The sequence below is a fragment of the Moschus berezovskii genome, chromosome 4 (genome assembly GCF_049115385.1).
Source record: "Moschus berezovskii isolate FMDL1 chromosome 4, NW_MosBer_1.0, whole genome shotgun sequence".
NCBI lineage: Eukaryota > Metazoa > Chordata > Mammalia > Artiodactyla > Moschidae > Moschus > Moschus berezovskii.
In genome coordinates, this window is record NC_142463.1 from 42,492,482 (window position 1) to 42,636,660 (window position 144,179).

Here is a 144,179-nt window from a genome sequence, read left to right on the forward strand (position 1 = left end):
AGTCCTGTGGCCACTGCTGAGTTTTCCAAATTTGCTGGCTTATTGAGTGCAGCACATAAGATTTGAAATAGCTCAACTGGAATTCCATCATCTCTGCTAGTTTTGTTCGTAGTGATGCTTCCTAAGGCCCACTTGACTTCACATTCCAGGATGTCTGTCTCTAGGTGAGTGATCACACCATTGTGGTTATCTGGGTCATGAAGATCTTTTTTGTATAGTTCTGTGTATTCTTGCCACCTCTTTTTAATATCTTCTGCTTCTGTTAGGTCCATATCATTTCTGTCCTTTATTGTGCCCATCTTTGCATGAAATATTCCCTTGGTATCTCTGATTTTCCTGAAGAGCTCTCTAGTCTTTCCCATTCTCCTGTTTTCTTCTATTTCTTTGCATTGATCACTGAGGAAGGCTTTCTTTTTCTCTTTGCTATTCTTTGGAACTCTGCATTTAAATGGGTATTTCTTTCCTTTTCTCCTTTGCCTTTCACTTCTCTTCTTTTCACAGTTTTTAAGGCCTCCTCAGACAACCATTTTGCTTTTTTGCCTCTCTAGGCCATGGGCCTAAGTTTTTTTACACCATGTATCCATTTGTGTAGGTTTTTATGTATTTCTTATGCTTTTTTATTTATGGACTATCACAAAGCCCAGGGGAGGGGAAGTACTAATTTGAGTAAGACACAACATCTGATCTTTATTGTGCACTGAATGAGAATAAAGCTCTAGACAAAAAGCTCTATGAAGATATTTTCCATATCATTCAAGATTCTCCAGAGAAATAGAACCAGTAGGTGAATATGTTCATACATATATATGTACATATAAGGCTAACCAAAACATTTGTTTGGGTTTTTCCATAGATTGTTACAGAAAAATCCAAACTTTTTAGCCAAACCTATGATTTATTTTGAGGATTTGGCTCATGTAGACTCTTTGAGACCCCACGGAGACTGTAACCCACCAGGATTCTCTGTCCATGGAAGTGGGTAGCCAGTCACTTTTCCAGAAGAACTTCCTGACCCAGGGTCTCCTGCATTGCAGGTGGATTCTTTACCATCTGAGCTACCATTCAGCATACATGCATGTGTGCGTGCCTGCTAAGTAGCCTCAGTTGTGTCTCTTTGCGACCCGTGGACTGTAGCCCACTAAGCTCCTCTGTCCATAGGATTCTCCAGGCAAGGATTCTGTAGTGGGTTGCTGTGCTCTCCTTCAGGGGATCTTCCTGACCCAGGGATCAAGCCTGTGTCTCTTATGTTTCCTGCATTGGCATGTGGGTTCTTTACCACCAGTGCCACCTGGGAAGCCCTATTTTGAGAATTTGCTTCCTGTAGTTGCAGCAAGTTTGAAATCCACAGAACATGCTAGAAACTCAGACAAAAGTTAATGCTTCAGTCTTGAGGCAGAATCTGTCCTTTACTTGTAAAACCTCCGTTTTTGTTCTTAAGACCTTCAACTGACTAGCTGAGGCCCACCAACATTAGCTGAAGTAATCTGTTTTACTTGAAGTTCACTGATTGTGGATGTTAACCACATCTACAGAATTCTTTCACAACAACAACTACATTTGGTGTGGATTAAATAGCTAATTGCTAGTCAAGTTGACACATAAAACTAATCATCACAAGGACTACCTATTCCACAAATAAAAATTCCATCTTGGAAATCTTATAAAATTGTGCCCAACTCTGCTTCAAGTCAACTATATAAGATCCAGAGAAATAAAACTCTTTACATGTCTTCTGACCTACTGAGACATTTTTCAAAGCACATAAAATAGGGACTTCCCTCATGGTCCAGTGGTTAAGACTCTATACTTCCAGGGCAGGGGGTGCAGGTTCAATCCCTGGTTGGGGAAGTAAAATTCCACATGCCACTGGGCACAGACACAGTAAAATAACCATACCACTCAGCTCACAAAATTGCTTTGAAAACCATATGATAGTTTGAAAGAACAGAGGTGCAAAGTGGTGGGATTTTGAATCCAGGCAGTGGCAGCACAGAGCCTCATATTGGTGACACTACCTTACCATTCTCCTCACAATTCTCTCCACTGAGTGGCTGTGAAGGAAAAGAGAAAACCTTGGGTTTCACAAGATGTATAAGAAAGCCAGTCAGTTTGTGCCCCATTTCTGGAGACCGCAACCAATGATCTTAGACTTAATAGGGAGACAGATCTCAAAAGAAGTTAATTTGGCCTGAAATATCTCAAGGTGATGGGAGTGGAGAAGTGAGGTGGGAATCCTCTTTTGCATAACACTTATTTCTACCAAATGTCGTTGGAAACATTCATATCCTCTTACACAATATAGAAATTTGACTATCAACCCTATTCTCCAGGTCTTTCTTGGGACTCCTTCCTTGTCGAAAGTGCACTGACATATATATGCTACTGGGGCCTCTCAGGGAGTGGTAAAGAATCCACCTGCCAATGCAGGAAACATGAGTCAGGGGTTTGATCCCTGGGTTGGGAAATTCCCCTGGAGGAGGGCATGGCAACCCACTGCAGTATTCTTGCCTGGAGAATTCCATGGACAGAGGAGCCTGGCAGGTGGGCTACAGTCCATGGGTAGCAAAGAGTCAGACATGACTAAGTGACTTAGCACACACATGTGTAAAATAGCTAATGGGAAGCTGCTGTATAACACAGGGAGCTCAGTTTGGTGCTCTGTTATGACCTAGAGGGGAGAGTTGGGGGGTGAGGGGTAGGAGGCTCAAACGGGAGGGGATATATGTATACTCACAGTTGATTCATTTTGCTATACAACAGAAACTAATGCAACATTGTAAAGCAATTCTACTCCATTAATGAAAACAAAAAATAAAGCAGTAGAAAGTTAAAAATAAAATAAAATCTCCATTATCTCCATTTCCCTCTGAGTCCTGTGCTCTTGTCATTGAGAAAGCAGATGTTCAGAACTGAGGCCTCCAGCCCCTGGGCGGAGCACTTTTGCACCAGGCAGCTCTCCACACCCTGTTTACAGGCTTATTTCACCAGGGTTCCAAGTGGTTGCTCTCACCTCTGCATCTCAGTAAGATCCCTGGTAATTTAATCCCAAGGCATGCGGCTGCTGTATCTACTCCCTGTCTGGAATGCCTCAGACCTACAGGCTTGCCTTCATGGTGCAATTTCTTCCTAATTCTCTTTTATCTTGTGATAAAGAATTACTCTCACTGAATTATTTACCTGTTGATACTTTCTGGAGTTTAAGGAATTAGCATTTCACTAAGCTCCCCCTGCCCACCAAATCTTACCTTTCCCTCAGGTTTTGAGTAACTTGTTTTACTCAAGTTCTAAAAACGTTTACCTCTAGCTCCTCTTTTTCTGCAGCACTGGAATGTGCTACCTTTTTTTTTTCTATTTCCTAGTTTTTTGGAGGAATCCTTCCTCGCATCCCTGAGGGCTTCCCAGGTGGCGCAGTGGTAAAGAATCCGCCTGCCAATACAAGAGACACAGTTTCAGTCCCTTGGTGGGGTCGTGATGATCCCCTGGAATAGGAGATGGCAACCCAGTCCAGTATTCTTGCCTGGAAAATTCCATGGACGGAGGAACCTAGCGGGCTACAGTCCACGGGATCGCAAAAAGTCAGACACAACTGAGAATGCATGTATGGCCATCCCTGCCTGATCCCTCAAGTTTCTGTGCAGGGAATTCTCTCCAGTCTGACAGGAAACAGTCTTTTTTCACCACTCTGTGCTACCAGGGCAGAAAACAAAGGCAGATTACAGTGGGTGGAGTTTACAAGAAAGATTTTTGTGTCTGGGAGCCATTTACCCCATTAGACATATGGCAGAAAATAGAAGGGGTTTCTTTACCAGCTGAGCTTCCAGGGAAGGGGTTTATTCTGCTTTCCCCTATTGGAAGAGCACTTGTCCTGATATATGTAGACAGTTTAACTTAGGATTCTCTCATTCAGCAGAAGGGTGGACATGGGAAATTCTGAGATGTTTTTGCATTGGGAGTATCAGTGATAGAACAGTGGTTTGATCAATTAGCTTTATCTCTATAACTGCCCCCAAAGTGTGTGTTTCCAGAAAACTCTCGATAAACCATGTGTTTCAATGACAGGGCATGGGGTAGAAGTATTAACATACTGTTTGACCCCGTACTAAGTACCACATTTGCTATTAGGAACTCTGTACTTGAGAGCTCTTTTCTCATGTTGATGACTTCATCAACTCCTTATAGAATCCATATTAGTATCCCTTTTTCCAATCAGTGAAATCATGCCTCAGTGAGGGGGTAACTAGTAATATAATGATACTTAATTAGTAACAAAAAACGTTTTACCCTGGCTTGTTTTCCAAGACTGTATACTTAGCACTAGCCCTCTGTGTTATCTGGTAAGTAAAAGTGCCTCAGGTGATGGCTACACTGGTACCTGCCTAAAAGGTGCATATTCCTTGGGTTTGGTGTTTCCATCTGCTGCTTCAATCATGTTCAACTTTCTCCAGAAAATACCTTCTTGTTTCTGTGCTACATTTAATTTATGCCTTTCTCTGGATTCTTGGTGAGAAAATCTAGAGGAAAATGTCATTCAAGCCCATGTCTCCCTCTAGGGAAATCATTGAGGGGATGGAGAAGTGACCATGTCTTCCTCTGTTCTAGGAATAAGTCTTCTTCACTGAGATATATTCCTTTTGGGTATTGAGAAGGACATCCTAAGAGGGAGAGGAGGCAAGAGAAATTTTAGGACAGAGTAGAGCAGTGAGGGACTTCTCTCCAGAGGCATTACTCACCGCAGGGAAGATATCCCCAGTCTCTTACATCACAAAGAGAGAGAGTTAGATTTCAGATCTGTAGTGAAACTGGGGTGTGCCTCACTTGAACACAAGGAGGCAGCTGTCTAATTCTAGGCTGGCTCTGGAAAGTCCCGTTTTGAATAATTTGCTTCTTATGGTGTTTTGTTCAACTTCCCTACCTCAAATGAAACTGTGTGACTTAAATGAAAGAGCACTGGGCTGGAACTCAGGAAACTGAAGTTTAGTACTGCTACCAACCAGGTGTGTGACCTGAGGTAAATCTTCTAACCTCAGACTTAGTCATCTTTATTTTGAATTATTTTGAGTCTTTGAGTTTAGAATTCAATCTTACAGAACTTTCAAACTTCCAAAATGGCTCCTGGCCCAGAAATGGTGGTGTGTGGGTGCTGGGATGGATGAATTTTTGTCCAAGAAGAAATAGCTCCTGAGCTAGTTACTGGTGAATCTGAAGTTCAAGCTAAGGTCTCATGGGTTTGGCTCCAAAACCTGGGCTTCTTCCACCACTTCCCACTCTGACTTTGGCTATATTATTGTTGCATAACATAGTGTATCTTTATTATTTTCCTAATCCGTGCCAGCCATAGTTGGCACAAAGAATAGCAAGTGGTCATCAAGTCCTTATGAGTGCTGGGGAAATAAAAATGAAGGGGTTGTGACCCCTCACCTCAGGTTAAAAGCATTCTCATAGGAAGAGTCTGGAGCCAGACTGCCTGATTTAGATCCCAGTTCTACTACTTAATAAGATAATGATTTCTTAAACCTTCTTTATACTTCAGAGTCTTCATTGTAATTTTCTTCATCTTAATACCTTCTTCTCTGAGTTGTTATGAAGATTCAGTGAGTTACTTCATATAAAACACTTAAAATAGTGCCAGTCCCAGGGTAATGACTGAATACAAAACATTGTTCTTGTTACTATTATATACTTTTTATATGTACCTATTGACTTAATCAGGTGAGCCCTCTGGAAAAAGAAGTATTAACGGTAAGCCAGTGGGAAGAAGAGTCATTCTTAAAGGAGAAACCTCTTTTAGAACTCTGAAATCAGACAGGAGAGCACTATCTAAGTTTATTTACTTTCTAAATTAATTTTGATTGGAGTATAGTTGCTTTATAATATTATATTAGTTTCTACAGCATAACAAAATGAATCAGTCATACATATACATATATCCCCTCCCTTTGGGACGTCCTTCCCATTCAGGTCACCACAGTGCATTAAGTAGAATTCCCTGTGCTATAGAGTATGTTCTCATTAGTTATCTATTTTGTACATAGTATCAATAGTGTTTATGTGGAGCACTCCCTACGTTTAATGGGTTACCTGTGTCAGACGGAGGGAGAGCACCTCATGCTCGCATTCACTCACCCTTTCATTCATTCTCTCATTTCACTCTGAAAGCACCCAGTGAGTACTCACCGTTATGTGAGTCATTGTTCTGGGTGATGGGTACACAGGAGTTAATAAAACAGTTTCCTCTCCGGAGGGGCTCAGTCTTGTGGGGTAGACACACATACATGAATATATAAAAGCCTGTGATGAGAGTTTGCCTGAAGCATGAGTGTTCTGGACACTTCTATCCTCTAAAACAACGTGCTATACCTAGGAATTTTATAAATAAATTTTTATTGATTTTTTTTTTTAAATTAGTACTTCCCAGAGCTGGATCATTCATTACACAGCTAGGCTTATTTCAGTCATGTCAGCTCAAGTCAGTGTGTTCATCGAGTACCTGTTATAACTAAGTGGATTAGGAAACTCCTGGTTAGTTTTGTCCTGAGCCACTAAAATAGGAAAGGAGAGGAGATAAGATTTCATAGGGGGAAAAGTTGAAAAATACCATTCAAGCAGGCAGATCATGCTCAAACAAAGGTATAGAGGCTCAAAGAGTATAGGCTGAATTAGTGCAACAAAAGTCACCTTGAAAGATTCATGAAGGAAGGTTAGGGTAAGGTTGTGTGGTGGGAGAGTAGGAAGGAAATATTGGTGGGAAAATAATAGGGGGCTTTGTATACCTATCAGACAAGCTGAAAGTTTATTTTACGTGCAGCATGGAGCCACTGATGATATTTGTTTGGTAGGAGATCATGTTGTCAGAGCTGCACTCCTCAGGATAGTTAATGTGGTATGTTTGCTATGGTGGTGGGAAAAAGTTTCAGGCTTGGAGTTAGGAATCATGCAAGAAAATTCTAGTTCGTCCACTGATTAGCTGTGTGATCTTGAGCAAGTTGATACTCTTTCTGAGCTTTATTTTAGCCTCCTCACCTACATGGTAAACAAAATTAAAAGTGAAAGTGAAGTCACTTAGTCGTGTCCAACTCTGCAACCCCATGGACTGTAGCCTACCATGCTCCTCTGTCCATGGGGTTTTCCAGACAAGAGTACTGGAGTGGGTTGCCATTTCCTTCTCCAAGGTAAACAAAGTGAAACCTCCTTAAAAGAATAGCAGCAACAACAACCACCACACAATTTTCATTGATCATTACTTCCTATGTAGCATTGGGCTGGGCCATTTCTGTATAATACTTAAGCCTCAAAACAGCTCTCTATGAGTTCCTAAAAGGTCAAGCAGAGTTTTACCATATATCCCACCAATTCCACAGTTAGGTATCTTTACAGAGAACTGAAGACATATATCCACACAAAGTCTTGAATGAAAATGTTCTTAGTGACATTATTTACAATAGATAAAAAAGTGGTACAACAGCTAAAAAGTGAGATGGTTGGATGGCATCACTGACTCAGTGGACTTGAGTCTGAGTAAGCTCTGGAAGTTGGTGATGGACAGGGAGGCCTGGCGTGCTGCAGTCCATAGGGTCGCAAAGAGTTGGACATGACTGAGCAACTGAACTCAACTGGACTGATATGAAAAAAGTGGAAACAACCCAACTGCCCATCAGCTGGTGAATAGATAGACAAAAATGCTACATCCATGGAAATGTTATTTACCAGTAGGGAGGAGCAAACTAAGGCTACATACTATATGCAACATGGATGAACCTCAAAAGTATTATACTCAGTGAAAGAAAGTGACATGAAATACTCCATATTGTATGATGCCATAATTGTATTTAATTTGCATGAAATATCCAGAAAAAGCAAAGATATAAAAACAAAACATGGGGCAGGGGCAGGAGATAGGGATTAACAGTAAAGTTTCATGTGGGCTCATACTGGTTAAAAATGGTTTTAAGCTGATTTATGATGATGTCTACACAACTTAGTAAGTCTACTAAAAATCATTAAATTGTACACTTGAAAAATGTGAAGTATATGATATGCAAAATAAGCCTCAAATTTTTCTTGAAACCAAAACAACTTATTAAGTAGTTACTGTTCTTATTCCTATTTTATAGATGAGGCTATTGACTTTCTCAGTCTCCCTTGAAGAGTAGAAAAGTAATGGATGTGTTACCTAAACTTAGTACAGTTATCATTTCACAATGTGTACATGTATCAGTCATCATGGTGTATACCTTAAACATACACAGTGTTGCCTATCAACTATGGCTCAATAAAACTGGAGGAAGAAGTAGTGGAGATAGGATTGAAAACTTTTTCTGCCTGATTGAGCCCATGCCCTTGGCTACTGTTAATGTTGTACCCTTTCTTATGTCACAAAGTGGTTGTAAGAATTAAATTACACGTAGAACACATTTTATCATATTATATGCAGAGTGGATATGTGCTCAGCTCTCAGAAAATCTTAGCTAATTCTGATTTTGACAGTCATTGGCCAGATGAATTGGAGGTTTTTTGAGTGGACACCTGGTAAAAGGCTATACAGTGGTCCAGGCAGGAGCCTGTCCAGGATATAATCAGGAGGAAAGAACAGAAGATGTAGACGAGGAAGCCCAGCTAGGGTTATGCTCTTACTCGTCACATATTTTAACCTCTCTCAATAAACATGTAGGAACCTTGGCTCTATTATGAGTTAAGACAAAGAACAGAGCTCTTTCTTTCCTTCAGCAAACAGCTGACACACGTTCCCATCATAAATTTTGTAATTCAGGATGTAAAACCAAATCCAACAACCAAGCCATCCAGAAGGTTAAATAAATAAATGCTAAATAAATAAATGTAGGTGTTGTTCCTTTGCCCATGTGTCTCTACAGAAGATGCCACGTGTTTCTGTTCATTGAAGTCTACTAGCCCATTTCTTTCTGCATAAATTTGGGGGAACAGCCTACTCAGGGTTGTGAGTTGAAACTTGAAGGAGTTGAAACTGTGGGGATGTTTTCTTTTACATTTTCCCATCAAGAGCACCACTGTTAATAATAATTCTGAATCACAGGTGAGAGATGACACCTAACATCTCTTTTATTTTACCATGCTGTTAAAACTCAAAAGGCAGAAACATAGCCCACAGCCTTGGCAGATGCAGGACTTGGTGACTGAATGGGATTTTTCCTGAGTTACTTTCTGTGGCAGATGCTTTGTGACCCAGATGTGTCTGCCACATGGAGAAACTTTATTATTAATAAATGCACACACACACCCCCATATAAACAAGACTGCATGGCAAACAGTGGTGTTTGCTCTGTATACATTTGAGTTGGTTTTTCATCATTTCCAAGGACCAGGACCCAGGGTGTTTTCCATTGCACTGGTGAAAAGAAAAAAAAAAATAAGAAGAAGAATTTGGTTTGCCTATTTTGGCAACTTAAACATGAGACAATTTGTGGTCACCTAGTCAGGACTCCTCATTCCGGAGGGTTTGGTAGAGGTGAATGGGGCTGTGAGGTTCCCTGGGGAGGACAATATTGAATCTGGAAGTGCCTAGGACCTAGGCCATGTGGTAAGGAGATGATTTAGAGCACCTCCTGGTTTTATGACATTCAGTCTTTGAGTCACAGTCCCACAAAGAGCCAAGAAAAGCTAGTGTGTGTCTGCCATGGTAATTAAGTGTTCATGTTTGAAGATGCTTGAAGAAATCTTAAATGTAGCAAAGCTACTTCTGCCAGCTTTGTTCACTGTTTCAAGAGCTCACCCAGTCAGAACTCATTCAAGATTTATTGGACACTGATGCTGTGTGGAGCACAGTCCCAAACACTGTGAATAATATCAGAGTCCCAGTCTTCTAGGAGATTGCTGTGAGTGAGGATGGGAAGATTTCAGTGTGAAGCATTTAGCTATTTAAATGTTAATAGTAAAAGCAGTACGTGATGGTTTCCTTCTCAGTGAGGTGTTTCAGAGATGCCCCACTTCCACCAACTGTATGTGGAGGTTCCTGTCTGAACTCAGTTTGATGTAACTCTGTTAGAATGGGATCATAGGAAGGTCATAAATGTTGGAGTCAAAAGTACCTAAATCTAAATCTCCCGTTGCCTGGAATATTACTCAGCCATTAAAAAGAATGAAATAATGCCATTTGCAACAACAGAGATAGGGCCTAGAGACTGTCATACTGATTGAAGTAAGTCAGACAGAGAATGAGAAATATCATATGACATCCCTTAGATATGGAATCTGAAAAGAAATTATATAAATAAACTTATTTACAAAACAGAAACAGACTCACAGACTTAGATAAGGAATTTATGGTTACCTAGGGGGAAGGATCTCCTTTAGAATGGACTGGTTGGATCTCCTTGCAGTATAAGGGACTCTCAGGGGGAAGGATGGTGGGGAAGAGATAGTTAGGGAGTTTGGGATCAATAGGACACACTGCTATATTTTAAATGGATAACCAACAAGGACTTGTAGCACAGGGTACTCTGCTCAGTGTTATGTGGCAGCCTGGATGGCAGGGGAGTTTTGGGGAGAATGGATACATGTATAGGAATGGCTGAGTTCCTTTGCTGTCCACTTGAAACTATCACAATATTGTTAATTGCCTATGTGCCTGCTGCTACTGCTGCTGTTGCTAAGTCACTTCAGTCATGTCCAACTCTGTGCGACCCCATAGACAGCAGCCCACAAGGCTCCTCTGTCCCTGGGATTCTCCAGGCAAGAACACTGGAGTGGGTTGCCATTTTCTTCTCCAATGCATGCTAAGTCGCTTCAGTTGTGTCTGACTCTAACATAAAAAGTATTTTTAAAAATAAAATAAATTCCTCATTGCCCATGAATTACCTGATGGTAAGCTCCCAGAGGACAGTTCTGATTAAACATGGTGTATCTTAAACTCAGCACAGTGCCTGATGTTTAACTCAGTTCAGTTCAGTTCAGTTCAGTCGCTCAGTCGTGTCCGACTCTCCGCGACCCCATGAATCACAGCACGCCAGGCCTCCCTGTCCATCACCAACTCCCGGAGTTCACTCAAACTCATGTCCACAGAGTCGGTGATGCCATCCAGCCATCTCATTCTCCGTCGTCCCCTTCTCCTCCCGCCCCCAACCTTTCCCAGCATCAGAGTCTTTTCCAGTGAGTCAACTCGTCGCATGAGGTGGCCAAAGTATTGCAGTTTCAGCTTTAGCATCAGTCCCTCCAATGAACATCCAGGATTGATCTCCTCTAGAATGGACTGGTTGGATCTCCTTGCAGTATAAGGGACTCTCAAGAGTCTTCTCCAACACCACAGTTCAAAAGCATCGATTCTTCGGCGGTCAGCCTTCTTCACAGTCCAACTCTCACATCCATACATGACCACGGGAAAAACCATTGCCTTGACTAGACGGACCTTGGTTGGCAAAGTAATGTCTCTGCTTTTTAATATACTATCAAGGTTGGTCATAACTTTCCTTCCAAGGAGCAAGCGTCTTTTAATTTCATGGCTGCAATCAGCATCTGCAGTGATTTTGGAGCCCAAAAAAACAAAGTCTGACACTGTTTCCACTGTTTTTCCATCTATTTCCCATGAAGTGATGGGACCAGATGCCATGATCTTTGTTTTCTGAATGTTGAGCTTCAAGCCAACCTTTTCACTCTCCTCTTTCACTTTCATCAAGAGGCTTTTGAGTTCCTCTTCACTTTCTGCCATAAGGGTAGTGTCATCTGCATATCTGAGGTTATTGATGTTTCTCCCGGCAATCTTGATTCCAGCTTGTGCTTCTTCCAGCCCAGCGTTCCTCATGATGTACTCTGCATATAAGTTAAATAAGCAAGGTGACAATATACAACCTTGACGTACACCTTTTCCTATTTGGAACCAGTCTGTTGTTCCATGTCCAGTTCTAACAGTTGCTTCCTGACCTGCATACAGGTTTCTCAAGAGGCAGGTCAGGTGGTCTGGGATTCCCATCTCTTTCAGAATGTTCCACAGTTTATTGTGATCGACACAGTCAAAGGCTTTGGCATAGTCAATAAAGCAGAAATAGATGTTTTTCTGAAACTCTCTTGCTTTCTCCATGATCCAGCGGATGTTGGCAATTTGATCTCTGGTGCCTCTGCCTTTTCTAAAACCTGCTTGAACATCTGGGAGTTCACGGTTATACTGCTGAAGCCTGGCTTGGAGAATTTTGAGCATGACTTTACTAGCGATGTTTAACTAGAGACTATAAATATTTACTGTTGAATACCTGAATGAATTATGGAACCCTAGCAAAGTTAACCTGTGAGTCCAGAGTTCCCCTGGGTGGTGCAGGAACAATCACATCTGCCTGATGGGCTTTGGGAAGTTGTCAAGGGTGATGTTTGAGGATGGAGACTCTGGAGTCCCATTGTCCAGGCCCAAGTTCTGACCTGTCATTTATTAATTCTGTGGTTTTGAGCAAGTAACTTGTCTTTGCCTCAGTTTCCCACACTATTGAGTAAGGCTAATAGTATCAATACTTCCAACCTCTTAGGTTTGTTGTGAGGATTAAATTAATGAACATCTGTATAGCCTTCAGTTTAGGGTCTGGCACATAGTTTGTCCTATAAAAAATCTTTGTAAAATAAAAATAAAATATAAATAGAAAGTGGGTTTGCATGGGAATTAATGAGTGTTGGTGTTGTAAAATGCTTAACATAGCCTGGTTCAAAAGGTGCTAAATAAATGTTAGTTCAAAGAAGTTTATGTTTGAACCTCATTTCCTAAGCCAGTGCCTAGCTCATTAAAAAATGCGCAACATGAAATATAATTATTAAGAGAGTACTGTAAGTTTTCTAATAAGGATCATGAGAACCTTGTGGGTTAGCAGTACTGGGAGAGGTTTCATCAAGGACAGAGAATTAAAGTTGGCTCTTGGTTAGGAATTAAACAGAGTTAGGGAGTTCACAGAGGAGGCAGATAATCTGCATATACTGGAGGGAGGAAAAATCCAATCACAGTCATGAGACGCTCTGTCATCAACAGGACTTGGCACTAATTTCTGGGAGAATAACTTGTCATAGTCCATGTTTTTAAGTGAGTTTGGCCAAAACGCTGCTTCAGTTCTAGGGTTTCAACTTCTCAGATTAAGAGTTTGATGACTGCTTACTTACTCACTCATTTTTTGAGCAAGTGTTTTGTAGATTCCACTATGCATCAGGCATTTTATTAGGAAGTGGTGAATAAAATAGAAATGGACCTTACCCCTTTTAGACCAGGAGGGAGATACAGACTATAAATGGAAAAGTAAGCAAATTTTGATAAGTGCTTTGAAATATATTAAGAGGGTATAGAAGTAGAAAATAGTGGGAGGGAAGGGGAATTGTCAGATGGGAAAATGAGAATTGTCAGATGGGAAAATGTCTCTCCAAACACATGACATTTCACCTGAAGCTAGAAAACTAAGAAGAAAAGGGGGACTATTCCAGGCATGGAAATGGAATGTTCAAAGATGTTGAGCTTGGTGTATTTCAGAAAAAAAGGCCAGTGTGCCTGGAGTGGAGTGACTTGGGAGAAAAGGGTAGAAAATGAGACTGGAGATTGGCAGGGGCTTGAATTTGTAGGGTCTTATAAGGAATATTAAGGAGACAGAACCAAATTAAAGTAAACTGGGAAGGCTCCAAAGAATAGAAGGGAAAACACATAACTTTTAAAAGCTCTCTTAGACATCAGTGTAGATAGTAAATTGGATTGGAAAAAAGAGGAAGTGGGAGAAACAATGAGGCAGTCTAGGTAAAGAGGTGATGTTTGCTTAGTCCTGGATGGTAGAGAGGCAAGGATAGAAAGATGTGGACAGATTTGCAATATATTTTTGAGTTGGGATAGACAAGACTTGTTAATGGATTGGATGGAGAAGGGTAAAAAGTAGAGACATTTAAAAGAACGGAAAGGGTCAAGAATGAAATCCAGGCTTCTGGCTCGAACCACTGTATGGTGTTGTTGCCATTGACTAAAATGGATAAGATCAGAAGAGGAAATTGTGGAAGGTGGTGGGAGAAGAAGTAAAAATTGGCTTTAGCTGCCAATTTTGAGTAAGGTGATGCCTCCTTGAGTAGGTGTCAGGTCGCCATAAGAGAGGTTAGGCTAGAGATCCAAATTTTGAGTTTTAAGTTTATAAATTGGGAATAAATCTGTGGGCTTGAGTGAGAGTCTAGAAAGAGCATACAAGTCCAAGAAGAATGACAGCATTTAGGCCCTGAGTAAAGGACGAGGGGATAGGGAAGAAGACGGAGATGGAATGATCAGAGAGGTGAGAGGGAACGCTGGGGAGTGCAGTGTCACAGACCCTGAGTGAGGAGAGTGCTTTGAGAAGGGGATGGCCATCAGCCGTACTGAAGTGATACTGAGGCCAGAGAAGTGGCCACTGGTTTTGCCAACACAGAAGTCATTGATGATCTTGACAAGAGTGGGTTTGCAGGACTTATAAGGATAGAAGCCAGATTCACAGTAGGTTGGACACTTGAGAAAGGTAAAGTATATGTTATGTTGCTGAAAAATTCAGAGACAAGGAGAGAGAAAGGAAACAATCGAAAGAAGAAACCAGAACAGGTAAAGGGCAGTGGGAACCAGAAAGCAGGTTGAGGGCTTGCCTTTTGGCCAGAGCGGGAACACCTTTTCGGGTGAAAGAGGGAAGGGGAGGAAATGAGTTTAGACACAGGAAATAATCACCATCATTATAGGTAATATTTATCAAGTTTACATTGCCAGGTAATGTTCTAAGTAATTTTCATTCAACACATTTAATTCTCAAAACAATCTTATGAGATAGGTTCATACACATAGTCAATCAAAACTCAGGGAGTTCCTTCTCATCTGATAGTTTAAACTGTGGAATGGAAGACAGATGGGAGCTTTGAGAAGGGAAAAGGTAGGACATAGTGTCACAGAAAGTGACACTCAATGGGACTTTCAGGCAGTCTTGACAGTTCATTTGAGATTTTAAATCATGAATAAAAAGCAAATCTAACATAAAATTCAAATTAATCTTCTACAGCATTCAGCAGTCATACTTCAGTGGCCTGACTTAATTGATGCTTAATTTAGAAACGGGTAAATTTCCAATGCCAGGAGTCACTAGAATCCCCTACTGCTGCTGCTAAGTCACTTCAGTCGTGTCTGACTCTGTGTGACCCCATAGACTGCAGCCCACCAGGCTCCCCCATTCTTGGGATTCTCCAGGCAAGAACACTGGAGTGGGTTGCCATGTCCTTCTCCAGTGTAAGGAACTGAAAAGTGAAAGTGAAGTTGCTCAGTCGTGTCCGACCCTCACTGACCCCATGGACTGCAGTCTTCCAGGCTTCTCATCCATGGGATTTTCCAGGCAAGAGTACTGGAGCGGGGTGCCATTGCCTTCTCCAAGAATCCCCTACTAGCCCTTAATAAACTTTCATGAAACTGCTTTTGAGGCTTGGCCACAAGGAGTCTTCCCCTACCCCACCAAACTCCATGCCCCCACTCAGAGGGAGGAAACTCAGCCTCCATGAGAGAATGACATATAGAATGAACTCCAGCAACCCACCAGCATGATGATAGATATCAACTGACTGAGTTTGACTCTTATACCTAAGAGAAATCCAAGCTGGATGCTCTGTCTTGCTTTACCTCACAGTTTGCCAGATTTCCATCAACAACAAGGGTACCTCCTTTGCCCAAGAAATCACCATTAGCTCTCCCCATTGTCAAGATTTCATGAACGGAGAAGGGGTGGTGGTAGTGGTTTAGTCTCTAAGTCATGTCCGACTTTTGTGACTCCATGGATTGTAGCCTACTGGGCTCCTCTGTGCATGGAGTTCTCCAAGCAAGAATACTGGAGTGGGTTGCCATTTCCTTCTCCAGGGGATCTCCCCCACACAGGGATCAAACCTGGGTCTCCTGCATTGCAGGCAGATTCTTTACCAGCTGAGCCATAGGGGAAGGAGAAGGGCTACAAAGTCTTTACTTGACACAGAAAGTTTTGGACTGACAACAAATAGTAGTAGCTAAAATTTATTGATTACTTAATCTATATCAGGATCTGGGCAAAGTACTTTTCTTATATGCACTGTGTCCCTTAATCTTGAAAATAACACAGTGAGGTATGTATTGTTATAATGTCCGTATTATAGATAAGAAAAATGAGCTTCAAGGAGATTAAATAATGTTTCTAGTATCAGGAAGTTAACAAGTGGAGAAGCCAAAAGCTAATTCTAGTAAGCCTGACTCCAGAATCTAGGCTCTTTAAACAGGTACATTATAACAGCAAAATCGGTGAGTAGTCTTACCAGACCAATCTACTGTGCATATTCGTGTTACCATACCCTACCACCATTCTATAAATTTTATTTTAAAAATTTATGAGTTTTGTTTTCAACTCTATTAAGACCTGTTTCTACTTTCCCATGTTCTCAAAATAAGGAACTAATGCTATGGAGCTGAGTGTAGAATTGATGGCTTTTATTCAAATTTCCCTCTTTTCATAGCAACCAGCCTATTAAAGAGAAGAGTTTATGGCTATTGGTTTTTGCAAGCCTGGTGACCTGTGCTAAGACAATTTCCTCTGAAGTGAAAGTTGTTGACACATGTGACACAGCATAAATTGAGCTCCATGGGCCCTAAGGACTGACAATGACCTGATCTTTTCCCACCATGTAATTATGAATTGAAATTTGTTCTTTACAAAAAATTCCCAGATAATTAAATTCAAAGTGCAAATTTTAGTCTCAATATCTGGGCATCTTAACTTTCCAGGTTATTTGTGAATATAGTAATCATATACTACCATTACAATAATGATAAAAGCCAACAACAGGTCAAATGCTTAGTCTGTGCCAGCTCAGGGCTTTATTTGCCCTTTTCATGTATAACAAATATTTAGCAGAGACTATTATTAACCCTATTTTGAAGATAAAATGAGATGGAGACGGGTTAAGTAACTAGTCCAAGGTCACACAGTTACTAAAAGGTAAAATGAAAATTGAAAGCTTTTGAAGGCCAAGTCATCATTTGGAGACAGAGAACCATGGAAACAAATCAAAGCTTCAGCCCTTAGCAGTTTGAAAGATGAAGTTTACAAAACTGACTTTGCAAGGATGATGGAACAATCCACATAAAGCATCAAGTACATACCTTCCAGGATATGTAGATGCTCACTGAATGGTAGCTATGGTTTTTTAATAGAATGAGCTAGAGAGTTGAATAAGGATCCCATCATTTTGATCCCTGTAATCAGTGGACATATGTATTTCAAATACCTGCCCAGTATAAAATACACTCTTCTCTCCTTATTGTTTTAAGTGTCCAAGTTACTCAGGTAGTCAACTCTACCTCCCCTTCCTTCTAGGTTTGCAGATGTGGTCTGTGCCTGAGACTCCCTCAGACACATTAATTCTACATCATTTGAAGAATAACATACATATTTCTGTTGTCCCTCTATTCTTTCTAAATAAATTTTAATGAATTCAAGATACTCTTCCAAAGCTTTAGGTATAGATGTCTGCAATGGGCCAGAGCTCCCCAGGGATAAGATGAAAAACAAACCCAGCTGGAACAGCATGGTGACCCAGTAGCCCAGACCTGCCATAATAACCTATTTGGGGATGCCATGGTAATCTGGTCCGTGGCATTTGGCTGAGTGGTTCCAACTGTGACATATGATGATTCAAGTTTACTCATGTACACACCAGAACTTCACAAAATGACCTTTCTGAGGTCCCTGAGGTTAGGGTGGGAGGCGGGAGGAGCACCAAGGCACTCTAAACAAAGCAGCTTTGTTTTTACACCACTTGTTTGGACAAGTGTCCCCTCATGTGCAGCAGCTATTTGCTGCTGGGCTCTTGGCAGAATGACTAAAATGGGACAGAAATTAAGGACACATTCTGAAGTCCCCTGGAAAATCACCCTCTCCCTTTCCAGCAAATGTCAGCCATGCATATTGTAATTCAGTAGATGATTTCTTGTCATTCGTGTCCTTAGTCACTCTTTTCCTTAACGGGCATTTTCTTTTTTTTATTTTTATTGGAGGTTAATTATTTTACAATATTATATTGGTTGGTTTTGCCGTACATTGACATGAATCCGCCCCAGGTGTACATGAGTTCCCCCACAGAAAATAAGGCTTCACGAACTCTTCTTAGCCAGTAGAGATATAAAAAGCATCGAATCCAAACAAGAGAGTCGTCTGAATCTATATAAGGGCAAGTTATGTGATATTTTTATGTTCTTAACCTTATATAACTGGTTGAAAATTTTAAAAAAGTTCGAGAAACTCTGGACTGTATAATCTCTAAGGTTGTTTTCCAGTTCAGGAAGTCTATGCTTCTACAAAATCACCTCTCAATAAGAACTTGTGTTTATATAGCTCAGAGAAATGTATTCTTAGAGGACAATAAATCATCAGGGCTTCAGAGATTATCAGTCATTTCCAGCACTGACTTCTGATTGTTGATTCATAAACTAATGTGTGTGCCGACTCACAAAACACAATTTCTGACTAATTCTACTGATATTAGCCAGTGATCTAATTAATTTAGGCCCAAACTGAATTTTTGACTTATCAATCTCTGTCTTACTAGCCTAAATTAGCCAGATAATTTAGTGAAGTATTTATTAAACTACTTCAGTTAATTTTCTCTTTAATTCTGGTGCTTTGCAGACCAATGAGTAATACGTTTAAAAGAAAGAAATAGTAACATCTTAAGTTCTTTCTTTTTTAGAGCTATATTTATGTAGATTTTCTTTGCATATGAACTTTTTTATTATTGTTAATTCTGAATGATGAGACAAAAGAGGAGAGAAACGGATTAAGCATTGTAAAAGAAAAATTGAAGAGCTGAGAAACTGACCAGAAGTTGAATTAGAAGAGAAAGTGAGGAATAAAATCCAAACAAAAATTTAGGGAAAATCCCTGTGTAAAGGAGAAGAATACAAAGGTACGACACAGGGTATGCTTCATGACTCAAATGTGTTGGCTCTGTACCTGGGTGATTCATTTGGTGGAAAACATAGCTGGGTCAGAGAAGTTTTGCTGGACCCAAACTTACTTAGAGTCATTTGAAGCTGTGTGCGTATTTTTTTCTCACTTCTTCAAAATGGAAATATTAATTGCTTTTCAGAAATAGCCCTGGTCATTGGAGTTTATCTCTATGAGCACTTGAGATTTAGAATTAAATCATGGACTTTGGAGTGTGGAAAATATTTAAGAAACTGGGACAGATTAGTTTCAAGTGACCTCTCTTTGTCTCCTGACAGGAATAGATAGTAGATTTATAGGTCTGCTCCTTGGAAGATGTAGTGGTTCAACCTTTTGGATCATGACTTGCAGTAAGACATACATTTTACATGGATCTAGAAAGATAGTACTGGTGAACCTGTTTGCTGGGCCGTGATGGAGATGCCGCAGATATAGAGAACAGACTGGTGGAGTCTGTTCTGAGTATTTAATAAATACTTCCACAGTGGTGGAAGGAGTGTGTAGGATGAATTGAGAGAGTGACATCAAAACATATACATTAACATATGTAAAATAGTCAGTGGGAATTTGCTGTATGACTCAGGGAGCTCAAATCCAGTGCTCTGTGACAACCTCGAGGGGTAGGATGGGGTGGGAGGTGGGAGAAAGGTTCAAGGGGCGGGAGGACATGTGTATACCTATGGCTGATTCATGTTGATTTACGGCAGAAACCAACACACCATTGTAAAGCAATTATCCTCTAATTAAAAATAAATTTAAAGAAGACATACACTTTATACCAAGACTTAGTTCCCCATTTGCATGTGTTTTCTAAAACACTATCTTACTACCTGCCACTATTGATTCTAGTCTAGTCATTTGTTGTTTAAATAAATACTGCCCAAGACCCATTACATAGGTTTCATAACTTATTACTGGATTTCTACATATGTTCCCCAGTTTCTTTTCTATCTGTGACACCTCCCCCCAAACATGCACATGTTGCTCAAATACAGTACAGCTCGTTTTCAGAAGCATCCCAATCACACCCCACCCCGCACGTTGAAATGCTTGCAGTTTCTCAAGCATCATGCTGTCTCACTTCCCTGCACATGTCATTCTCTGTCTCTACTCAAAGCACTTTAGAGTTTTCTCACTCCACCTCCCTTTTCTTCACCAAGCTAGCTCCATCTGCTTAAGACTCAACCCAGGGCTCAACAGATCCTTCCTCTCAGGCTGTGTTGACCTGTTTTTCTGCTCTCTCCAGAGCATCCTGGAGACATCCTTGTCTTTATCTCAGCTTCATTGTGTTGTGTTATGACGATCCAATTTATATGCTTTTCTTTCCCACTGCTGCTGCTGCTGCTAAGTCACTTCCCACTAGACTCCTTGAAAACAAAGGTTATACCTTATATTTCCAGGAACTGGTCTAAGGTTTGACCCATACCTGGTTCATAAATTATGGATGGATGAGAGCCTGCCTATTGGTTAGCACACAGTAGTGAATCGCTGCCTCCTTGGTAAGTTGTAGTGTGCTCACCACAAGCATGAAATGAGTGTTCTTTAATGGAGAATATGGGCTTCACAAGTGACATTAGAGGTAAAGAACCCACCTGCCAATGCAGGAGAGTCTCATAAGAGATGCCGGTTCCATCCCCAGAACGGGAAGATCCCCTGGAGAAGGGCATGGCAATTTGCCTGTATTCTTGCCTGGAGAATAGTCTGGTGGGCTATGCAGTCCATAGGGTCGCAAAGAGTTAGACTCAACTTAGCATACACACAAACAATGGAGAATACGCACCTAAGTTGCAATGGATGTGTTAACCCTCAGTAGAATCTTTTTTCTGTTGCTCATAAGATATGGTATAGTAAAGTGTGTGAAAACTCAGGCTTTGAAGCTGCCCAGAACTGGATTTGAATTTTGACTCATTGGTTACATGCTCTGTGACCTTAAGCAAGTTACTCATTTTTCCCTGGTGGTCCAGTGGTTAAGACTCCATGCTTTCAATGCAGGGGGAGTGAGTTTGATCCCTGGTTGGAGAACTAAGATCCCACATGCCTTGTGGCCCCCTCTCCCCACTCCCCACCACCCAAAAGTATAAAATATAATAACTTAAAAAAATCTGTTTCCTCATCTGCAGTAATGACTGTCTATGGCTATTGTGTAGATGTTAACTAAAGGGATATAAGCTCCATGAGGGCAGGAATTTTTGTCACCTTAGTACCTTCTCATGGACTTAGAAAAACGGCTGGCACATATTTGTTGCATCAGTGAATGTTTTACTGCTCTTAACAGGCCCTCAGTAATTCAAAACCGCTCTTAATCCTGTATCTTATCAAGTTTTGCACAGGATTCCTTGGAATATGTGGATAATTCCTTATAACTTCTTTGATCAGAAGTTAGGCTTATACCTATGAGGTGACACTTTCATACCCTGTCATTCAGTGACTCAAGATGCAGGTAGAAACATTTATCTTCTGGAAGAATGTTGTATTTCATGATGTTAGTCTAGAATGAAGCTTAGTCAGTTCTAGGTTGGTTGATTTTCTAGGGGTTCTTCAGGTCTGTTTTTGAATTACCATGTATGGGCCTTTGATTCTTTCTTCTTGTCTTGTCTCTTTCTTGTTAGACATCCATGAACCATATCATCATTCACTGCATGTTAGTTAGAGTCACATAGATTCTGATTCAGGGTCTTGGGTAACATGACTGAATTTTTCAGTGTTCCTAGACTTGTTTCATTCTCCTCCTCTACAAAGATCTTGTGTAAGATCCATAAGGATGGAAAATCCATTATTACCTAATGTCCTTACTGTGTCCCATTTCCATGAATGGATGTTTGTATTCCTAGGTTTCATTTTGGGCCTTTCCCATTTTCAGAACTTTATAAGTAACTTGTGCTACATAATGAAAGTTTTGTTTTAAGCTTTTTTGAATTTCATTAGCTCACGGACATCTCTCAATACTACATTTCTACCAGAAAAATAAAACAAAGAGGCAGATTTTAAAAAGCAACTCTCAAAGTCTTCCACAGAACAGGACAAATAAAATGATGTTATTGCTTCATTTTTATAGTCTATCCAAACAGTAAGAATGAAAAGAGATCCACATCAGAATGTTCTAACCTTCACTTTCTCATGCCCCAAAGCCACTGCATTGTATTATTTTCTGCAGCATCTGTTAAGTAGTAGGCCAGATTATTAGTCCATTATGGTTGTTTATCTTATATTTCACATGATGATAACAGGGTTGTCTTACTCCATTATATGTAAAAGTTTACCAAACACTATTTTACTCATTTGTTAGTGAATTTAAGTGTGAATTCCAAAGTGTGTTCCTTATTATAAATTCCTCAGATGTACAATGAGGGAGTTTATACAAAAAAGAATGGTAAATCCTATGAAACTATATTAATGTAATGTCTTAAGCCCATCAACAGAACAATGTAATAATATGCTTTTGTTCTCTTACTGCCTTCTGTTCTCAAAGTTAAAACTACCCCTAAGTCACTGTGGCTCAGCTGGTAAAGAATCCACCTGCAATGTGGGATCCCTGGGTTGGGAAGATCCCCTGGAGAAGGGAAAGGCTACCCACTCCAGTATTCTGGCTTGGGGAATTCCATGGACTCTATAGTCCGCAGGGTCACAAAGAGTCGGACATGACTGAGCAACTTTCACTTTCACTTTTTATTTATGTCATTATGGTTGTATCAGGCTAGGTGGGACTTTTAATTAAATTTTGAAAGTAGGAGGAGGACTATCTTGGGGGACAGGAAGAAGACACATTTTGATTAGTGGAATTAGAGAAGGAACTTTCTTGGCTGATAGGTTGGTTTTGGTTAACTAACTAACCAAGTGTTAGTTGGTTCAGTGATGGAGATAGACCACAGAAGGGAAGAGCTGTCTGAAGAAAAGAGGAAGATTAACATCTTTGGAATGCTTACTATGTGCTAGGTGTTTCACAGCCCTTTTACATCCTCACACAGAAACTCTGGGGAAAATTATTGCATTAAATCAAAGATATGCTGTCCATAACAAAAATTCAGGTCCTGAAACAGAAGAGACCCATTGACTTTGGAGGCAGGAGTTGATGGAAATGCACAGTTCATTCACAAGCCAGACGCCCTTAGCATCACCCCCTAACTGGGTGACACTTATGGGACTCTTCCCCATGGATTTCAACATTTGTGAGATGAGCACGAAAGACAAAGAGTTACAGATTGCCCAGTTTTGTAAGTTTCCCTGAAGGTCACCTTGTTGTGTTAGGGGCTTCCCTGGTGGCTCAAATGGTAAAGAATCTGCCTGAAATGTAGGAAACCTGGGTTTGATCCCTGGGTCAGGAAGATTCCCCTCGAGAATGAAATGGCAAACCACTCCTTATTCTTGCCTAGAGAATCCCATGAACTGCTACATATTACGTGGGCTATTATGCCATATAGCCTGGGAGAATCTAAAACTCTGGTCTTTTGGCTCTTTTTTAAAAAATTTATTTATTTTAATTGGAGGCTAATTACTTTACAATATTGTATTGGTTTTGCCATTAATTGACATGAATCCGCCCCGGGTGTACATGTGTTCTCCATCTTGAACCCCCTCCCCCTCCCTCCCCATCCCATCCCTCTGGTTCATCCTAGTGCACCAGCCCCAAGCATCCTGTATCATGCATCGAACCTGGACTGGCGATTCGTTTCACATATGATAATATACATGTCTCAATGCCATTCTCCCAAATCATCCCACCCTCGCCCTCTCCCACAGAGTCCAAAAGACTGTTCTATACATCTGTGTCTAAAAGATGTATAGAAGACCAAAGACCATCTTTTGGTCTTTTGGCTCTTGATCAATATATTTGATTTATTTTCAGCAGATGACATTAAAATTAGCTTCCATTTGCTGAGCCGATCTGGATGGGCAACGGTGGGTGGAAACAGAGTGGCCTGGGCAGTGGCAGGAATTAGAATAATAATCCTTTGCATTTTAGGGTTTACAGCTTTCCTACACATTGTGTCATTGGATTCCTGCAAGTCTTTCAAGGGCATGTATTCTTAGCCCAATTTGACAAATGAGAAAATTGATGTTCTGAAAGGTTAAACAATGGCCAGAGTTCACACACATATACACACATACAACAAATGGTAGCAATATAAAAAGTAGAATATTCATGTTGATTCCCATAACATTGGTAAAATAATCAGCCTCCAATTAAGATAAATAAATTAATTAAAATAAATAAAAATTAACCAAAAAAATGTCCAAAACCCTTGATCCCTTTTGCAACATACCAGAGAATGATGGGAACCTACCAGAAAGATTTGTAGCTGTATTCAGATATATGCAACTGTTTATAGTATATTATTGACATGGGACTCTAGTTTTTTATCCTTTGTGGGGTTTTACAACTTCTCATTTTTTGGCTTCTCTCCACTATTTCCTCTTGATCTGTGTAGCTCTTTCAGTTTATCACTTAGGTACCACTTCTTCCAAGAAGTCCCCAAGACTTTGTTAGGTGACCATTCTGTAGTCTTGCATGGTACCCAGTGATTATCACTACTTCATCACTCAAAATTACCCATATGAGAATATAACTGTCTAGGCACTAAAACTAGTTATTTATAAGTCATTCACTAATGTTTATTTTTTCACCATTTAACCTCAAGATAAAGCATGATAGACTCTGTCTGGATAAATATTTCTTGAATAAATGCTGTATCATCTACTGTAGCCAAAAGGGAATTTTGCTTCCACATTACCCTCAGGGTAGGAGGAGATGGAAAGCTCTTTTAAAGCCATATAAAGCAGTACCATTTCCAGGAGGAAGCTCTCAGGAAACCAAACTCTAGCCATTTGCCTAAAATGTTTGGTTATTCCCAGAAGTAAGACTTAGAGTTGGGTGAGGACTAGAAGTGTGATAAGGATGGAAATTAGTGTTTGTGAACTATATGGGGAAAGAGGTGAAAGGGGTTATTTTGGGAGTTACTGGAAAACTTAGCCATGACACCCTGCCTGCTCATATGTCTGGTGCTATTGCTGGGAACCAAGCTTCATACCAATCCACTAACCGTCAGATATCAGTTTCTGAGAAGAGACTTGAACTTGCTATGTGATTATTTATAACTATTCCTATTCTGTGCCAGATTAGAAGACCCTACAATACTACTGATTTATGTTATCAGACCAGTGTATATATAGAGAGTATGATAAATATGATAGATGATAAACAAGGTCTAGGACTCACAAGTCATGTAAATGTAGAACCCAGCACTTTAACAGAGAACCTGTATATCCCAAAGCCTTTCAAGTATCTGGGAATTAATGAATGCCTAAGTGTAATCATCACAGAAAATGAATGTCTTGGCAGTGAGGCCGTTTCTGCCATGGCAGAATCTTAAAGGACTCGTAGTGCTTATCGAGAGTTGCTATTACAGACACTGTGCTAAACTTCCAGTGAAAGCAGTACTCGGCAATGTGTAAACAAAGGAGCATGGCCGTGTTCCACTTAAACTTTATTTACAAAAATAGGAAGTGGACTGTGTTTGGTTCCCCAGAGTTTCCTGATTCTGGTATAAATTATAGCTAGAAATTCCTAGTTTTACAATTTTATTTCCCTCTGAAAATCCTTCCTTTATTCTCCATTGCCTACAAGCTGGAGGACAAATTCCTTAACTCTGTTCCAATCTGAGCAGTACTTTTTTGCTACCTGATAGTTTATGTTCTTTTTCTTCTCATTGTGTTCCATTCACATTGTTCTGTGCTAATAATACCATACTTAATGCTTTCTGACTAACCAAATCCTATCCATCTTTTGTGGAAGAAGTTCTCAAATAGGGTAGAGGGATTATATGAGAACCATTGGAGAGTCTTTTGACATTAAACATAGTGCTTATCAACCACCATAAATTCTGATTGGCCCAGCGAGGAGGGGGAGAGGGCTTAAGACTGTATAGCTTAAGGATGTTCCTAAGCTTATTCAGGTGATAAACACCCTCCCCCAAATCACTGTTCAATGACATTTCTAAAATCCCACTTCCTCCAAGAAGCCTTTCTTAACCACTTTAGCCCACACTCAGCTTTCTTCTTTTGGAGCCCATTAGATAGCATATTTAAAAGCAGAGACATCACTTTGCCAACAAAGGTCCATCTAGTCAAGGCTGTGGTTTTTCCAGTGGTCATGTATGGATGTGAGAGTTGGACGGTGAAGAAAGCTGAGTGCCAAAGAATTAATGCTTTTGAACTGTGGTGTTGGAGAAGACTTTGAGAGTCCCTTGGACTGCAAGGAGATCCAACCAGTCCATTCTAAAGGAGATCAATCCTGGGTGTTCAGTGGAAGGACTGATGTTGAAGCTGAAACTCCAATACTTTGACCACCTCATGCGAAGAGTTGACTCATTGGAAAAGACCCTGATGCTGAGAGGGATTGGGGGCAGAAGGAGAAGGGGATGACAGAAGATGAGATGGCTGGATGACATCACCGACTTGATGAACATGGGTTTGGGTAGACTCCAGGAGCTGGCGATGGACAGGGAGGCCTGGCATGCTGAGATTCATGGGGTTGCAAAGAGTTGGACATGACTGAGCGACTGAACTGAACTGAAGTCCTCTTTGACTAAAAACTTCATTTTTAGCACTTACTGTGTTTTCGGTTTTTGTTTAAGTGTTTCATACACCTGCTATGATTGTCCTAGGTGCTGGATTATAGCAGTGAATGGGATAGTAAAGACCTTCCCTCTGAAGATTACAGCCTAGTGACAGAGCGAGGCAATCACCATGTGCCCAGAAGAGTGGAGAAGATACTTTCAAATAACGGAAAGAAAACAAGCTAATGGGATAAAGAGTGACCAGAGAGGCAACTGAAAGGATAAGAAGGTGCTATGTTTAATAGCAGAGTCAAAGGGTTTTACAGCATCTATAACTGAACTAAAATCTGAGTGTGGAGACCTCAGGGAAAGAAATTATAAGGCAAGGGAACAGCACAATTTTATCTTTCCTTTCTCTGAAAATACTATAATGTTGGAGTAGTCAGCCTCAGAGATAGTTAAGAACAGTTCCCTCTTTTAGGGCTGCCAAATAAAATGCAGGATGCCAGCTAAAATTGAATTTCATATAAATAACAAATAATTGTTTAGTATAAGAACTAAAAAATTACTTGTCTGAAACTGAAATTTAACTGGCTGTGTTTGTTTTGGGGTTTCTTTTCTTTTTTTGGTTAAATTGGACACATCTACATTTTATTCATAAGAAAAGTAATCCAGGGCAATTTATGTTTGATATGATCCAGTTACTTGCAGCCAAGTTGGAACAAACTCTATGACTCTAAAGCAGAAGCAATTCAATTTGATGGTGATATGTTAGAAAATCTTACATTGTTTCCTGATTGTCTCCTTAGTAATTTGTCTCCCCCACTATTCCTTAGGGGCATATTTCCTGTGATTTTTATAATTTTGTCATACACTAAGTACAATATGGTTTTTCCTGTGGTCATGTATGGATGTGAGAGTTGGACTGTGAAGAAAGCTTATCGCCGAAGAATTGATGCTTTTGAACTGTGGTGCTGGAGAAGACTCTTGAGAGTCCCTTGGACTGCAAGGAGATCCCACCAGTCCATTCTAAAGGAGATCAATCCTGGGTGTTCATTGGAAGGACTGATGCTAAAGCTGAAACTCCAATACTTTGGCTACCTTATGCGATGAGCTGACTCACTGGAAAAAGAGTCTGATGCTAGGAGGGATTGGGGGTGGGAGGAGACGGGGACGACAGAGAATGAGATGGCTGGATGGCATCACCGACTCGATGGACATGAGTTTGAGTGAACTCCGGGAGTTGATGATGAAAAGGGAGGCCTGGTGTGCTGTGGTTCATGGGGTCGCAAAGATTCGGACACTACTGAGCAACTGAACTGAACTGAACTGACTGAAGTATAATAGTAGATACTTAATTCATTCTTTTATCCCCCTTCTGTTGTGAACCTGCAATAGAAATACTTATCTGAATGCAAAGGGGACATGGCCTCTGCTCTACCGACAATAAGAAAAATGAGTTTATATAAGTTGTTTTTAATCAGTTACAAATATGATTAAGGGTCACCAAGAATGTGATGTCGGTGCCATCTGAGCAGGTAGAGAGGGGTTCCAGGTGTGTGATTCAAGGAAGACTTAAAGTAGAAGGTGCCATCTGACTTGGGGCTTGATTGATGGCAAGGATTTCAATTAGGGATTACAGAGAATATCGTCTAGGCAGAGAAAACAGCAGAAACCAAGACAGAGTGGTGAAAATAACAGTACTTATTTGGGGAACAAATCAGTCTTTGTGTTTGCAACTGAGATTAGGTAAAGGAGAAGAGTAGGTGATGTTAGACTTGGGTTGTAAAGAACTCTGAACATCAAATAAAGGTATTTGGATGTATTAGAAAAATCATGGGAGTCATTAGAGATGTTTGAGCTGACATTTGATGTAATAAGAGCCATATATGAAGAAAATCTATCTTTTGATGGTATAAGACATGGATACCAGTGAGAAAGTGACTGCAAAAATTCTGGTTGGTTAAATGAGGGCTTGACTATAATTTATAATGAGAGAAAGGAAAAGATGGAACTAGATGCAACAGATATTTTTGAGGTAGAACTCACTGAATCTGCCAACTGGTGGGTTATAGAAATTGAGAAAAAATGATGCATGGGAGATAAAGCTGAGATTTTAAGTTTAGATAACTACTAAATGGTGGTACCATTAATAAAAATATAGAAGTCAGGGAAAAGGGCCGATTGTAGGTAGGAAGAAGACAATGGCTTTATCTTTTTAAACATAGCATTATAGAATTTCACAACTGTGAAAGTCATGATTATGCCCAATCCCTTTGTCTCACTGAGAAGAAAATCAGTAAGAATAAATAGCTTGCCTATGATTGCTCTGTAGGTTAGTGAAATAACCAGTTTGGGAAATCAAATGCCCTGAACAGTGTTTATTCCATAAAATGACCTATTTTATGGTAAGTTTGAGTTTGTATAAGTAGAATAATAATGTGGAAAGTTGGCTCAGAGGTTAAAGCGTCTGCCTCCAATACGGGAGACCCGGGTTCGATCCCTGGGTCGGGAAGATCCCCTGGAGAAGGAAATGGTAACCCACTCCAGTATTCTTGCCTGGAGAATCCCATGGACGGAGAAGCCTGGTAGGCTCCAGTCCACGGGGTTGCAAAGAGTCGGACACCACTGAGCGACAGAACGGAACGGAAGTTACATTAGTCAATTGGAAATGTAGATATAGCGCTTCAATAAAAGATCAGGACCAACAATTTGGGAGCTATCAAAATGAAAATAACATTTAAAGACGTGGAAGTAAGTGGGATTGTCAAAGGAGAGATTAGAGTTGCTAAGTGTGACATGTCCATGGATACTAAAGAGTACCCACTAAATTTCACATTTAGGAGGCCACTGGTCCTTGAGAGAGAGAGAACACAGTTGCCATTGAAAGAGAGTAGAAGCAGGACTACAAATATTGAAGTTCGATGGACTGGTGAGGAAGTGGAACTAGAACTTAAAGTTATTTCTCTGGAAGGTGGCAATAACAGAAAGTTGGGATAATGTTGAAACAGAACCTAAAGAAAAACCTTTATGTTGTTGTGCTGCTGCTGCTGCTGCTAAGTCACTTCAACATAAATGATCATGTAGGTAAAAAGAGTGAATGTTGTGGAGAACAAATGCTAACAGTGTAAATGAGTGAGAGTGTGACTAAAATTGGGCTGGCTCAGTGGTAAAAAATTCACCTGAAATGCAGGAGACGTGGCTTCGATCGCTAGGTGAAGAAGATCCACTGGAGAAGGAAATGGCAACCCACTACAATATTCTTGCTTGGGAAATCCCGTGGACAGAGAGCCTGGTGGGCTACATTTCATGGGTTCACAAAAAAGTTAGACATGATTTAGGAACTAAACAACAACAACAAAACAACAACACATAACTGAAATTAGCAAGGTCCTGGGCAGAGTAGGGGTGGAAATTGAGATGGAAAAGTAAAACAAAACAAAATGAGGAGGGACACTAAAATGGATAGGTAAACATGAAGATAAAGAAGCCTCCTGAGGCATAAAAGGGGTGAAGCTGATGGAATTCAAATTGACCTTTATCTTACCAGTGAAGTAGGAAATTGGATCTTTGGTAAAAGTGAGAGGGTAGATAGATCTGGGAATGGAAATTTGTGAGCAGTGGGAATGTTTTCATATACAACTATGGGAAATCAGTAGGGAGATGATAAAACTGCACTTAGAACCCTGCTGAGATTAGAGTAAGGCATTTGTGGTAAATTTAATTAACCTAGGGTGGATGTTTTTCAACTATAGCAGCAGAAGAAAAAATATAGACAATGGGAATTTCCCAGGAATTCCCAGGTAGTGGGGAATACTGTTGTTTTATGTATTACTGTTGATGGGATTCATGTTAGATGAAGATTCAAGCAGACTGGTCAGGGTGGGGATGAGTTAAGGGCAAAGGTCGGATTTCCAGGATTGCCTTTATGCTAGGATTTCTAATGGCTTTTGCACACATTATTTCACCTAATCCTCATGACGAGTAATCATAACCTTTTGAAGCAACCTTATGAAGCTGCCTTTATTTCTCCAGTTTTACAGGTAGAAATCCTTAAAGTCACACTGAACAAAACTGCTCAAAGACTCACAGTTGTAAATGTCAGAACCTTTTCTTCTTCAAGCCATTTTGCCTTTGCTGTCTGGTAGCCATGAAAATATACAAAATTGGGCAGATAAGGTTGAGGTTAGTTGAGGAATTTCAGAATTAAAGGTAGAATTGAGGAATTTCAGAATTAAAGGTAGAACACTGCCCACTGAGAAGTTCCAAAGGGAAATAGAGTGTTAGTCGCTCAGTCGTGTCCAACTCTTTGCAACCCTATGGATTGTAGCCCACCAGGCTCCACTGTCCATGGGATTTCCCAGGCAAAAATACTGAAGTGGGTTGCCATTTCCTTCTTCAAGTGGTCTTCCCCACCCAGGGATCTAACCTGAGTCTCCTGCATTGAAGACAGATGGTTTATGCTCTGAGCCACAAGGGAAAGAGACATGATGGAAAAAACAAGATGATAGTGATAGGTATCAAGGCCCAAGAAGTTAGAGAGTTATTTTCCCCCAGAAACATTTTATTGAAATGTAATAAAAGTGCACACATCACAAGTGTAGACTCAGTGAATTTTTATAAAATGAGTATACCTGGGCAGTCAGTATCCACAACAAGAAAGGCATCATTGTCAGCCCCACAAAAGGCCCTCTCAAGTCCCCTCCTAGTCACAACCCCCCTCAAGGTAAGCACTATCTTGACTTCTAACATCACAGATTCCTTTTTGCCTCTTGTGAACTTTATATAAATTAACTCATATTTTCATGTGCTTTTTAATATTTTTATTCTGTTGTTCGACATTTACATTTATGAGATTCGTCCCTGTTGTTTCATGTGGCAACTGCTCTGATTTAAACATCATACAACCTTGCAAACCTTGTACCACCTTCTCTAGTGGTCAGAGAGTCTGATTATGTAAGACAGAGAAACAAAACGTTATCTTTCTTTTCTTTTTTTAAAATTAATTATTTTAATTGGAGGCTAATTACATTACAATACTATAGTGCTTTTGCCATACATTGACATGAATCAGCCATGGGTGTACATGTGTCCCCCATCCTGAACCTCCCTTCTACCTTCCTCCCCATCCCATCCCTCAGGGTCATCCCAGTGCCCCAGCCCTGAGCGCCCTGTCTCATGCATCAAACCTGGACTGGCGATCTATTTCACATATGGTAATATACATGTTTCAATGTTATTCTCTCAAATCATCCCACCTTCACCTTCTCCCACAGAGTCCAAAAGTCTGTTCTTTTCATCTGTGTCTCTTTTTCTGTCTCCCATATAGGGTCATCACCATCATCACCATCTTTCTAAATTCCATATATATGCATTAGTGTACTGTATTGGTGTTTTTCTTTCTGACTTACTTCACTCTGTATGATAGGCTCCAGTTTCATCCACCTCATTAGAACTGATTCAAATGTATTCTTTTTAATGGCTGAGTATATGCAGAGTACATCATGAGGAATGCTGGGCTGGGAGAAGCACAAGCTGGAATCAAGATTGCTGGGAGAAATATCAATAACCTCAGATATGCAGATGACACCACCCTTATAGCAGAAAGTGAAGAGGAACTCAAAAGCCTCTTGATGAAAGTGAAAGAGGAGAGTGAAAAGGTTGGCTTGAAGCTCAACATTCAGAAAACAAAGATCATGGCATCTGGTCCCATCACTTCATGGAAAATAAATGGGGGAACAGTGGAAACAGTGTCAGACTTTATTTTTCTGGGCTCCAAAATCACTGAGGATGCTGATTGCAGCCATGAAATTACTTACTCCTTGGAAGGAAGGTTATGACCAACCTGGATAGTGTATTAAAAAGCAGAGACATTACTTTGTCAACAAAAGTCCATCTAATCAAGGCTATGGTTTTTCCAGTGGTCATGTATGGGTGTGAGAGTTGCACTGTGAAGAAAGCTGATCCCCGAAGAATTGATACTTTTGAACTGTGGTGCTGGAGAAGACTCTTGAGAGTCCCTTGGACTGCAAGTAGATCCAACCAGTCCATTCTAAAGGAGATCAACCCTGGGTGTTCATTGGAAGGACTGATGCTAAAGCTGAAACTGTAATATTTTGGCCACCTCATGCGACGCGTTGACTCACTGGAAAAGACTCTGATGCTAGGAAAGGTTGGGGGCGGGAGGAGAAGGGGACGATAGAGAATGAGATGGCTGGATGGCATCACCAACTCTGTGGACATGAGTTTGAATGAACTCCGGGAGTTGGTGATGGACAGGGAGGCCTGGCGTGCTGTTGTTCATGGGGTCACGGAGAGTCGGACACGACTGAGCAACTGAACAGAACAGAACAGAACACAACAAAATATTCCATTGTGTATATGTACCAAAGCTTTCTTATCCATTCATCTGTGGATGGACATCTAGGTTGCTTCCATGTCCTGGCTATTGTAAACAGTGCTGCAATGAACATTGGAGTACATGTGTCTCTTTCAGTTCTGGTTTCCTCGGTGTGTATGCCCAGCAGTGGGATTGCTGGGTCGTATGGCAGTTCTATTTCCAGTTTTTAAAGGAATCTTCACTCTGTTCTCCATAGTGGCTGTACTAATTTGCATTCCCACCAATAGTGTAAGAGGGTTCCCTTTTTTCCACACCCTCTCCAGAGTTTATTGCTTGTAGAATTTTTGATAGCATTCTGACCAGCATGAGATGGTACCTCATTGTGGTTTTGATTTGCATTTCTCTGATAATGAGTGATGTTGAGCATCTTTTCATGTGTTTGATAGCCATCTGTATGTCTTCTTTGGAGAAATGTCTGTTTAATTCTTTGGCCCACTTTTTGATTGGGTCGTTTATTTTTCTTGAATTGAGCTGCATGAACTGCTTGTATATTTTTGAGATTAATTCTTTGTCAGTTTCCTCATTTGCTATTATTATCTCCCATTCTGAAGGCTGTCTTTTCACCTTGCTTATAGTTTCCTTTGTTGTACAAAAGCTTTTACATTTAATTAGGTCCCATTTATTTTTTATTTCCATTACTCTGGGAGGTGGGTCAAAGAGGATCCTGCTGTGATTTATGTCAGAGTGTTTTGCCTATGTTTTCCTCTAGGAGTTTTATAGTTTCTGGTCTTACATTTAGATTTTTAATCCATTTTGAGTTTATTTTTGTGTATGATGTTAGAAAGTGTTCTAGTTTCATTCTTTTACAAGCGGTTAACCAGTTTTCCCAGCACCACTTATTGAAGAGATTGTCTTTTCTCCATTGTGTATTCTGCCTCCTTTGTCAAAGATACGGTCCCATAGGTGCTTGGATTTATCTCTTGGCTTTCTATTTTGTTCCATTGATATTTATTTCTGTCTTTGTGCCAGTACTATACTGTCTTAATGACTGTAGCTTTGTAGTATAGTCTTAAGTCAGGCAGGTTGATTCCTCCCGTTCCATTTTTTTTTCTCAAGATTGCTTTGGCTATTTGAGATTTTTTGTATTTCCATACAAATTGTGAAATTATTTGTTCTAGTTCTGTGAAAAATACCGTTGGTAGCTTGATAGGGATTGCATTGAATCTATAGATTGCTTTGGGTAGTATACTTATTTTCACTATATTGATTTTTCTGATCTATGAATATGGTATGTTTCTCCATATATTTGTGTCATCTTTAATTTCTTTCATCAGTGTCTTATAGTTTTATATATATATAGGTTTTTTGTTTCTTTATGTAGATTTATTCCTAAGTATTTTATTTTTTCGTTGCAATGGTGAATGGACTTGTTTCCTCAGTTTCTCTTTCTGTTTCTCATTGTTAGTGTATAAGAATGCAAGGGATTTCTGTGTGTTAATTTTATATCCTGCAGCTTTACTGTATTCATTGATTAGCTCTAGTAATTTTCTGGTGGTGTCTTTAGGGTTTTCTATGTAGAGGATCATGTCATCTGCAAACAGTGAGAGTTTTACTTCTTCTTTTCCAATATGGATTCCTTTTATTTCTTTTTATTTTCTGATTGCTGTGGCTAAAACTTCCAAAACTATGTTGAATAGTAGTGGTGAGAGTGGACACCCTTGTATTGTTCCTGACTTTAGGAGAAATGCTTTCAATTTTTCACCATTGAGGATAATATTTGCTGTGGGTTTATCATATATGGCTTTTATTATGTTGAGGTATGTTCCTTCTAGTCAAGGCAATGGTTTTTCCCGTGGTCATGTATGGATGTGAGAGTTGGACTGTAGAGAAGGCTGATCGCCGAAGAATCGATGCTTTTGAACTGTGGTGTTGGAGAAGACTCTTGAGAGTCCCTTATACTGCAAGGAGATCCAACCAGTCCATTCTAAAGGAGATCAATCCTGGATGTTCATTGGAGGGACTGATGCTAAAGCTGAAACTGCAATACTTTGGCCACCTCATGCGACAAGTTGACTCACTGGAAAAGACTCTGATGCTGGGAAAGGTTGGGGGCGGGAGGAGAAGGGGACGACCGAGAATGAGATGGCTGGATGGCATCACCGACTCTGTGGACATGAGTTTGAGTGTACTCCGGGAGTTGGTGATGGACAGGGAGGCCTGGCGTGCTGTGATTCATGGGGTTGTGGAGAGTCGGACACGACTGAGCGACTGAACTGAACTGAACTGAACTGATGTTCCTTCTATTCCTGCTTTCTGGAGGGTTTTCAAAATAAATAGATGTTGAATTTTGTCAAAGGGTTTCTCTGCATCTATTGAGATTATCATATGGTTTTTTATCTTTCAATTTGTTAATGTGGTGTATCACATTGATTGGTTTGCAAATGTTGAAGAATCCTTGCATCCCTGGGATAAAGCCCACTTGGTCATGATGTATGACCTTTGTAATATATTGTTGGATTCTTATTGCTAGAATGTTGTTAAGGATTTTTGCATCTATGTTCATCAGTGATATCGGCCTGTAGTTTTCTTTTTTTGTGGCATCCTGTCTGGTTTTGGTATTAGGGTGACAGAGGCCTCATAGAATGAGTTTGGAAGTTTACCTTCCTCTGCAATTTTCTGAAAGAGTTTGAGTAGTATAGGTGTTAGCTCTTTTCTAAATTTTTGGTAGAATTCACCTGTGAAGCCATCTGGTCCTGGGCTTTTGTTTGTTGGAAGATTTTTGATTACAGTTTCTATCTCCGTGTTTGTGATGGGTCTGTTAAGATTTTCTGTTTCTTCCTGGTTCAGTTTTGGAAGGTTATGCTTTTCTAGGAATTTGTCCATTTCTTCCAAGTCGTTCATTTTATTGCCATATAGTTGCTGATAGTAGTCTCTTATGATCTTTTGTATTTCTGTGTTGTCTGTTGTGATTTCTCCATTTTCATTTCAAATTTTGTTGATTTGATTCTTCTCTCTTTTTTTCTTGATGAGTATGGCTAATGGTTTGTCTATTTTATTTATTTTCTCAAAGAACCAGCTTTTAGTTTTGTTGATTTTTGCTATGGTCTCCTCTGTTTCTTTTTCATTTATTTCTTCCCTAATTTTTATGATTTTTTTCCTTCTACTAACCCTGGGGTTCTTCATTTCTTCTTTTTCTAGTTGCTTTAGGTGTAAAGTTAGGTTATTTATTTGATTTTTCTCTTGTTTCTTGAGGTAAGCTTATATTGCTATGAACTTTCCCCTTAGCATTGCTTTTACTGATTTGGTCTCCATTTGCATGAAATATATTTTTCCAGCCCTTCACTTTCAGTCTGTATGTGTCCCTTGTTTTGAAGTGGGTCTCTTGTAGACAGCATATATAGGGGTCTTCTTCTTGTATCCGTTCAGCCAGTCTTTTCTTTTGGTTGGGGCATTCGACCCATTTACAATTAGGGTAATTACTGATAAGTATGATCCCATTGCCATTTACTTTGTTGTTTTGGGTTTGAGTTTATAAACCTTTTCTGTGTTTTCTGTCTAGAGAAGATCCTTTCTCATTTGTTGAAGAGCTGGTTTGGTGGTGCTGAATTCTCTCAATTTTTGCTTGTCTGTAAAGCTTTTGATTTCTCCTTCATATTTGAATGAGATCCTTGCTGGATATAGTAATCTGGGTTGTAGGTTTTTCTCTTTCATCACTTTAAGTATGTCCTGCCATTCCCTTCTGGCCTGAAGAATTTCTGTTGAAAGATTGGCTGTTATCCTTATGGGAATCACCTTGTGTGTTATTTGTTGCTTTTCCCTTGCTGCTTTTAATATTTGCTCTTTGTACTTGATCTTCATTAATTTGATTAATATGTATCTTGGGGTGTTTCACCTTGGGTTTATCCTGTTTGGGACCCTCTGGCTATTTTCTTCCCCATTTTAGGGAAGTTTTCAACTATTATCTCCTCAAGTATTTTCTCATGGCCTTTCTTTTTGCCTTTTTTCTGGGACTCCTATGATTCAAATGTTGGGACATTTAACATTGTCCCAGAGATCTCTGAGGTTGTCCTCATTTCTTTTAAATCTTTTTTCCTTCCTGCTTCATTTATTTCCACCATTCTATCTTCCACCTCACTTATCCTATCTTCTGCCTCCATTATTCTACTGTTGGTTCCATCCAGAATGCTTTTGATCTCAGTCATTGCATTATTCATTATTGATCAACTCTTTTTTATTTCTTCTAGGTCCTTGTTAAACATTTCTAGCATATTCTCAGTCCTTGTCTCTAGTAACTCCATTTTGTTTTCAAGATTTTGGACCATCTTTACTATCATTATTCTGAATTCTTTTTCAGGTAGACTCCCTATCTCCTCCTCTTTTGTTTGGTTTGGTGGGCATTTATCATGTTCCTTTATCTGCTGAATATTTCTCTGCCTTTTCATTTTATTCAGATTGCTCTGTTTGAGCTGACCTTTCTGTGTGCTGGAAGTTTGTGGTTCCTCTTTATTGTGGAGGTTGCTCCCTGAGGGTGGGGTGGCTTGTCAAGGTTTCCTGGTTAGGGAAGCTTGTGTTGGTGTTCTGGTGGGTGGCATTGGATCTCTTCTTTCTAGAGTGCAATGAAGTGTCCAGTAGTGAGTTTTGAGGTGTCTGTGGGTTTAGTGTGACTTTGGGCAGCCTGTATTTTAATGCTCAGGGCTATGTTCCTACGTTGCTGGAGAATTAGCGTTGTATGTCTTGCTCTGAAACTTGTTGGCTCTTGGGTGGAACTTGGTTTTGGTGTAGGTATGGAGGATTTTGGATGAACTCTTGTCGATTAATGCTCCCTGGAATCAGGAGTTCTCTGATGTTCTCAAGTTTTAGATTTAAGCCTCCTGCCTGTGGATTTCAGTCTTATTCTTACCGTAGCCTCAAGGCTTCTCCATCTATACAGCACTGATGATAAGACATCTACGTTAATGGTGAAAAGATTCTCCACAGTGAGGGACACCCAGAGAGGTTAACAGAGTTACATGGAGAAGAGAAGAGGAAGGAGGGAGATAGAGGTGATGAGGTGGAGAAGAGAAGAAATCAAAAGGGGAGAGACCAATCTAGCCAGTAATCAATTTTCTATGTGTCCTTCACAGTCTGAAACACCCAGAGAGGTTCACAGAATGAAGTAGAGAAGAGAAGGGGGAGGGAGGAGATGGAGGTGACCTAGGAGAGAAAAGGGAGAGTCAAAAGGAGAGACAGCAATCAAACCAGTAATCACACCCCTTCTTTTAAAGAGAACGAACTGTCTTTCTGGGTGCCCGGTGTCCTCCGCCAGTGTTTAGAAGTTGTTTTGTGGAAGTTGCTCAGCATTCAAATGATCTTTTGATGAATTTGTGGGGGAAAAATTGGTCTCCCTCTCCTATTTGTAGGACCACCTCTTTTTACCTTTCTTTTCTATGTGCTTTCTTGGGGTGTATAGTTAGGAAGACTTGATAGCTATGTGTCTGATATAGACAAAGTCTTGCTAAATGGCATTTGTGATTTGTATAAAATATATATGAAAGTTCTTTATGATCTATTCCATAGCACTACATACAGTCTTATCCTCAGAAAAGAAAACTCAAAATGTTCTATGATGTTTATATGAACGTTGTCAACTCAGTAAAGAGGATAGGGTTCAATGAATGTACTGGCATTATGAAAGAAAAAAGATGTATTATTGTGAGGGTTGGGATTCACTGGACTATTCTTAGTTGTTTGGAAATTACTTACACTGAATCCTGGAAGAAGACAAGGAAACACCAGTTGCCATTTGGTCATTTCTCTCCGGGAAGGCCCTATGTTAGCCATGCTGCAATCCAAATATAAATAACTGGATACATTTTAAGACACATGACACAATGTTCTGAAAAATAATGCCTCAGAAATTTAGATGAGTATGTGATTAGCATAGCAAGGAGGTTTAAGAGAACTCCAAGTTACTCACTTCCCTTGAGACTCAGTTTCTTCTTCTATAAAATGGAAATAATGTTCCATCTCACTCTCTGGCTGCCATGAGAATCAGATGATGGATTTATGAGAAAGCACTTTGCAAACTGTAAGGTGAGTATTTGGTATGATTTCTACAGGCTATTTTACAGCCTTTTCAGCTGCTCATTGCACACTAAAGAGAAGGAAGGATACCCAGATTGGAAGCATCACAGATTATATAGCAGGGGGATGAAGAGTTATGCCTTTGGGGTCAGACAGTCCTGTGTGGGAGTATAGCCTCTGCCATGGACTGGTTGCTCTGTGGCCCCAGGCAAGTTATTTAACCTTCTCCACCCACAGATTCATTTCTAGAGTAGAGATAGTTACACTGCTTACCTTTGGCAAGAGGAGTAGATAATTGTCAGCAAAACACTCCTTGTGGCACTTTATGCATTGAATACACCCAGTAAATAGTCAATTACTGTAATTCTATAACAACAGCATAAAAATACTATAATACCTTCAAGTAGCTACTTGGTGCTATGGATGTATACAAGGCATCTTAAAAATGTTGATCTCTTGGGGTACTGGTTTGTGGTTTCATTATTTAGAGGAACCTTTGCAAGGTTGAGAGTAGAGAACAAGCAGGGGAACATGAGGCTGGTGGGCACTGGCAGGATTCAGGATTCAAAGGCACCTCCTATGGGATGGCTTCTGATGAGATGAACTGCTGTCTCCCTCTCCAGCCTACTGCTCCAGGTAAGCTCTTGTCCTCTACTTCCTCATAGTCAGAATAGTAGAATATCAGAGCTAGAAGAGGCCCGGGATAACATCTGTCTCAACACTGGATTTGCTACAGAAATGGAACTGAGAGGCTGAGGGGCTTACTGGGTGAACTGGTGATAAAACTGGGACTGGAATTCAGATCTCCCTGTTCCCAGTTCAGAAGTCTTTTTTCTACCCCACACCACTCTTAAGAAGTGGTTTCACCTCCTGTCTCTCAGTGCAAATACAGGATTACCTCCTTCAGAGTTGGACCTGAATCTGATTCTTCATGGAATCCCCAGATAATGCTTTGCATATGATAGTTGCTCAGAAAAATATTTTTAAATGGTATCAATTTTCTGGGATACTCTCTCCTTGTGTTCAGTTTTTAGAACCAGGGATCAAACTTAAAGATCATCTTTAAATGACCTGCTTCATTCCTCTCTGCTGCTATACATGCACATATCCAGTTTCTAGGGAAAGTGTCCTTCTCTAATTCTTCTGGGCCTAAAAGCCATCTTTCCTCTGCTCTTTCAATGTTCTGGTATAGAGTTCTGTGTTTGTGCTTATGGTGACATAGCACAGCAGAGTGGCCAAGAGTGTGAGATGGGGAATTAAGACAGAACAGGAATCTGGCTACAAATTACAAGGTATTTAATGAGTCTAAAGTTATATTTCCTTCCCTATAAAGTAAGGAAGATAAATATCTGTATCATACAATGTTAAATGTTAATCATATAGTACATAGCTCAGAGTGTACTCAATAAGTGTCTTAGTTTTAAGTTATATCACAGTTTTCACAATGACATGTCTTCCTCCCCTGCCAAACTATGATCTTCTTCAGGTCCAAAACCTTCCTAGTTAACTTTATATTTTGTCTGGTACATAGTAAATACTCAGTGTTTCCAGAAAGTAGAAAGGAAGAGAAGGCAGGGAGGGAGGAGCGATTCTGAAATGTAAACTCCCAATCTAAGACACTGAAGACCTGGGTTCAGGCCCAACTCCTCCAGCTTCGAGCTGTGGAGTGTTAGCCTAGTCACTTAGTGTCTGTGAAATTCAGATCCTCCTCCACAAAATGGTATTTGTTGTTTGGTCGCTAAATCCTATTCAACTCTTTTGTGACCTCATGAGCTGTAGCCCACCAGGCTCCTCTGTCCATGGGATTTCCCAGGCAAGAATACTGAGTGGGTTTCTATTTCTTCCTCCAGGGGATCTTCCTGACCCAGGGATCGAACCCATGTCTCCTGCAGACAGGAGACAGATTCTTTCTCACTGAGCCACCAGGGAATCCCCAGCTAAATGGAAATTTGCTAATCCTCACTGCATAGCATCCTTAAGTGGATCATTTGAGACTCTGTATGTGAGGATGTTTTGTACATTGAAATGTGCTTCTTAAATTTATGGTGAGAATTCGTATTGTTGTGAGATCTGCCTTTACTGTCTCCTGGATTTTACTATTAATCAGGTAGCCACTGGGCAGGGACCTGGCTATGGAGGAGAAGTCACTGTGTCAGCTGCTTGAGGAACTCTTTGCTTTCAGGATGTTTGCAGTGTGGAAGGGAGGTTGGAATCATGGCCTCCCCCCATACCACGGAAGGCAGTTTGAGAGGGCTCTTGGGCAGAGGCCCTTGACCTCAGTTGACATACCTCTGTGAGTGCCCAGTGGTGGTGGCTGTCTCTGAAATGACCCCTCCCAGCACTGCCAGGCCTGCCTGAGCTCGTCTTTGGCTTGCTGCCTCTTTTGTCAAATGCCACCAGCATCATGTTCTCATTTCCCTCATAACACACATTTCAGAGCAGCAAACTGTATTCCCTGTGACGTAAATGGTACAGTGGCACAGCAGAGGGCAAGGGGGTGGCCAGCTGCGGGCAGAATAGAAAGTCAGGGGCTGATGTCTGACAACCCACTTCCCCACTCTGAGCCTGCATACAGGACCTGCTCTGGGACTTCCATCTACACTCTCACACACACAAGTTCTCTTTCCTGAGGTCTACATCCCCAAGTGTGTAAGTCTGGGAGCCCCCAGAGAAACACAAATCAAGGGAAATTTTGTTATAATGCCTCTTATACAGAGAGCCATAAAGTCTCTTTGGTGTAAAAGAGGCTCCTTATTCTAGACACTCCCTGAACCATTGCCTAATTTCCCCACATCCAAATCCACATTTCTTTAACCTTCCCTTTTCTTTTAAATGAGGCACTGAAATGGTTGCTATACCTGAGTTCTTAACTCTGGAAGCTGGAGAGTTTCTCCACGGTGTTTAGAAGGTTTAGCTCACGTGCATATTGTATTAGTTATCGACAGCCTTTGTAAGAAATTTCATAAACTTCATAGCTTAAAAGGTTTTAGCAAGGATGTGTTGCTCTCTGGAATCTCTAGGGGAAAATCCATCTTGCCTTTTCCAGCTTCTAGAGGTTGCTTGTATTCCTTGGCTCCTGGCCCTCTTCCATATTCAAAGCCAGAAGTGGTTGGTTGAATATTTCTCACATTCCATCATTCGGACACTGACTCATCTGTCTTCCTCTTCCACATTTAAGAACCCGTATACGTTAGGGCCACCTAGATAACCTAAAATAATATTTTTATTTTAAGGTTAACTCGTTAGGAGTGTATATGCTCCATCATGTCTGACTCTTTGTGACTCCATTGACTATAGCCTGCCAGGCTCTTCTGCCCATGGAATTTTCCAAGCAAGAATACTAGAGTGTGTTGCCATTTCCTAATCCAGGGCATCTTCCCAACCAGGGATTGAACACATGTCTCTTGAATCTCCTGCATTGACAGGTGGATTCTTTACAACTGTGCCACCTGAGAAGCCCATTAGCAACTTTATTTTCATCAAGAATCTTAATCCTCTTTTGCCAGGTAGTATAGTATGTTTGTAGGTTGCAAGGATTAAGATGCACGCCTTTGTTCTTTCTCCCATAGGTGATGTCAGTATCTCAGGATGTCTCTGCAGTAATGATTGGCAAATATGGCCCTTGGGATGGATACTTGTTTTTGCAAATAAAGGTTCATTGGAACACAGTCACATGCATCTGTTTTTGTATTATCTGTGACCGTTTTCATGCATTAATAGCAGAGTCTAATATTTGCAACTCAGACCATGTGGTTCACAAGCCTAGAATAATTACTATCTGGTCCTTTTGTTGTTGTTGTTATTTATTTATTTATTTTAGTTTATTTATTTCAAAATGGAGGCTAGTTACTTTACAATATTGTATTGGTTTTGCCATACATTGACATGAATCCGCCCCGGGTGTACATGCGTTCCCCATCTTGAACCCCACTCCCACCTCCCTCCCCATACCATCCCTCTGGTTCATCCCAGTGCACAGGCCATGAGCATCTGGTCCTTTTTAAAGTTCACTGACTTTTGCTCTCTAACACTTCATATATCTCTTATTCTAACTATAACTCTGGAGAATATCACTCAGGGCCCTTGTGGATGTTTTCTTCATATTTTTCACTTCCCTACCCCCTCTACACATACTTGTAAAATTCCTAGCAGTGCTCTGCTTGCCTCTCCTGCTCTTCCCTCTCTCCCTTAATTATGATAAAACTATTAAACTTTTACAGTAATGGCCAAATACTGTATTGTATCATCTCTTTACTTCGATATATGCTATTCCTTTTCTTATAAAGTATATTTCTTTCTTTTTCTATTTCTTGCCAGATAAACTCCTATTCATCCTTTAAAACCTTGCCAAGGTATAGCTTCCTCCAGGAAGCCTTCTCTACCACTCCTACACAAGGAAAAGGAGTTACTCCTATTCTCAAAATATTCTTTCTTTTCTGTAAGTGCCCTCAATGTCAGTGATTGCTCTGTTCATCCTACTGGCATCCTCTGCGTCTAGCATGGGGACTGACATCTGTTATGTATCCACAAATACTAGTCTAATTGAATGGTACTTTAACTGTTGCCAGTCAGAGATGAGACACAGTAAAGTGGTAACAATAGGTTCTGTAAAAATTCAAAACTGGTCCCTGCTGTTTCACAGAGGGAATGGCTACATGATCTTGGAGATGTCAGTTCAATTCTCCTGGCTTCAGTTTCATCACCTATGAACCAAGGAGTTGGTTTTAATATGATGGACTCTTGGGCCTCTTCCAGCTTTAATGGTCCTCTCTGTGGAGAAATTGGCCTTCTTCCTTGCAGATGTTGAGAAGAGAGAAGTCTCCTGCTTTGGGCTTATGCCTTGAAGAACTAGAAACCACCCAAGACTTGTATCAGTCTTAGCTTTGCTTTGACTGTGTTGCAACTGGGAACTGAGGAGATGGGGGAGGAGAGAGTGGAGGATAACAAGAAGTTGGTGAGATAATCTGGAGGAATCTTATATTTATTACTGATCTCTCTCTAGGAATCAATTAGAAGATAGACACAAGCCCTGGAGAGTCATGGACAGGGAGTGTGTGCTCACAATCCCCACCTCATAATGCTTAGCAGCAGTCCATGCTTGGAGCTCAGTCCACACACCAAGTCCTTACAGTTATATGGGTATCACATCAAACTCCAAGCAGTCCAAATTAACATTTCCCCACCTACCCCAACTTCCTCATATCAGTCATTTGTTCTGTTCTTATGTCCACTCCAAGACTAGAAACTGTAGCTACACCCAAACCTTTTGGACACCTTCCTCTCCCTGGTCATCTCTTATTGAGAACATACGTTTTTGCCTTATTACGAATTGTATGTTAATATATATATTTTTTTCTTTTTCCCCTTCCAGATGTTAGTTAAAACTTATCTTTTCCATTCTGTTGTCACTACCTTTTCTAGTTTGTGTTGTTTTCAATTTATATCCCTACAATTGGGTCTTCCTGGGATCCCTAACTCTAGCTACTTCCCATTGAGAGTCATCTTACATATTCCCATTGGCCAAAGTGTCCTAAATTCCCTCTTTCCTCATGTTTCTCCCCTCCTCAAGAGCTTCCAGGAGTTCCTTGCTGCTCCTCCCTCAAGTCCAGAGCCCTCAACTTCACAGTCTGCTCCCCCTTACTCTCTAACAATTTTTCTTCAACACCCCCTGCATTTCATTTTGGCCTCCACATCTTTTCATCTATGATTATCTTTATCTGGCTTTTAACTCAATTAAGTTCAGCACACTTCCGCAAACATATGTTAAGCACCTGCTCTGTTCAAAGCACAAGCATGCCCCGACTCCTTGTTGGGTAATCCAGCCCACAGCCCACAGCGTCCCCTTGCTGGTTGCCTTCATTCCTGAACATCCCTGCTCCCCTCCCAGATCACACATTCCTTGAGGACACCAACAACCTGTCTCTTGCTTCTTTGTGCCCCACCTGGGACCTATTACTGAGCTCAGACACTCTGGCCACCTCTCCAGCGTCATTCACCATTTCCCTGCTCTGTCATCTATACATTGATGGTAATACAATCTACCTCACAAGCTTGTTTTGAAGATCAGAGATATTTTGTTCAGGCAGACTCTCAACTGATGGTGGCTCTAATTAACATTATCCTTATCCATCCTTCCCATGGTCCTCAGTTTTTGATGCATAAGCTCTTAAGTATTTGGAGTTAGAGAAAGTAACCAAAGGAATTTTTTCACAATGACTAGACTTAGAAATTGTTCTTGAGCCTAAGTCTTAATCAGAACATTCCACACTGAACCTATTAATTATAGTAGGCTATCACATTTCATTTTACTCGTTTATAAGGCAAGCATTTATTAAGTGCTTGCTGCTTACCAGGCGCTGTTCAAGGTTTGCCATTAGTAGTCTCCGTGGCCCTTTTTGTAGATGAGTCATTCTGTCTTCCTCATTTCAGACCCAGCCCTCTATATGTAAGAAGAAGTGTGGTATAGGAACATACAGCTTCAAGTTTTTGCTACAGGCTTGGTCCTGAGCTTTGGCCACGTGAAATTCACTCGATCCATCCCCACCTCTCCAGTCCTTCTCCTGAGGCTGCAGTGCCAGGTGCCAACTGGGGCCTTCTGTCTGCTGGCTGCCCGGGCTATTCAGTGTCAGAAAAATAATTTCAAATCCAAACTACAACTGTTTGAAATTCATTCAAAGTATAGCAGTATTTCATTCATTCAATAAATTCAATCAGTGAAAAAATTCAATTCAGTAAATGCTTACTAAATGAAAGCAATCACTCAACAAGACTGATTTAATCTCAAAATGTCTGTTGTATGTTTCTGCAAATAAATTTTGTGGTATAATCTACTTTGTAAAAGATCAGTATTCCCTTGTTCACTATTTTGAATAATACTAGGTCTCATAATTCAAGGAAGCTTTTTAAACTAAATTACATGACCGTGTGTGATAAATGCTAGAAGAACCACCAGAGCAGAAACAAAACAAACAACAGCAAACCTCGGCTAATAAGAAAACAACTTCAAAAAATTAATAGTGGTGTCAATTACCTAGATTATCCCAGTTTTAAGACTGTTCAGAACCTGTGTTAAATGGATACATGTGTGAAACTGGCAAAACAAGAGGCCAGAAATGTCAGAAGTGACACGGAAAACATCTACAGTCCTTGTTTGTAAGTGTGTGTCTAGGGGGAGATTGAGCCAATATTTTCTACCTTGCCTGCGCATTTATGTTGGCGGGATTTCCTTGGTAAATATTGGTTTTTACCAGACACTGAAATCTTTAATCACATTTAACAAACACTGCCTTATACTGTGTTAGACACTCCATTAGAAAAGGAGAAATACGGAAACACAACTGATAGCTACAATCTTCCAATAGTGAAAGGAAAAAATTGGAATCAAGTAAAATTCTTTAGAGGCAGAAACGCCAAAAAAACCATTGCTGAAATACAACATTCTGTTTTTCTAAAGTCTGGAGCTGAGTTCAGTTAAGTGACGTAGTTTACAAACCAGGGGAAATTAGGGTAGGAACGGAAATACTGCTAAATTAGGAGAAATTGGTCAAAGGAAGGCAGGCTAGCTGTGACACACACAATGTTAGCTTCTTTCTCAGATTCTCAAGCAATTCTTATTTGCCACTGTATCAAGTTGGGTTGCCATGAAACCTGGCACCTAGTTTTATATTTGTGTTTTAGTCAGAAGTTCTGAATCTGTCACATTAAGCAACTGCTCGTCTACCTGCAAACAAGGCTGCAAAAAACTAGTTAACTTTCCTACCACATATGCACATGAGCATGCCTGAGTGCACACATATATACATACACACAACCCCAGACTCCCCACACACATACAGACACACAACCCCAACCCCCAAGAGTCACTTAGTTTTGTTCACTTTGTGCCTTCATTCACATCCAGTGGTTCTTATGGAATCATCCAAGAATCCATAAATCACCCAGGGAGCCTGTGAGTCTCCCACTACATTCCTTCCTCCCATCCTCCCCACCTCTACACTTCCTAAATCCCCACCTCTCTCATCTCAGACACAGCCCTGAACTGCTTAGATGTTTCTAAGGATGTCTTCAGGAGGACTGGTTGTTTTATCTCTGAAGCCTATGTTTATGTCTGCTTAATTAAGTCATTGCATCCCACCTTTTGGGGCAGACGATGATAAGATTTGAAAGAAGCAGGGACCCGGGGAGATGAGTAGTCTGCCCCACTGAAGTAGCCTAAGGGAAATACTGTTTTTGTTTGTTTGTTTCCTTTTCCTTTTTTCCTTTTTTTCCCCCTAAGTTTTCATCAGCTTTCAGGAGAGAATGAAGAGGTGAGACTCCCAGGAAAATGAAAAACTCAGATAGGGTAATTATCGCCAAAGGTGGTCAATGATGGGGGTCACCTGAAGCAATTCTAAGAACAAATTCCCAGAGCCTACCCCAGAAAGATTGCTTCAATACCTCAGGGGGTTTCACCTAGGGAGCACCCCCAAGGAGATTCAGGTGGAGCTCTTTCACAAACTGGCCTAGTGATGGAGTATCAACTTTAGGGTCAGGCTGTATTAGGAACTGAGTTCCACCATGTCCCTAGTGTGACTTTGGGCAGGTTGTGCAGTCTCATTAAGCCTTAGTTTGCTGCTGCTGCTGCTAAGTCACTTCAGTCGTGTCCGACTCTGTGTGACCCCATAGACGGAAGCCCACCAGGCTCCCCCGTCCCTGGGATTCTCCAGGCAGGAACACTGGAGCGGGTTGCCATTTCCCTCTCCAATGTGTGAAAGTAAAAAGTGAAAGTGAAGTCGCTCAGTCGTGTCCGACCCTTAGCGTCTCACCTATAAAAAAGGACTAGTAACTATTTAATGGGGTTGTTGCAAAGATTAAATGAGGTAATATTTAAAGTCTCTTACATGAAGCTTGACTTACGGTAGGTCACAAATAAAGTGAAGTCAATGCAAATGTCTCCTTGGGAATTACCCAACTGAGGCAGCCACTAAAGCCTTTCTGAAAGACGGTGTCTTTTGGAAAGTCAGTCAGGTCCGACTCTTTCCAACTGTAGCCCTCCAGGCTCCTCTGTCCATGGAATTTTCCAGGCAAGAATACTGAAGCAGTTTGCCATTTCCTCCTCCAGGGGATCTTCCTGACTCAGGGATCAAAGCCGTTTCTCTTGTGTCTCCTGTACTCCAGGCAGATTCTTTACCACTATAGCACCTGGGAAGCCGTAGAGGCAGACTAAGCCTGAATTCTGACTCCACTAAATCTGTGGTTCTCAGGGAGCTACTGCATTTCTGTGTTTCTCATCTGCAAAATAAAATGATCTATTACATATGAAATAATAGGTCATGACATTATGATAAGATTAAATAAGTTCATGCATGTAAAGTGCTTAGAAACTTTGGAAGTGGATAGATAATAACTGCAATCATTATCCTTATTACCACCTCTTCTAAAGTGAGCATTTGGATGGGAATGAATGTTGGCCATGGATTATTCAAGCAGTGGCAATAGCTTTATGGTCTAAAACAGTGCTATCCAACTGGTGTTATATATAATGCAAAGCTCATTGATAATTTAAATTTTTTTAGTAAACACATAAAAAGAAACAGGTGCAACTAATTTTAATAGTATATTTTACTCAATTGAATATATCCACAATATGATAACTTGACAGGTCAAATATAAAACTTTATGGAGATATTTTACATGACTTTTCTATACAAAGTCTTTGAAATCCAATGTCTTTGTTACACCTGCAGCACATCTCCCAGCAGACCTAGCCACATTTTAAGAGCTCAATAGCAATACATAATTTGTAACTACTATACTAGACAGTGCAGACATTCCAGATTGTAAAGCAAGTCTCCTCACCTTGATGAGCCTCAATAATCCCATTTGTAAAAATGGAGAGAATTTCCATGACTCTGTTTCTAAAAGAAAATGAACACACTTGAAAATTCTTTGTCAACTAGAAAAGACTGTAGTAGGCTTGGGATCTCTTTTCTTCTTACCGACTAGCTTTTTCTGCAAATAATAATCCCTGATAATAATAATTTATCAAGTGCTTATTCTCTTCTCCATCCTACTATCCTTACAACTACATCTATGAGATCAATAATTCATCTTCAAGGCTGCACTGCAGTAGCAAGAGCATGGAACTTGAGGGAAAAACCCTAGGCTCAAGTCCCTGGGTTCTGTGTTTACTACTTACAGGACTTGGAGTGAGACATTTAAACTCCCTAAACTTCAGTCTCTTCCTGTTAAAACAGAGACCATACATCTCTCAAAAGGCATGATGAGGATTTAAAAAGACTGTAACGGATGAAAAAGATCTATAACTGCAAAACATTACACAACTGGACATCAGTATTGAGATATTTATAAACCACTGTGTGCCATTCTTCTGTTGAACAGTTTTCAATGGCTCCCCATTGTCTGACAAATAAAGTCAGATTCCTTAGTCTAGCATAAAAACCTCTCCAAGATCTGGCCCTGACCATTATACTTTGCAAATCTATTCCACTCTGCATGCTTGCTGAAACCCAGGGTTCTAACCAAATAGGGCTATTATACTTGTTCTTCCAAACAGGACAGAATGGTGTGGCGTGTTTCTAATTTCATACCTTTGTTCATGCTGTTCATTGTTCCTCAGTTTTTCCATCTCTCAGAATTCCATCCATTCGTCTTTACCTGGCCTCCAAGTCTCTCCTGATCTTCCTTTCCCCTATGTCTTTAAGATCTATCTGTGCTGCCTCTGAACTTTATTTGTATCTTCCATACAACAATTGTCAAAAGAAATTTAGAATTCTGGTTTTGCTTAGTGCACCGACACCTGCAGCTGTTGTTTTGGGGTCAAATAAATTCTGCATGTGGTTTGCAGAGATCCCTTTAATAGACAGAATATCCCCTATATTAAAATGAGCCAGCTAGAAATCTAATCAAAATATGCATGCAAAAAAAATGGAGCTAATGCTCTGTGGTTACATTGACTAAATCAGCCAAAGGAAGGTGGTTTGTTTGGAGACTAGTAAAAAAAGAAACAAGAACAAGAATTCCTGATATTACTTCTCCAATACTATTCAGTAGGCACGACCGCATTCCTTTGGGCAGTGGATATCCCGTCTATTGATATTTGGAGCAAGTCAGCAGTTCAAGCGGTATTCTTTTGAGCTTCTGCTAGGTAAAGATATACTGTGCTGCATTAAAGAGCAGCCAAAAACATATGTTCCTTGCTCTCAAGAAGTCATGGGTGAAATAAGCCAAGAAAAGAATTCTAATGACATGGTCAGTTGGAAATAAGAGTCTTGAACATGGTAGTTGGGAGAGCTGAGAGGAAGGGAGCTTAATCCAACCTCAGGAAATATGGGAAGCTTTGTAGAAGAGATAACTCTAGGCTGAATCCTAAACGATAAAAGTCAGCCAGGTGGACAGTTGGAAAGGGCCCGTCAGGCCAATGGAAACACTTGAGCTAAGCGTATCAGGCTTGAGTAAAGCAGACATTTAAACCATCCAGCCAACTCCCCTGCTCTGATTTCATGTTTGCCAAGCAATCTGATGATTAGAACTTGGTCTCCTATGTCAAGGAATGTGTAACAACCAGAGGGTATGAAAAGCTTCCTTTAAATTATTGCTGTCTGTAAATGAATTCATTGGTCTCTGATTTCTCATTGTACTCTTGTGAGTTGGACTAGTATAAGACAAATAAAGCTAAAATACACTGACAGAAATCACATTCTGATCTGAAAAGCTGAGATAACAGAAGGTTTTGATCATCAACCAATTACCACCATCCTAGGGATCATATAGTTTCAGCTCATAAATATCTCAAATAATTTGCCTATCTCCATCTGCAATGCTACATTGTAATTCTAGCCATCACTATCTCCTGCATAGGTTAAGGCAATAAAATAAGTTACTACTAGCAACTGGCTTGAATACTTCCAAGGCTGGTTACTATTCTAAGTGCTCTAATGTGAATTACTTCACTTAATCCTCATAACCACCCACCAGAAAGGTATATGTCCCCCAGTTTTAGAAATGAGGGAATAAAAACTCAGAAAAATTAAGTAACTCACCCAAGTTCACACTGCTAACAAAATAAATGAAAGAGCCAGAAAGTAAACTTAGCTGTCTTCCTTCATATCCTGAGCTTTTAAATACTATTTAGCTAGCCTCCTTGCAGCTATTCTCATCTTCAGGTTCATTCTCTAGGTTGCAGGGAGAGTGATATGTTTTACATTCAGATTTGGCTAGGTCCCTGAAAGTTTCTCTCCGTGGCCTTCCATAGCTATGTAGAACCTGATCTAAACTCACATCAGTCTTTTTCTCTTGGTGTGTTCCTGCCACGTGGACAGATCTCAGTCCATGGAGATCTCAGTCCATGTTTTTCCTGCCTGGAATGCTTTCCTTTCTCTTTGCACCTAATTCTTATTCTATCAAATCTTGTATGTTAGGCCCTCCCTAAACTTTCTATCACATCCCACTTCTCAAAATTTTGAGTCCTGTTATCCTTGTTATAAATTCTTAGAACACTAAAAATTTTAGTAGCTCCCTTTCCAATTGCAATTCAGTAAGTTTTTGTATAAATGTCTCTTCCTGCTAGAATCTAGGCTTCAAGTAAGCAAAACTATGTTTATAGAATTCACCATTATACCCTTGGAGTTCCATGCTGTGCCTATAACATGATGAAAGAAAGTGTTAGTTGCTCTGTTGTGTCTGATTCTTTACAATCCCATGGACTGTAGCCCGCCAGGCTCCTCTGTCCATAGAATTCTCCAGGCAAGAATACTGGAGTGGGTTGTCATTTCCTTCTACCACATAATAGATGCTCAAAAAATCCACTCATTACATAAATATTTGTTGTCTCATATTCAACAAACAATAGCCAACATTTATCTGGTACTTATACCATGGACGGTCTTAAGCACTTACATTTATTTATTAATTAATTAAAGACTAAAATCCATTATATAAGCATCATTATTATTCTCATTACATGGGTGAGGAAACTGAGGCACAGAGAAGTAACTTCTCTAAGGTTGGACAAGGGAATATGAACCCAGACTGTCTAGTTCTAGAGACCAGCTTTTAACTTCTACTCTAAAATCTTCATAATGGGCTTCCCTGATGGCTCAGCAATAAAAAAATATCTGCCTGCAGTTCAAGAGATGCAGGAGATAAGGGCTGGATCCCTAGGTTGGGAAGATCCCCTGGAGGAGCGCATGGCAACCCACTCCAGTATTCTTACCTGGAAAGTCCCATGGACAGAGGAGCCCGGTGGGTTATGGTCCATAGGGTTGCAAAGAGTAGAATGCAACTAAAGTGAACGAGTACATATTCTTCATAAATATTTCTTGTATATATTTCTTGTATTAGAAAAATAATTGGACACCAACTGACCTCCATGACTGAAGGCTTTCTTGTACCATTGCCTTTAACACTAACATGGGTAGATAATTAAGTTCCTTGGGCACACTTTCACATTGGTGGCACGTGTTGTTACCTAAATGAGTACAGATTCTCATTGGTAAGTAAAGCCAAAGTCAGAGTCCTCCTGGAGAGCAGGCTTTGGCAAGGGTAAGGACACTGAAAGGGAACAAAGTTATGAGGCGGGCACGTCAGAGACAGTTTCTCCTTATGCAATCTTACCTGGGGTGGAAGAAGAGAAAGTTGGGCTATTTATGACGGACCTCATGGCTTAGCCACAAAGACCCTGGAATTCAGAATCAGAGAACTTTGGTTCTCCTTCTGCGGCCTTCCTTTCTCTGTTCTCTCTCCCTCCCTCTTCATCTCTCATCTCTCTCTCTCTCTCATCAAATGACTTTGAGCAAATTATTAAACATCTCCAGGCCTCAGATTTCTCACATGCATAATGGAAAATCTATGTCATAATAATAATAATGCTTTCTATCTCATGGGATTTATTTTTCAAGGAAAAAATGAGATCTGCAAGTGAAAGCACTTGGTAAACTGTCAAGTTGTATATACAAAAGCTAGTTGTGGCTGGTGTTTTTTTTAACTCATAGTTTTAGAGGAGTTTGCTAAGGAGATCAGCATCAAAATGACCTACTTTTCACTGTGATTTCCCTTGAGGGCAGTGAACCTCTTCCGTGAATCCACCCAGAGTGAAATCCCTGTCATGTGAAATTGCAAAGTCCCACATATTTATAAAGACACATTAACAAAGTCCTGCCTAAAGAAAGACCATTTGGGGCTCACAGATAGCCTTTGGAAGAACTGTGTGAGAACGCTGTGTGAGTTTTCTCCAGTTCCTGGGGTTTGTTCTAAGAATGTTTTACTCAAGTTTAAATCAACAGCCTTCTGGAAAAGTTGAACTCTAACAAAAGTGCATGTCATTTACCAGAGTGATCAAAAGAAAATATCTACCTTTGGACTTAATGAAAAGAAAAGCTATTGTTAATTGTCAGGGGGAAAAACCAAACATCATAACCAAGATCACTAAACAAATAGACTTATAGCCAAATTGTTTTAAATCAAAAAGAGGCTCGTTTCCATATGTGTGAAATATTTTTACATTTTAACAAATACTTATTGCATTTTGTGAAGGAACCAAGGAGTGAAACAAGTCTGCTGACTTCAAAGCCCTTTCAGTCTAGGAAAGACGTCTACAGGGCTAGAATCTTATGGGAAAAGCTAGTTATTAGCTGGATGTAGAGAATCCAATTCATATACACTTCTCACTTCCAAGAATCAGAAGAAGGTTTTTTAGAATTTTCTCCATCAAGGACTCCTTTAACATTTTTTCCCAAGGGAGCCCTTGTTTTAGAAATTTTATCTACAAAAACTGCATTTAAAGATAACAGTGAGTCTACCGAATTAATTCTATTGTTATTTTACGGAGGCTTGCTTAATGTTATTTCAGTTATTTAATGATATTCACAATGTGGAGGTCTTGGGATGCTTTCCTTTCAACATCAAGGGTTTACTTTGTTTTGAGGTTCAAAGTGCAGGCTTTGCTGTGACCAGGGCAAGCTTCATGCTAGCTTGCCCTTACATCCATGTGCCACTGGATCATTGCAAAAGGTCATTGTGTAGTTTGGGTACTGATCAAAGGTACTCAGCCAGGTGGTGAAGGGAGTTGAAATTCAGCCCTTGCCTCACTTTTCAAGCTTTCTGCTCAAGGGCTATGTCTGCTAAGAGAAAGTGAGTTTTTCTGATTTTCACAAAGGTACAGTACAATCTAGGGTTGGGGAGCAAGGGAGAGAGGAAGATGATAAGGCACCCATTTTTACAGAAAGATAGTAATGAACACCTCTTCTTTATTGCTGTGGCCCCAGCAGGAGGCTTGGGGTGTGCTAGACACCCAATGCATATTTTGTGGAATAAATGAATGAACAAGTGACTTTCTTACACAATTCTCGACATCTAAATGTCCTTTAATCTGGTGTGTCAATCGGGATTGGGTGAATGCAGAATGACAAATTCGGCAAGTTCTATATTTTAGAAGTGAAAACCAATAAGCTCTAACCTATCAAGAACCAGTTTCCTATCTAAGGTCATGCATCTAGAGGCAGACTTTAGGATTTCAAGGCCACTTTATATGTCTTCCCCTACCACTAAACCCCAGGGCCAGAGCAAAACTCTACCAACTCAGCTATCAAATATATGGCCATTTACTCTCAGGAATGGGCTTTCCAGGTGGCTCAATGGTAAAGAAACCACCTGCCAATGCAAGAGACCCAGGTTCAATCCTTGGGAAGAAATGGCAACCCACTACAGTATTCGTGCCTGGAGAATTCCATGAACAGAGGAACCTGACAGGCTACAGTCCAGGGGGTCACAAAGAGTCAGACACAACTGAGTGACTGAGTACTCACACACCCTCAGGAAAGTGGCCAGGACAAGGTAGAGGATTGTGGGCAGTTGGGGTAGAGGAAAATGTTCCTGACAGGTACTAAGCTCCATATCAAATCCCTGGCATGCCTTGTTTCACTTTATTCCCATAGCTAGGTCACAACACTAGTAAATGAATTGTAGAGTCAGGCTCTGTAGACAGCAGGGCCAAACATCAACATGTTCCACTGAACTTTGAGTTGGTAAAAGCATCGTGGTCTATGCAATGTCAAAACCAATATCGTTTTCAGCTGTGTGTGATTTACTCAAATTCTGTTTCTACCCATTGCTATGGTTCAAGGAAAGGAAAGGCAACATGCTTTTTAGAAACCCTGTTCCTTTTTTTTTTTTTCCTTATTTTAAACTGGAGTTTCCCTAGGTGAGTCTCTCTGTTGAATACATACACAAAATATCAGGAAGACACAGAAAAGTACACAAATCACAGGTGTAGAAATCAGGGAATTTTCATAAAGTCAACAGACTCTTGTAATTAGTATCTAGACTAAGAAGTACATCATTGTCAGCCCCATGGAAGTCCCCTCTAGTTCTTGCCTGGTTGCTAACCCTCCAAGGGAACCACTATCTTGACTTCTAACATCATGGATTCATTTTTGCCTCTTTGGAATTTTATATAAATTGCATCACATTTTATGTGCTTTTTAACCTCTGGTTTCTTTTACTCAACATTTACATTCATGAGATTCCTCTCTGTCTTTGCCTATGGCAATTGTTCTGATTGACCTAACCACCACACGATTTTGAAAATAGTACCACCTTCTCTTTAGCATCAGTCCTTCCAATGAACACCCAGGATTGATCTCCCTTAGAATGGACTGGTTGGCTCTCCTTGCAGAACAAGGGACTCTCAAGAGTCTTCTCCAGCACCACAGTTGAAAAGCATCAATTCTTCGGCAATCAGCTTTCTTCACAGTCCAACTCTCACATCCATACATGACCACGGGAAAAACCATAGCCTTGACTAGACGGACCTTTGTTGGCAAAGTAATGTCTCTGCTTTTTAATATACCATCAAGGTTGGTCATAACTTTCTTTCCAAGGAGTAAGCGTCTTCCAATTTCATGGCTGCAATCAGCATCTGCAGTGATTTTGGAGCCCAAAAAAATAGGACTGATGCTAAAGCTGAAACTGCAATACTTTGGCCACCTCATGCGACGAGTTGACTCACTGGAAAAGACTCTGATGCTAGGAAAGGTTGGGGGCGGGAGGAGAAGGGGACGACAGAGAATGAAATGGCTGGATGGCATCACCGACTCTGTGGACATGAGTTTGAGTGAACTCCGGGAGTTGGTGATGGACAAGGAGGCCTGGCGTGCTGTGATTCATGGGGTCGCGGAGAGTTGGACACGACTGAGTGACTGAACTGAACTGAACTGAACCACCTTCTCTAATGAAGAGTTCTGACTATGTGAGGCAGAGAAACAAAACTGTGAAAGTCGCTCAGTCGTGTCCAACTCTTTGGGACCCCATGGACTATACAGTCCATGGAATTCTCTAGGCCAGAATGCTGGAGTGGGTAGCCTATCCCTTCTGCAGGGGATCTTCCCAACCCAGGGATCAAACCCAGGTCTCCCACATTTCAGGCGGATTCTTTACCAGCTGAACCACAAGGGAAGCCCAAGAATACTGGAGTGGGTAGCCTATCCCTTCTCCAGGGGATCTTAATGAACCCAGGAATCGAACTGGGGTCTCCTGCATTGCAGGTGGATTCTTCACCAACTGAGCTGTCAGGGAAGAGAAACAAAAGGTTATTTATGTTTCTTTTCTATGCCCTGTGTTGGGGTAGAAAGTCTGGGAATCTTGACAGATTGGTTTCTGATATCTACAAAGCTGTGCTAAAATTGCATTTAGAATGATCCCTTATATCAGGAATCTGAATTACTCAAACTCATAGAAGCTGAGAAGTAGTAGTTTCCAGGGACTGGGTGAAGGGGGATCGGAGAGGAGTTTATCAAAAGGTATATTGTTTGAGATCCTCAAAGTGAATAAAATCCTGCTGCTGCTGCTAAGTCGTGTCAGTCGTGTCCGACTCTGTGCGACCCCATAGACGGCAGCCCAATAGGCTCCTCTGTCCCTGGGATTCTCCAAGCAAGAACACTGGAGTGGGTTGCCATTTCCTTCTCCAATGCATGAAAGTGAAAAGTGAAAGTGAAGTCACTCAGTCGTGTCCAACTCTTAGCGACCCCATGGACTGCAGCCTACCAGGCTCCTCCATCCATGGGATTCTCCAGGCAAAAGTACTGGAGTAGGTTGCCATTGCCTTCTCCGAATAAAATCCTAGAGACCTGCTATATAGCATGATACCTATGGCTAACCATACTGTATAATATTTGTAAAGATTAGTTAAGATAGATCTTCTTTAAATGTTCTTATCACACACGTGTACACACACACATACACAAAGAAGGAGGGCGGAAACTTTTAGAGGTGATGGTTAAGTTTATGAGATTATTTATGGTGATAGTTTCACAGGTATTCACTTATCTTCAAACTTGTCAAGATGTATACATGAAACATACCCAGCTTTTTTGTATGCCAATCATATCTCAATAAAAAACAAACTGCATTTAGATACAGTTTATAGAAAATTTATATTGGGGGTGTATTGTGATGCTTTCATCTGCTAATTATATGAACTTGGGACCTCTCTGAGACCCAGTTTTCTCATCTGTATTGAGAAACCCTCATTCTGAGGGCTTCTAATCCAAATGATATAATTATATAAAGGTCCTCCATCTTGATTTTTTCCCAGAGATCAGTAATAAGATCCTGCTTTCCTGCACAGAATGTGGGACCAACTTTTAGGGCATCTGAGGTCTGTTACCAGCTGGACCATTGACTTCATCACTGCTCAAAATCTGGTTCCCTGCTTTCCAGCTCTGAGCAGCTTGCTATTTGTGGCCAAGCTGAGGTTTCTCATTGCCCTTTCCTTTTGCCCTTCTCTGCATCTCTCCCATCCAATACTTCTCTTCTAGTACACATAGACATACGCACACATATTCTACTGAATTTGCATGAAAAAAAACTGGAAATATTGAAATATGAGCTAAATATTAGCTGAGCTGGAAAATTATTAAAGCAGAAGAGGGGAGATCATTGACTAAAAAAAAATGTTACACAACAGTTTGTACAATGTTGCCTATTTTCCTTTCTTTTTTATTTTTTTTTTGGCCATGCTGCATGGCTTATGGGATCTTAGTTTCCCAACCAGGAATCAAACCCTGGGCCCTTGGCATTGAAAGCATAGAGGCCTAACCACTGGACCACTGGGGAATTCCAAGTGTTGTCTATTTTTGACTATATACATGCATACATGAAAGGAAATACACAGGGGGATAACGATAGTGATCTCTGCTTGGTCAAATGTGACATGTTATCATTTCAAATATTTTGCTTCTCTATAATTTTCTAGTTGTCTCCAATACCTATATCTTCTCTATAATAATAAACGTGATATTTATAAAATGTGCATTAAACTTAAAGGTAGAGTCTGGTTTTGTGTGAATTCTCCTATTTTAGCTTTCCTGTGAGAACAGTGTAAGTATTCTTCTTATGTTCACTTTCCAGATAGAGAAATGTAGTCTCAGCAAACTTAGGTAACTTGCCTGAGGTTACCCACAGAAACAAGAGGCGGGACCAGAACCAAGCCAGTCTTCTGAGTAAATATTGCACAGTAAATATTTTGCTAATAGCTGTGTTAGGTGGATCTGTAAAGGGAAGAGGAGACTCGAGAAATGACAACATTCAGGAAAGCAATTACACAATTTGAAATAGAAAGACCCAAGGGTAAGATGCCATTTTAAACACAGCAATTTCAGGAATGCATGGATTTCCAGCCCTGTAGTGAATCCTCTATTTTATTGACCAAGATATGGTCTTGCCCCGGAAATCTTGCTTGGTTAATTTAGACTGTGATTTAGGTTGTGCCTTAAGGTGCATTAGAGATAGTCATACCTCTTCAGTGTTTATCACACAGAGATGTTGCAAGGATTAATGGGTAGTATGCCTGGTGCTCCTTTGAGGAAAGAGCTTTATGAATGCCATGTATAGTTACCAGATTAATATTAATTATAATTATTCATTCATCCTTTCTTCCTGTTTCTCAGCATCAAATGCAATACTTATCAGACTCACAGAAGGAAGTAAATCTCTTGTCATTCTTGTTGAAGTGAAAGAGGTAAAGAAGGGAAACATACAAGGGAAGTTCTCCCAGCTCCTTCTTCCCTCTGGAAATTGTTGACAAGTAGGGTCACCCCATGACCATACATAGTCCCATTATCTGCTCTTATCCTCTTGAGACTTGCTTCTGAGGTGCTAAACATCCTTCCTTCCCAGAGTCATTTTTGTAAGAAAAGGAACATAACCAGCTTTGTGGGCATGTGACCTGCACAGCTGCACAGGGCTCCTCACTCACAAGGACCTTACAGTCAGTCTTGAAACTTGTGATGATTTTATTTTTGATCTGTTTTGTAAGTAAAGTCTGATGGGAAAATGGAGCATCGATTCTGGTGACTTGGAGCATCAGCTCATGCTGTACCCAATCTCCTGCCACCTGCCTGTCTCCCCTGGAAGTATTCTCAGCACCCATTTCCCTGATCCTTGTCACCCTGGGGCTCCTCCAGCACCCCTTCCCCTCCCCCATCCCAGGACCACTGCTGCTGTCCAGTCCCAGTGAGGGCCTGGGTCCAAGTTCAGAGAGGATTAGAGTTGGACATGGATGCCTTGCAAAGTCTTAGGTGGGGCATGGGAGCAGGCGTCCCTGCCCTGGGCCAGCATGGTGGTACCACAGTAGACAGGGGCCATGTCTTGATCCTCTTGTCAACCCCAACCAAGATATCTAGTGCATCCTTGTGCAGAGGTTGTAGCCTGTTTTCTGGGGCTTGGGGCATTGGCACCATGGCAAAGGGGAATGTCTGACTTCCCCAGAGCCTGCCCAGGCCTGGGCATGAAACACAGTTTGGAAGTCAGCAGGTAGGTGCCCTCCAGCAACTGGTAAGTTGCACATGTGCCCTAAGTCAGAGGCTGCAGGGTCTCTGGGGTCCTGCAAGGGTCTGCACTCTCCTCCTCATATCCCTCTGCCTGAAGTGACATGATTTTAAAGAGTAAATGAAACACACTGTGCCATTCATTAATTGTGACAAATGTGCCATTTTAAGATATTAACTATAGGTAACCCTGGATATGGGGTAGATGCAAACTCTATTATCTTTGCAACATTTCTGTAAATCTACAACTTTTTTTATCATAAGCGGTTTACTTAGAAAAAACAACAATACCTTCATGATAGGTTGAGAGAGAGCAACTTCAGAAAAAAGAAAAAAGCTTCACATTTTAAGACCTTTCACAGCACTTTTGCCTGCTTTTTGAATAAGGGACCGTGCATTCCATTTTTCACTGGGCCCAGCCAATTATGGAAATGATTCCAACTATACAACCTCTTATTGAATATGCAATTCTTCTATCTCTCTTTTCTTTCCTCCCCACCCTCACAAACCAGGTTTGGGAGTTCCTTTGATTGTCGCTAATAATTATACTTCCGTGTACTGATTACCTACTAAGAACTGGTTATCCTATGAGATGGGGTTTCCCTGGTGGCTCAGATGGTAAAGAATCTGCCTGCAATGCAAGAGACCGGGGTTCGATCCCTGATTCAGGAAGATCCCCTGGAGAAGGGAATGTCTACCCACTCCAGTATTCTTGCCTGGAGAATCCCATGGACAGAGGAACCTGGCAGGCTACAGTCCATAAGACCACAGAGAATTGGACATGAGTGAATGACTAACATATACACACATACATCATGGAGATATTTTATATACTTTACCTCATTTAGCCCCTTTATAATTTTATGAGATAGATATTCTTCTTATTTGAAGATGTGGGAAATAGAGTTCCAGGATCATGCAGTAAGTGGTAGGAGAGAAAGTCAAAATGCCTGAGGTTCACTCCAAAGCCAGTGCTCTTTCCTCAGTGCTCCAGATGTATCCTCAGCCTCCAGATACCCAAGTATTTGCATGCTGCTTGGGCATGCACTTTGGTTTCCGTTCGTCTGAGTATCTACTGAGCGTCTACTAGGTACCAAGCATGACAGTTCTAGTGTGGAGGCCAGCCTGAGATGCACTGATCCTTTCCTTTGGCTGTACCGATAAGTAGCTGGGCTGTGATGCCCCGTCCTTAACCCACTCTGACATCTGTGCCTCCTGCCTTAGTTACTGGGATAAGAAGGCTCTTAAAGTGGGCATAAAGAAAGCCTTGACAATGGATGAAGAATCTGGGAAGGAGCAAATTTTCATTTACTTCAAAATTTAACTTTTTACCTAAAAAATATCATGAGTGACCAGAATAAGAGAAAGCAGTGGAGTAAGATCCTCCATTGGCCAGTCACTGGCACCTCACTATTTTTTTTTAATATTTATTTTTATTTATTTGGCTGTGCTGGGTCTTAGTTGCGGCACCCAGGAACTTTAGTTGCAGCACGGGAACTCTTAGTTGCGGCATGTGAGATCTAGTTCCCTGACCAGGGATTGAACCAGGGCCCCCTGTATTGGGAGTGTGGCGTCTTAGCCACTGGACTACCAGGGAAGTCCCTGGCATCTCACTCTTGTCCCAACTCTGGGTGCATGCGTGTGCTCTTTCTGCATAATAGACAAGGAATGAGTTGTGGTGATGGCACTTAATTGATAGATCATTGAAGAGTTTTCCTCTTTCTTCAGGGTTTCACTGCTATCCTTACTGTTTTTCTTTGTGAGTGGAGATCTGATCCCTTTTTTCCTCTTCCTGAAAGAGAAATGTAACATATCATCCCACAGTCGTTTTGCACATCAGTCTATTCAAAATGCTCCACACAAGCTGCTCACTCCCCACCACCTGGTGAGAATGTCTAATCTTAATTACTGAGAACCAAGGGTTGTGATGTGGAAGATATCAGGGTGGTGAAGCCTGAGGAATTAGGAAGTGGTCGGACTTTTTCACGAGAGGTCTGGAGAGAGAATAGGAGAGTTCTGTCACTTCAGGAAAAGCTTCCTTAGATGAAGTGCTCTTCAGGAAGGAAACAGAGAAGAGGGGGTGTTTCAGATACGCTATAGAAAGTCAATGAGGAGACGCTTTGTGTTGAAGCAGCTTGGCAAAATTGAGGAAGAAAGGAGGGAAGGCATGTGTGAGTCTGGCTTGAAATGAGTTTTACTAATAACACCTCAATTCTGGTCTGCACATTTTTGAGGAGTGTGAAAAAAAAAGGAGGAAGTCACCTCCAGTGGTTTTGTGGCTTTTTAAGTGTGACATACAGGATATTGAATTTTAACCCTGGTTTCCCTGAAGGGTAAGCATATGTGGGGGATAAACAAAACACCTATTCTTTGAAATGCACGTCTGTGCCAAGTGGTTCCAGCCACTTGGAATCTCTCTTCTGCTTATTCCCCTTTCTGCTTCAAGTGTTAGTGTCACACACATAAAATTACTCAAATAATAATAATAATAAAAAACTATGTGGTCTCCCTAGGAGTTCTGTATGAATATATAAAAAATGTATTCTAAATATGACAGGAACATGTGAGTCTTTTCTTTATAATAGAATTTCATGTGAGATTTTTAATTTAATTAGTGTCTGTTGTGTGCTTCCATTCCAGAAAGCTCTGTACACTTAAAGGATGTCATTCCGCTCAATATCAGTCACATATACAGGAGAGCCTAAATAGTTTTTACAGCTGTCTGTAGCATCATTAGTTCATCTAGCATTTATAAAATTAATTTCAGTGTTTACTAAGATAGGGTTCTTAACTCAGTAACCTTAAGTGTTAGCTTAGACTCACAAACTTTTGGGTATGGAATGACGTACTGCAAACACTTAAAAAGAGTCTCATTATCCAGCAAAAATATGAACCTAAAAGCAATGCTCTATTTTTTTTTAAACAGACCACTGAGAAATATTTACAGAAAGCCTAGATTCCTATGGTAACAAATATGAGCCCCCAGCTTTCATCAAAAAATCTGCCGCAGTCACATCTGGCTCCACCTAAAAGTCCGGTTCAGAATTTCCCTGTGATCCTGGGAGTTGCAGAAGAGAAGTTTTAGCTTTGTTTAGTATAGCAAGAACTGCCTAGACTCCAGGGCCAATAAATGTGTTCACGTAAAACTCCAGACAGTGTCTCTGAGACTGAAGCCTTATCGGGGAGACCTCATTTTGCCTCGACTTAAAGGAAGACTCAGAACAGAAGAGGACTAGCCTTCTCCCCTCACTTGTGTGGGTCAGTGTCTGCTGAATTGAAAGTTATTCCAACATTTGCACATTACCCTGGAATGAATGAATGCACAGGCCTTCCAACTTAACTGTCAGTTTCCCCCTCCACTTTTCGGTTGTAAGTTTCATTTAGAAGAAAAGCCAAATGAGAAAACGCTTTCCTCATTTCTCCTCTAGAGTGCAAACACTCAGAAATGACATCACGCACCCTAAAGAATCCCAAGATGACTAAGGCACAGAAAGCCTGAGAAAACTGACTGCTTCTGCCTTTAGTTTTAGGACTCATGTATGCAGATGAGCTTTTAAGAGCCGGTTCCCCGCCTTCTTCCTCAGAGGAAGTTTCTTGGTAGATCGCAGACACCTCATCTAGCCCGGGGGCGGGGGGGTGAAAACTTGGCACCAGCCATCCCGGGCAGAGCACCACGGTGATTTGTTCTCCTGGTGGAGAGAGCTGGAAGGAAGGAGTCGGCGCGCAAATAATGAAGGAGCACGGGGCCACCTTCAGTAGCGCCGGGATCAGCGGCGGCAGCGGTGACTCGGCTATGGACAGTCTGCAGTCGCTCCAGCCTAACTACATGTCTGTGTGTTTGTTTGCAGAAGAATCTTATCAAAAATTAGCAATGGAAACGCTAGAGGAACTGGACTGGTGCTTAGACCAGCTAGAGACCATACAGACCTACCGCTCTGTCAGTGAGATGGCATCTAACAAGGTAAGAGATGACCGTTTTATTCATGCAAGTGTGACCGCGCCGCGAGCTGTGGGCTCCCCTGGCCTCTGCCCGCTGCAGAGGTGCATGGGGACTCGACTGTCAGCTTTGTTGATCTGCCTCCGATGATTCTGTTTGAAAATGCCACACTCTGCTTGTGTCCTGATGCTTCAGCCCAAGCTATTATCCTCAGTACAATCCCCAGAAACCAAGCCTTTTTCTTGCTGATGTTTTTTGGAATATGTTTAAGGTGAAAGTGTTTATGAAGTATACAAATCACTATACAAGTGAAAAAAAATTTTTGTTTTGTATCTGAATGAATCCATAGGTGAAATTGTTGTATTGCAATGAAGTGTTATATATGTTTTTTGAACAAGAAAATAATGCGACTTTTGTATAACAATGGCGAGAATGATTTGCCCTGAAGTTTCCTAAATTCTGAAATTCTCAGGACATTCTAGGATTCTCAAACCTTTCTTTTCTGATGCTGGTATGACCTAAGATTTAAAAAAGAAGCAATATACTTTGTCTCCAAAAAAGAAAATTACTTTTTTAAAGTTTGCTGCTTTGCATCATGGAATCGTTTGAAATGAAGTCCCCCTCATATTGCAAAGAAATGGTTTTATGTACAATGCCCAGACAAAACTTAGTGTTGGGGAGCTTTAATTATCTACCATTATATCATTTGTTTAAGAAACACCTGGATTTAGAGTGCTAATTTATGAAGTGAGAGTTGTTGCTTTTTGTTTGTATTTTTCTCTCTTAGAATGTTAATTATATACATATACATATGAATGTATGTGTATTTATCTATTATTTTAATTGAAATCTTAACACTGCACCCTCAAAATGCACATTTCAAAATCCCTAATCATGCTAGCCTGAGGTATTATTTTTTGTCTTAAGAGTTCTGAGGATGGGAAGAGATTTTGCTTCACACCTGCCAAATGCCCTTTCCAGCCCTGAATGTGTGTCCCTCCTCCCTTTTTCCTGGGGTTAAAAGGATTGCCTTCCTATCAAGACTTGCTGGCTCCTGCTCAAAGGATCTGAGCAGAGGAAGCATCACATCCCAAAGTTTAGTGGGGGTGCATAGAGAGTGGACTTTTCTTGCTCTTGTTTATTGGTTAATGAAAGGGAAAAAAAAAAAGTCTCTCTCAAAGTCTAGTTCAGATTCAAGTTGGAAAAAAAAAGGTTTGAGGTTTAACTATTTATTGACTTTTCTCTGAATTTCTCAATTGAAGCTAAATTCTGGGTTTTTCCAGACTGTTGTAAATCTCAACCAACTGCTTCCCCATGAGAAGGGCTTAACTGTGTAACTTCTCCAAACCACACTGGAGTCCATGTACACAGAAGGATTCTCACACAGGCTCTAGCCCCCTTTGAAGAATTCACAGAGTCTCTGTTCTTCGCATTTTGTGATCACTGATACATATGCCAGATGCAGATTCAGTGTTTAGGGGTAGTTTTTTGTTTTGTTTTGTTTTTTTAGCAAGTTTCACAATAAAGGATACCTAGAACTTTCTTCTGGAGTCACTAAGATAAAGTGGGCACCTAGCTTTAGAGGCAGAAAAAGATTACTCATTAAAAAACTGCAAATTGCTATTAGTTTTAATTTTGAATGTTGATGCCTTATGTATTCTAACCAGTTTAGTGTCTGGAGTGCTGAAATTAGACATTGTGTGTCTTGCAAATTTATTATAAATAGTTTCATATTCAATGTATAGTTTATGAGACACTGACACCAGGGACCATGTAGGTCCTAGTGAGAATTCTAAATGCTTCGGGCTTCCGCTTCTCTTTATGGTGTCATGTGCAGGAAGCAATGAAAGTTGAATAGAGCTAACCCTAAAGAAAGGGCTAAACCTTAATGTTGACACAGTTAGCTTAAGTAGAAGGCATGCAGCTTTACCTGTTTCTAGAGCTACATTGGAGAGGTTATAGGGCAAAGCAATTACCCTGTGATGAATAATGCTCAGCTGACAGCAGAAGTCAATTTCAGTTTTTACAAAGATCTCTGTCTTTTTACTTACCCCCAGCCCCAAAGTCTTGATTATCCAGATAATCATCTCAGGTAAAGCTTAAGTCATAGCACATATAATGTAATATAATGAGAATATTTTTATGGCCACCAAAAATAACTTGAATTATTCAAGTTTAGGGGGAACCGAATTATCTGTGGTAAAATTAAAATTCCATATTCAATTTTAAATATTGTCAAAATTATTTGAGTATTTCATCTGAACTGCTGTCTAAAATTATCATAATTATGTAGTCTTTTTGGTCATCTTTGGCTTACTCTCAGTGAATAAAGATGCTGTGGCAAATCTCTGAGTTACAGACTTAGAAGTAAGTGTGAAGAGATTCTATACTGGAAGTATGTGAAAAGCATGGGCTTTGGAGTCAAAAGATTGTGGTTGAAATCCTGTTTCTGTCTTTTATTAGCTACTTGGCCTTGGCCAACTTACTTAATTGCTCTAAGACTTAGTTTTCTTCTCTGTAAAACAGGGATAAAAGTGGTACCTATGTTGCTGAGGTTTCTGTGAAGACTGAGATTATGCATCTGAAGCACTTAGCAAGGCCCCTGATACGTAGGAAAAGTTCAAGAAGTGATAACTTATTAATAGCATCCATTGTTGCTAAGTGGGCTAAGTGGCTTCAGTCGTATCCGACTCTGTGTGACCCTATGAACTATAGCCTGACAGGCTCCTCTGTCCTTGGGATTCTCCAGGCAAGAATACTGGAGTGGGTTGCCATGCCCTTCTCCAGGGGATCTTCCCAACCCAAGGATAGAACCCACATCTCTTTTGTCTCCTGCATTGGCAGACGGGCTCTTTACCATGAGAGCCACCTAGGAAGCATCCACTACATCTTGGCAAAAAAATATGTCTCTCTAGTTGTGATCAGCTAAGTGACTGTTGAGTTTTGTTTGCAGCCTTTGAACTTTCATAAGAGTGCTGATGGGAGAGCCAGTGTTTTGCTTTAGTATTTGGAGATTAGATGTGTGCCAGTCTACATGCAAATGGTAGAATATTGACTGCCTCTAGTAGAGGAAAAGCAAGTGGTCTATATTCAGTTCATCTGGCTTGGGATGTATTTGTTTATTGTTTTTTCTTAATCTTTTTGAAGAAAGCTGTGGCTCAAATGTTACAACTGTCCCAAGTAAACTTCAGAGATCAGAGAGTTAGATAAGAAACTGTTTCTATGACTTCTCCTTAGCCCAAATTTCCCTCATCTTTTAGGCCAAATGGAATTCCAGAATTACAGAGAAAGATGCAGCCAGGTGGCTCAGTATTGTAGATTATTTTCCCCCCAAGAATTACAACAAGATGGAATAGATTAAGCAGGAGTTTTACGAAGCAAAGACATTATCTTTCAAGATGAGAAGAATGTCTAGTGAACCTTCTGCCAGCAGCCCAAGTTCAGCTAGATGTGTGAGAGCTGTTTTCTGTAACCACAGCTTGCCTGCATACATTTATTCATTAATTTTTGTTTTAAGTTTTATCGCCTCCTGAATTAGAATTGTCTTGCACTTCAGTGAAATGCATCAGAGCCTGAGTTCCTCAGTGGCAAAACAGTCAGATGTTTTGAAAACAGGATGCTTGGGCTCCACATTAGAAAAAGAGGAACGGAAAGAGAAACAGTATAGAAAGGAAGAAAGCAAATAACCTCAGCAGGATCCCCAGCCCAACAACGGCATAAACACTGACCTGTCTTCCTGACCTTCACTGTGGCTCAGTTCCTGACCTCGTGTCACCAAAGCCAACCGACGTCACTGGAGGAGGAGAGGAGGAATGGCGCAGCTGCTGTGAGGGTGACTAGAATTTCCTGTCTCCTTCCTGACTGACATACGCAGGCAGAAAAGTACAGAGTTACAACAGTGGCTGAGGAAGGGCCGACACGAACAGTCCCAGTGAGGTGGCATTGTGACTGGCAGAGAAGGGGGAGATTTGACTGAGAAGCAGAGTTTCTTCTCTAAAATTTTCAGGTGAAAAACGTCAAAGGGGTCATTTGTACCCAACATGTTGAGTGTTTTTCAAAAGATGAACAGACTGTGATATGCACTAAAGAGCCATGTTCAAACAGTTGGTCACTGATCTAACTTTACCCCAAAGTCCCTCATTACCTTTCTCTTTCTCAACTAGCTTTGCTCTGGGGCTATTTTATGTGTAGTACAAGATTTGAGCCTTATCAGTGAACATGGAGGTTCTGCTGTTATAAAGAGAAGACCTGAATAGTATCAGTACTTCTTTCCAATGGAGCATCAGGACCCAGCCTTTTAGTAAATATTTGCTAAGGAAGTCTGTAAGATGGCAAAGGGAGATAGAGGGACCTTTTTCTCTAAGGGCACCAGAAAGGCTTCTACAGACAGCATCACGGGGGAATGAGTCCTCTCGGCTGTGCAGGTTTATTTTTCTGCTTCTTCAGGAGTGGCCGTACTATAGTACCAAATGTGAAGCCAACTAATTGCCTGTGCCCTTGGGTGGGAGGGAATAAAGTCATAGAATTCTACCAGCCTGGAGCCTCCTGGGACCCAAGATGCATGTCACTGAAATATGACCATGATAGGTCGATTTCCTTACAGTTGGTAAGTCATTCTCTATCTACTTGTATAGTCAATAAGGATGGGAAATGTTGGATCTAGCAGAACTGAAAAAGAATAGACCTTATTGGTCAACAAATTCATCTCACACCTCTGTTAGGAAGATGATAGGCCAATGACCATTTATTGAAAGGGATTAATTCCACTTTGCCCAAATCAAATGACATGATTAGAAGAGTGCCCCTCTTGGGGCAGGAGGAGTCCTCTTTCTGGGCCCTGTGCTTATAGAGAGTCTAGCCTAGTCTTCATCCAGCTATGCTCTGCTCCAGGGGGTAAAGAGGCTGCTGGATCAAGAGAGCACCTGTGCTCCCCCTTCCAGTCTATACTGCATCCACTAGACTCCCACATTTCTGCTCAAATGACTTTGAACTCACTTCCAGGGTCTATTCAGGCCTCTTTCCTGGATGTGCTGCAGGAAAGCATAACTTTATGTCCAGGGAGTGGACAAGAGGCAGCAGTTAGACTTGAGAGTTGTGTGGAAGAAGTTTAGACGTGCTGGCTGTCCAATCAGAGAGTGTACATGTTGTGGGGGGGCTATACACAAGGCCCCTGACAGTACTGGGACATGGAGAGAGAATGGGGTAGGGCATGGTCCACGAGCTGTATCCCCCTGCACTACCATATCCAAGGCATTCAAGATTTCTAAATTCAATCTGATCTTCCATAGGAAGGGATGTCTCTTAAGGTAGGAGTATTGGAGGTAGCTTAGTTTATATTCTTACATATTTCAGTTCAGTTCAGTTCAGTTCAGTCGCTCAGTCGTGTCCGACTCTCCGCGACCCCATGAATCACAGCACGCCAGGCCTCCCTGTCCATCACCAACTCCCGGAGTACACTCAAACTCATGTCCACAGAGTCGGTGATGCCATCCAGCCATCTCATTCTCCATCGTCCCCTTCTCCTCCCGCCCCCAACCTTTCCCAGCATCATAATATGTGACCCCACAAATGTTAGAGATGACGTTGGATTAGAGGGCAGAACACAATAAAAATCAGTTCTTATAGCCAAGTGGGGGGACTTATACATTGCTTTGATCCAACTTTTGTTTCTGGCTTGCTCAGATGTATGTAAGTACTGGGGGCAACAAAGTGGAAAGAGCCTGGGAGTAAGCCATGAGTTTGAGTTCTAGCTCTGTCTTTATTGAGGTGTATTATCTTTAACAATTGAATCATTTTGAATCTTTGCCTTTTCTTAACAACAACAAAAAATTGTTGGAGAAGACTATCTCCATGGTCTACTTCAGCTCTAGTGTTCATTGATGGAACAATAATAGTAAACAACCAGTCTACTTATACAAGTGAATATTTTGTGTGCAGACACTGCTAATCTATAAATACATTCTATCATTAATACTCATAGAAACTTTTGAAATACGTACTGTTCTTATCCCCATTATACAGAGCAGTAGAGTAAGGTTTAGAGAGTTGAAATAAATTATCTAAGGTAAAGATTAGAGCCAGGATTCATACCCAGGGCCATCTGACTCACTACTAATGATCCCAATAGGACAGATAAATATATGAGATATAGAGATACTGAATTACTCTTACAAGGAAATTTTATTGTGGTTTCAGGGAGGTCTTACTCTTCCAACTCTAGCCATCACTGGTGGTAATTCTGATTCAAAATTCTAATCTGCAGATACCATATTCTGGGCTTGTGAAAGTGTTAGTCACTCAGTCATGTCCGACTCTGCGACCCATGGATTGTAGCCCACCAGGCTCCTCTGTCCATGGAATTCTCCAGGCAAGGATACTGGAATGAGTAACCATTCCCTTCTCCAGGGGATCTTTCCAACCCAGAGATCAAACCCAGGTCCCCTTTATTGCAAGTAGATTCTTTACCATCTGAACCACCAGAGAAACCCACTGGGCTTGTAGACCAGCCATTAATAACCTCCAGCTCTTGGCTGGGAAACAGTGTCTGTTAACATAAAAAAGGGGGAAGAAAACATAGTTGTATAAAATGGTTGTAAAGCACCCAAAAAACTGTAAATAATGATATTAAACTAATCAACTGCATCAGTTTGCTAAATTCAAAATCTCTAACATGGCCTAAGAACGACAGTAAAGTTTTGTTTAAAGGACTTTAGCCTACCTTCTAATTCCCTTTATACCTACCCTCCCCCAAATAAAAAGAAAATGGAGAGAGGCTATTATTGGTATCTTTAAATTTTTATTATGATTAAAATAGGGCTTCCCTGGTAGCTCAGCTGGTAAAGAATCCACCTGCAATGTGGGAGACCTGGGTTCGATCCCTGGGTTGGGAAGATCCCCTGGAAAAGGGAATGGCTACCCACTCCAGTAATTGGGGCAATTTCATCCTATACAATGTTCTTTCAGTGCATACAGAATGACCATAAAACAGAAGAGCATTGCTTCTGTAGCAATAATTAATACAGGGAAATTCCCTATAAGTAACATGGAGACTGTCTTCCTTGGATTTGTATTCATACAAAGATGAAATAGAAATTTAGCTTGTTTTTTCTTTATCCAACATTATTTCAGTCATTCTTTCTTTGACAAAATAGAGTTGTATTATTGAGTGTAATTTGGTATTCCACATTCTACTCTTATTAAAACTTAAAGATTTGGAAAGTTGTTTAGTGCTATGTAATAAATTCAGTCTGTAATATATTTCACTTAATTTAAGTATTTCTGCATTGATATTTACAGAACCATTTCCTTCACTGAATTCTAATCCATTAAGTTTAATCTTTCTGCTTAACTCACTTGAAAGTCCCCAAGTGAACACATCTCTAAAAAAACAAGCAGAAATGTGATGCACCTGTTTGCAGGGCAGCAGTAGAGAACAGACTTATGGGCACAGCGGGGGAAGGAGATGGTGGGATGAATAGAGAAAGTAGCATTGACATATACACACTACCATGTATAAAACAGATAGCTAGTGGGAATTTGCTGTATGATGCAGGGAGCTCAGCCCGGTGCTCTGTGATAACCTAGAAGGGTGTGATAAAGTGGGAGTTGGGAAGGAGTCTCAAGAGGTAGGGGATATATATTTGTGTATGGCTGATTCTTGTTGAAGTCTGGCAGAAACCAACACAACATTGTAAAGCTGTTATCCTCCAATTAAAAATAAATAAATTAAAAAAAAAAAAAAACAAGCAGAAATGAAGTGAAGGAACATTACCGAGTGGTGTACCTCTGGCTAGCAGATGAGATATTCTCAAAATAGAATAAACAAGTAATTTTAAGGGGAACCTTTCTCTCCATATTAAAGAATAATTATTATTATATTTAAAGTACAATTTAAGTCTAGAACACTAGTTTTGAAAAATAGAAGTACACTATGTCAATGGAATAAAGCTCTGTTTTACATCTTTTTATACTTCTTTCTCATCTTTTTTTTCCTTTAGAGTGTGCGCCAGTCTAGAAGATTCCCCAAATCCATACCATCGTTATCTATGAAATAAAAGGCCAAGGGTAGAACTTGTTTTCGTGCTGTTCTCCCAAAACATCTTCCAAGTAAACGTGTGCTCAGCAAGTCAAGATAGCTCAGCCCTGGAAGCTAGGACTTAGCAAAACAGAAGATGCCAGGAAAAACTTGTGCCGCGGCCAGTGGGTTTCACACTCTAGAAGGCTCTATGCCAGTTGTTGCTGTGCATCTCTGCACATCCCTCTACGTTAGCATTTTTCAGGGAACTGCCAGCCCCTCTCTGTCTTGCCCACTTGTACGTGATGTTTCCCTCAACTGGTGCCAAGCTGTTTAGTCTCTTGGATATTTTACTGTAACTTCCTTTATTTGATTTACTTTAAAGTAGCCAAGTATTTCCACAAAGAAAAGGCTGTTACGTTATTTAGAAATGAAGAAGGCAGTAAAACTCCTGTTTCTTTTGTTTCTGTTGTGGGAAGTGACTGATAATCTTTTTCTCTTTAAAAAGGGCCTGATAATTTTTTCTCTCTGTGAAAGTAGAGTTTAAAAGCGATAAATCAGGCAGCTCTACTCATGAATCACATACCTTCAGGTAATTACTTGCCATTTCAAATGCTTCAGAGATTGAAGTTTAGTGAATTTATTGAAAAGAAAATTCATCTCCATGACTCAATTTCATCTTTTTTTTTTTTAGCTATTCAAAATATGGTCATCTTAAAAATGATCATTTAAAACTCTCTGTGATCTAATTCCCTTCACTGTTTACTAACAGCATAGTGCATAATGTTATAACCCTCAGCAAATTATAAAAATGAAATTTGAGTACAGATGCTAGGAGGTAAAATGATGTATCCAGTTTTGAGAATTTACCTTTAAGACAAGAGGTTTTGGCATTTTATATCTGAAAATTTTAAACAGTTGTTTTGGGCACAGTAAGAAGAGGTATGTTAGTTAAATAAAGATGTCTGTCTAACCCTACCACATAGGCTGTGTGATAAAACTAATCAGACAGGGTGAAGTGGAGTGTTAATTTGGCAACTATCTACTGTATTTGGTCAGAATGGATGGTAAAAGTTAATAAACCTAACCAAAAAAGATCTGAATATATTCTTTTTTGTTATAGTCTATGTGGTTGCATTTGACAAAATTCTAGAACTTTGAGCCCAAAAGGGACCCATAGATATCTGTCCAAAGACTTCATTTTATAGATGAGGATTATTAAAAACTGAGGATTAAATATCCAATATGCTCCAAAGATCTTTGTAAAATGTAAAACACAATCTAAATGAAGAGTAATTTTATTATGGCATTACTTCTCCAGGGTCATCAGGTTAATTAGTGGAAGACTGAAGTATAAAATCCAACTTGCTCTTCATCTTCAGCAAAATGCTGATTAAGCTTAAGAAAGACATGGGACATTCCTTGCTTAGTTTTAATTTGCATTGATATTTAACCTTCTCATTGTCCTTCTCATTACCTTTCCTGAATAAAAGCTATCCATGTCTTAATCATTTCAAATAAAGAGAACTAATTTAGTATTCCTGAAACTTTTGTGATCAAAATCTAGCAGGAAATAGTTGGAGCAAGTTACTTTAAATGCCCCTGACATTGGTTGTTTTGTTTTGCTTCTATTTTTTGCTATTTCAACTTCTGAATAAATATGAATAATAATATATCTGAATTAATGTATCATCAGATAAAAAAATCTCATTAAGGCAACCAGGGTTAACATTTTTATTTTCATGTAACTGAAATGGTACTCTACAGATAATTTATTTTCAACTTTTTCAGTTAACATAATCATGTATTTCTTCACTCTTTTCTTAGATTAGATTCCCATATATGAAATTAATGGATTAAAGGACAATATTTTTAACACTTTTGACACTCATTTGCTTTTCCACTGGTCCCAATGCCAAAGTTTAAGTAGTAAAATCCCTGTGATTTGCATAACTGCCCTCAACTTCTTTCTATTTCTTCCTTTCCTCTCTCTGAAATTGAAGGTGATAAACTGGAGAGTATTACCAACTGGTGAAAAAATAGTCAATGTTTCTATTTTCTCTGCTGCTTAACAGAGCTATTAGTTTAGGAAGTAGAAATGAAGACAGTTATCTCAGATTAACTCTATCCCTGCACCCCATAATGTTTCTGCCCAGTGGCCCAAATTATGCAAAGCTCTCTCAACTCAAATATGCTTTCTGGATTCTTGAGTTGTGTTACCAACATCTTGGTGAAGCTGGGTTTAACAGTGTTGGCAGCTACATATTTACAAACAATATTGATGTAATTAATGCCTTGTCAACATTTTAAATCAAATAAACCTCTAGAGATACATTTTGATGTGTCTAGGTCGCTCAAGATGAATTTTGATGTTTGTAGATATCCGAGGTAAGCAAATGTTGCAAATATCTTGCAGTAAAACATTGGTGAATTTTAAGCGATTAACCTAAATCCTTCGAAAAGATACAGGAAAAAATGAAGGGAAAATGACTTGGGAAAAACTGTAGTAGCCCCACCACCCTATTTGTGGTTTTGCTTTCCACTGTTTCAGTAATCTGGTCAACAGCAGTCCAGAAATATTAAATGGAAAATTCCAGAAGTAACCAATTTATAAGTTTTAAATTGTGCGTTGTTCTGATTAGTGGTGAAATCATGCACTGTCCTACTCCACTCACTCAGAGGCACGTGATTCCAACATATCCTGCCCGAAGTCACTTAGTAGCCAGGAGGGTCATCCGATCAACTGTTCTGGTATCCCAGTGCTTGTTTTCAAATGGCCTTTATTTTACCTTTTACATAATAATGGCCCTAAAAGCACAAGAGTAGTGCTGCTGGCCATTCAATATGCCTGAGACAAGTCATAAAATGTGCTTCCTTTAAATGAAAAGGTAAAAATTCTTGACTTAATAAGGAAAAGAAAAAAAATTGTATCTGAGGTTGCTAAGATCTATGGTAAGAACAAATCTTCTATTGGTGAAATTGTGAAAAAGAAAAAAGAAAATTGTGCCAGTTTTACTCCTCAAGTTGCAAAAGCTATGGCCACAGTGTGTGATAAGTGCTTAATTGAGACAGAGAAAGCACTAAATTTGTACAATATTTCGAGAGACTGCATTCATATAACTTTTATTATACTATATTAATTATTCTATTTTAGTGTTATTTACTATTGTTAATCTCTTACTGTGCCTAATTGTAAATTAAACTTTATCATTGGTAAAAGAAAAAGCATTGTATGTACAGAGTTCAGTACAGTTTTCGGTTTTATGCATCTACCAGGAGTCTTGGAACATATCTTCCACTGATACAAGGGGACTACTGGATAGTATTTAATAGGGGAAATTATTCAATGCCTAAAATATACTTAATAGTCTAACCTTAGCTCTTTTGATATTTACTCATTGCTAACCATTACTTATTAAGTAGGACAAAGTGAGCATGTAATGTAGGAAATGAAAATTTCTAACTCTTGGATGAATAAGAAGCTTAGTTTTTTGGCCATTGTTATAAGATATACAGGACTTGAATTTGAAAACTAAAAAGATGTAAAAGATTTCATTTCTGGAGGTGAAAGTGAGGAAAAGAGATTATTTAATAGCCAGGATGGTCATTTAAGTATAAGAAAATAACTGAGAGAGTTGAAAAATATAGTCTAAAATTTGAGTAGCACTTGTTCACAGCAGTGAACTTCTAACTTCCTCTCTACCCTCTATCTGCTCAATATCAGCAGACCTATTGAAAGTAAGGAAGTTTTATGATAACTTGAGAATGAAGAGATGTAGGCTTTACCCCTCTTTTGGTATTTTGTTGTCTAGAAAACCTCTCTTGGCTCAAATACATGATAGGTGTGCTAAACTTCTTGACTTTCTTTTTTTTTTGAAATCCTGCCTTACCTACTTTGACTTGAATCAAATTTTCATACATCATTCTCTTAGCTATCTTATCAATTAATATCATAACTAACATTTTCATTATCTGGGGTTTTATTTATGTCTGTTCCAAACTGCAAGCTCTTGACTCCTGAAATTGTGCTTCAAATTTTTGAGGCTTCACGTTTGCTTAGGGTTCAGTTCAGTTCAGTTCACTTCAGTCACTCAGTCGTATCCGACTCTTTGCGACCCCATGAACCGCAGCACACCAGGTCTCCCTGTCCATCACCAACTCCTGGAGTTTACTTAAATTCATGTCCATCGAGTCAGTGATGTCATCCCTCTGTCATCCCCTTCTCCTCCTGCCCCCAATCCCTCCCAGCATCAGGGCCTTTTCCAATGAGTCAACTCTTCGCATGAGGTGGCCAAAGTACTGGAGTTTCAGCTTTAGCATCAGTCCTTCCAATGAACACACAGGACTGATCTCTTTTAGGATGGACTGGTTGGATCTCCTTGCAATCCAAGGGACTCTCAAGTGTCTTCTCCAACACCACAATTAAAAAGCATCAATTCTTCGGCGATCAGCTTTCTTCACAGTCCAACTCTCACATCCATACATGACCACTGGAAAAACCATAGCCTTGACTAGACGGACCTTTGTTGGCAAAGTAATGTCTTAGGGTAATGAGGCTAAAAATTATCAAGGAGGTATAGCTCTACTTCTGTCTTATGATCAGAACAGAAGTGAAAAGCAAATGAAGGCTTTGGCCAGTTGATAGTAATTGGTTTGGGGTGGTTTTCTTTGGAAAAGCTCTCTGCAGTTCTACTTGATTTGGTCACTTAGGAAATTTGTTGACTTGAAGAATTTTGATAACTTTCCATGGTTTTGACCAACACTAGGATGAGTTGACTCACTGGAAAAGACTGTGATGCTGGGAGGGATTGGGGGCGGGAGGAGATGGGGACGACAGAGAATGAGACAGCTGGATGGCATCACTGACTCAATGGACATGAGTTTGAGTGAACTCAGGGAGTTGGTGATGGACAGGGAGGCCTGGCATGCTGTGATTCATGGGGTCACAAAGAGTAGGACACGACTGAGCAACTGAACTGAACTGAACCGAGGACAGGTAATGTCCTGTCCTCATTACCTTTATGAAAAAGCTCATTTTTTACTCAATATATTTATCTTAGTGAAGTGAAGTCGCTCAGTCATGTCCGATTCTTTGCAACCCCATGGACAGTAGCCTGCACCAGGCTAAGCACTTTAAAGATGGGACATTTTTTGTTGCATTTTCATAAATTCATGGAACATGCTTAGATTATCCAGGGGTAATGTGCATTTCTGGTATCCTTTTGCACACCAATTTGATTGTGAGAAGCTAGGGACTTTCTGATGGGTCACTAATGAGATGGACTCCAACTCCTGATGCATTAGCCCAGAAGGATCAGTTTCACTGGTCAGATGCTACCCATCTACCAAGATGAAAGGGCACAGTGCCTTCCCTCTCTCAGCTCCTGTCCATTGTGATCGCTGATACTGGCTCTGTTCTGTAATTGGTCAGAATGATTTAGCTAGATCTGCATTTATTGATGCAATGGGTATGATTTTTGGCGAGGACCAGTACATTACTTGTGTTCTTGACAAGATGAACTACCACAGAATTTTTTCCTGCTTCATTGTAGCACACTCAGGATCTAATTACACAATGTTCATTTGCATCTTCCTTACCAATTGCATGGGAGCCTCCCTGACCATATCTCAAGATTAATCTGTGTTGTTTTTCAAACACTTTACAATCAGTATAATCTAATTTCAGGGCATTCATTTTGTTTTGCTTGCAATACTTAAAAATGCTCCTTTACTAGTAATCTTCTTTTATGTGTTTGAAGCATTAAGGTAAGGTCATCATTGAATGCTATATAAGTAAAATATTAACAGTAAAATTTTCAAACTAATAAAGGTCATAGATTGCTTTTCAAAAAAATCTTTCTAGGGCCCTTGATAAATCATAAAATAGGAGAACTTTGCCAAAAATAAACAAACAAAACACATGACTCCGGGCAAGAATTGAAATGGCAACCCACTCCAGTACTCTTGCCTAGAAAATCCCATGGGTGGAGGAGCCTGGTGCAGGCTACTGTCCATGGGGTCACAAAGAATCAGACACGACTGAGCGACTCCACTTCACTAAGATAAATATATTGAGTTAAAAAATGAGCTTTTTCATAAAGGTAATGAATAAGGAGGAGATATTAGTAAGTAATAATTCAGGAGAGATTTTTCTTCTTTGACCACTTCTTTTCAAATCTAACAGTGTGAGCCAGGACTGCACTTTCCCAAGAACTCTGATTCTTCTTGAGTAAACATAAATTATGGGGCCATGTAGAGATTTTTAAGGACCATGTCTTCACTTACAGCTTATTTGCTCTTAAATCTTCCTGAGGTGCCAGAGTAGAGCATTACATAAGGATCCACTCTCTTTAAGTGTATAGCTGTTTGTTATTTCTGTGTTATCAGATCCAAGATAGCATGGTAAGGAAAGCTATCTGAAGAGCACTTTGCTTCTTACACGGCACTCTCATCTATGTTGTCTCATCTGATGATCACCAAGAAGAAAGTATTATTATATCTCCATATTCAATGTGAAACCAAGATGCAAGCTGATGTGCCCAAGATCCTCAGACACTAAATCATGATGCCCTGAATCAAATCTATTCTCTTTGCTTCAAAGTCAGATGACTTAAAAATAATAATTAAAGGGAAATTCACAATGTAATTTATTTTTCTATGACTTGCTAACAAAACGTATAATCAAAGAATTTTAAAGTTAGCATTCAACCAATCCTCCCTATTACTGTTCAGACCTCAGCTTAGATGGTATCTCTTTAGCGAGACCATTTTTATTGTGATTATCCTAACTCAGTAGCTTATTTGTTTTACAATTTGCTGTCACAATTTATGATTTTTTACTTTTGTTACTGTTGTTGTTATAGAACTTTTTTTTTTTACTAACCCCTCTCTTTGACTCTAATGTTATTGGTGACATGAATTGTTTCTACCTAGTTCATTACTATAGATCTAGCATTTGGAATAGCTCTAGGCATGTGGTAGGCATTCAAGTAAATATTTGTTGGATCAATTGCATGAAGGCTGGGCTTGCTTGATGGCTCAGGCAGTAAAGAATCTGCCCGCAATGTGGGAGACCTGGGTTCGATTCCTGGGTTGAGAAGATTCCTTGGAGAAGGGAATGGCTACCCACTCCAGTATTTTTGTCTGGAAAATTCTATGGAGAGAAGAGCCTGGTGAGCTATAGTATGTGGGATCCCAAAGAGTTCGGCATGGCTGAGCGACTAAAACTTTCACACACTTGGAAACTTAATTTGTTGAAAACCAGCTATATCATTTGTAGCAAATCTATTAGAATCCAAGAATTCTGTTTCCTGTTGTACTATACCATGCTACACATAGGTGCTTCCTATAACCAATACTAGTTTTCCTAATTGCTAGCTTTGTTAAGAGGTCCCCATCTGGTTCACAGCTGACTTCAAAGTACCCTCAGAAGCAGGAAAAGTTTGTACAGGAGCCTTCTCCCAGATCAATCAGATAACAGAGAACAAAGTCTTAGAAATATATGCTTTTTCTTTGTAAGCAGAAATATGAAGCACATTTTTATTGTTGTTTGGTTTGACACTGGAGTATTCAGCTTATTTTTCTCTTGGAAAACCTGCATTCTGTGGACAAGAATGTAAACTCTACAGAGACTGACAATAGTCATTGCACACTCAGTTGGGAGCATGGAGGTGAATACATGTCGTGTCTAAAACACAGCTGTATCTGCTGTGTCTGAAGCATAGCAGCTTAGTCCTTATGCCATTATTGGTTGTACTTTTCATTCCTGACATATTGCTGATATTCCTCTCATCCCTACTCTGGCCATGTATTCAATTCAGATGTGCTACTGGATTGACCTCAACTGTGGAAATCTGAATAAAATCCATATTTAGTGCAGTTATCACCTTATATCAGGCAGTCAGTCTGTGGCCTCTCATGGCTTCTGTTTAATACAAGATAACTTCTGAAGTTTCTTAACTTCACGAAATTGGCTAAGTCATGAAATCATGAAAGGCTAGATTTGAAACAGCTGGACATCTCCAAAATAAACTTTCTAAAGGTATGGCTTTAACACAGGGCCATGTTGAGTTACAGCTTCATCTGACAGGCTTCGTCTATCTTTCTGGCAATTCTGGTTTACACTCCTTAGACTAGTGAATAATCTCAATGTCAACCAGCAAGCCAGAACTTCTATGAGTAACTCATGGGTCACATAATCTATATGACATAGCACTGCATTACACCTGCAGCAGCATATCAGGGGATTTCTCTAGTTAATTTCTTGTCAACAATGAAAGGAGTTTAGGTGCTGAAGAGCCAGTTGAAACCTCCACCCAGATGCAAATCAAGTGAAAAAGATGCCAGGAGCTCAGATTCTTTTAAAATTCAGAGACAAAATTCAGTTTTAAGTGCAAATTCTACAAAGGTCTCATACACTTTGGCAACCACTATATATATAATTTTCTAACCTTCTCATTTTAAAGGTAGAAGAACAGTCTCCAAGAAGCTCCACAACTTGCCAAGTTTCTCAGTCTAAGTTACAATATAGGATTTTATTTTCAGACCTAGTTGGATACTCAGCTGATCCTATGTCATGGTATTATGATGTTGAGTCTATTGTTAGAGTCTTATTTATGCTGTTAGACCCCACTGGTAAAGCCATCCTATAATCAGAACCCTTTCTACTTCATGTATAATCTATGCATCCAACTCTGAAACTATTTTTATAAGCCTTTCATGCTCCAACAAACTTAAACATCTGGGAGTGTGCTGTATGTATACTTGTTCAAAGTATCCATCCATGTCTTACAAATTTTAGTAGCTAATAACAGGAAAGACAAAATGTAAAACAAGTTGACTATCTTTTTTGAAGATAAATTAAGACAATTCATCTGTTAAGGTTTCAAAATATACTCAAATCTCTAATCTATGGCAGATTCTTCTCAATTTGCAAGTACATATTCTAGTATAGGGATTATCAAAATACTAAAACAGCATATATTTATTCAAGGAAGGAAAGGATATTTCAGTGTCATCTGGTGATTTTCCTTCTTTATTTGATGGTCCCTAGAGATGCTAAAGCTGAAACTCCAATCCTTTGGCCACCTCACGCGAAGAGTTGACCCACTGGAAAAGACTCTGATGCTGGGAGGGATTGGGGGCAGGAGGAGAAGGGGACAACAGAGAATGAGATGGCTGGATGGCATCACCGACTCTATGGACATGAGTTTGAGTGAACTCCAGGAGTTGATGATGGACAGGGAGGCCTGGCGTGCTGTGATTCATGGGGTCGCAAAGAGTCGGACACAACTGAGCGACTGAACTGAACTGAACTGAGAGTTAATCTTGAAAATTTCCGAACTAGGGATTGTCCCAAACCTGTGAAGCAGTGATTCCCAGGGCAAGTTTTGAATTATCCTGTTGTCTTTTATCTCAAAGGGCATATGAAAATTGGTAGCAGAAATCAATATAATTAACATTAAACACAATATATACCACATAATGTGTTTAAAATAGATATAGCAGTAATCTCAAAAATCAGCTATGGTAGATTTTTATGGCTGCAAAAATACTGAAAATTTTAATAAGGCAATATCTAATACAGGATTTTAAACAACACAGAGGATGTAATAGGATAAAATTGGAAATCAGTTCTTAAAGAGCGTCATGACCAGTCCTTATGGGAATGATTTTCTTGTTCTGGGGTATTGCTTTCAAGTTAAATGTGAAGGCCTTCAAGCACAGATCATGTTCTCCACTAGTCATGAGAGGGCATTAGACTGAACTGTCCATGGGTCTGATCCATGGTAAGATTTCTAATTTTAAAAATGTAACAAGTTGTAGAACCTCTGGCTGTGAAATGGTTCAAAAGAAACCTTGGTCATCTACTTTGGGATCATATTAACATCCCATGACCTTAGAACTGGCTTTAGAAGCTTGAGGTTAAATATTAACCATCTTGTACAGAAAAAGTGATAGAAGGCTTAAATGTAAAAGCAAAAGAGTAACTAAATAGTGTACCTTGATTCCTTGATTTTTTCAATTGCTACAGTGATTTTTATCATCTGTAAAAATAAATAAATAAAGCCTATGCTGTATTTAGTTATCAGGCCAGCATCCCAAATCTGCCATAGCCCCCCTTTTTTTGGGGGGGTTGGGGGTTTGTCACTATTAACAACAATATTAAAAAGGAAAACTCAAGTACATAAATTGAAATTATGAAGCTACAGTAACAGTTGCAGGTGTTTCTCATCAGAATGAAAGACTTCTATCAAAAAGAACAAGTTTGAATATTTTAAATTATCTAAGAATATACTATACCTCCGAACCTGACACATTATGAGTGTTATGACTTTAAAATCCAATCTTTTAAAGAGATATTTGGGACATGTAATATATGGTACATATTTATACTAAAAAGAAACATTTGTTGTTTATCTAAAATTTAAATTTAATTCAGTATCTTGAATATTTATTTACTAAATCTAGAAACCCTACATATATGAAAATATATATGCTCACATACTATATGTATAAGCTATAAATTATAGTTATATAATTTATAGTTAAATTCATATAAGTTATAGTTAAATGCATAGTGAAAATATGTCTTTAGACATAAAAATAGTGTCTTTTGTCTATTTAATTGTGTCATTGAGCTACTTTCAGAGTTAGGGGAATATTAGTTCATTAAAAATTTCTCTAAATATTTTTATGAGGAATCCTTTAGATTTAGGAAAAGTCAGTTTTTCAGCATCCCGATAATATGTGCCAAATCTCCTCTTGAAAAGTTTTTAGAAAATCTAAAAAAAAAAAAAAAAGCAGCAAATAATATAGATAAACAGATGAGTAACAAGAAACAACTAATGATTTTGAGAACTGTTCAAGATCTAGTATCAAGTTGTAGAGCAATTATATTCAAAGTTATATTTAAATTCTTTTGATGTTTTTCAGTTCTACAGTAGAGATGAAAGTGCCAACGGTTTGTCTCTAACTTAACTTTTAAAATATCACTTGAACAGATACTAGTCCTCTAACCAGCAAATGGAATTTACTCCATTTTAGCTTCATCCTAAATGCCAGTGTTTTGTTACAGAATTATCGTAGAAGTTTCCATGATTGTTTTTCATTGCATACTTATTTATTGTGGATTATGATGTTACTGTACAGTTAAGAAGAGAATCACTCAATTCTAATATGTTTAGATGTTTTTCTTTCTGATCTGGCACATGGACAGTAAGAATGACTTAGCTATAGTCTTTGGAGCACCAGGGAATTACTCCAGGTATTAATACAGCAGTATGTGTCTGCTAGAATGCCCAATCATGGAACTGTCAACTTAAAAAAAAAAAAAAGAACAACATGAAAGATGTGAGTTAAGTTTTATTTGAGGCTAAATGCGGACTGCACCCAGGGAGACAGTACTTCAGATAGCTCTGGGAAACTGCTTCAAAGAAGCAGGGGGAAAGGTCAGTATATATATATGATTTTGGTGAAAGGGGAATACATTCAATTGAGCACATATTTTTCTAGAAAGTTTCTGCTTATCCCATGAAGTTTTCTGCTAGTTACGAGAAGCAGTCGTCACTATGAAGGATTTTGGTGCTTTTATAGATATAAGGAGATACAAGAATTGGGTTCATAAAATCAGCTCCTGAAAATCTTTAACTGTCTGAAGACCTGTCCTGCCAAGTTTTCCCTAAGCACAGAGTGCCTCATTTCTGCTGTCACCCTGAACTCCCTTTAGGGAGTACTGAAAGTCACCAGCTGCAGCAGCATGTGATTTAATCCTGTGGAGGTAGATGGCAAGTGCCAATTTGTAGTTGACAGAACTATATAGTCTCTAGTGAAGTAGATATTAATGGACAATGGCAGATTATTCCTTTCTTAACCCCATTACCAACTCACTCAGTTCAATTCCATTTGCCTCTTAAAAAGGACAAACATGTCATCAAAGAAATTGGACAGCAAGTTTCAAACAGCTAATAGAGTTCATAGGGACAAAAAGATAAAAAGGACCCAAGAGATGAGATGCACATTGTCAGATAATCTGAAATGTTAAGAACTGTGGAAACTGTGAGTTTATAAAAGGTTTTAGAAAAAATACACTGTATTCCCATTTTTATTGTTTTTTAAATAAGATTTTGCAAAGAAAAGTGTAAGTGTTTAGGGATCAGGTCCTTTACTTCTTTGGGTTTTCATTTTTTCTCATGTAAAATTAGGAATATGGAAGATGCAATTTTTTAAATCAAAAAGAACCTAAGAAATTCATCATTTTACAACTACAGGAATAGAGCACCAAGAATTTAATTCATCTTACCCAAGATCATACATCTGGCCAGTGCCAGAATTAAAAGACGAGCTCATCTTATTTCCATTTCTTGCTGAACTGGGCCACCACAGTTTCAACTTCCTTCTACTGCTACTAGCATTCTATGATTTCAGGCAGAATTTAAGCCTCTTCACTTTTCCTGATGCCTGGGAATTCATATTAAGTTATGACTAACAAAGTGTAAAATATGAGTCAAAATTTAGTCCCTAATAAAGTCATTGTGACTTTAATGACTTTGGCAGTTGTTTCATACTGCAAAAACAGGAAGATCTCACACAATAAGGCGCCTGTCTCACAGATGGGCTCCTTCGCAGACGGCCACCCACAAGGGTGACTTCAGGGGCTGTCTTCCTCTCTGGAGCACCTTTTTTTCATCTATACAATTTCAACTACCTACTTTATCTTAAGGTTGTCAATGAGAGCAAAGTACCTGGTTTATCTAGTCTTTGATAGGCTGAAGAGTATTTTTGATCACTAAAAACTCACTCTTAAGTGATTTCTAGATCCCCCTAACAAGCTCAGATTAGTTTTAAAAGTAACCCCCTTATGTGCTTGATACTAGCCTCTTGTATTATTACTCTTCTAGATGGTTTTATACTCAGAAAGATAGAATTACCAAGTTTTAGAACAGGGATGAATTTCTGAGATCATTCTAATCCTGCTTTCCTGTGTGATCAATTTAACTAAGAACTTTTCAAGAGTTTCTAGCCTGCCTGTGGATCTTTGCACAAAGTCCAAACTAGTCCTCTGATGAGAAATATAGTAAAGTGATGAAGTGTTCCATCCCTTAAGAAGAAATTCGCTTGGAAAAAAAAATACTCTTTGTATGTAGCATTGAAGCTAAAGAAAAATTGAAGCCATAAAACCAAATGTTCAAGTGTAATTGAATTTCAGCTTTTGCTCGGCTATATATTTTAAATAACTTCCCTTTATAAAGCTATCCAACTAAAAAAAAAAAAATTCCCGTATGATTTTACAGAGGAGATATATATTAGGCAAACAATCTCGAATCATTTAAATTGAGAATGCTATCTTTTTCTTTTTCCAAAAATATCACTGGAATCTCTGGCAGTGTTCATGAATCTAGTGTTGGGTGTAAGCTTAAGGAAGCATTGGAGGAATTTGGATTACTAAGGGTTCATTCACAAACTTTGCTTGTCTGTGTTGAAAAGAGGCTTTGCCATTTCCTCTGGGACCTTATTTCTAGGTGAGCTGTAACAGGGTTTTCTTGTGAAGTCTGATTCTTAACAGAAAACTATAATAGGATCTGTGTACCTTAGGTTGTAGAGACATATTTATCTTTGAAATAGTGTGCTTCTGTTTGTGGATTTCTCTATTTCATTTGTTAAAGTAAATAATGTCTAATTCCCTTTCAATCTTGTAACTCCTGGGGCCACAGTGTCCCTCAGGAACTGTTTAATCTTCTTATCTGGACTGAACAACCAACTTGATAAGGAGACAGGGAGACTCCAAGGGTCTTGGGATATAAAACTCTGGAGGGAGAATAACCACTTCTCTTCCTTTGTTGGTGACTTATTCTTAAGGACTGAAGCATTTCCGATGTGGGTTGTTTTTCTCAGTAATGTTAAGAGAGTTTTGTTTTCTGGGAAATTTTGGTTGCTGGTAAACCAAGCTGCTGTCCAGACTGTAGGAGGCAGCCACAAAATGCATCATAGACTCTTGACAGATTTGGGCTGAGATACTAAAATCATGCATCACTCTCATTTTGTATATAAGAGCTAAGGTGACTTCACCAGACTGCTATCTGTTATGAAGAGCTGAGAAGGAAAGCCTAGATTCATCTACTATATCATAGCTGCCTCTGGCTCAACAGAAACAACTCCCATATGGGAATCAGATGCCGAAAATCTCACTAAGCCAAGCTCCCTAACTCTCTCCCCAACCTAAACCCCAAACATAAGCTATTCCGTTCCTTGATGTGTCTCATCATGCAGTCCAGCTCTTATCATACTCTGCATTACCAGAATGTAAAAGATACCCCCTGTCTGCTCCTCCATGACAATGTCTGCCTTAATTTGTACCCAGCTCAATATAAATGAGCCATTCATATATGCTTTTTGATGAGGGCAGTGATTGCCTTTAGTCAAATCCTTCCTTGCTGCTGCTGCTGCTGCTGCTGCTAAGTCACTTCAGTCGTGTCCTACTCTGTGTGACCCCATAGACGGAAGCCCACCAGGCTCTCCCATCCCTGGTATTCTCCAGGCAAGAACACTGGAGTGGGTTGCCATTTCCTTCCTTAGGAAGGAGAAAAACCAAAGACTGTTGCTAAGCAATATTTAAAGGACGGGGTCAGTTTCTAATACTGAGTGACCTCCATCTGCATACTTCATCATGTTGTGTGTTTTATGTTTACTTTAAGATGACATTTGCTTTTGGTGGCACTGTCATGCCCTTACCAAAATGCTCATGTTGTTTGCTGTTTAGTCACTAAGTCTTGTCCAATTCTTTTGTGACCCCACGGATTGTAGCCTGCCAGGATCCTCTATACATGGGATTTCCCAGGCAAGAATATTAGAGTGGATGGCCATTTCCTTCTCCAGGGGATCTTCCAGACAAGGCATCGAACTTGCATCTCCTGAACTGCAGGTGGATTCTTTACCACTGAGCCACCAGGAAAGCCCTAAAAACTCATTGAAGAACTAATTTAGGCATGAGGAGAGAGGCAGTTTTCACCTGTTACTTACATGAGTTCCCTGACCATTCTGTGAGCTCTGCAAGAAAGGTGAGGAGCCTGGTTTATTCTCAGCCCTGTATCTTAGAGCCACCTCCCTGTTCCCACGCTGGGACTGATTGACACTGTATAGCAACAGGATCCTCTGGCAATGAGAGGAAATAGGAAAAACGTAAGAAGGAAAGTCTCTCCTAGTCTATTATGATTGAATTTCTACCTGCTCTTATATTCTGTCTGAACTGAGGACCAATGTGGCCAATAAAGAGTTGCCCCCACCCTCACCTGACAGTTAACTGCGGTGGTTAAGGAAGATGCCCTAATATATCTGATTATTTCTACTAGGGTGAAACTGATTAAAAGCTTGAAAAGTGTTTTTTGTTTGTTTGTTTGTTTGGAGGAGTTTTTGTTTTTGTGTGTTTACTGCTATATCCTCAATGTGTTACTTGGCATGTCTCCGGTGTCCATTAAATATTTATAAAATACATGAAATGAAACAACATTATTCAACTAGTATGAACCTGACTGACGCCAAGATCTTCCTAAGTTTTTCCAAGAGATTAAAGGAACCAAAATGACGACGACTGTGTGATGTTGCATTTGGCTAAGTCTAGCGCAGAGACATAATTAAAGATATCATCTGTCTCTATGTTTTCTACAAGATATTTTTTGCAATGCTCCTAGTAAAGTTTGTTTCTTTGCCAAAATTCAGCTGATCCATCAGAGCACAGAAACCTGTCTTTTTCAGTTTCTAAGTCTTTAGTGTAAGTGCCTATCTTTTGAGAACTGAAAATGAGAGGCTATTATGACTGAGTGGTTATATTTTAAAAAATAAAAAACTTAGAACTTACACCTGGAAGTTCTGATTGAACTTACACCTGGAAGTTCTGATTCACCTGGAGTTCAAACTGCAGAGTGGTTCAATAAGTAAAACACACTAGCTCAGATGATTATTTCAGAGATTTCTGGTGACTGTCACTAACATTTGTATCATGGGAGGGAAGACCCAAACATCCACCAGCAGGGTTCCCCAGAAAGAGGATGATGGTACATGCCTCTTTGAGGACAGTTCCTAGAGCAGTGAGCTAGAGGACCACAATACTGACTTGCATTGGCTTCACCTCGAAAAGCTTGGTATCCTGGGCACAGGCAGTGGTGTAAAGTGGGCCTGGATGCTTGACATGAAGCCATTGCCAGTGCAAGATGCTCATTTGAAAGGGGAATGCCTCACAAGAAAGAGAGCCAGTTGCAATTGCGTGCAGGGGCTGTTGCCATGGTGCTTCGCTATTTCTTTAACGTGCTGTACTTGAACTGGAAGTCCAGGGGTAGGATAATGGAGGAGGGAGGAGGGGAGTAGGATGGGCCTGGGTGGGGAATCCCACTGCAGAGCTCTAGTCTCTGACTTTATTCATGCCTGTGATCTTTCTAAAGCTGACAAGGTGAGAGAGAGAAAGAAAGAGACACTTTAGGAAAGAATTCTTCAACATGCTCCATATTGCAGAAACAAAATAAAACAAAGATTAACTCTTAAACATTTTTTTCATGAATTAGAAGATGTAACACTGAAATACCAAAACAGCACAATTATTCATAACCCTGAATAATTCTCCATTCATGTAGCAAACGATAGCTTGTATTTCCTAACACACTCCAGATCCTAAATGGAAAGGTTAAATGTGTTTAATTCATTTGTCGAATGCAGTCTCATGTGCATATTAATGAGCTGATGGAGGACAGAGAATTGCATTCTGTGTACGAAGTACTTTTAAAATTAAATAGATTAATTCCCAATCATTTCATTATGAAAGAAGTCTAAATACACTGGCCTGCCATTGGTATGCAAAAATCCCCCGAAAAGCTAGCTTAAAAAAACATTCTTGTATTCTGAAAGTCTAATTTGAAAAACAGCCACAGTTTTAACTTTTTCAACATTCAGAAAATAATAAAACACACCATCACTTGGAAACCCTTAAATCGGCTTAGCTCTGTGCAAAGACTGTGTCCGCAGTGGAGAGGGTTAAAAACACCTAGATGAAATGGGGGAGGGTACAGACTTCAGATTCCTTAAATATTCATGGGGCTTCCTCCATTTTAATCTTCTCCTTTTAAAAAGATGGCTGTGTTTCCCAGCCTGGCATCCCCTCAGGAAAGAAGAATTGCTCCTTCCTTGCAGAGTTCAGCTGAGCAGGACTAATCTAGAGTGGAAACCCCTTCGGCCACCAGGACTATTCATAATTCATAAGTGTTGCAAACCAGCCAGATGAATGCATTTGGACAGGCTCTTGCTCCTTCGTGCAATTCCTGATTTCATTACTTTCTCTGCCAGGAAAGAAGCAGGGAGCACAGGCGAAGATGGGCTTTGTTTGGATTAGGAAATGCCCTAAATTTTGGAGGCTTTGTCTTTCATAAGTTTTGATTATTTCACCACTGAATCTGCAAGGCTTTCCCCGATCCTGTTGGGACTACTGTCAGAACTGTGAATTCTTTCAAAGGGATTTGTGGATTGTGGCAAGGAGTGCTTTCCAAAATGCCTGAGGCAAACTATTTGTTATCTGTATCTTGGGGTTACATCAAGGTGGGTTAATTTGATTCCATTATCTTTGGTAGCATGTGAAACCTTTACAGCTGTATGTTTTCTGTGAAGTAGAAAAGCCTCTGTAATGATTTAACTATGTTATCACTTAGCCTGCTGAGGCGGCTTATTGTGAAGTAAGGACATGCATGTTATATTACATTGTATTTAAATAGACTGTGCTGTATTTTAACCCGTTCGTTTTACTCATCTCTATTTTTAAAGGATGCTTATCTTTTTTTTTGTTTTCCCTTAAATTTTTCACATTTAATCGCCTCTTACTGTATAGGTTATTAAATTATAGAGTTAATTTTAAAATGTGGTTACATTTTCAAGTGAAATTATCTTAACTTCTATTAAAATTCCTTTTCCTATGTTTACATCTTCAAAAGAAATCAGATATTAATTCTAAGACATCCTGAGAAAACCTCTTTTTTTTTTTTTTTTCACTTTGAAAGAAAGGCGATTTACTGGGCACATTCATACAGAGAACAAATTGACTGTGAACCCTCATAATCTTGAAAAGAAAACCTCTTTTTTGTCAGGTGACGTTGGAACAATTTCACATTAAGGGGATATTGTATTTTGTAGAAACAGAGTTATTTATCTAATGATATCTGCTTACCCAGTCTCTTGGTTCTTAATAAAGTGGAAGCATCTAAAATAATAATTTCCTATTTTTGGGGGTGGTTAATACATTTTTGTTCTTTATAAACAGTTCAAAAGAATGCTGAACCGGGAGCTGACACACCTTTCAGAAATGAGCCGATCAGGGAACCAAGTGTCTGAATACATTTCAAATACTTTCTTAGGTAAGATATTTGCCAAGAAAACTGTTCCATAACTGAGTTTTTTTAGTATTCATTTCTGCAACCTATCTTGGAATATTACTATGTGAGTTTGGAATTGGGTTAAGTCACAGAAAAGCAAATAATTCATTTAAAATAAGAACTGAAGACAACTTTAAGGTAAAAAAAAAAAGAAAGAAAAGAAAGCAGGAAGGTTTTGTTTAAAAAAATGAATTAAAATATCCATCAAAGAGAGAAGGTTATTATGGGCTAATTGAATTTATATAGACCTCAGGTCACTCTGTCTACCCACCCACCTTGGTCTCTGTCAAGACCTCTGAAAGGGTGGGAGTGGGGGTTGTGATCATCCAAACCTTAGGGATAATTCCAATTGGCTCGTCTGATGTGGTATTCTTTCAATTCTTTTAATAACTGGGCTCTGAGCAAAAGGTGATTTGACCCATGATAATAGGCTTTGGAAACTATTTGACCATTGCTTTGCTAAGGTGTTTCTTAAAGATAAATTGGAGGAAGGCAGAAAGAATCATCACCTCTCTGAAAGAGCTGGCCTTCTGCAAGCAGCGTGCTTATCTCCCTGATTTCATACTTACCTTTCATCCTTTTCCTTCACATTGCTAGTATTTAAAACATGGCACTGACAGGAAGGGTTTGCAGCCATGCCTAGTGACTACTGTCATGCATCCTGTTTGATTACTAGGAATTTCTAATCTTGTGTTTAAAGCCATTCCATTGCATATTTTTCTTAAATCAGGCCTTCAGGATCTGCCAATCTGTATTTCACAGTGAATGGGTAGCATTTAGACTCTGATCCTGTTGACTTTCAATTACCACTGCACTATGCTTATTTAGCAGAATTCCATTTTCCAGAGAAATGACCTATTCTTACAGTTAAACATTACACCCCTCTTCTTTTTGGCATTGCTACATATCCTTACATCAATGAACATTTGCCTGGACGTCTTATGGAAACACATACCTCTTCTGGTTTTATTTTTAAAAAAACATTTCTATTTCCCTAACACGAAAGCAGTTCTTGCTATCAGTAGATCAATCTTTGATCAGCCTAATACAAAGCTCTCAGCACTTCTCTGTGGCCAGTGGGCACTGGCGTGAATGACAAGTGCCTTTCCAACTATTTCCAGTATGTGGTATCTGCATATTTCCAGTATGTGGTTTTCTCCAGCAGCAGTTGCAACAACCTTTGTCAGAGAACAAAGAAAAGATTTTTTCATATAGCCTAGTTCCAAGAGGAGCTAGAATCTAATTGAACAGAAAGCATTATATACTGATCCTTATCTTCTCCATTATTCCCACTTTATTCCTTTGAAGACAGGCATCTTCTCCTGTCCATTTTAAATATACTCTGCTCTGTGAAACACCCAATCATTTTTCATAACCTAGGGGCTATTTTAGAGACATTTTATAGGTTAATGATTATGGTAAAGAAGAATAAAATGAGTAGGTGCAAGAATTCATTTTTGTTTTTGTAAACATTGCATTTAAGATACCAAGGCTTGTCTGTCTTCTTAAAAGAGACTCTGAGCACTAGAGTAAAGCTGCAGGAAGTCTCTGAGCATGTCATCACCCAAGGTTGCACCTAAGCAGTCCTCTTTACTTGTCACCTCTTTCACTAATGGCTTGCCAAGGACCATGAGAATATTTTAGTATACCAATTATTCTCATTTTAGCATCAAAGGCTATCAAGTGAGAAAGCTGAAATGATAATAAAATGAATTCTCAGTCTCAACACTGCATCTCAAGAACTAAGAACTGTCAGTTCTGTTGAATATTTCATTTGCTATTGAGACGTATCTCTTGAGGAAAGCTTATCATCTGGCTTCTCATTATTCCAAAATTAAATTATCAAGAGCAGGTTATTTGAGGAAGGCTGTTAGAATCTCAGTCCTTACACACCTAGCATTTGCAGGGGGTTGAGTGTGAGCATGTGTTTGTGTGTGCATTTGTATACATGAATATGTGCATGTACAAGGTAGACCTGATCAAACTAGACAGATGAATAAAAATTTTAAATATTCTTCAGAAAATTTAGGGAGAAAAAAGTCCATCGTATAAGCAAAAGATTCATCAGCTACCTCAGTTGTAAAATGGGAATACTGGAGTAGATGATATCCTCAGTCCATTCCAGCTCTATCTTTCTGTGACTCTGGTATGGGTGGAGTTTATCATCTTACTAAGACAAACCTGGCCACCCAGACTCTCTGGAATGGATTGTAGGCTTATAGTTTGATACTATTCAAAAGCAAACAAACAAACTTTGTTTCCAAATAGCAAGTGCAAGACATGGAACTCTAGTTTCTGTCCTTTGAGCACGGTGGGTATTCCTGGAGGACTGTGAAGTCTTCTTCATAAAATGTCAGATCTGAAAGGGACTTTAATGGCTTCATCTAGTTTCCTCATTTTCCAAGAAAGAGATCTGAGGAACAGAAGACAACTTAGCTTGACCAAATTAATTTGTTGGCTAAAATGTTCCAGAGTCAGAATTAGGACTCTGCTCTCTTAACTCCTAAATCTAAATATCTGTCATTTCTTTGGGAAAGAAGGTTATTAGGCTGTCAGAACATATAGAAGAAAATCACCTTTAAGTAATAGATGTATTCTTTGGGGAAAAGTCTTTGGGAATCAGGATTGCTGTACCTAACGATAAAACATTTTGTTAACAACTTCCAGTAATATAAAAGGCTTTTAGAGCACAGCTCCAAGAGTATAAAATTATAAGACCTTATTGATTACAGTTAAACTTGAAGAGCAATATCGCAATAAGAGTGGTTGAAAGTTACAATATGTCAGCCAGGATAGAGGGAAATCCCCACTGCAGGGCTCTGTGAAATTTGTATTGTTTCATTTAAGAGGATGGTATCCAGATGGACAGCCTGAAAGGCAGGTGAGAGACAATCAGTGCAGGCACTCTGTGATGCTGATATAGGATAATGGGTTCAAGTTGCTGGTAAAAGAAGAAGTAAGGACTCGGGGAAGGAGCATAGATTAAAGCAAGATCCTTAGATGTGATATTACAATTTAGTTAGTATTGCTACAGAGTAAAGTCACCCCTTTAAATCCCCGACTTACTTTCAGGGATTGAAAATCTTTCCTACATCTTGAAAATCTTGAAAAATAATTTAGGAATTTTGCAGGGTTAAATGCTGCAACCCAGCCAAGAAAGCACCTCCAATGATGTCATTATCAGAGTTTTGATGTGACCATTTCTTGCTTCTGTTTATTTACTTATTTATTTTGTACAGTTCCCCTGTTTCCCCATTGTAATCTGATCATTCTATAAACGTAAATGCACGAAGTGTTTATTATGATCCTTTGAGTGTATGTTTCGGGTTATTTCCGTATGGCGCTGGCTAAGCATTTAACAGAGGAAATTCAGAGTAGGGAAACCCATCAGTTGTTCCAATGCCTGCATAGGGAAACACCCATTAATGTCAAAATGGCATCCTCTGTGGGTAATGGGTTTCTTCTTTATTGCAACATTCCAGACAGAGTAGTGGTTTGGCTCAATGACTCGCTGTTGCAGGGAATCTTTAATTAAACACAGAAAAAGCTGCTAGTTTCACTACAGATTTTTGTATCTGCACTGGCACAGAAGACGCCAACAGCTTCTTTAACCAGAATGGTAAAGAATGACATTAGGAGAGGCAGGGGCTATAGTAGCCTTTTAGCAAAAATAGTCATTATTAGGAGTGAGGTGACAGGGAGAAAAGTAAATTCAAAAATAATGCCCTATATAGTTTTATGCCAAAGACTGAAAAACCAGAAAGAGATTTTAATGGGAACCTTAAGGGGCCTGGGTTCTATGCTATTAAATCACTGTCTGGAACAAGGTAATTGCAAAATAAATATCTGTTGAATAAATTGCCCTTTGAGCTTGGGAAAGTTGCTGACTTCATCTGAAAAATGAGTGTGTGGGATTATTATTGGTTCCCAAACCTGGCTCTGACCATCAGAGTCACTTGGGCAGCTTTTTTTAAAAAATTGGTTCAGTGGGACTGGGTGGGGCTCATAAGTCTGTATTTTTCAAAAGTTCCCTGGGTGATGCTGAACCATGTTGGAAAGCCCTAAACTAATCACGATGACCACTAAAATTCCTCCGTAAGGTAGAGTCATAGGCTGATGAATCGAGGAGTTGGGGGACACCCAGAGACAGCACTGAGATTCCAGGGATAGAGAAAACCCTTGCTCAAGCCCTGCAGCCAGGTGCTTCCGCGTCTGTCTCTGGACACCCTTTGCTTTGATGAGTTGTCCACAGGGTCCTGTGAGCAGGCGGAGGTCTCTAGGGAGAACATGTGACTATGCCATTAGCTGCCAGAGTTGAAAGCAAATCGTCTAGATCCCAGCAGGCCATCTGGAAACGTGTCATTTTCAAATGGGGAAGTTGTCTTTGGATTCATTTTCGCTGAAACAAGTAGAGATAAATGTAGGAACTTTTGGAAGCTGCATTAACTCTTTCAGCCACAGAGTCTCATTTAGTTCAGTGACGTAGCTATCAAGCGCTTTAATAAATGATAGCCTTGGTGTACCCACAGGCATATCTGTGGCTGAGAGAGTTGATGCTTTTTGCAGAAGAACTCTCAGGATCCATTCATCCCCCTGTGAAGTGAAATTGAATATTTGATTGCTGATGTTTTTAATCTCATGATATAGAAGAAAGAGCTTCTGAGCAGGTAGATATGTTTCTCTCACTAACCCTAGCTCTCCTATTATCTTGTTGTAGCAGAATTTTTTAAAAGATTAAATGAGATGATTATAAATATTTAATATGCATATTTTAATAAATGTAATGCCTGTTACAAATGAGAGGCATTATTATTATTTATTCATGGGATTCATAGACGCAAAGCATGAAATAATACTGAAAGTATAGTCTTTGTCTAAACCTCAAATTGTAATAAACCAAAGCTTTAAAGTAATCTTTCAAAGATTATAAAGCATTCATTTTTCTAATATATATGCCACTCATCTAAACTGAACCCAGCTACAGTTATATGGATCTTTTAAATTAAAAAAATAAATACAAATATAATAAAGTGAGCAAAACATAAAGCCTGTTTTTATTAACCTGGGCTTGGCTACATGAACATTTTTGATTATATACACAGACAAGTTATTCATTTTAGTCAGCAATTTACATATAACTGTTGATGTCACACCTTGAAAGTGTATGAGTGTAATTCCCCCAAATCACCCTGCAAACAGAAGACCTGAGATTGAGTTCCACCTGCCATTCTTGAACAAGTGATTTAGCTCCTCTGGACCTCAGTTTGCCACTTTAGGGATTAAATCACCTATCACAGGATTGTCCTGGAGTGAGATTATGCTAGGATAGCCCTTCCTAAGGTGTGCTATCCATGACGGACCATTAGAAGTTGTTTTGAATATTGCAGTGGGTTTTCACTGGCACATAGTGATTCTCATTGGCACACAGGGGTCCTCATTGGCACGCAGAGACTGAAAAACCTATTGTTTCTTTTTGTTATTGCAGACAAACAGAATGACGTGGAGATTCCATCTCCCACCCAGAAAGACAGGGAGAAAAAGAAAAAGCAACAGCTCATGACACAAATAAGCGGAGTGAAAAAACTGATGCATAGTTCAAGCTTAAATAATACAAGCATCTCACGCTTTGGAGTCAACACGGAAAATGAAGATCATCTAGCCAAGGTGTGTGCAAGCTGGGTTTGTGCACGTGTACCGCTGCTTCACAACAGACAGATGTCCAAAGCCTCCTACTAGAAGATGGTAGTGGTCGCTTTTGCTTTATTATTAAATAGTATGATGAGGCTGATGTACCCTCTTTTTCCATTGCTGTACACCTAGTTAAAGACCCTTTTTTTTTATACCAAAAGACCAGATTTTGCCCTGAGTTGGGTCCATTAACTCACAAATGGAGAATCCTGTTGAACACATATTAGGAGAATCCAAGGTAAGGGCAGTAGGCAGAACTGAATTATCCCAGAGAATATTTCAGAGACTGTATGCCAATAATCAGTAAGAAAATATGCACTGATTGGCAGAATTGGAGAAGAAATGAGAGAAACTGAAAGCATTGACTCTTGCGCCTAAACCCTAGTAGTGGAGGAAGGCTCAGAAAGAATTCATACCTCCTCTCGGAGGCTGTGTAAGGTGACTTTTCAGCCTTGTGAGAATATGAAATGAGATCAAATGAACATTCAGTGAGGGGGCAGCTGAAAGATGTCATCAGAAGAAGGCTGATTATATATCGGGCCAAGAATCTACGGAAAGCCTGTATCCCTAGTATGTGCATGCTAAGTCACTTCAGTCATGTTTGACTCTGTAACCCTTTGGACTGTAGCCCACTTGGGCTCCTCTGTCGATGAGATTCTCCAGGCAAGAATACTGGAGTGGGTTGCCATACCCTCCTCCCCCTGTATTACTTACTCTGGGCAATAATTAATAATAGAATAAATTGCTCCTTTAATCAGATAATTTTGGATTAATCCCACAACAGAGGATGGAATGATGTTTTTTCCAGGTCTTTCTGTAGCCCAGAAGCTCTAGAAGATAATGGGTGACTAGCATCTTTATGACCTTTTACACTAAATTAGGGTTGATTCACAGAAGGCAATGGCAAGCCACTCCAGTACTCTTGCCTAGAAAATCCCATGGATGGAGGAGCCTGGTAGGCTGCAGTCCGTGGGGTCGCTAAGGTCGGACACGACTGAGCGACTTCACTTTCACTTTTCACTTTCACACATTGGAGAAGGAAATGGCAACCCACTCCAGTGTTCTTGCCTGGAGTATCCCAGGGACGGGGGAGCCTGGTGGGCTTCCGTCTATGGGGTCACACAGAGTCGGACACGACTGAAGTGACTTAGCAGCAGCAGCAGCAGCAGCAGCACACACATTCTAGCAGCTAAGTCTCCTTGACCTGGTTCTCAGTGATAATTACCAAAGGGCAGAGGAGTTTTCTCACTGAGATTGTTTTCTAGTTGTTACTGATAGACCAGTGAGCAGAGAAGGGGAGCTATAGGGAAATAGGGCTAGGATGACCTCTAATCACTCATTCTGAAAGCAACATTGGTTGAGGACTGACATGACAGAAAAATTATAGGCCGACAGCCAAATTTACAAATAGACACACACTCTCCCTCATCTGAAAAATATATACAAAACTGTGTAACTAGCATGAAGAGGACACGCAACCTCCCAGACAATTCCATTTTCAAATATTCATGTAACTGGAACGCTAAATAGATACTCTATAGACTTAGTCAACTTGTGCCCCCAAAATAAATGAAAACAATGAGGCCTGCTAACAACAGTGTTTTTATTTCTAAATTTCTCTCATTTTGATGACAGGAGCTGGAAGACCTGAACAAATGGGGCCTTAACATCTTCAACGTGGCTGGATATTCACATAATAGGCCCCTAACATGCATCATGTATGCCATATTCCAGGTGAGTAAACAGGAGTGAATGTTGGTTATCCAATTGGATGTTCTTTATGGTTTTTTTCCATCCCAGTTTAACTTTCTGATTTGGCTTTTCTACATTTTGGGACATCCACTTATTTATTTTCTAACCCATTTTGCTGTACAGGAAAGAGACCTCTTGAAGACATTCAAAATCTCATCTGACACCTTTGTTACCTACATGATGACTTTGGAAGACCATTACCATGCAGACGTGGCGTACCATAACAGCCTACATGCTGCTGATGTGGCCCAGTCTACCCATGTTCTTCTTTCTACGCCAGCTTTAGATGTGAGTAGCTATAATCTGTTTTGCATACCTTGCCCATCCTCTTTAAAAAGTACCATAGAAGGTATGATATCGAGAAATAATCTAATTATATGATTGATAGTTCATACTTGAACTGGCTCTTTTTATTATGTATAACATGTATCAATCAGGTTATTCATATAAATGGATGACATTTCTACTTGCTTTCTGGTATTAGAGTAGCCTTTCCTTTGCCTCTTTTACATTTGAAAAAATAATTATCAAGCAGGTAACAGGGAGCTTTATCTTTCATTGTGTCCCTAGTACAAGTGTCTAGTTTGGCATCTAGTGTATAGTCTGTATGTGCTGATCTGAGCTACCCACACCATCCCGGGCACTGTGAGAGATAGCACAGAAATATAAAATGTTACCAATAGTTCCTGTCGGGCTTCCCTGGTGGCTCAGAAGGTGAAGAATCCGCCTGCAATATGGGAGTCTGGGTTTAATCCCTGGGTTGGGAAGATTCCCTGGAGGAGGGCATGGCAACCCACTCCAATATTCTTCTGGAGAATCCCCATAGACAGAGGAACCTGGTCAGTTACAGTCCATGGGGTCACAGAGTCACACACAACTTAGTGACTAAGCACATAGTTCCTATTAGTAATAAGCATCCATAGGCTTCTTCTCCTAAGAGTTCATAAAACTGATTCTACGTATTGAAGGAAAAGTAACTGAAAATCTAGAACTGAGGAATTAATAATGCTGAAGCAAATAGAGACAGCATTCTATCTTGTCTGATATCTTGCTAGAAGGTGGCTGTGGCCGCTTCCCTCACTGACAGTACATTTGTATATATCAATATATGCAGCCCAAGGGGTCCAGCAGGCCATACTCTCCATTGACAGATGGCAGTGGTGGTTAGGTATTTCCAAAATGTGCAGGCTCACCCAGGAAGGGACTGTCTCTGCCCTAGCCCAGACCACTTTTGCAGATTCAGCTTGGAGGGTGAAGAAAGATTAAACTGACCCCTGCTCTATTGCTTGGATTCCATATATTCTGAGAAATGAAATCCAAGAAGTTAAGACTGTTTTATTTCCCTGAAGGAAAAAAGCAATATTATTTTTATGTCTGTGTAAGTATCACACTGTGGGACAACACTGTTTATCAACTATCTATCGCTGTTACTACTGTGTGGCTGGGTCTTTCCTGGTGGCTCAGTCAGCAAAGAATCTGCCTGCAATACAGGACATCTGGGTTCGATCCCTGGGTTGGGAAGATCCCCAGTATTCTTGCCTGGGAAATCCCGTGGACAGAGGAGCCTGGCAGGCTACAGTCCATGGGGTCACAAGTATTGGACACGACTTAGCAACTAAATCACCACCACTGTATGGCTAGAAATTGATTGTGAGTGCCACAGATGTTTAAAGAAGGAAGAGTTCAATGTGTCTGTGCATAATTTGATTTGAAGCATCAGAGATGTAAGTAACCCCAAAGGATGATGAAAGACATTTCAGCCAGAGGAAGACATTTTAGCTAGAAGCAAGTTATATCTAAATAAATACTAGCTTAAATCATTGTGTACAGGTGGGGCAGAGAAGGCTTCACAGGAGTTGAGTACTGGTCATCAGGTTTCACTTATTACAAATGTTCTCATATTCTGTCTAATCACTGAGTGGATAGGTATTTATTGAATGGATGAATGAATATGTGTGAAAGCTTCTGACCACACTACAGGTTTAGTTTTTAAAAAACAACTTATTGGCAGTCTTATAAATCTGGAATTTGGCCTTACTCAGCCTGAAAACATACGAAGGTTTTTATGTCTCTGACTTGCTTCTTTGACCTATATGTGCTTGTGTGACATAAGCACTATCTGCAGTACCACTTATCCAAGAAACAAACATCAGGTACCACCTGATCTTTTACCATGAGCATTCCCCAAGCCACGGCCTGCAGGCTTGATGTGCACATTAAGAGACCTTGTGATGATGGACAGAATTACATTTAATTGAATTGAATTAGTATATTGAGAGATTATATAAATCAACAAACCACATGAATGAAATGGGGTACCTCAGTGTGAAACTGAATCAGCAGGCTAGGCTAATGAAACATGGAATTCAGTGAGTTCATGTTGCTCTGCAGGCCGTCTTCACAGATTTGGAAATTCTGGCCGCCATTTTTGCAGCTGCTATCCATGACGTTGATCATCCTGGAGTCTCCAATCAGTTTCTCATCAACACAAGTGAGTTCACCACTAGGACAGTCATTCAAGATAATTGTATGATTCACTGCTTCATTTTTTTTCCCCCTGATGTTTTCATTATGGATAATAATAAGAGTAATGATGAGGTCATCCTTCCATTCCACTAGACTACTTCGACCTTTCCTGGATACTGTGTCCAGTCTAGCAACATCATTTTGAGCTGCATGGAGAACTTGGGAAAGGTCAAGAGGGGACCCATAAAAAGCACTCAGTGTTTGGAAAATACAATATGTGAGGAAAGAGTAACTGATGTGGAATTATCTAGTAAGGACAAGGAAAGGTTTGGGAATAATGTGGTAATGATTTTCAGGATTATGCAGTGCTCTCACAGAGAGCATGGTGACCCATTAAGTGTCCCTTTCTACAGAGGAAGCAGGTCCAAATGTTGGCTCTGAGCATGCGAGCCTCCAAATAGAAATAAGACTCCATAAAAAGCACTGGAATAGGCTTCTACAATTCAGGGTGGACTGCTGGGTCTTTAAAAGTCTCCCACACTCTCTTCCAGCTGCATAGGTTTGATTATGGACTGGTCTGTAATATGGATTGGTCTGACTTCAGTGACCTTCAGGGTTGATCCAACCTTAGGAGCCCAAGCCCTACTTGAAGATTTTATCATGCTCAAAACATTAAGTATCCATGGTAATGAAAACCCATGATTTTCCCCAGCATTTCTAAATGCTGAAAACCTAAGTACTTTTCTCTTCTGAGAATATTGTTATCTTGTTGTGGTCAAGATTAGCATCAAGTGCTGACAGTTTTAAGAAATGTTGGAGCTACTTGTTGTTAAAGATCCCTTATCATCCTTTATCATCAGAATATTTGAATGACTAGGTATAAGGTACCTTGTTTATTTTACCTCATTTTTCTATTGAAAGAACATAAACTTTGGGCAGCTACTTGTCTGTGTGGGTTATATCAGCTGGTGTATTGTGGCATCATGAGTCATCCCATATATAGGCCAGTTCACTCAGAAAAATGGCCTTTCTGCCAGAGCCATGTACAACATTACAATACATAAAAGCCAGCTTGTAGATCTATGCCCTTGATCACAGGATGAACGCGGCAAGAGTGCTGAAGTGACCACATTCCCCACGTTTTCTGAAGATGTAGCTCAAAGCACAGGTAAAACAGTGATTTATGACTAATAGCACTGACTGCTAGTAACATATTATCATCACTTGACTATTATTCTTGATTCAGAGAAAATGTGTCTTCATTAGTTTGATGACCATGTTCTCAACAAGAGATCATGGCGCTGTTCAAATGATGCCTGTGATTTTTCTATGTGAAAGGCAGGCTAGAAGCTATAGTTTAGGTGTCCAGCTAATGCAATTTCTGGCATTATAGGGCCCTAGGGCAGAAAATGGGACATCAAGATTGCTGTAAAAAATTATTGTTTTGTTACCATATTTATAAAAAGCTCCAAAAAGCTATATTATTGGGTAAAGTAAAAATTTAAACTCACACCATTATCTTCTTCGAAAATCCAAAACTCACAATTGACGGAGCTGGGAAATATATCAAAAAGTGAAATAATGTGAAAAATTGTAATACCTTGGATAAAATTTAGTGACATTTTCATTCTGTTCTTTTCTGAAGTACAAAATATGTGAAGACATGAAGTTACAAACAGATAAAAATAGGATTTAATTGCTTGGGAGTGCCCTTACCTAAAATGTCAAATTCTTCAACTGAAGTGAAAAAGAGAAAAAGGATTTTAAAAATACTATGACTTTTAATCAAAAAGCACATTTATATGCTAATATCTACTAGAAGCTTTTTTTTTTTTTTTTAAGACACTGACTCTTTTTAGAGGGAGACTGTTTCTCTAAGGGAAAATGACATATAGGGTCTTGGTTCTTGAAATCATTTGGAGAGAACTTGCTCTGATTTCATACTGAGGTCGTGTCACTGTTTGAATGGTATCCCTTTTCATTAAATCATCATTTTTCTTTGTTTACTAGATTCAGAACTTGCTTTGATGTACAATGATGAGTCTGTGTTGGAAAACCACCACCTTGCCGTGGGTTTCAAACTGCTCCAAGAAGAACACTGTGACATCTTTCAGAATCTCACCAAGAAGCAACGTCAAACACTCAGGAAGATGGTTATTGACATGGTAAGACTTTGGCCTCCCTGTGATCCTCACTTACTTCTGCGGGAAGAAAAAATCCATTCTCCTTGATAAACTGAGTTTGTTGAGAGTTTTCTTTTCATTTTTTTTAACCCCAGGTCTTAGCAACTGATATGTCCAAACACATGAGCCTGCTGGCAGACCTGAAGACAATGGTAGAAACAAAGAAAGTTACGAGTTCCGGTGTTCTTCTCCTGGACAACTATACTGATCGTATACAGGTATTGGATGGAAGCCTTTGATTTAACACAAAGCCACACCAAACTAAATGAAACAACAATTAAAAAAAGAAAACAAATAAATTCACTTAGTTGCATGTCCTAGGTTACTGTTACAACTTCAGGCTCATTTTAAAAACAAGCAAAGGAAAATGGATATTCAAGTTGATCCTCTAATTTACAAAGAAAAACAGAACTCTACTTATTGAGTTGCTTAATTCTGAAAATAAACAGCAAAATCTCATTGTAATAGGGTGTACGTGACTGCTGATCCCAAAAGCTCATGTTTGGATATAAATCTCACTGACTTGAACTTTGTCAGGTCTGTTTTGGTTATACAAATTGCCCTCAGTTGGTCTCCTCTTTCCACAAGTGGAAAATATGAAGACATCTACTTTGAGTAATTCTTTGCATTTTTTCCAAACTGAGGAAAAGAAACTATGGCAGCAGCATCTGACCTCTCATGTCCCTTCCAATTTTTAAATTCAATGACTGTCAATCGAAGAAGACATATTTTCCCTTTTGGGACACTAATAATGGCAAATAACCAACTCTGGCCAGCACCATTGTAATCTTGCTTTTTTTGTGCAAACACCATAATTATAATGCAACTAAAATGTTCTTGGGTCTGGTCCCAAGTGTACTAGTACAAGAGGGATGAGATGTTCTAGTAGTATTTATACCTAATTTTATGGGATTTTCAAAACTTGATGATTTCAGGTCCTTCGCAACATGGTACACTGTGCAGACCTGAGCAACCCCACCAAGTCCCTGGAATTGTATCGACAGTGGACAGACCGAATCATGGAGGAATTTTTCCAGCAGGGAGACAAAGAGCGGGAGAGGGGAATGGAGATCAGCCCCATGTGTGATAAGCACACAGCTTCCGTGGAAAAATCCCAGGTATCTAATATAAAGTTTTTAAAGTTTCTGTAGGCTCTGCTGATGGTTGAACTGGAGGACTCTTTCTAGCTATTTTCTCATATATATATATAATATATATGGTATATAATATATATATAATATGTATATTATATATAATATGCCTATATAAATATGTATATTATATAAAATATGTATAATATATATGTGTATATATATACACACACATATACACGGTCTTCCCAGGTGACAGCGCTAGTGGTAAAGAATCCACCTGCCAATGCAGGAGACACAAAAGACATGGGTTCAATCCCTAGGTCAGGAAGATCCCCTGGAGTAGGAAATGGCAACCTGCTCCAGTATTCTTACCTGGACAATTCCATGGGCAGAGGAGCCTGGTGGGCTATATTTCATGGGGCCACAGAAAGTCGAACACAACAGAGCAACTAAGCAGCATATATATACACACACACACACACACACACACACATATATGTGGGTGTGAAATTATAAGGAAGCAACTACTTATGTAGTTTCGTTATACTCGTGACTCATTTGCCTTCTCCATTACACTCAATTTCCCAGTGAGCAGATAAAGCGGTCTTCAGAAAACCCATCAACGTTTGGATGGTGTATCCTCAGTTTCAATCAGTGTCTATGACCATAGCAAATCCAACTGAGTTAACCGAATGCTGCCATCTCCTCCACCTCATCCCTCCAGGGTTCCCCCAGCTCTGTCTTTATCTGGGACCTCCACTCTTCCCCCTTGTTTCCTGAACCTTGTTTATAGCGTCCAGAATCACACTCACTGCCATCACCAGAGGTGGAGAATCTCTTTCCCACATGTCTCTTCTGCCTCATGGGCAAAGTCCTGTGCTGTGTCCCAAATATGCATACTTTATTTATATATATATATATATATAAATATAAATACACACACACACACACACATGGGCTTCCCAGGTGGCACTAGTGGTAAAGAATCCACCTGTCAAGGCAGGAGACATAAAAGACTTGGGTTTGATTTGTAGATCCAAGGTCACATCTACACTTCTGAGAATAGGCTGACATCTTTTGGTTGCATCCAAAGTTATGAACTCCCTCTGTGCTGGCGGTCCATTACACTGTAGGCAGGGAGATGCCCCTAGCTGAAAAATATGTAGCACTAGAAAGTATCGATATCCTTACTAGGCTTCAGGGCCAGCTGAGACGCTATTTTTTTCAGAAGCAAATGACCTGAGCCAGGCAGTCATGATTCAGATCGTGTCTCTAGGCTGCCCAAGGCCTTTATCACAAAATCATTCAGACTGTTTTCTGTTAGTGTTTATCCTCTTTCTCCACGACTTTCTACCCCCAAATTTGCATGTAGTTATAATATCAGTATATAATTCCTTTGCAATTATCACTGTGTTGCTTTTTTTAAAAACCCAATCAAATGAATTTAAAGTCTGTAAAAGTGCTCTGTAAGTCTAATATGCCATAAAAACACGTCACATTAAGTTAAGACCAATTCAAAATCCTCATGCCTTAATTAGAATAAGATATTTGAGAATTAATTAATTAACCTACTGTCCTTTGATTAGCAACAGTGGTGTATGGTATATATGTGATATTCTGTGTGGTTTTCCACACATTTTCATATACATTATCCCATTTGAACCTCCAAACAGCCTTTTGAGACAGACATAGCAGGTATTTTTGCAGGGTGTCAGGTGAATACGTAGGCCTCTTGGCTCAGTTCACCAGCTCATCACTGCCCTCCACCCAAAGCACTCTCCATCACTGTGAATAGGTCTCCCTGTCTCCATGACATTGTGGTCCACCATGGAATCTCCCACAGATGGGCTTTGGTGAGCATCGTCTGAGTAGACTGGTGATGAAACCCTTGACTAGGTGCTCGTCAGATTTGTAATGTTCTCTCACCCCAGGGCCTAGGAAATAAGCAACTAGAGGCTGCCTTTCTTATAAAAGCTGAATGTTAGCAAAAGCAAAACAAATGAAGAAAGAAAATGGCTGCACTATAGTTCAGCTGATTGAATTTTCTCCATTGCCATTAGCTTTTTTTTTTTTTTTAAGTCGCTGGAAAACACATTGAAAATAGTATTTAAAAACCCTTAAACACACGTAAAGAATTAAAAGAGAGGAGAGAAGAGTGGGTGGAAGAGAAATATTTGAATCATCTATAGTCAGTTTTATAACCAGTGCAGATCAGAGATCCCCTGACTTTGGTGTGAATTCTGTTAATGCTAGGGAAACACCAGAAAAAATAATGAAAGAAAGAGAGAGAGAAAGGAAGGAAGGAAAGAAAATAGGTAGAAAAGAGTCATATGGCTAAGGTTCCTTGATATGGTACAACTTGGATGTATGAAATAACTGGCCTAAATCCAGAATGTTAACAAAGAGGTTTCCAGCAGTGTGGAAAGTTAGCTATGTAATGCCCCATGGGTGCACCGAAGTTGCCCTTGCTCGTCTACCCCTGAATCCTGACCCAGCGTCTCTCCAGCTCCTCAGACCATAACAGGGGAATTCCATTCCCTCATTCAACTAGTGCCTGTTCTTTCTCTCAACCTGCTCCCACCCCCAAAGTTTCCTGTTTGTCCCACAGTGGATGGGTCAGCATAAGGCCACAGAGCCCGCACATGCAGGATGCATAGCCCCTGTGTAAACCATAACAGAACCATAAGCTTCATGTTTCTTCACAGGAACACTAGCAAAGGAACTGCTTAATTGTCTTTATTTTTGCCTTCTTTCCCCCAATGGAAATGATGGTGTGCCCTCTGGATCTAAAACAATTGCAGACATGTCCACAGAGGGGATATTTATTTGTTTAGGAGCTTCAAGTATTTTCAAGTGTTTTACCTACGTCGTCTACAAACCAAAAGCATTCCACAGGACTTGAGACATGCCAGAGTCATCCTGAGCTGGCTCCCTTTCGTTTTAAAACCGCGGCACATTTTAAAGTTATCAGGGAAAGAATGTTGAGTCAGAGCTCAGTGGACCAGGGGCTTCCTTCTTCAGAGAATGACTCACAGAATCCATGGAGTGACAAAGTCATTCCCAGCCAGGGTTATATCCAGACTTCTTATTTGGCACACATCAGAGGAAAAGTAATCAGTTCTAGTGAGACCAACACAGGCTTTGGAATCAGACAAAGTTGGGACAGAGTCCCAGCTCCACCATTTACTGGCTCTGTGACCTCTGACAAGATATTTCTGAACCTCAGTGAGTCCCACTGAAGGTCAGTGAGTCTCCTCAGTTTTCCTTTGTGAATAGTGAATATTCATTCTCAATCTGTGGGATTGAGAGCAATAATGCATATATTGTGTTCAGTGCAGAATGTACCATGTAGTAAATGCCCAAATGACAGAATCTGGTATTATTTAATCTTTGTTGGGTTGTTGTATCTTTTTTTTTTCCTCTTGCCAACCAGGGCAGCTTGTTTGCTTTTCCAGGGCCCATCACAATAATAGAGATGTAACTTTATTTTTCTTCAGGTGGGCTTCATCGACTACATCGTCCATCCCTTGTGGGAGACCTGGGCTGACCTGGTGCAGCCTGATGCCCAGGACATTCTGGATACTTTAGAAGATAACAGGAACTGGTATCAGAGCATGATACCCCAGAGCCCCTCCCCACCACTGGACGAGCAGAACAGAGACTGCCAAGGTCTGATGGAGAAGTTTCAGTTTGAACTAACCCTCGAAGAGGAGGATTCTGAAGGCCCCGAAAAAGATGGTGAGGGCCACAGCTATTTTGGCAGCACAAAGACGCTCTGTGTGATCGATCCGGAAAATAGAGATCCTCTGGGAGAGACTGAGGTAGATATCACCACAGAAGACAAGTCCCCAATCGACACATAATCTCCCTCTTCATGCGGAGATGAACATTCCACCCTTGACAAGCATGCCAGCTGTATGGTAGGGCCAGCCCACCATGGGGGCTGAGGCCTGCACAGGACAAGGGCCATGAGGCCTTTCCAGTTACTTGAGTTTGGAGCCAGAATGCAAGACCGTGAAGCAAATAGCAGCAGCTCAGGAAATTCCACGGCTGACTTGCCTTGCTTGCAAGTTGAGTGGAGAGCTGAAGCTTTCTGTGGTTCTGGAGGCCAACTGTACATCATGACCGAATAGCTTGAAAGTGGAAGACACCAAACTGAGAGATTTTTCTGCACTATGTTTTGGGCATCTGTCCCCTCTGGTGACTGAACTGACTAATAATGTCATTTCTAAATCTGCTTACCTGTCCCCTTGTCTGCCACCCTGTGTGCCTTTTTTGTAAAACATTTTCACGTGTTTAAAATCCTATTGAATACCTATAATTTAGTATCAGCTTCTACACAGATAAGCATTACAAGCTAACAAAAAGTTTTTTGACTCTTTCTGAGGGGAAAAAAAAAAGGAAAGTAAATTGTCTTCCTTCTTTCTTGGGCAATATCTTTCACTCAACTACAGTTACTTTTGCAAATAGAAAGGCTACACTTCTAACCACATTCAACTTCCTTTCCCTATGGTCCCAAACAACTCCTCAGTTGCCCTTATAACAGATCTCTGCCTGCCTGCTTCGAACAGTACTTTTTCTCCTCTAGAATTGCACTTTGCTGTAAACAGAATAAAGTTGAACAAACTAAGGGGTAGGAATGGGTAGTTGTCTTGTTCACAGTAACAGTCTGTGTAGAATTCAGCTTCACAAGGCAATTGCCCTGTCGGGTCCTGAACCCCTGTGCCGCTGGGGTTGCACGATCCCCATCCTGTTCTCTTGCTCCCCTCTTCATGCTCACACCAGTTACGCTGTTTCCAATTTAATGCTGCCGTCTTTCTCTTGCACTGCCTTCTGTGCTAACACCTCCATTTCTGTTTATAACCGTGTATTTATTACTTAATGTATATAATGTAATGTTTTGTAAGTTATTAATTTATATATCTAACATTGCCTGCCAACGGTGGTGTTCAATTTGTGTAGAAGACTCTGCCTAAGAGTTGCAACTTTTCTTGTAATGTTTTGTATTGTGTATTATTATATAACCTGAACATCGCTGAAGAGATGTCCCCCTTGCCAGTTGGGTCTGCCCTTTTCCTGGTCTGAGTTGCTAATACTGCTCAACTCCTTCATGAGCTGGTTTTGAAAACACGACTCTCACATTAGATACTAATGGTTTCTACTGAGCTTTTACTTTTGTATAGTTTGATGGGGTGTGGGGGCAGTGGGCTGTGGTTTTTACCCCTATTCTATTCAAATCTGTACACATGAGTTTTAACTGAGTTCTACTATAATTGAGGCTTCAGTTTAACAAGAAACACTACGTCCGGTTTAACAAGCAACTCATCAATCATTCTTCTGAGAGTCCCCAAACTACTGACTTTGAAGAGAAAGCTCCCAGCCTGCCATTAAGCAGGAATGTCAATGTTCCAATTAATGACTAAAGAAAACAATAAAAACAATGTGAATTTTATAACGAAATGTGAACTGACGTAGTAAATTATGCAAATGTGAAGCTTCTGATGACACTTGTTAGACCTCTGACTGGCTTCAGTCTCTGTAAAATCTATTTCATGCTTTCAGTTCAGCATTGTGACTCACTAGTTCAAGCAATGGCACAAATGTGCATGACCAATGGGTTTCTATGTCTATGAACACTGCTTATTTCAGGTGGACATTTTATTGTTTTCCAAAGTTTCTCACAATGTATGTTATAGTATTATTATTATATATTGTGCTCAAATGCATTCTTAAGAGACTTTTATATGAGGTGAATAAACAAAAGCATGATTAGACTGTAGGCCCAATTATTTCATGGTTAGTTCTGACACATTAAAAGCAGATATTTTTTTCTCTTCTTTCCTACCATACCCCACAAAGAAAACCACCCACTTTGCTTGGCCAACATCACACCTGAAGTTTCATAATCTGTGTCCAAAAAGTCCCCTAGCTTGAAACATTTACTTTTTTAGCAACTGTTCGACAAGGTCGGTGGTGCAAGAAGGGAGATGGTGAATTAGAAGAAACAAAGCCCCTTTAAGAATCTGAAGAGTTTAATCTGCTAGATGAATAAAGGTAATCTCCCACTTGGTTGGATCCTCTAGAATATTAATTTGATGTAGTCAGATGGTCCTGTTGATTTATTTGACACATGAAGAATCTGAGGTCCAAAGAGTCACGTTAAAGCACAATGCAAGGAGTGCTGGCTGACACTCATGGCCACCTCAGTGATCCATGGAGTCTCCTGTTGACCATATGGTTATGCTTTTCTTTCTGGAAAGAACTATGTAAATGTCATAAGCAAAATAACACTTTGTTGAAAAAGTCAACTTAAAAAAAATGTATCCTGAGAAAGTTGTGTGTGTGTATGTTGACAAAGGCTGCAAATAAGAATCAGTGGTAGCCTATGATATTTAAACCACAAAGGGAAGTGGTTGTGAACCAGGAAGGGGGTCTTCTCTAGAAGAACTCCACTCAATAAACTGAAATGACTGTATTTCTTTTTGAAGATGACTGAAGGTGAGCCACTGTTGCAGAACCAGCTTTCCTGCTGGTTCCAAGGTCGTGTTTATAGCTCTTTGCCACCATCCCAATTTCTGATTGCACCTGTCCGTCTCTAAGCTTTTACAGATTGAGTGACAAGTGAATTGGTTAGAATAGCCACAAGTGTGACTTCAAAATATCTAGAGCTATAAATATTTATAAATATTTGCAGGTCTGTTCCTACAGAGTAGTTCCTAAACTTTGGTTCAAAATTAGAATCATCTGGAGAATAAATATTTTGAAAAATACTAATGTTTGAGTTCCATTCTCACTCCCAGATTTCTGTTTGAATTGGTCTTGGGTGGAGCCCTGGTCTTTGGATTTTTTAGTCTCCCCAGGTAATTCTAACATATAACCTGAATGGAGACTCAACTGCTTCAGAGAGAGAAGCACACTTGTAGATAAGGCTTTTGTCTCAGTCTGTTCAGGCTGCTATAACAAAATTCCAGGCTGTGTATCTTAAAAGCAAGAGAAATTTATTTCTCTTAGTTCTAGAGGCTGGGAAGACACAGATTAATATACCAGCAAGATCACTTCCTGCTTCATATCTGGGGTCTTCTCACTTGTGTCCTCACCTGGTGAAGGGGCTGTAGATCTCTCTGGATCCTCTTTCACAAAGGCACTAATCCCATCCATGAGGACTCCACTCTCATGATGTAGGCACCTCCCAAAAGTGCTACCTCCTAATACTATCATCTTTGGAATTTTGGATTTCAACATATAAATTTTGGGGAAACAAACATCCAGAAAATAACAGCTTTCTTTCACCCCAGCTGTCTTCAGACACTCTGCACTCACCATGGCCATGCTCTGGTTCGAGTATAGAAACAAGGGGAGGGATAAGAGATGAGTAAGATGAAGCGCTGCACTCCCAGAGCGTACACTGTGCTGCTGTTGTGCTCATCGCGTGCCTTCCAGATCATAAAATCAGAAACATGTTCTCAGGAAAACCACAGTGGAGGTCAATCGAAAAGAAAGTTCATCTTCTGATTCCAAAACATAGGCCATAAGTGTAATTGTCCTCCCACTCAATGCCCGGGAGCTACTATAGAAGCAGAAGTTACTGAGGCATCTTTGCCAAGGCTGAGAGCGATAACTTTTGCTTAACAAAATGCACATGAGCTAAAGACTGATTTACAGACTTAGGAACTGTCAGAGTTGGAAACACACACACATACACGCTGGATGGTGTTTCCCTGACCTATTCCCACAAGCTTATTTTGATATAAACAAATTGGAGGTCATTGTAATTCTCAATCCACTAAAGGGAGCCTAGTGGAGTCCATGTGAAGGGAGGTGGTTTACTGTATTGATTCTGGAGCCAAATGACCTGGATTCAAATTCTAACTCCTTCATTTATTACCTGTCCTGCCTTAAATAAGTCACTTACTCACTGGGCTGCAGTATAATGGGGATTATAAATCTGTCAGATAGGGATAATAAACCCAGGGCTTTTTCTACAATTTCATTGCTACATCTCTGAGCCTCATGTTGTTCAAGAAAGATGAAATCACTGATTGTACGAGCTTTAAAACCTGTGAGCCAGGCTGGGCAAAGATGTATGGCAAATTCTATTTATCAACCCATGATTTGTGCAGCCTGTGCCCCTTACCAAGGATTCTCCACCCTAGTTTTCTCTTACATCCTTCAAGATTCATACCAGGTAACCTCTAACAAGACACTTCCCTGATCCCTAAGGTTGGGATAAGGTCACTTTATCTGAGATTTCACAACATCCCATGCTTTGACATTAATTAACTGTATAACCCTGGGTAAGTTCCTTAACTCCCCTGTGCCTCAACTTTATCATCTGTAAAATGGAGATAATTATAATGCTACCCAGCTCATAATGGATTATGTGAGAATTACATGATCTGATATACATAAAGTTCTAAGAAATGTTATAACTATTAATACCTACTACTATATATTTAAGTTAGGTTTTTTTTTTCTTTTTTGTCTTTCCCTAAAGACTATAACTCATTGAGATCAGAAGTTGGATTTTATTCCCTACTGAACTTCAAGTACCCAGTCCAATTTCTGGAATAAACATACATTTGGCAAACTAAAGTGAATCAAGTAGTTTTGTGAAAAAGTGAAAGACCTGTGCCTGAGGCTTTCCAAACCAAAAAAAGGTGTTGATCTCAGAGCACTGAAATTATAAGCTATATAATTTCTGAACCAAAGTTTCCTCAGAGATGTTCTGGTCTGTGCCTTCCCTTTTATAGTTAAAGGGACTGAGGCCCAAAAGTGGCCAGTCACCTGCTTGAGATGACAGAAGATATTAGTGTCACAGGTTTGCCATAACCAAGTACTACAAGGTGGATAGTTTAAACAATTGAAATGTTTTGTCTCATAGTCCCAGAGGCTAGAGGTCCAAGGTCACGATGTCAGGGTCAATTTCTGCTGAGGACTTTGAGGGAGAATCTGTTTTTGCCTCTCCTGTAGCTTTGGGTGATTTGCTGGCAGGCTTTGACTTTCTTAGCTTGTAGATGCAGCACCCAAATCTCTGCCTTCATGTTCACATGTTGTTGTCTCAGTGTGTATATCCATGTCCAAATTACCCCGTTTGATAAGTCACCAGTCATACCACGTTAAGGGTCCACCCTACTGCAATATCACTTTAAGTAGCTATATCTGCAAGAACTCTATTTTTAAACAAAGTCACATTCTGAAGTATTGGAGTTGGTCAAAAAGTTCATTCTGGTTTTTCTATAATGTCTTAGGGAAGAATCCAAATGAACTTTTTGGCCAATACAATACTAGGGGTTGGCCTTCCCCAGTGACTTAGCGGTAAAGAACCTGACTGCAATGCAGGAGATGCAGGAGACCCTGGTTGGATCCCTGTGTGGGGAAGATTGCCTGGAGAAGAGGAAAGGCAACCCACTCCAGTATTCTTGCCTGGAGAATCCCATGGACCTGGTGGATACAATCCATAAGGTCAAAAAGTGTGGGGCAAGACTGAAACGACAGAGCACAGAACAGTAATACTAGGGGTTAGGACTTCAGCATAAAAATTTGAGGGGAATATAATGCAAACCATAACACACAGTTGCTCGCTAGAAGATTTCCTGATTCCTTGCAAAGGGACATTTCTGCAACATCGGGGAATCTGAGAGTCTTAGACATCCATTCGAGTTCTCTGCACCTTTGTTGGTGTTGTGCAGTTGCTCAGGCATGTCCAGCTCTTTGCGATCCCCTGGACTGAAACACGCCAGGCTTCCCTATCCTTCACCATCTCCTGGAGCTTGCTCAAACTCATGTCTATTGAGTCAGTGATGCCAACCAACCATCTCATCCTCTGTCGTCCCCTTCTCCTCCTGCCTTCAATCTTTCCCAGCGTCAGGGTCTTTTCCAGTGAGTCAGCTCTTCACGTCAGTTGGCCAAAGTACTGGAGCGTCAACTTCAGCATCAGTCCTCCCAATGAATATTCAGGGTTGATTTCCTTTAAGATTAACTGGTTTGATCTCCTGGCAGTCCAAGGGACTCTCAAGAGTTTTCTCCAACACCACAGTTCAAAAGTATCAATTCTTTGGCACTCAGCTTTCTTTTTGGTCCAACTCTCACATCCACACATGATTACTGGAAAAACCATAGCTTTGACTAGACAGACCTTTGTCAGCAAAGTGACGTCTCTGCTTTTTAATTCACTGCCTAGGTTTGTCATAGCTTTTCTTCCAAGGAGCAAGCATCTTTTCATTTCATGGCTGCAGTCACCATCTGCAGTGATTTTGGAGCCCAGGAAAATAAAGTCTGTCACTATTTCCATTGTTTCCCCTTCTATTTGCCATGAAGTGATGGGACCAAATGCCATGATCTTCATTTTTTGAATGTTGAGCTTTAAACCAGTTTTTTCACTCTCCTCTTTCACCTTCATCAAGAGGCTCTTTAGTTCCCCTTCAATTTCTGTCATTAAGGTAGTGTCATCTGCATATTTGAGGTTATTGATATTTCTCCTGACAATCTTGATTCTGGCTTGAGCTTCATCCAGCCTGGCATTTCATATGATGTACTCTGTATATCAGTTAAATAAGCAGTGTGACAATAAATAGCCTTAACGTAATTCTTTCCCAATTTTGAACCAGTCCATTGTTCCATGTCAGGTTTATCAGGAGGCAGGTAAGGTGGTTTGGTATTCCCATCTTTCTAAGAATTTTCCAGTTTGTTAAAGAATGAACTGTAAGTTTGAGCCAGTACTGTTCAGTTATAAAAAGTATAACTTCTTTATATGAAGGTGTTTTTGTTTTCTTAAGGTTTTTCTGAGTTCTTCAAACAAATTAATTATTTCCTTGGTGTAGCTTGATGCCACATGGAGAGGCCAGGGAGAAGGAGAAGCAGGATCTTAGGGTAGAAGGACAAACACACCCCTGGAGTTAAGAGCTTAGGCTCAAGTAGTAAACTGATTCCAGTTCAAATCCCTGCTCTTCCACTTCTTAACTATATACTGTGGGCTAATACTTAGCTGCTTCAAACCACAGTTTTATCCACATTAAAGTGAGGATTTTGTGAAGACTAGTAAATAATGGATCTAAACTGCATGTGTCAGCCATTGTATCACAGATATCAGCTAAGGTTCATTTTTTTCTACAAATATAGAGTGGCCAGTTGCATGCCAGGCAATGTGTGATGAACCAGACAGACAAAGGCCCTATCCTTATAAAGTTTATATTTTAGAGGGAGGGAAAAAAAAACAATAAATGAAAAGATAAATAATACAGTATTGGGTAGCTTTGCATGTTGGTGTGTAGCCGTGATTAAGAGCAGAGTCTTTGGAGTTCAACTACCTGGTTTGGAATCCCAGCTTCTCCCATTATTAATGGTCTGGATTGGGGCACAGCAAATACAAAGGCCCTGAAAACCTAGTGTGCCAGTCAACCGCAGAGAGCAGCAAGAAGGCCAGGGAAGGCAGAGGAATAGAAAACAAAGTTGGTAGCCAGGTCACAGGGAGTCCTCGTGCTTTTGTAAAGATTTGGGTAAGTCACTGGACAGTTTTAAGCAGGGAACTGAGATGACTGGACCTACATTTCTAAAAATTGATTCTGTGCGGAGAATAAACGATATTGAGTCACATGCAGAATCAGGCAGACCAGCTAGGAGGCTCTTGAAAGTGTCTTCTGAAGTGACAGGAAACGTAACAAGATTAGTAGTGGTAGAGGTATTGAGTTGGAAGATTTGTGGTAGATTTTTATTTTTTTTTTTAATTATCCACAGCCTGGTATTAGTGTTATTATTTTATTTTTTTGCCATGCTGCATGGCATGTGGAATCTTAGTTCCCTGACTGACCAGGGATCAAACCCATGCTCCCTGCAGTGGAAGCACAGAGTCCTAACCACTTGACCACCAGGAGATTTCCTGGGGGTAGATTTTCAAAGCAGAGCCATGAGTACTGCTTTCAGATTTGAAAATGAAACCACAGAGAAGTGAAAAAGATCCTATAGCCTGAGCAATCCACTGAATGGTGGGAATATTTCCTGTGATAGGGAGCCTCTAGGGAGGAAGAGATTTAGGTAAAGCACTCTTGACATTTGAGGTGCTCTCGCCCAAGTGGAAATGTTGAAGAGGCAGTCAGGTGCATGTGTTTGAAGTTCAGGGCAGGGTTCCTGAGAATCCTCAACGCTGAGTGCCCTGTCAGTGAGGAGGCTCCCAGTCCACTTGGCCTTGTGTCCATCTGGGATAACTCTGTTTTACCCCAAATTATCCTTCACCCACAATGTGACCTCTTGCATAACTTCTTCAAGGAAGCTGCCCACACACAATATTTTATGATTTCATAGAATTTTCTAGAAACTACAGAGTGTCCAGGAGGTCAGTTCCAATAGCACACTGCTTTCTCCTGCCACAGAACTGCCTCATTTCCTTTCTCCTTTTCATTCTCTCTTCCAACTCATTCAACCTCCCTCTCAAGAGCAAAACCAGTTCTTTTCCCTGGCTTTTGCCCCATGGTCAGCATTCATATTTTATGGGGGAGCTTGATTTGGGGGAATCTCACCACCCAAACCAAAGAGCTTCTGATTGATATTTTTTTTTAAAAAAAAAAGGTATTTTGTAAAAATATATACATTGGTCTCCGAAAAGAAATTCAGATATAAGAACCTTTCTGCCTCTTGTTATTTCCTAGAGTAAAAATGGGAGGGCTCAGTCATAGCCTTTCTGAGAGGTGCATGAGGAGAAGACAAAGCTCAAGAGTCTCCTTGTAGCACCGGAGGCTCCCTACCTCAAGCCCAACCCTACCCACATGCTTGACCAGATTTGCATGAATGCTGAGCTTGGCCTTCTGGTATCACTTGGTAGCTGGGACTTCAGAGTTCTGGGTAGTGATTTTTACCAGATCGCTTTCTTTTCCCCCTTCAGATTTTACCTGATCCCTGTGTGTGAATGCTCAGTCACTCAGTTGTGTCCAACTGTTTGCAACCCCATGGACTGTAGCCTACCAGGCTCCTCTGTCCATGGGATTCTCCAGGCAAGAATCCTGGAGTGGTTGCCATTTCCTCCTCCAGGGGATCTTCCCAACCCAGGGATCAAACCCAGATTGCCTGCATTTGAAGGCAGATTCTTCACTGCTGAGCCACCTGGGAACCCCACCTTATCTCGACAAGGTCATCAGATTCTTCTTTGTGTCTTTGACGGAAAAATTCATTGTTTGTGTGAATGTTCTTTGGGTCTCTTGCTTTGCCCCACGCAGCTCTGACATCTCTCTGTAGTTCAGAGCCCTGAGAGCAGGTGGAGAGAGTAAGCGGAAACACATATAAATGCTGCCCCTTCACTCAATCTCAGATCCTGCTTTGTGTTTGTTGAGTGCTGTATTTAATATCCCAAGATAGGATTGTATTGTACAACATGGGCCCTCAAATCAAGTCAATTGTCTAGTGCTTAGAAAGAAAGAAAAAAAAAATAATAATTTGTTATAACAGCAGGAGATTAAAAAAAAAAAAACCTTGGCCATTCTGGATACTTTGAATTGCAGCATGTCATGTCAGAGATAGTTATTATCAACAGTAACCATGTATATTTTGTCTTTCTCATTGACTTTTAATCAAACATCCAAGTAAGACATGACTCCACAGTTTCTCTAGTTTCCCACATGAAAATCCCAAGAGCCAGGACAGAACATGTGAGATCAGGCAGCTGGAACCTCTATGAAGGCAGAGAGACAGTATTTGGTATCTTGCCCTCCCTTTCCAGAGTGCATGGCACTGTGTCACGCACGGAGCTGATGTTCAAACAATTTTTTAATAAATTTGATGCTGAAGACAGTAAAACCGCACTTAACAGGAAGATGAGATGAAGGTGCCCAGAAAGCAAGTTGACTCTGAATCTCTCCCACTAGTGTGTGATGCTCTATTTTCAGATCTGTCTCCCTACTCAGCACTGAGTCTCTCAAGATAGGAAAACGTTTCTTGTTTGTTTGCTTCATCTTGTCTTCCTCCCCAGCAATCACTCCTTTCATTCCCAGTGAAACGAGTGTCCTGTGATAAGGACACTTTGAAATAATAGAAAACTTTGTTATTTAAATTATTTCAGAATACATCTGTGGATTTTAGGGAAGAAGTAGAGTACCCTGGAGAAAGCAAAATTTGACAAACCAGTGTCTCAGGCCTTGTTATGCCCTTTCTTAGCTGTGGGAATTTGGGCAAATTATTTAAATTTTCCAAGCCTAAATTTTCTGCTTCTTAAAAGGAATGCACAATAGGCAGTCAAAAATGGAATCGATATAGCATTACACATAGTGGGTGCCCAACAAATCTTTATTGTCTGGATGTGGGTTCTCATGGATGGAAGGATTAAAAATCATCTCTCTTTGAAAACATAATACAGCAGTATGTTTTGATTAAGGTTCAGTAAATCAAGATTGGGTTAATCTAGATTTTTCCAAACATAACTTACGATTTCATCCAAACATAATTTACGATTCTAGAAAGATAAATGCTCTCGCTCCAACTCAGCAATAGGGGATTATGCAGTGACTGATAGACTCATTGAAATGGAAAGAAATGTAGAAATCACACTAGCCCACATTCTTCAAATGCTGACTGCAAGCTTGCAGAGAACTTAGCAAGATTCTTCTGAGATGACACGAGCTGTTAGGTTTTTGAGATGGAATCAAATTGTACACTTCTAGAGCACTCACTCTGGCTTATTTTTCCTTCTGTAGCCAAATAATGTATATAATTTCTCTTATAATTTCTTGTTCCAATTGAAAATAGGAATCAAACTTTCAGCATCTGTGACTATGTGATCTTGGGAAAGATTATATAACCTCTCTGTGCCTCAGTTTCCCTATCTGTAAAACAGAAACACTAACAACAGAACCTATGTTGAAGATAACTGTGAAACTTAAATGAACAGGCCTGTAAAATATTCAGGACAGTGTCTGTTCTGCAGTATACATTAACACATATTAACTGTATGTAGCTGGAGGTAGCATGGTTTCTGTATTGTTGTTCCTTCAGACACATTCCTTATGACTTACATTCATCATTCGGGTCTGATCATCCTGGGTTTGCACATATCCACCGTGTTTCCTGAGGATGAGTGTCCAGAAACACTGTATTCCAGCCTCAATGGAGCGCGTTCTGACTCTTGCCCTTCTTTGTTCTGGGCACAGGTCCAGAGCCCAGATCGTATTCATTAGGGGAGAAGTCAGTGACTCACCCTGGTGATTCACAAGGTGCTTACAAGCAAACAAGCCCTTCACACCTTTTCACAGGAACCACGGGTGAAACCGTGGCTCCTGCTTTCTGTGCTTGTCAAATTGAGTTTCTGTGACTTAGTGCATCATTTACACTTAAATGATAATGTTTTATCTGAAAAATCAGTGAGTTAAAGGAACGAGGGTTTTCTGTTTGGGTATCAGACTGACCTGTGTGTCAATCCCAGTCCTAGTACTATGTTTGAAAACTTAGACAAGGTACTTGTTTGATCTTCAGTTTCCTTTTTTGTAAAAATGGAGGAGTGATAGCCATACCAAAGGATGACTTAGAAAGACATAATTAATGCAAACAGTCTGGCACATTCAGGCATGCCATAAATGAGAATTATTAATAATATTAATACCCTATTCAGTTCAGTTCAGTCACTCAGTAGTGTCCGACTCTCTGCGATCCCATGAATCACAGCATGCCAGGCCTCCTTGTCCATCACCAACTCCCGGAGTTCACTCAAACTCATGTCCATCGAGTCGGTGATGCCATCCAACCATCTCATTCTCTGTCGTCCCCTTCTCCTCCCGCCCCCAATCCTTCCCAGCGTCAGAGTCTTTTCCAGTGAGTCAACTCTTCGCATGAGGTGGTCAAAGTATTGGAGCTTCAGCTTTAGCATCAGTTCTTCCAATGAACACCCAGGATTGATCTCCTTTAGAATGGACTGGCTGGATCTCCTTGCAGTCCAAGGGACTCTCAAGAGTCTTCTCCAGCACCACAGTTCAAAAGCATCAATTCTTCGGCAATCAGCCTTCTTCTGATGGCTAAATGAGACAACATATATGTGGGGGAAAAAATCTGCATGTTGTTGGTTTTAATCCCCAAACCAAACTACTTTTAACCTAAAAATAATTTTGAATTCAGATTCTGATCATCTATTAGCTATGGGCCCACCCCAGTCCTCGCAACTGTAATCTACATCTTCAATAATCATGTATTCTATATTTTCATTTACATCGTTAATGAAAATGTTAACCAGAAATACGTATGTGCTCGGTCATGCCCACCTCTTTGTGATCGCATGGACTGTAGCCTGCCAAGCTCTTCCATCCATGGAATTTTCCAGGCAAGAATGCTGGAGTCGGTTGCCATTTCCTCCTCCAGGGGATCTTCTTGACCCAGGACTTGAACCCATGCCTTCTGTGTCTGCTACATTAGCAGACAGATTCTTTACTTCTCCATCACCTGGGAAGCTCCAAAACGGAGGTGTGTTAAGCCACAGTCTTCCAGATCAGCACTGATCCATCTGTCAGTGTTTCATAGGTGGTCAGTCAGTTATAAATTCAGCTCTGTATACCATTTATCTATGTTTAAAAACATATCCAAAAAAATGTGATCAAACACTTATCTGAAATTCAGACATATTTTTTCCTGAAGCATTTCCCTCCTTGGTGCAATCTACTAAACCCTAACTAACTGGGAGAAGTGACTATTACAGAATGGCATTCTTAGGGGACTCATGCTGGTCACTTTCCTGTCGATGTCTTACACATATAATTCTTAATTTATTATATGTCTTACATATAATTCTTAATTTACTCTAGAATTTTTCATACAATTGATGTCATACTCAGCAATTTGTACTGATGGGTTCTGTCTTTCTTTGTAATAATTGAGATAATAACTATCCATCACACACCCCCGATGCCCAGATGCATGACATATTTTGTGTTCTCTCTGATTTCTCAGAGATCACCAATCATGAGTCAAAAGCACATTGGTAAGGCCTTTTAACATCCTGAGAAATCATGTACCTAGAGATATGAAACCATTTAGCAAGAATGTTCTTCTAACACCTCTGTGCTTCATTTGGCAGATTTAGCAGAAGAGCATGGGGAAGAAGGGCAGGAAGGGTTTTCTGCCAGGAGGAAGGAAGAGCACAGGAAAAGAGCAGAGATACAAAAGATATCACTGAAGCTCACCCATGTACTCATTCATCCCACAAGTATATGTTGAGTGCCTACTTTTGGGCCAGATGCTGCAATAGACAGTGAAGATACAGACAAATTTAATCAAATAAAAGCCCTACTCACATTAAATAAAAAAGAAATCACCGAGGCCTTCTTGTATGGGAAGTTTTGCATGATTGTAAAAACAATTTGTACTAAAGCCCTGGAGCAGGAGAGAGCAGAGTGTCCATGAGGACCTGAAAGAATGCCAGATTGACTTGAGATGGTGGCTGGTGAGGCAAGCACAGGCCAGATCTCACAGGGTATTTTAAGGATTTTGCTCTTCCTTAAACACAATGAGAATCATCAAAAATTTTAAGTAGAGAGGCAGTACATTCAAACTTGAATTTTGGAAAGATCACTGATGACAGATCATCTGATGACAGATCCTGAGGGGACAATAAAAATGTGGGAGACAAGTTAGCAGGTGACTGCAGTAGTCCAACAAAAATGAGATGATGTCTTGGCTTAGGATGAGACTGCAGAGATGGATAGAAATGCTTGAATGTGGAGCAATTTAAGCCTTGCATTTACAGATGCTGGTGTTGGATGATATGAGGAAGAAAGAGGGAGAAAAGACTAAAAAGGAAAAAGCTCAAGTCTTTGGCTTCTACTATTAGAAAGGTAGTGGGGTTGTTTTCTTAAAAAAAGGAACTCTAGGGAAGATCCCTGGAGAAGGAAATGGCAACCCACTCTAGTATTCTTGCCTGAGAAATCCCATGGACAGAGGATCCTGGTGGGCTACAGTCCAAGGGGTCACACAGATTCAGACACAACTGAGTGACTGAACATGCACGCAAGGAAGAACAGTTTTGAGGAGGCGTGACTCCAGTTTGGGGTGCGCTGATTTTTAGTTTGGTTGTCTTAGTGATATCCAAGTGCATGTGAAGTAGATAGTTGAGTGTGACAGTTTGGAACTCAAAAAGCCTGGGCTAAGAGGTACCCATAAATCATCCATATGGTACCGGAAGCCACAGGCTGTCCTAGGAAAACAGTGTATAGTGAGAAAAGAGGGCTGAGGGTAGCACTAATCTTTGAGTGAAGTCGCTCAGTCGTGTCCAACTCTTTACGACCCCATGGACCGTAGCCCACCAGGATCCTCGGTTCATGGGATTTTCCAGGCATGAATACTGGAGTGGGTTGCCATTTCCTTCTCCAGGGGATCTTCCTGACCCAGGGATCAAACCCGGGTCTCCCGCACTATAGGCAGACGCTTTACCATCTGAGCTACCAGGGAAGCCCACTAATCTTTGAGGAACTCTCTTATTCAATGAGATAATATAAAAAGGATAAAAGATGAAAAAGAAAGAGAAATCAAAGAACTGGGGAGTGTACCAAGGGAATCTGGTGTCTGAGAAACCTAAAGAAAATGAAAGTTTTAATAAGGAAGTGGTCCATAATATTGAATTCTGCTGAGACAATAAGCAGAATAAGCAAATAAGCAAAGAAAAATATTTATTTTATTTAGAATTGGGGGTATTACTAGTGAACTTAGATTATTTTCAGTGAAGTGATAGCTTCATAGTCAGTTTTCAGTGAATAAAGAATATGAAGGAAAGTAAAAAAAAAAAAAAAAAAAATGAAGGCAGTGAGACCAGACAAGAACTCTTAGAAATGAAGAAGATTGGGAAGATTGGGAGGGACTGAGTGAAGGGAGAGGGATCATTGATAGTGTATTCCCAGGAAGGCAGAGTGGTGTGGTCCACCGTACTAGTGAAGAGATCGGTTTTAGAAGAAAAGCCACTTTGTCCACTACACCAGAAAAGGAGGGGACAGGTATAAATGGATTTGTGAGTTCAGCGAAGGAAAGTTAAAAGATTTTCTTTCTTCTGGTAACTGATTTTCTTTTAGCAGAAGAGCATTGACCTTTCACACCAGCCAGTTCTTTTAACCAAAAGGAACATTTAATCAAAATCAAGTATATAAACTTTAAGAGGATACTAAAGGAACTCAACCATCCATTTGTTGAAGGAAAACCAGAGTACTGAGCCTGAAGAAATGATAACTCCGCTTGGAGAAGGGAAATCGAAGCAGTGCTTACATATGTAAGTAATTTTTATGTAAAAATAAAATGAATTTGTTCTCAATTAAACTAAGAGTGGGACCTGGGTCAATGGAAGATATAGAAAATTTCTTGTTTGGGCTCAGGATTATGATAAGCTGGATTTTCTAATTGTTCTTGTCCAAAGATATAATAATATGATCAAACGTGGTGAGCTGAAGATACTAGAAGTGGTTGCTCAAGGAGACTTTTACTTGTTGGGACTGAGGCAAAGGGACTGATGTAAAAAGGAAAATTCAAGCCTGAGATGGGAGACTGCATGTTGAGAGTTTCTCTTTCTTTGACTGTTTTTCTCTCCTTTACAACATGAAGACCATTTACTATCTCCTTCTTCAGCATTACGTTTATTCTCCCTTAGAAGACAGAAAAATAGGAAAATAGCAAAGAAAGAGGAGATAACAAAGATAGAAAGCAAGAAGACAGCAAAGAAAGAAAGTGAGAATTACTAGGCTGGAGTTTTCCCGTAATTTATATTTCCAAACTATCTGCCAAGCTCTAAGACTCCCTGTCCTTCCTTGACTGTGTGCACATCTGTGTGTGTGTGTTATTTGGCCTGATTTTCATCAGAGCTTTGAATACTCCCTTTATTTTCTACCTAGCTTATTCTCATTGTTTTCTTGCTAAGCATATATTAACATTCATCAAGTGGTTTTCTTGACTCTTCTCTTGTGGTCTCAAACTTTTGTGTTCATTCTGGGAAAGCTGTTCCTCTTTCTAACATTCTTTATGTCTATATACAAACTGAGCTCTTTAGAGAGCATCTTTGTGAAGTCACATTAGTTTTTCTCATTTCCTTTCTAAAATCCAAGAATAATGGCCATTTGTATAGCACTCGATAACCTTATAGTATCCATCCATAGCCATTACTGCAGTTGATTATTACAAAGACTCCTTGAGATACAAGTTATGTGCCATCCAGCTCCAACAACATCACCGCTACTGTGGTCACCATTGTAGTAATCTCCACCAACTCAATTTTAAAGACAGAGGCCTGGAGAAAATTAGGAATGTGCCTCAAGTCATTTCACTGAACCAATGAAAAGCAGACACTCAGAGATGTGCATGATCTACACTTTTTCTATACATAAAGCTGCTGCCCTAGGACTGTGTCCTCAGATAGGGTAAATCTGGAGTTGGCATGGTCACTTTCTCCAAAACTGCCTGCTATTTCCACCTTAGCATGTTCTTCCTCTTTGCTTGTAATTACATGGAATTTCAGTTCTCTTCCTCATTTCCTTAATTATAAAGAATGTTTATTGAATTATTTAATTAACTTTCTGGGACAGTCTCCTGTATGAAATTCTCTTGAATATTAATATTTCTTAGATCTTGGGTGAGGCATGAGATTCTGTATTTTTTTAGCAAGCTCTCAGATGCTGCTGATGCTGCTGGATAGCACTTTGAATATCAAAGATCTAGTCCTCTGGCATAAAATGAGGAGTATCCATCAGAATATCTTGTTTTGCAAAACACAGATTCTGAGTCAGACTTTTGGAGGAACTAGTACATATGAAATTTGAGAAAGCAGTCTTAGACTTCCACTTTCAGTTAATACAAATTAACTGGGCTTACCATCTTGTCTGAAACAACCAAAAGAAAAAACAACTGACAAATTATGATACAACGATTTTCAAAACTCTGGACATTAGTCAGTGTAGGGGAGTGATCTCTGAGAAACAGGAAACAAATGAGATTAGCCCAATAGTTTCCCTTGAAAGAATTTCCAAGATATGTAACCCAAGCAAAGCCCAGCTGACTCCCCGAGTTGAAGAGATAGAACTGAGAGTCAGAGGAGAACCAGGAGGCTAGAGATCTTAGGATGGAGCACCAGAAAAGAGGGGACTTCATGGAGAGAGAACTTCAGAGGTCTACAGAAAGCCCTTCTCAAGTATATGGCAGATCACCACATACCTGTGACAAAACAACCCAAGTCAAAAATAAGACTTATTGGAATGGATAAGAGATAACAGTCCCCTGTGTTCACACAGTGTTAGAAAGAATGCCTATACCTACCCACTGCAGATGGTGATTGCAGCCAGGAAATTAAAAGACACTTACTCCTTGGAAGGAAAGTTATGACCAACCTAGACAGCATATTAAAAAGCAGAGACATTACTTTGTCAACAAAGGTCCGTCTAGTCAAGGCTATGGTTTTTCCAGTAGTCATGTATGGATGTGAGAGTTGGACTATAAAGAAAACTGAGCATTGGAGAATTGATGCTTTTGAACTGTGGTGTTGGAGAAGACTCTTGAGAGACCCTTGGACTGCAAGAAGATCCAACCAGTCCATCCTAAAGGAGATCAGTCCTGGGTGTTCATTGGTAGGACTAATGTTGAAGCTGAAACTCCAATACTTTGGCCACCTGATGCGAATAACTGACTCGTTTGAAAAGACCCTGATACTGGGAAAGATTGAGGGCAGGAGGAGAAGCAGATGACAGAGGATGAGATGGTTGCATGGCATCACTGACTCGATGAACATGGGTTTGGGTGAACTCCTGGAGTTGATGGACAGGGGGGCCTGGCATGTTGCGGTTCATGGGGTCGCAAAGAGTCATACACGACTGAGCAAATGAACTGAACTGAACACACTAGATTGAAAAAGTTCATGATTCATGAGGCATTAGTTAGAGTACTCAGGAAGAACTGTCTCTGGTAAGGAATAAAAGCCTCAAATAAAGCACTATTATAGTCTCATTTAATAAATCTTAAAAGACCATAGGATAAAGCACTATTATAGTCTCATTTAATAAATCTTAAAAGACCATAGGATCACAGTATTACCAAGTAAATTAACTGCATCACAGAATAAAGCTCAAGAATGTTAACAAGAATACAAATTATCCAGCACCAAACAAGGTAAAATTCAAAATGTGTGGCATCTAATAAACATTTACCAGACATGGAAAAAAGAGAATATAATACATACTGAGGATAAAAATCAATCAAGCAAAACTAGCAGAAATGTTACAGTTAGGAGATAGAAATATAGTTGAAACTGTATTCCTTTTGCTCAAAATATTAAGGAGAGGTAAGAAAGATATTGTTGCTGTTGTTCAGTCACTCAGTCGTGTCCAACTCTTTGTGACCTCATGGACTGTAACATGCCATGCTTCCCTGTCTCCAGACATCTCGCAGAGCTTGCTCAAACTCATGTCTATTGACTCAGTGATGCCATCCAACCTTCTTATTTTCTGTCCTCCCCTTCTCCTCCTGCCTTCAATCTTTCTCAGCATCAGGGTCTTTTCTAATGAGTCAGCTCTTCGCAACAGGTGGCCAAAGTATTGGAGTTTCAGCTTCAGCATCAGTTCTTCCAATGAATATTCAGGATTGATTGCCTTTAGGATTGACTGGTTTAATCTCCTTGCAGTCCAAGGGATTCTCAAGAGTCTTCTCCAACACCACAGTTCAAAAGCATCAATTCCTTGGCACTCAGCCTTCTTTAAGGTCCAACTCTCACACCCATACATGACTACTGGAAAAAACATAATTTTGACTAGACGGAACTTTGTTGGCAAAGTAATGTCTGTGTTTTTTAATATGCTGTCTAGGTTGGTCATAGCTTTTCTTCCAAGGAGAAAGAAAGATATAAAAGTACATTAATTATGAGTAATAACAGGCTAAACATTTGAAAAGAAAAGATTAATGAACTTCAAGATATAGTGTTGGAAAATATTCAAACTGAAACACAAAAAAAAGCAAACTTTTAAAAAAAGAAAAGAAATCAACCAGTCATCACTGAGTTTTTGGATAGCATCAAGGGAAGCTAATAATGATAGATGGAGTCCCTGAGGAAGTGAGAAGAGCTAATTGAAATCTTTTGAAAAATAAACCCTGAATAATTTCCACGTTTGATGAAAATTATAAGCCCACAAATATAAGGTCAATGAAACCCAAGAATAAGAAACTTGAAGAAAAAATATCAAAGCACATCATAATCAAATTTTTTAAAACCAGTGATAAAAAAAATTCTTAAAAGAAAGAGATAGGAATACCAGACCACCTGGCCTGCCTCTTGAGAAACCTGTATGCAGGTCAGGAAGCAACAGTTAGAACTGGACGTGGAACAACAGACTAATTCCAAATAGGAAAAGGAGTATGTCAAGGCTGCATATTGTCACCCTGCTTATTTAACTTATATGCAGAGTACATCATGAGAAACACTGGGCTGGAGGAAGCACAAGCTGGAATCAAGATTGTCAGGAGAAATATCAATAACCTCAGATATGCAGATGACACCACCCTTATGGCAGAAAGTGAAGAGGAACTAAAGAGCCTCTTGATGAAAGTGAAAGAGGAGAGTGAAAAAGTTGGCTTAAAGCTCAACATTCAGAAAACTAAGATCATGGCATCCGGTCCCATCACTTCATGGCAAATATATGGGGAAACAGTGGAAACAGTGGCTGACTTTATTTTTCTGGGCTCCAAAATCACTGCAGATGGTGACTGCAGCCATGAAATTAAAAGACGCTTATTCCTTGGAAGGAAAGTTATCACCAACCTAGACAGCATATTAAAAAGCAGAAACATTACTTTACCAACAAAGGTCCATCTAGTCAAGGCTATGGTTTTTCCAGTGGTCATGTATGGATGTAAGAGTTGGACTATAAAGAAAGCTGAGTGCAGAAGAATTGATGCTTTTGAACTGTGGTGTTGGAGAAGACTCTTGAGAGTCCCTTGGACTGCAAGGAGATCCAATCAGTCCATCCTAAAGGAGATCAGTCCTGGGTGTTCATTGGTGGAACTGATGTTGAAGCTGAAACTCCAATACTTTGGCCACCTGATGCGAAGAGCTGACTCATTTGAAAAGACCCTGATGCTGGGAAAGATTGAGGGCAGGAGGTGAAGGGGACGATGGAGGATGAGATGGTTGGATGGCATCACCGACTCAATGGACATGAGTTTGGGTAAACTCCGCGAGTTGGTGATGGACAGGGAGGCCTGGCGTGCTGCGGTTCATGGGGTCACAGAGTCGGACACAACTGAGCGACTAAACTGAACTGAAAAGCAGCCAATGAGTGTGGAGCAGGGAATTAAGTAATGTACAGAGAGTCAAAGATAAACATGCTAACAGATTTCTTGTCAGAAATAATGGAAGCATGAGATAATTGAACAACATTTTTAAAGTACTGAAAGAAGAACTGTTATCCAAGAGTTCTATACCAAGTGAAAATGCCTTTCAAAATGAAGGAGAAACAAAAGGTTTTTTCATGTATACAAAAGGTGAAGGAGCATATGGACAACAGACTCATTCTATAAGAAATTTTAAAGGAAACCTCAAGCAAATGGAAAAGGAAACCATCTGGAAACTTGAAGCTATACCAAGAAATTAACAGCACCAGAAATGACAACTATACCACTAAATATATACGTTTTTTATTTTTAAAAATCTCCTCAAAAGATAGTTGATTCTTTAAGCAAGTGAAAACAATATAGCATGAAGTATACAAGATAATCCATATAAGGATGCTACATTGCTAAAAACTTTAGATTCAATGGGTAATATTAACTAAAATGTATTTAAGTTTTACATATAATAACTCATCTATACCCTTTAACCCAATGTGACAGATACCTATATGAGCCCAATTTTACTGATGAGAAAACTAGGAGACAAACTAATGAAGAGTAGAGATAGGACATAAACCCAGGTGTTCAGACCTGGAGATTTCATGCTTAACCACTGTACATACAGCTCTCTCTTTTTGTTTGTTCATTTTCATTAATTAGGGATTTACTCTTTTTAAGATCTTCTAAGTTAAAAATCTTTTGACCTCACTTAGCACATCTAAGGGGTCTTGATTGTTTCTCTCATAATATTATTTGGGGTTTGGGCTTAACTTATTCTTTGCACACACACACACACACACATAGTGCTAGGAAAATAGAGATTTAAAAAATAATCTTTGAGTTTACTGAGCCCACAGTTAGTGGGGGTAAAGTAGGGGTGGGAGTCAGGTAAGAGAACCTTTCTGCAGTGGAGAAAGTATATGGTTAGCAGAAAACAGAGGATATTTTGAAATCAGAGAAAGAAGCTTTTGCTGTCTTCTTAGGAAGCTGGAAGAGCTGTGGCAAGTATTCTTGGAAGAGCTGATTAGAATTCACAAATTAGTCTGTCTTTTAAGATTTGATTTAAATCATGCATGTCTGTGCTTGGCAAGCATGTACATGTGTGTGCGGCTGCCTGACACAAGGGATCAGCAAAGAAAAAGTACTGAAATATTTGATAAGTCAACAAAATTTGCACACACACATGTCCATTTAACCACCAGAAACTGTCTTTAACTTTTTATTTCATGCCTCTATTTCTCTACACACTTTGCAACACCTGCAGCTGCCATGGCTTGTGTCTGACAGTTGAAACTTCTTAACTCAGACTGGCTTACAAAATTCTTCCCAACACACCTGCCTTTGGGGCTATAATCATTTTCAAGGGCTGCTGTAACAAATGGCCACAAACTTGGTCACTTGCAATGGTGGAAATTTATGGAAATTTATTCTCTAACAGCCTGGATGCCAGGATTCTAAGATGAACTCATTGGCAGGGCTGTGCTCTCAGGAAGAATCTTTCTTGCAACTTTCAGTGTCTGCCCTCTCCTTGATTGTGGCTTCAAAACTCCAGTCTCTGCTTCTTCACATGGCTTCCTTTTCTGTCTTATCTAGACAACTGTCACTGGATTTAAGACCCTGATAATCCTGGATGGTCTCATCTTGAGATCTTAATTATATCTACAAAGACCCTTTTCCCTAATAAGGTTACATTCACAGCTTCTTGGGGCTCAAGGTGGTCATAGTTTTGGGGGGACCCACAATTCACCTCACTTTAGAGGCATTTGCAGCAGGGTCAGGACTAGAGTGAAGAGAGTGAGGCACTCAACTCAGCTGCAAAGTTGAAGGAGTCCCCAAACAAAACTCAGGAAGATAAATAAATTAATGATAGAAATAGATCTTTCAATATAACATCTTCCCCCAAATCAAAATGAGAGCCAAAAGTCAATAATTTAAAAATATTAATATTTTAAATAAAGACAAAATCAGTGCTTTTTTATTTTCCTTTCAGGTTTCTAACATGGCTTAGCTTGCCACTCACTTCCAGAAACAGACAAGTCTCTGATCCATAGCGAGGACTAGCTGAGCCAGATCCACCATTTCCCCCATCACAATTTAGATCACGCTTCCCAGAAACACTGCTCCTGGGAGCTTTACTCTGGAGACCAGGCCACTAGGCACTGGGCTTCTCACTTTTAAAGCAGGCTTATTTGTCTTATGAATTGTGCAAACACCTTCTGAGAAGCTAATTAAAATGGAAGCCCATGCTGCCAAATCCGGGAAGCCTCCAAATAAGCATGGTGAGGCTGCCAGAAAGTGTTATTAATACACACACCCAACCTCTCACTGTGGCTTAAGGGGGCAGAGGACTCAGAAGGACAAACTCAAAAAGGTGACTTTAAGGTGGAAGGTGCTGAGCCCCACTGTCAAGCACAGCAGGAGGCAGAGGGAGGGCACTGGATTTGTGCGGAAATGAGTATTTGACTGCTGGTTGGTGGTCTATACAGTCAGCAAAAACAAGACCAAGAGCTGACTGTGGCTCAGATCATGAACTCCTTATTGCCAAATTCAGACTTAAATTGAAGAAAGTAGGGAAAACCACTAGACCTTTCAGATATGATCTAAATCAAATCCCTTATGATTATACAGTGGAAGTGAGAAATAGATTTAAGGGACTAGATCTGATAGATAGAGTGCCTGATGAATCATGGACGGAGGTTCGTGACACGGTACAGGAGACAGGGACCAAGACCATCCCCATGGAAAAGAAATGCAAAAAAGTGAAATGGCTGTCTGAGGAGGCCTTACAAATAGCTGTGAAAAGAAGAGAAGCGAAAAGCAAAGGAGAAAAGGAAAGATATAAGCATCTGAATGCAGAGTTCCAAAGAATAGCAAGGAGAGATAAGAAAGCCTTCATCAGTGATCAATGCAAAGAAATAGAGGAAAACAACAGAACAGGAAAAACAAGAGATCTTTTCAAGAAAATTAAAGATATCAAGGGAACATTTCATGCAAAGATGAGCTCGATAAAGGACAGAAATGGTATGGACCTAACAGAAGCAGAAGATATTAAGAAGAAGTGGCAAGAATACACAGAAGAACTGTACAAAAAAAATCTTCACGATGAAGTTAATCACGATAGCGTGATCACTCACCTGGAGCCAGACATCTTGGAATGTGAAGTCAAGTGGACCTTAGAGAGCATCACTACGAACAAAGCTAGTGAAGGTGATGGAATTCCAGTTGAGCTATTTCAAATCCTGAAAGACGATGCTGTGAAAGTGCTGCACTCAATATGCCAGCAAATTTGAAAAACTCAGCAGTGGCCACAGGACTGGAAAAGGTCAGTCTTCATTCCAATCCCAAAGAAAGGGAATGCCAAAGAATGCTCAAACTACCGCACAATAGCACTCATCTCACACGCTAGTAAAGTCATGCTCAAAATTCTCCAAGCCAGGCTTTAGCAATATGTGAACTGTGAATTTCCAGATGTTCAAGCAGGTTTTAGAAAAGGCAGAGGAACCAGAGATCAAACTGCCAACATCTGCTGGATCATGGAGAAAGCAAGAGAGTTCCAGAAAAACATCTATTTCTGCTTCATTGACTATGCCAAAGCCTTTGACTGTGTGGATCATAATAAACTGTGGAACATTGTGAAAGAGATGGGAATACCAGACCACCTGACCTGCCTCTTGAGAAACCTGTATGCAGGTCAGGAAGCAACAGTTAGAACTGGTCATGGAATAACAGACTGGTTCCAAATAGGAAAAAGAGTACATCAAGGTTGTATATTGTCACCCTGCTTATTTAACTTCTATGCAGAGTACATCATGAGGAACGCTGGGCTGGAAGAAGCACAAGCTGGAATCAAGGTTGCCGGGAGAAACATCAATAAGCTCAGATATGCAGATGACACCACCCTTATGGCAGAAAGTGAAGAGGAACTAAAAAGCCTCTTGATGAAAGTGAAAGAGGAGAGTGAAAAGGTTGGCTTGAAGCTCAACATTCAGAAAACGAAGATCATGGCATCTGGTCCCATCACTTCATGGGAAATAGATGGGGAAACAGGGGAAACAGTGTCAGACTTTATTTTTTTGGGCTCCAAAATCACTGCAGATGCTGATTGCAGCCATGAAATTAAAAGACGCTTACTCCTTGGAAGGAAAGTTATGACCAACCTAGATAGCATATTAAAAAGCAGAGACATTACTTTGCCAACCAAGGTCCGTCTAGTCAAGGCTATGGTTTTTCCCGTGGTCATGTATGGATGTCAGAGTTGGACTGTGAAGAAAGCTGATCACCAAAGAATTGATGCTTTTGAACTGTGGTGTTGGAGAAGACTCTTGAGAGTCCCTTTGACTGCAGGGAGATCCAACCAGTCCATTCTAGAGGAGATCGATCCTGGGTGTTCATTGGAAGGACTGATGCTAAACTGAAACTCCAGTAATTTGGCCACCTCATGCGACGAGTTGACTCACTAGAAAAGAGTCTGATGCTAGGAGGGATTGGGGGTGGGAGGAGACGGGGAAGACAGAGAATGAGATGGCTGGATGGCATCACCGACACGATGGAGGTGAGTTTGAGTGAACTCCAGGAGTTGGTGATGGACAGGGAGGCCTGGCCTGCTGTGATTCATGGGGTCACGGGGAATCGGACACGACTGAGCGACTGAACTGAACTGAACTGGTGGATGGAATTCAGGAACAGGAATAAAACCAAATTCCATGCTTCTTAGCGCCAGTAAGAAGAAAAAATGCTATTTCCATGTGATTTGTACGCTATCACCTCAAGCTAAATGATTACTATTAAGAGTCAGACACGACTGAGCGGCTGAACTGAACTGAATGTAACATTAAATGGAAACAGTCATGTTTAATGCTAATATAATCAGAGTGAAATGATAACCACAGAAAACATGTCATATAAAGCAAGGGGAAAATGGATACCTGTATATGTATGACTGAGTCCCTTTGCTTCAAAGGTGAACTTTCGATAGTTCACCTGAAGCTATCACAACATTGTTAGCTGGCTAAACTTCAGTACAAAAGAAAATCTTTAAAAATATGATCACATTTACAAGAGTATAGAAAAAGTAGTTTAAAATATGTAGGAACATACTTAAGAGAAAACAGACAGGAACTATAAGGGAAAAAATTGGAACTTAAGGGCATCAGGGAAAATTTTTTTTTTTCTTTTTATATAAACAGTTCATTTACTTTAAACAGCAACACAGACAAACGCCATATAAACAGAAAGAAAGTGATGCAGAAACGCCACGCTGACTGGCTGGGGCTCTGGGGGCGGGCGGCTCTGCTTTCTGGCGTCGTGCGGCCAGGGGGAGGCTAAGTGCAGCTCTGCGGCGTGGAGCATGCCTGCGTCCGCAAGCGAAGGGAACGCGCTCCTCGGGACTCATCCAAGTATAAAAGTTTATAATTTTACAGCAGTTGAAATACTGACATCAATATTAAAATAAAAGCAAGTTTTACATAACAATCAAAAATACAAAAGACTGAAGGAAGAGACCCTGTATGAAAAACTGGGCGATTCAGCGAGTCGAGACTGTACCAGTGGCGGAAATGGAAAATGGCGCCCGCCCACCGTCCCCAGGTGACCAGCAATTGTAGAGCAATGTTAGATTTGCAAAAATGTTGTAAACAAGTTCTTGCCAAACCAATCCCTTCCTTTTACGATGCCACAGGTTGCTGCTTATGAGGGAGCAAAGTTCTTGGCTTGTGCTCGAACCCTTTTCTCGTATTCCACTCTGTTTTGGCAGTAGATCGGGTAGGCCTCTGCTTGAGCTGGGTCTTGGATATTTGGTTCATTTAGAAGTTCCTGTATTCCTAATAAGATCTGCTTGATGGTGATGGCTGGCTGCCAGTCCGTGTCCTCCTCCAGGATGGACAGGCACACCATGCCCGAGGGGTACACGTTTGGGTGGAACAGCGGCGGTTCAAACTTGCATTTTGGCGGTGAGGATGGGTAATCGTCTTTGAACAGCATCTGTAGTTTAAACAAGCCTCCTTCCCATGGAGTCCCCTTCTTCCCAGGAATGGCGCACTCCCAGTTCATGAGGTTCATCGTGCCATCAGGGTTCTTTGTCAGGACGGCCACGAAACCAAACGGGTGGTCTTTTCTCCAAGCTTTTCTCTCCTGGGCGAGTCTGCTGAGAGCGATCCCTGACATGTTCGCGTCCCTCGGGCGACCCGCCCGGCGAGCGAGGCCTACTAGGCGGCGGCGGCGGCGGCGTTCCCTTTGTCTCGGGACTTGAAGGAATACTTTTCTAAGTGACACTATATTATACGCCTGACTAATAAATTCATTATCATAAAAATCTAAATTTACCTCAAATTTGCATATGAACTTATTGTAATTTCAAAAAAGAATCAGTGGTAGTATTTTGGAGGAAATTAGAAAACTGATTTTAAAATTCATCTGAAAGATCAAAGCCATGAGAATAGCTGAAGAACATTTGAAAGAAAAAGTATAGACAACATGAACTTCCAGGTAATTAAAGTATAAAACTGTATGCTATAATATAATAATATCACAGTATATAATATTAATATATAATATATACAGTATATGTAATATATAAAACTGTAATAATTGAGACAAAGGACTGTGTTACAGGATAAGAAAATGAACATGAATAACAGAAGAGAAAGCCTAAAAACAGAACTGTTTATGTATAAAACTTCAATATGAGATAGAGACGTCATATCAAATCAGTTTTGAGAGGAAGTCTTCAGTAATATTGTTCAAACCTGGAGCTATTTATTTTGGATAAAAATATATTCAAATTCCATATTATGTGTTATTTATATATTTTATAAATTTAAATTTGTTATAGAATTAAAGGTAGAAATGAATTATAAGAAATTACAGGAAGCTCTCTGATCTCAAGGTGGAGCTAAATGCTCTATGCATAAAAACAAAGAAAGAAACTATAAAAGAAAAGATTGACTAATTCTTCTCTGTTAAATTTAAAATATGCGTTTTAAAATTTACTATAAATAGGGAATTCCCTGGCAGTCCAGTGGTTAGGACTCCAGGTTTTCACTGTTAAGGGCTGGGGTTCAATCTCTAGTCAGGGAACACAGATCTGCAAGCACGTGGCCCGCCCCCTCCCCCAAAATTACTATATACAAAAATAAAGGAAACAAATATACAAAAATAAAGGAAATAAATGTAGATAATATATGTCACATATACAAAAGGCAAAGAATATAATTCCTTATATAATAGTCTTCCCAATAAGGGATGGTTTTTATACGCAAAATCAATAAGCAGTTCTCAAAAATCAATAAAAAGAAACGAGAAGTACCAAAAAAGTGAGTTAAACTCATAATAATAGAGTTCATTTTAAAAAGAAAATAAATGGCCAGTTATTATGTGGAAAATATTAGTCTTACAAGTAACGAAACAAATGCAAGTTACAGTAACAATGAGATACCGTTTCTCAAACTGACAAAAAAAATCAAAACCACTGCTGATATTGCAACAAAATTAGTACTCATATTGCCATATACTCAGTTCTGGCAGAAGTAACAATCAATACAAGTCTTCTGAAAGGAATTTGGGTGTATGCTAAGTCACTTCAGTGGTGTCTGACTAGGCGACCATGTAGCCCACTAGGCTTCTCTGTCCATGGGCATTCTCCAGGCAAGAATACTGATGTGGGTTGCCATAGACTCCTCAAGAATTTGGGTACTATATATCAAAAGCCTAAAAATAATTCTAATCCTTTAACTTATCAATTCTATTTTTAAATGGAATTGACTAAGGAAATGATTTAAGCATACACATAGATTTAGAGATATTCATTCTATAATATCACATATAACCTATTCATTGTAATATTAAATTGGAGAAAAGCTTAAAACAGTCTCAACATCCAACACCATGAAATCAATTAAATGATGGGATTCTATGATGCCATCAAATATTATTTTATCAAAATTAAATATTTTGAAAAATATTTAATTATATAATTTATTTAGGTTTAAATTTATTAAAAACTGTATAAGGAATACATAAAACAACAGAAAAACATTAAACATACAGAAGTATACAACAAGAAAAAGAATAATTGACACTGGTACATGAAGTTTTTCTGAGGGATAAGATTTCTACTGGCTTGTTGTTCAATTTTCTATGTTATTCAGATTTTCTATAATTAGAGTGCACTATTCTATAATCAGAAAAAAGAAGAAAAAGACAAAAAAGATATTTAAAGATTCTTTATCATCAGCTAATTGGATGTTAGCACTTAAAAGGGCATTAGCAAGAACCAGACCCAATTCCCTCATTTTTCAGATAAAGAAATCAAAATCCCAGAAAAAAGATAGAGAGGCAAGCATGCATAGTAGGTGTATCTGTCCAAAGCACAGACTATTTCAGAGGGTCCCTTTGCAATCATGTTTCTCTTGGGGATTTGCAAGGCCAATGGCAAATTTCCCATTCATCTTTGGCCATTCCTGAGTGATACATTAAGACCAGAAAGTGGAGGGTATAACCACAACCCATGGATTGTGAGAAGTCAAAACCCGGGGTGGACAGTGGAGGGAGGAGAAAATGAACAATGCAAGGCCCAGTGCCTGACAGAGGATGAGCAACTATTGACCAGGAGAGGGTGAACCGGCCCATGAATTAGCCACAGATCCTGAGGGACCATAGCCAGAGTCATCAAATGCCTCTAACCTCAGGCCCAGGCCAGCCCGGACAGCCTCAGTAGGAGGATCTGGATCACCAAGACCACATTCCTGCCCTAGCTGTGCATTTCCTCCTGGCATGTTTGAGGATGGACAGCTAACCAATCTATAGTTTCAAAAGAAAAATGTGAAGCTGAGACTAAACCAGGAAAGGAAGTGACAGAACATTGCTGAAAAGAATTCTCAACTATGAGGAAAATCTTCCAGAAAGGCTAAAAAGAGTCCTGGTCCACAGTGCTTGGCTGAGAGCTACCACCTCAGTTCATGAGTGTCAGACATGCTTGGGTGGTAGATGAACTTAGAACTGGAGGACTATGTTCACGTTCCCACTCCATCACTTCCTAGTGATGATGGGCAAGTTACTCATCCTTGCCAAGCCTCCACTTTCTCATACATAAAATGAGAATAAAAATAATCCCTATCTTGTGGCATTATGAATAAGATAAAAATGAGATACTACATAAAGCATGAGAAACACTGAATTATCATTATCTTTTCTTTCTCTTTTCATCTTCCTGGAGACCAGATCCATGATTTCTGGATAGTCAAAGCTATGATTTTTCCAGTAGTCATGTATGGATGTGAGAGTTGGACCATAAAGAAAGCTGAGCACTGAAGAATTGATGCTTTTGAACTGTGGTGTTGGAGAAGACTCTTGAGAATCCCTTGGACTGCCAGGAGATTCAACCAGTCAATTCTAAAGGAAATCAGTCCTGAGTATTCATTGGAAGAACTGATGCTGAAGCTGAAACTCTAATACTTTGGCCACCTCATGCGAAGAACTGACTTATTGGAAAAGACCCTGATGCTGGGAAGGACTGAAGGTGGGAGGAGAAGGGGATGACAGAGGATGAGATGGTTGGATGGCATCACCGACTCAATGGACATGAGTTTGAGTCAATTCTGGGAGTTGGTGATGAACAGGGAGTCCTGGCATGCTGCAGTCCAAAGAGTCGGGCATGACCGAGTGACTGAACTGGACTAGAAGAGGAGAGTAAAGGAACAAGTAAACAGCTACTTACTGAGTCTCTACCCTACGCTTTACACTGATTACCCTGTTAATCTTCCCCAAGGCCCACGAGAAAGGCATTAAGATTTCTTATTTGCAGAGAAGTTATAACTCAGGGAAGCTAGGATGCTTGTGTAAGATCTAACTTGAGGCAGAGAATTCTATTTTCTTCCCAAATTACTGCATGATCCAGCAGTCAGCCTTCCCCCAGCCCATGCTGCCTTCCCCACAAACTCCATGCCACAGCCCCTACACACCTGCTGCCATGGGAAGAGGGCTCCTCACCCCTCAGACACACAGACCTGGAAGACGGTCCTGGTTTTACTGGCCGAGCTGACCCAAGCCAGGACAGAGCCAGACATGCCGTCCCTGGGCTCAGAATGGCTTGCAAGTCACAGGCACCCTGTTGACAGAGAGACACCACACCCAGAGTCCACAGCCTAGGAAAATATGGGGTTTCAGAGGAAAGCACTGATCAAAAAACTGTGTGTGTGCTTCTAGCCCATAGGAGCTGAAGGAAGCCTGTCAGGGTAGAGAGAATCCAGAGGAAGGAGAGGTTAGGAAGGATGTTTGTGAGTCAGGATGGCAATTTGTGTGTGTGTGTGAAGTCCGTGGTGGGGTGGAGAGTTGGGGGAGACCTCCTCATCAACGAACTAAGTTCCCACATGCCATACAACATGGCCAAAAAAATAATAATAATAATAAAAAAGACTCCCAGCATAGCTTATCCCTTTCACTCTAAGTAGAATACTGAGGTTCCGAAATGCCAGAGAAAGGCTGCATTGCATTGTGGAAGAGCTAGGCTTGTCATTCTCTGAGATCTTTGTTCCAATTCTAGTTTCTTTCCTTACTTTGCTGTGTGAACTAGGTCCTAGATTGGAGAAGAAAATGGCAACCCACTCCAGTATTCTTGCCTGGGAAATCCCATGGACAGAGGAGCCAAAGAGTCAGACACAATTGAGTGACTGAGCCCTAGGTCCTAGATATGTACCAACACTACTACAACTCACATTATGGAGCTTACTAGAGTGAAGCCCTGTCCTAAGCTCTGAATATTTGCTGCCCTCCTGAATCCTTGGAATAACCCCAGGGATAGGATCCATTATGTTCTCTGGTTTGCGGCCGAGACTGAGGCACTGTGCAGACCCCCACCTCTTCCTGGGGCTCAGAGCTCTCAGCATATATCCTGAGGCACCTTGGGTGAACTCCTGTCCTTTATAGTGCAGGAAGACTCTGACATTCAAAAGGCCAAGGTCAGAAAAAAAAAATTTTTTTTTCCTATTAAAACCACTTCTCTGAATAAAGCTGTAAGAAGGAGGTTCCTAGAGGGACATTCACAAAGGTTCTAAGGGCAGGGACAGTGTGACTGAAGCCTGGTCTGCTAAATCTGGTTACCAAGACCCCCTCCCGTTCATAAGAGTAGTGCTCTCCTCTCCCAGGCTGGGCTCTGCATTTCCGGAACCTTGGTCTCAGCTCTCTCAGAGCCTCAGAAGTGTTGAAACTCTGTAGAATTCAGGGGAAGTCTGGGCTTGGTCAGAGCCTGTGTATTTATCCCTCTGGGAGTTTCCAGCTTTGTGTGGGCTGGATGTCAACAATTTTTATCCGAGAAACTCTAGAGCTGGTCAAGAGCCAAAGTTCCCTTTACCCAGCCCAGGTTATTGGCAAGAAAACTCAAAGCTTACATTTTTATGAAAGAAAGAGATTTGATTGTCATGAGAGGAGAAGGCCAACGTTTGTCTGATGCCAGGTGTATGCAGGAGTTTTACATTCGTCCTCTCACTTGGCTCTCATCCTGGAGGCTGGGGGTGGGGGCCACGATACGCATTTTAGACAAGGGAGAACTGAGCTGGCCAGGTCACCCAGGGAATAGTAAAACTGGGAGATGTTTCTTTTTCCAAAGCTAATGATCTTTTCACTGCCTATGATTCCTTTCTATTTTATCAGCTAACAGACAATAACATGTAGTGGTCTGAGAGTATAAACAAACTGGGTTTATGATGATAGTTAGTTATGTGACTTTAAGTTACTTCATCTCTCCGAACCTCAGTTTCCTCATATGTAAAATGAAGCTGATAATGCTTGTGCTTTCTTCGTAGGGCTCTTATAAGTTTAAAATAGATTAATATAGGAGGAATGTTTAAACTATGGTCTGTAACATAATATCAACCATTTAAATCTTTTAACTTGACTGAAGAAATGCACTGCTGTTTTCCCAGGTATGTAGTGTACCCCGGGGGAAGGAAGAATTCTCATACAGTAAGCGAGTCTCTGTGCTGGGAGGGTGCTTCGGATTCATTAACGCATTGTTCCTCCCCAGGAATCCTATGAGTGAGCGATTTTACAGATGAGGAAATTGAGGACTAGAGAAGTTAAGCCACGTGACAAAGGCTGCACAGCTACAGAGTATTAAAGCTGGAAATCAAACCCCGGCCCCAGCACTTCCACTTTCTCCTTTATCACTCTATCCATGCCTCTGGATGGAAGTAGTATAGTCCAGCAAGAGAGCATGTGTGTGTCCATGTGACTAGGGGCCTGCCGGGAAAAGAGGGGTGGTCATTTGCCTGGTGTGGCCCCACTTCACAAAAGTATTATTTCCCAACAGGGCCTCTGCATGTTTATTGCCGTTAATACTTGAAACGTTCAAAGCACAAAGGAAACTGGCCATTCAGGAGACTCCTGTAATGATTTGAAATTTGAAGACCCTGGTCTGTGTTTGCTTATTGTCTGCCTACTATGTGTCAGACACTGAGGCTATGAAATTCAATGGAGAAGTGATAGAATTGATTAAAAAATACAATGAATGCATAGTCATAAACTATGGTAAGTTGCATGAAATAAAGTTCTAAAGTGTTAAAAGCAGTAGATGACATGGGGTTCTGACCTGATCTAGCTGGGGCTCAAGAGACAGCATATGGAGATCTAAAGGAAGAGAAGTTCACCAGGTGAAGAAGGAGAGGACAAATGTTACAGAGAGTAAAAGCAGCATATGCAACGGCCCTGAGTGGCAAAGGAGCGGGGACTCAGGAAATGAAAGATTTCCATGTGTCCAGAGGACAGAAATAGAGGGGAAAAGAGACTCAAGATGAGGTTGTAAAGCTAGGACAGGGCCAGAGTTACAAAATCTCAGCGAGCACACAGAATTGGTTTGCTCTAAGAGGATGGGAAGGAATTTAGTTAAAAAGAATTAAGATTTTTGGGGGAATTTCCCTGGTGCTCCAGTAGCTAAAACTCTCTTCCATGTTCCCAATGCAGGGGGCCCAAGTTCAATCCCTGGTCAGGGAACTAAAAAGCGTTTTCATGTCACAACTAAAGATCCCATGTGCTGCAAATAAGCCCCAGCACAGCCAAATAAATAAATAGTTGTTGTTTTTTTTTAAAGAATTAAAATTTTTGATAGAGTGTCAGACTTTATTTTTTGGGGCTCCAAAATCACTGCAGATGCTGATTGCAGCCAGGAAATTAAAAGATGCCTACTCCTTGAAAGGAAAGTTATGACCAACCTAGATAGTATATTAAAAAGCAGAGACATTACTTTGCCAACAAAGGTCCGTCTAGTCAAGGCTATGGTTTTTCCCGTGGTCATGTATGGATGTGAGAGTTGGACTGTGAAGAAAGTTGATTGCCGAAGAATTGATGCTTTTGAACTGTGGAGCTGGAGAAGACTCTTGAGAGTCCCTTGGACCGCAAGGAGATCCAACCAGTCCATTCTAAAGGAGATCAGTCTTGGGTGTTCATTGTAAGGACTGATGCTAAAGCTGCAACTGCAATACTTTGGCCACCTCATGCGACGAGTTGACTCACTGGAAAAGACTCTGATGCTGGGAAAGGTTGGGGGCCGGAGGAGAAGGGGACGACAGAGAATGAGATGGCTGGATGGCATCACCGACTCTATGGACATGAGTTTGAGTGAACTCCGGGAGATGGTGATGGACAGGGAGGCCTGGCGTGCTGTAATTCATGGGGTCACAGAGAGTCGGACACGACTGAGCAACTGAACTGAACTGAACTGAAAAATTCATCTGTTGAGGATACGGTTTATATAAGAGTACCCATCAAGTTATGAAGAGATGACAAAGTCTTCTGCTTGACTGCCAGCTTTGAAAGGTAATGAGCGGCCATGGGAATAATGTGCTGGAGACACTGTGGGTGTATCTGAATCCAGGGGGAGTAAGTATTGCTGGCCACTAATGATGGAGGCCTGGGGTAGCCCAGAGCTGGCTGTTCTAACGGAGGCTGTATAAAGCACAGTACCCACTCCAGTGTTCTTGCCTGGAGAATCCCAGGGACGGGGGAGCCTGGTGGGCTGCCATCTATGGGGTCACACAGGGTTGGACGGACACGACTGAAGCAACTTAACAGCAGCAGCAGCATAAAGCACAGTGGCTCAGACTGACCCAGGTTTGAATCACACCTCTGCTGCTTGCTGTCTGTCAGAATGTAGGCAGCTTACTTAACAACTCAGAAGCTCTGCTTCCCAAGCTGTAAAATAAACAAAGCAGCACTCACCTGCAAGAGATTTTGTGAGGATTATAGGAATTAAAATGTTAAACAATCCAGCTCCATAATAATATTATGGACTCCATAATAATAAGCTTCCTTAGTATATAAAGGAAATTGCTGAGTATAATCATGGAATAATAAAAGTTGAAATTACCTTAAAGTGAGAAGGAAAAAATAGAAAGGCAAATTTATTTCATCCTTTCACAACAGATTTTTGACCTGTGTTCTGCGTACTGTGAAAACTCTTAGCACAGGAAACTGACAACCAACACGCAGGCTGTGTTGAATCAGGCTTCTAGGATACAGAAGAAAGTTTTGGAGAATACAAGTTGGCTTCAAGTATGAATGCTGTGCAACAGATCTTCATTGAAAAGAAAACCAAGTGGGCAGTTTGGTTCATTTGCGTTCATTTACTGGGTTTGATAAATGGGATATAAACCAAGGCATCAAAATCTTAGACACTGAAGCAAATGTTGTGTCTGTGCACCCAGAAGGCCAGCAAACAGGAAGTAGACAGGAGACTGCTGGATAACTTAAAGACACTGAGAAAGTAAGAGGTGTGGGATGCTGAAGAATTAAGAGGGAATTAGTGAAGAGGATTTCTTCAGAGAAAGCTGTTAGTAAGCTGTCAATGCCTGCCACCCCCAGGGTTTCCAAATATATATAACTGGAAATCAGCAAGGACTAGAAAAAGAGCATAAAGTTTAACTTCCCGCCTTTCAAATACGTGTCATATCCCACAGAGTTGAGAAAGGTTGCAGTGAGGGAGCCAGATTTCTATGATCTTTGACAAGTATGAAGTAAGGTTCCAGAAGACTGGAAATAAGCAAAGTTTCTAATTTTCCAAAAGTTCAATTTCATAAATGATAAGACTATGCCACTGATCTGGGAAAAACCCTGGAGTATATTTCTAAACACTTAGGCATGAAAATGATCATCACTAGAAGCCAGCACTTATCTGAGAGGATTACTGGAGTAGCCTGGCCAGGAGCATGCTAAAAAATTTATTCTGATTTTAGAGGGAGATTTGACAATTAGGTTCATTATAGAGATGTCATGGAGAAGAAAATGGCAACCCACTCCAGTGTTCTTGCCTGGAGAATCCCAGGGATGGAAGCCTGGTGGGCTGCTGTCTCTGGGGTCGCATAGAGTTGGACATGAATGAAGCGACTTAGCAACAGCAGCAGCATAGAGATGTCAGTGCAGTGATAAGCCAGGGTCATAGCTGATAATCACTTTATTCACATACTTTCATGGCTTATTGGTCTAGAGGAGCAACCTTGGACTCACAACATAGGGCTGTGGGTCTCAGCCCTGGCTGATGGTTAGAATAAAATGGGGAAGTTTTTTTGTTTTTGTTTTTGATTTTTTAAATTTTAATTGGAGGCTAATTGCTTTACAATATTGTATTGGTTTGGCCATACACTGACATGAATCTGCCCCGGATGTACATGTGTTCCCCATCTTGAACCCCCCTCCCACCTCCCTCCCCATATCATCCCTTTGGGTCATCCCAGTGCACCAGCCCCGAGCATCCTGTTTCAGGCATCGAACCTGGACTGGTGATTCATTTCACATATGATAATATACATGTTTCAATGCCATTCTCCCAAATCGTCCCACCCTCGCCCTCTCCCACAGAGTCCAAAAGACTGTTCTATACATCTATATCTCTTGAAACATGTCAATACCTGGCTGTATGCTCAGAGACTCAGAGTCGGTCATTGCCATGAGTTATTTGCATGTATCAACAGCTCTCTAGCATTCTAATGTACAAAGGTTTAGCTCTGCTTCCTTAGTGTTGTCTTCTCGGTCATAGGATTCACAGTATATTTTTAAAAAGCATATTGAATGAGACAGAGAAGCCAACTGTATTATAGTTCAGAGTTTTTATTTGCTTATTTTAAACTTAATTCCATCACTTCCTATGTTTAAAGTGATGGAATTAAGTTTAAAATAAGCAAATAAAGACTCTCAACAAGCTAGAAAACTTAGCAGAGTAGAGACACTAACAAAATGAAATGTTATAGAAATAGCACGCAAATAAAATGAGTCAACACATGTAAAGAGCTTGGAGCAGAATCAGGCACATAATAAGTGCACCGCTCAGTATCGCTGTAACATCCAACCCTCTTATCCTATGAGGTCAGTGCTATCTCCTTGTTAAAAAAAATGAGGCCCAAAGAACATGCTATCCTGCGCCAACGTCACGAAGTAAGTGGCAAAGTGAGTGGGAGTGAAACTCAATCCTGACTGACTCCAGTGCCCAAGCTCTTGTTTACTATCCTAGGCATTAGGGTTCAATTTGATTTTAGGACTAAAAGAGGTGTTTTCAATTTATATCACTTTATATATTTTAGACACCCACAGAGGTTAATTTTGCCCAAGGGCGCATAGACAGTAGGAAAGTGAGGACTTGGAAATGA

The 144,179-nt window shown here is 40.2% G+C and overlaps 1 protein-coding gene and 1 pseudogene across 1 annotated transcript; one reads left to right on the plus strand and one right to left on the minus strand.

Annotated features, from left to right (window-relative positions):
* Window positions 1-63,248: 63,248 nt before the first annotated feature.
* Window positions 63,249-109,025, plus strand: PDE4B (phosphodiesterase 4B). The gene is made up of 10 exons (XM_055402000.2): window positions 63,249-63,674; window positions 89,957-90,050; window positions 95,554-95,732; window positions 97,392-97,490; window positions 97,632-97,796; window positions 99,900-99,999; window positions 101,985-102,139; window positions 102,253-102,375; window positions 103,093-103,275; window positions 106,749-109,025. Exons 1-10 carry the CDS (start codon window positions 63,444-63,446, stop codon window positions 107,112-107,114), a joined length of 1,695 nt encoding a protein of 564 aa, XP_055257975.1. The 5' UTR covers window positions 63,249-63,443; the 3' UTR covers window positions 107,115-109,025.
* A 23,897-nt stretch (window positions 109,026-132,922) lies between these two features.
* Window positions 132,923-133,736, minus strand: LOC129540976 (SUMO-conjugating enzyme UBC9 pseudogene; annotated as a pseudogene).
* Between the last annotated feature and the right edge of the window lie 10,443 nt (window positions 133,737-144,179).

What these genes read in the sequence shown, in the direction of transcription:
- PDE4B (XM_055402000.2), top strand. Translation starts at nt 63,444, where the DNA reads ATGAAGGAGCACGGGGCCACCTTCAGTAGCGCCGGGATCAGCGGCGGC. An exon ending in CATTTCAAATACTTTCTTAG is followed by an intron (nt 90,051 to 95,553) that starts GTAAGATATTTG and finishes TTGTTATTGCAG; the next exon opens with ACAAACAGAATGACGTGGAG. An exon ending in ACTATACTGATCGTATACAG is followed by an intron (nt 102,376 to 103,092) that starts GTATTGGATGGA and finishes TGATGATTTCAG; the next exon opens with GTCCTTCGCAACATGGTACA.